Raw genomic sequence first — 144,179 nt, 5'->3', positions numbered from 1 at the left:
GACATAACCTGCACAACCCTGCTAAAGGTAGTGTCTCGCTCTCGCTGCTAAACATAAAGTCGATCCACCCTACGGTCTCTCACCCTGAATCACTAAACATCCCCCATTCGGGGTTCGAACTAGCACCAACCACTGCTCGCAGCCGATCACTGCCCTATTGGGCCTCAACCAGTCCATACCCACTATAACCTTATTCCCTCGCTCGGGAATGGGGACCAAATTCGCAGAAAACTGCTCGTCCAACAACTATAGTGTACATCCTCGATGAACCCTCGCAACCCGAACAATCCTATCATCTGCTATCTCTACATCCAGTGGACAGTCTTTCTCCCCTGGAGCTCCAACAAATCGCTTGCTAAGCGCGAGCGACACAAAAGATCGGGTAGCCCCCAAATCAAATAATACCAGTGCAGATATATCGTTCACAAGGAACGATCCTATAAGGAAACACATAAATGTAAGCAACAATAAATATAAATAAAGAGATAAGGAGAAGATACATACTCGTCACCACATCGGGAGATGCACGTGTCTCATCTATTGTCCCCTGGAAGGCTCTGCTCCTCACCATTGGTGCCTTCGCACGGCCCTGACGGCCATCGGTAATCCTCAAGGTAGCAAGAGCGGGTGCTGCCACCTGTCCTGCTCCTGCTAAACTCGGGCACTGGGACCGCTTGTGTCCCTTATGATTGCACTGGAAGAAAATCAGATAGGATACTATCGTGGTGGTGGTGGTAGTTGTACAGTCCCTGCTAACATGACCAGTCTGGCCGCACTTGAAGCAGCCCGAACTACCCGCCCTGCATGCCCCCTCGTGCAACTTTCCGCACTTGCCACAGTGGTATTTTTATTGGATGTTTTTTACTTTTATGTATGTATGGTATGTGTATTTTGGGGAAAATTATTAAGCGTTGTGCTTATAGTTTTCAGTTTATGTTTCAGGTACTTACAACTCAAAAGGGAAGGGCCCGGCTTGATCGCACCGCATCCACCCATGTTTTCCGCACTATGTGATTTTGGTATTTATACTCTAATAATATTATTATTATTCACTATGATACACTTTCGGTTGTTTTGATATGATTATTGGATGTTTGAAATGATTTAAAAGTAAAATTTTGCCTAAAATTTTTGGGATGTTACAATTTAAATGGTCCAGACAACCAAGATCTAGTCTTTAAGTCTCAAAGGGACCCAAAAGTGCATCTTTATCAATTTAATCCATTAAGTCCAAGTCTCCAACCTTCAGATCTGAATCAAAATGATATTTAGATGGATAAATTTTCCAACTTTATCCATAACAAGGTCACAAATTTTCAAGATCTAAACTTTATGCACTAAAATGACCAAATGATCATAACATCCAAAACTAGCTAGATCTTACAAATGTATCATCAAGATTCAAGCTTTATACCTTTAGAAGAAAGATCAAGGTGAACAAAGTCTGGATCTACAAGCTCCAATACAACCAAAACTTCCCCAATGAGTTCCTTCTTCTCCAAGATGCACAGAGAACACTCCAAAGCACTTAAAAACACATTCTTTTTGCTCACAAGGCTCAAACTAGGGTTAGGGTTTCAAGGGAGGGTGTTGGAGAGGTGGAGGCTGAGAATGGAATGGGTTTGGGAAGTTAACGAGCTTAAATAGGGTTCAAACCACGAAAATAGGGTTTGGGCACTAATCGCGTACGCCCAACGTACTCAAGGATGCCCTAGTATGCCCAACGTACTTCCCCGTACTTCCATCGTATGCGGCTTAACCCAAAACCGTCCTAACTTCAAACGGTCATAACTTCTTCGTTCCAACTCCGTTTTCGACAATCTTTATATCCATAGAAAGTTATTGAAGATCCCTACAATATTATCTAGATATTTTGGGATAAAAACTTCCTGAAAAAAAGTCCATATTGCATGCAAGAAGTCTGAAACATCAGTTTTCCCGTTTTGCCCCTTTGATTCCAACACACACCAAGGGCTTGGATCTCATAACCAATATTATCAACATACAATAAGGTCTAAACCTTATTCCCTTGAATCCCAATACCTACTTGATCCATTTATTTTCCATAATCTCGAAATAAGAAACTTCTCAAAACAGGATGTTACACATAGGTTAAATTGTCTAAATACAACGAGTTACAGTTTCATGTAGTGTCATTTACACTCTAAGACTTGAAAACCTTTATGTTATACAAGTAACTTTGTCATGTTTAAGATACATAAACACTTAAACCTAAAGTGATTGAACTCGTATAGGTATAGAACTTATAACATAAGTAAACCATTATACCTAGCATGCACCCTCGTATGGATTTAAACAATAATTCATATGTAACTAGAACACTCGTATAGAATTGAAATATGATTTATACGTTGCAGATACTCATATAGAATTGAAATATGATGTGTACGCTATAGATACTCATACAAGTTGAAATATGACTATGTAGCTCAAACAAATGCATAATGATATGTAAGTGGCGACATATTATTTAAGTATGAAAAATGCTTAATAATATACAACACAAACTTTTATTGTTTATAAACTTAAATTTCATGAGTTAGTTATTAGATATAGAGACTCATCATCATATCTGGAAATTTAAAAAAAAAAAAAAAAAATAGACGGGCCAATTTTTTCAGTCGGGTTTGACCTTTTAGATGTCTAGGTCAAATCTTGTCATTTATATACTTATGAACAGTCGAATCTATAATTGTAACAGCCCGGAATCTCAGGTATTGTTAAATTATGTTTTTGGGGTGATTTAAGAGGGGACTCGGCGAGTTGGAGCCTAGACTCGCCGAGTAGGATCGCAGACTTGGTCGCGGGTTCGCGACTGGACTCGACGAGTCCAGACATGGACTCGGCGAGTCTACGCTGTTTAGCGAAAACCCTAACCGTTCAGGTTTGGGACGTATAAAAAGGACTCATTGGCCGTCATTGTTCATTTTAGCCTTCTGAGAAGAACCCTAAATCGATTGTGTGCATCTGGAGCAAGGATTATAGGCCATTGTTGATTATAGAATAGTGGTTGTGCAAGGAAGAGAAGGGATTGGCTAAAGGAGCAGCAAGGGAGTCACATTTTGAGGATTGGGGACACAGAGGATACATCATCCAGGTAAGAATTCGAGTATACTCTGCTATGTTGATGTGATTATGGAATTAGGGTTTATGGAACCCTTTTGTGAATAGATTGAATGTTACCCTAGTCCCCTAATCGATTGTAACCCTGTATTGGGACCTTTGGAGGTCCATAAGGTCCCATGTCTGTGCATTTCGGGAATTGATGAAGGTTTTGGATTGGAATCCTTATGCCTTAGGTCAAAATGTAAATTATGAATCATATGGTGTATCATGAGCACTGAAATGAGGACTTTACGTGATGGATCAGCCTAGGAAGGCCAGACCTAGGAATGGTCGAAGCAGTTCTGACCTTAGGATGCAGTTTGAGCGGTTGCATGGCATGGACTCGCCGAGTTCGATGAACAGACTCAGCGAGTAGCTTGAAGATTAACTGGGACTCGTCGAGTTGTTCTTCAGACTCGGCGAGTTGAGTCGGGGTGGCCCCGCGATTCTTCCAGGAGTAACTCGTCGGGTCAAGGAGGATACTCGACGAGTAGATAGGGAATCTCAGAGAGTTGGAGGACGTCTAGACTCGCCGAGTCGCCATGGCACTCGTCGAGTCCGGTCGAGTTGACCGTTGACCGTTGACCGTTGACCGTTGACCGTTGACCAGAGTTGACCTAAGTCTGACTTCTTAGGGATAGTCACACTTAGAAGATATAAGTGTTAATGAGAGATATGTGATGTTATAGGGAGGTTGTAGCTCGTCGGATTGTGCACGAGTGATTTCAGGATTTGCTAGCTTTCAGCATTCACGAGGTGAGTCTTCTCACTATACTGTACCCGGAAGGGTTTGACCGTGTGACCGGAAGGTCAGATATGATATGTGATATGTATGCTATATGTGGTAAGCTGTTTGTTATATATGCTATGTATGTTATGGGCCGGAAGGCGATTATATTATGGGCCGGAAGGCAATATGTTATGGGCCGGAAGGCAATATGTTGTGTGAGGGACCGGAAGGTCGGCGTGGGTAGGACCGGAAGGTTTACCCAGCAGGGACGGAAGTCCCCTGAGACACATGGACCGATAGGTCAGGGCCTGGAAAGGCGTATGTGCGTAAGTTGTATATTGGGGAACTCACTAAGCATTTATGCTTACAGTTGTTATGTATGTGTTTCAGGTACTAGCGAGGACCGTGGGAAGGCGCCGGCGTGATCGATACGCACTGAAGGATGTTTTTATGATCTTGGGATTTAGACAGTTTGTATTTGACATGACACTTAAATTATTTATGCCTTGTTTTGAATGGAAATACTTTATTTTTAAAATGAAAAATTTGTTTGAAAATTTGCGTTGTTACAATAATATTGTAGCAGAAAAATGTATGTGGAATAAAATCCTTCTCTCTCTAGTTCGACGGTGGATGTAGTATATCTCAAGATAGTGTGAACCACTTAAATCTTTGTGTTTTGTGTGCTTTAATTTGATATTTTCATTTCTGTTTTTTTTCTTGTATTCTTCAGATTTGTTTTCTTTATCTTTTCTTCTTAACCTAACATTAATTGACATAAACAATACACACAATTGTATGGATTTACAAGAAGATTTATAGTTGATAAGTTGGTTAAGCACTTATAATCTCAAATTTTATACTTTTTTGGATTAGAAAAAGTAATATTTTATATAAGTCTAAAAAACCTTATATATCTCGTTTTATTTTATACTTTCTGGTTAGAAAATTATACTTTTTATATAAGTTGGTCAACCATAAAAAAAAATTATAAATACACTTTTGGTTATAAAAGTACATTGTGTCAAAACTTGTAGAATTCACAAATTTTATGTTGACCTATCTTTAAAGCACATGTATTCTCAGGGTCATAAGTAGTTAGAAGAACACGCACGTTGAAGGCCCCTGAAACTTTTGATATGTGTACTACTTTTCGTCTGTATCGTGTTTCGACAATGTAATAGTAGAAAATGACAATGTAAATTTATTTCGATAATTACAGAAGTTTACATTTTGTATTGTTCAATGTATGTTTAATAACTGTGATCAATGACTACGTCGCACAGCCTGGAGTTTCCGCCACCGGCAGGGGGTGTGACATCTTAAGAGACGTATTGGCTCCCACTGGAACCCCCAAATACATGAAAGGAAAGGACAAAGCCTCGCACCCCATAATTCTAGCACATCTAGCAATATCTCCATCTGAAACTCCAATGTCATAAACTTTCGATTTGTAAAAGTTAACTTTAAGCCCCGAAGAAACATGAAAACATCGTAAAATACATGCCAATTAACAAAATTTGAGCACGTACAATCCCCAACAAAAATACGTGATCAAAGGTTCATTATTGGGAATATTGACACCTTTGAGTAAACCATTTTGACAAGTAGATTTCATCACCACATTAAGGCCTTTCATGGCGATTACGAAGAGAAAATGAGATAAGGGGTCCTTTGCCGAACACCCTTAGTAATGGGAAATTCTTTGGTGATGGTCTCATTGATAAATCACAAAGGCCTAGAGGAGGAGATATAACCTCTAATCCAAAAACACCACTTGTCTCCGAACCCTATTTGCAACATGATAGAATCTAAATAATTCCAATTAATGGAATCGAAGGCTTTGCCAAAATCTTACTTGAATAAGAATATGATATTTAATATTAATATTTTAAAAAGATTATAAATTAATTATTCAATTATGTATTACAAAGAAATATGGATGACCAAAGAAATATATATGCAACTCTTTTATTGTTGGGATAATGACTTAAAATGGTAATGCATTTTTTGATTTGTACACATTTAGTCACTGACTTTTGTTTTCGTCCACATTTACCCCTTCAACTTGTTAATATGTACATATTTAGTCCTTATGATCGGCTACTCCAGGTTAGCCGGTAAAAATGACTTAATAGGGTAATATATTTTTCACTGTGTACACATTTAGTCCTTAATATTTTTGTACACATTTAGTTCTTAATATTGTTTTTGTAGCAAAATAAGTCATTTTTGTTTTTGTACTCATTTAGTACTTATGAATGATTTCTTTAGGTTTTTCTCACGACATCTTACATGGGATAGGTTAAGGTGGTCATGTTATATGTTGTAGGCCAAGATACCTGGTAAGGGACGACTGTAAGGTGTAGGCACGGAGGCTCGAGAAGAGCGGTTGGGTTAAGACGACATGTTGACAAACCTTGGGTATTCCAGTCTGATGACTGATTGGACCTATTGCATGTTTGCATTCATGTCTGATAACTGACTGGGACAAGGTATTCCAATCTAATGAGTGTGAGCTCGTTATGCATGATAATACGTTTGTTGTTTCGAGTACTTTGGGGAAAATTCACTAAACTTTATGTTTGCCCAGTTGTTTATGTTTTTAGGTTCTATCGTTGATTGTGGGAAGGCGAAGACATGATTGTACACATTCATCAACAGTATTGAGGATTCCGTGTTTCTTATATTACTCTGATTTTCGATAAATGTATTTTGGAATAAACGATCTTAATAATGGATTTAGAATTAGGGAATTTTGCCTTATTTAAAAATGAAAATTTTTTGTTGTGAAAATGAGACGTTACACATAAACATCAACAACCCCACACACTTCATCAATGACTGTCTCACGTAAGATGTCATGAGAAAAACTTAAAGAAATCATTCATAATTACTGAATGAGTACAAAAACAAAATGACTTATTTTGAAACAAAAAAAATATTAATTACTAAATGTGTACAAAAATATTAAGGACTAAATGTGTACAAAATGAGAAATATATTACCCTATTAAGTCATTTTTCCTGGCCAACCTGGAATAAACGGTCATTACGACTGAATGTTTACAATTTAACAAGTTGAAGGGGTAAATGTGAACGAAAAAAAACTCAGTGAACAAATATATATAAATTGAAAAAATATATTACGTTTAAGTGATTATCCCTTTATTGTTCATGTACATTACAAGGGGATAAAACAATACATTATTCGTCATGTTTGTAAGAGCATAAAACTAATTCAAATAAGGTGAGGAAAAGAGTAATGCTTATAACCAATTACAGTATTTTTTTTAAATATAATATTTTCAGATCAAGTGGACTCGACAAATAGGAGAAAGCAAAACCATTGATTGGCCTTTGACAAATAAGAGCATTTGAGTGGTTGTGGGGGAATATCAAGATATCGAATTTTTGATAATTCACACTTCTAGACTCTAGCAATAATTCGATAAATAATCAACTATGTCGACGAACTAAATGTTTATTATTTCTGTTTAGATATGATTTATGAACAACTTATTATTGAGAAAATATCATAATAACTAAATTTCTTTAAGTTTTTATCATAAAATAAAGAAAGCTAGAAAAAAAATAAAAAGTGACCAAAATAAAGAAGTCACTTGCAAAAATATAGATTTTCGCAGTTTGATGAGGGTTTTTTTTTCCGAATTTTTATACAAATTTTGATCGAACTGAGATTTTGTTTTTCATTATATTCTTTGTAATAAGAGCTTTTTGTAGACATACTACGCTCCAAACTTGGTTGTCGAGAAATCATAAATAGATTAATCAGTGAAAAATATGAAGAAAAAAAAAAAACTTTGATCATTCATAATTTTTTCATTCGAATTCTGTTTGTACTGAATTTTTTTCATTGTCTTTTGTAACAAAGACTTTTTATGGATTATATTACACTCTCAATTTAGATCTCTGGAAATCATGTGTTTAGCTCCAAAGTAGAACATTCGTTAAAAAAATTATGAAGAAAAAGAAAACTTCATAGCTTTCACATACAAACTTCATAAAAATCATCATAACACTTGGTTTTCTCAAACACAAGAATGTCCTACAAAAATCTCAAAAAATAAAAATAAATAATAAAAATATTTTTTGATTTTGATATACAAACTTCAATACAATTATTATATCATTTAGATTCTTCCAATCATAAAAATGACTTACACTAATTAGTACCGGAAAAAAAGGCAATCAACCTATATTTCATAATTATTAACTGTTGGGTCAAAATATGGTTTATACTTTACTTTTCTGGACAATTGTATTTTTCTGTAATATTTTTGAAGTTTACGGTCATGTTTAAGGTTGAGTTTACGACCGTAAACACCTTATGGCCGTAAACCCATTTACGGCCCATGTTATCCGGTTCATGTTCTCCAACTATATATATATATATATATATATATATATATAGGTGTTAGGGTTGAAGAGTAGAGATTGATGAACAGAAGAGAGTTTACGGCCTAGCAAGAGAGAAATGAGTGTGTGTAAATCTTGTATTTGGATCTACATTCTAATAATATAATAAAACAAGATTCATATTCTTCTTCTTCTCCTTCTCTTCTATTTTATCTGATATCATCCGTTTGATTGAGATTCTGCACCATCAAACGGATCTGATTGATACACAGGCAAATTAAGAACTTACATTAACCTTTAAAAATTTCAAAAAAATCTCAATCAACTAGATTTTCACATATTGTTGAATGCGAAAATAATAGCCATTTTCACATATTTTTAAGCTTAAACTATTTCTTTATTCTAATAAACATAATACAAAATTATTATGTTCATACTTTGTGAACCGTAAAATATTTATAAAATATCATATTTCTATATTTCCAGTTAAATCGACAAATGAACTATTTTACTTTGAGCTTTTATATTTTCAAATAAAATGAGCTTTTATATTTTCAAATAAAATTGTGTACAACGTGGAAAAAAAGATAATATTAGAAAAATAGTCTTTATATCGATTCGAAAATTATCATTTTGGTCCAAAATATTTTCGAGTAACATCATCGATACAAAATAAAATTTTTATTGTGGTGTTAGTCTGTTTCAAAATTGAATATACTTGAAATGACATTTTTTTTGTAATTTTATTTGTTTTTTTCTGTTTATTTACTTTGATTAAAATAGGAAAAAAAAAAAAAAAAAAAAAAAAACCTACCCGAACCCTACCCCACCCATATTCTCCTCTTCATAGACCCTATCTCTCTCCATCTCTTTACTGTTCGTCATCTCTTTGCCATTCGCTAGAAATCATCATTATCGAAAATCACCACTATCGAAAACCACCGCTACCTCCAGTGTAACGTCCGGGTTTCAGGGTTAAGCATTTTTAGACAATTTAATAGTCTAGGTCAACTATTGTAACTCTTTTTAAAGTAATAAAGATGAAATATTTGAGTATTATGTGAATTATGTATATTTGTGTGCTTATTACTTATTTATAAATGTATAATAAATAAAGGATAAAAATAAGCATCAAAATTAAAGTGTGAGATAATCCCGATATCTTTACATAAAATTGTAATGGTCGAAACAAGGATTTCGGGGATATAAAAAACGCCGAAATCCGAGTTATAACAAAGAAGTTATGTCCGTCGAAGTTTCGCGACGGAACCGGCACGATACTGGGAAACGTAAATAGTGAATTTATGATAGAGCGAGATTTAGCCTTAGCAATCTAAACGAAAGTTATAGAATACGTTAAACCGAGAGCGTCCATAAAAAGAACTCCCAAATCTGACTTCATATGAGGAGTTAATGATTTTTCGAAGTTTCGGCTTAATAGTGTACAACCCAAAGTTCGAATATTAGATCGAGCGGTTTTTAGCCAAAACAACCTAAACGAGAATCGAAGATCTCGTTAATAGTAGCGTAACGATAAAAAGACAGACGAAAACGGACGTCGGATAAAGAAGTTATGGATTTTTAACGGACCAATCCTGTCCCGGCCTGATAAAAATATAAAATAAAAAATAATTCAAAATTAGCCGACGGATTCTAAATGAAAGTTATAGAGTACATCACCGCCTTCGCGTTGATATAAAGAATGTAAAAAACGGAGCTCGTATGAGGAAGATACGAATTTTTGAAGTTTAGAATCGAAATTACGAAGCTGATGATAGGGGTGCTGACGTAGCAGCGCCACAGCCGTCCGATATTGATGACAAGGCTCGCTTCGGATCATGCCACGTCGCCTCGACTTCGCTCTACGCCCCGCGTCCGAAGTTGGGAACACCCAGCGTACCTCAGGTCTTATCCGGATCCGATGTGCGAGACAACTGGAACACAACTGGCACCTTATCCGAACTACGCCCAGCGTAGTTGTGCTGAACGCAACGCGTACTTGCAAGGCCTCGCACCTATAAATAGAGGTGCGAGGGCAGCCGATATTTCCACACCTTTCTCTCATCTTTCTCTCACTATTTTCTCTCTTTAAGGCTCCTAAACCCCCTAAAGCCAAAGGAACCCCCTAGCACCCGAAGGAAGCCCCGAGGCTCCCGGAGTCCCGAGAAAAAGGGTCTTTCGGTTTCGAAACGTTGCTCCAAGCGAAGCCCGATTTTCTTTAAAACTCGTTGTAAATGAGCTATGCCTATGAAATTTTTAATTTAGCTTTTAAATAATTATAGTAATGTTATTAGGTCCTTAAAATAATTATTTGGGCTATTATTATGAGTTATATAGAGTGTTGTTTAACGCTTATATAATAATAATAATAGCCAGACTATTAATTAGTCGCAGATAACGTTAGACTAAACCCTAGTGGTATTGATACTAGGTTTTATCGAGGAATAATTGTTTTGAGATAATGAAGCGTTGTTCAAGGGCAGAATCACCACCTTTTCAGGTGACTGCATAGTTACTTTTTGTAACATCCCGAGTTCAGGAGTGCAAGTTCAGGGTTCAAAGTGAAAATGTGGATGGTCAACTCGGCGAGTCCATGGGTAGACTCGGCGAGTAGGGTCACGATTCTGGTCGCGGGTTAAGTGGCCAACTCGGCGAGTCGGTGGCTGGACTCGGCGAGTTGGTGCTGTATGGAGAAAACCCTAAATCCCGAGGGTTGAGCCCTATATTGATGAGTTATAAAAACTCTTTGATCGATTAGATCTTCGTAACAGGTAAGTAATGAACATGAAAATAGTAAAAAGAAAACACAAGTATGGATCTGAATGAGTCGAATGATTAGATTTCTCAATCCTCAGCAGAGCTCGGCTAAGAACTTCCGTTGTAGAGGATTCTAGGATTACAAAACAAGAATGATGAATATGCTGAACAATACTTCTCTAATCGTTACTAATCATTACATTCTAGGATGCATGCAAGCATCTATTTATATTAAACCCTACAAAACTCACGGATGGACAGGCCCATACCGGAGATAAACATGGACCCAATAGACGCAACACTAAGCTGGACCTAACAATCTCCCCCTTTGCGTCAATTTGGAGCGAGACTTCATTTCTTCTTGGTTGGACCAGCAGCGGGAACTTTCTTGGTTGTATCAAACAGACGTGAGATAAGCGCAAGGATAGTCTGTATGAAGCGAATGTACCATTGAATCATATCATCAAAGTACTTTTTATCATCCGTTGTGTTCTGCTTGCACCGATGGATGATCCCTAAGACGTGTTCCAAACAAGCAGTGGTGTAGAGATGTTTGTCTGCCAAGGCGAAAAGACATTTTTGTCCTTCGTTTCTGGTAAACATGACGGAGTTTCTCTTTGGGTCAATCTTCCCCATCTGCATCATGTTGAGATCACTGGCAGATCCAACAGGAGATATGGTAGGCTTTTTCTTGAATACGCTCGCTATCTCCTGATCCATCAGGGCAACTTCCATGACATAGCATACAAGCATCCTCTTAAAGTGGTCGATGATCGGACCATATTCTGCTTCGTTTGTAAGAAGGATGTTGTGCAAGATAATCCAGTCATGGGGATTAAGGTTGGGAAGATCTGCAAGTGAGATGGCATGTTCGGTCTTGGCAGATCCCCGTAGTATCTTGAACCGAACGTTGGTGAAGTTGCCTTCCCTGTACGGCTTTAGGACCCGAACATTGATGATTTTCTGAGCGCTCCAAGTTTGGTATTGGGGTTGAGCTGCCCTCAGATAAAATTCGACTAAGTCCCGATCAACCTTTGGATGAGGATGAGGGAACTCAGCAATGTTGGCAAAGGCATGAAAAATAAACGCCTTTTGGGTCAGTGGCATATCGAACTGAGAGTTGACAGTGTTAGAACGATCTAAAGAGATCACGGGTTCTAGCCACAAGATACTGAGTGTTTCGATGGCTTCTTTAATCAGTTTCTCAAGAGTCCAAGGAGGAAAAAGAGTTTTCCAGCTCTCGAGAAGGTCGTGGGCTTCTTTCTGTCTCCTTTCGGCTTCTTCAGCCTCTTTATCTCGACCTTGCTTCTTCAGAAGGTTGGCAATTTGCTCCTTATCATCTTCATCGCTCTCCTCAGCAATTTTCTTGCCCTTGTCTTTTACACCGGAACCTGAGGCTTGGCCTACTGGAGGAGGTTCGGTTGTGTGTGTTGTTGTTGAAGTAGGAGGCGGTTGAGACACATTCTCTTTTTCTCCCCCTTGTTTCGGAATGGACACGAAATCAAGGAGCCCTTCAATTTTGCTCAGTAGAGAGAGGGCGGGAGCAAGCTTCTCTACAAGGTCACGCCTCACAGAATAATTGAGGATCGGGTCATGTGCTTCAAGGATGTTTGAGATAGCTGAGTGGACATCCGAAACACACGATTTAACCACCTCTCTTTCAGATCGAAGAGACTCAATCTCCTGTTGAGAGTTGGAGAGTTGAATACTCTTGACCTTCAGAGCGGTAGTCTTCCTTGCGAGAGCATCCATGAGGGTGTTCTCAACAGCTAAGTCTTCTTGAAGCTTGGAGAGGCGCTCCTCAATGGTTGTTCTGAAAGCTGAGTTGTCGTCAGAAATAGTTTGACGAAGTGAAGCGAACGACTTCAGCTCTGATGCAACTGATGTAGCCAGCTGATTGACAATGGGTTCCAACTTTGTCTTGGTGGCGTCAGCATTTTCCTGTAAAGATTGCAACAAGGAAGAAGCATCAATAAATAGTTTATCAACTTTTTCGGTCGCTGCCTCACAAGCTTTGGTTGAGGCATCAATGGCTGCAGTGGCGGAATCAAGGGAAACTTGATGAGCTTTGGAAAAAGCATCAACAATTTTTCGAATGGCAGCTTCAGAGATGGAGGACTGAGATGTAGAAGATGAGGCGATGAGCGAATCGATTTTATTGTGTAGCTCCTTGAGATGTCTCTTGGTGACAGGAGCATCGTCATCATCGTCACTCTGAACTTGAAACGGACTGTAATAGACCGAATCGAAGGTCATGTCCTCCCCGCCAAGGAGTGGTTCTTCACTCTCTGCTGCATGAGCAGGAGAAGATGGTGGTGGTGAAGCTGGAGGCTCGGTAGTAGTAGTAGGTTCGAGTTCGGTGGTATGTTCGGTTGTTGGTGTGGGTTTGGGTGCTGAGGTGGATTTGGGTGCGTCAGTATGAGCCCCCCTATCAGATACATTGGTTCTTACTTCTGCAGTGGTGGTGGTTGCTTCGGTAAATATGGGAGGTGGTACTGGATGGAGGTGAATGGTATTTCAGTGGTGGAAGTTATGGGGGGAATAGAAACAGGAATTGTAACTGGTGCACTGGAGAAGTGGAAATGTGAATCTCTGGTGTAGGCGATCGTGGTGGAGTATTACCATGAGGAGATCCGTCAGAATCCGAACCCTCTTCCTCAGATTCGCGTGAGGACGAAGCGATGATCAGCTTTCGCTTTGGTTGGGTTTTTCGTTTCTTCATAGGAGGGGATTGGGCGGCTTTGGTGGTTTTCCTCTTCTTGGGAGATGGACCTTTCGCTCCTTTTGCAACCTGCTTGCCCTTATCAGCCTTCTTTCCTCTTGGGGCAGGCTTGTCAGCATCGTGAATTGACTTGAGCATCTCTGGAGTAAGCTCTCTCGGACCAGAGCCTCAGAACTCCTTGTACGTTTTAATAATCCGGCTGTCGGCAGGAACATCACCATACATTGTTTCCGGAATTGAACCGTTGAACGAAAATTTAGAGGCATCGGAAACAATGATCTTCGTGGTATGGAAAGTGCCAATCGAAGACATTGGAGCACCAGCAACAATAGGGATGTGGTACTTGTCCATCACCCATTTAGTGACAAGAGTCCAGAAACGGGTGTATGAAATCTCGGAATGCCGAGAAGTGGAAGACAGGCTCTGAATGAGCTGTTGCCAAAGGACCGGCCCGTAGTCCATATTGATACTGTTGTAGATCCCGTACATGATCGAAATGAACAGACGACTTGCCCTGTCTGATCCAACACTTCTTTCAGACAGCCCCTTGAAAAGCACTGTAAACATCCCATTCCACTGAGGGGGCAGGCACGATTTCTTGAACTTCGTGACTGTGGTCAACACCTCAATATACCCCATGTTGTAGAACATGTTGAAAAGATCACCCATTGGAATGGTTTCAGGGTTAACCCTTGACGAATCAGGTTCAAACCCTAACAATGAGCAGAATCTCTGCTTGGAAATCGACGCCTTGTGCTCGAACATGTCGAAGAAAATCCGGTCGACGACCTTGTCGTAGTGAGCAGTGGCAAAAATCTGGGACAAGAACTCCATGGGAACTGCTTCAGCTCTGGTAAGAGCAGGAGCGATCGGCGAGTACTTCAGGCATTCGATAATTGGGAACATGAAAGCGTCGTATGCTTGAGGAGTAAGATCAATGATCAAACTCTGTTGGGGACGAATCGGCAAGATGTGTGAAGTAGCGTGAGCTGATGAAGAATCTGCCATTGTTGTGAAGAAGATGGGAGAGATGATGAACAGTAGAGTGTTGGAGGATTTTCTTGCTCTCTGGAAATATGGGTGCAGTAAAGAGGTAAACAAAGGTTTACATTACCTTTTATACTGTGGGTAAAGGAGAGAGAAGAATCTTTCCCAAATCTTCGAGTGAAAAACGAAGAGTTTTTCGGAGGCGATTGACGCGTGACACTTGTTATTGCCGATGATTACGCATGAGAGAAAGTGTCAGTCCCGATTTACACGTCTTCCCATCAGGCGCCATTTTGAGATGAAACGGTTCCAATTCGCACGCTTGGCCTTCTTGCGCCGTTTGAAATCAAATCGATTGGACTCCCACCTGAGTCAGCATTTTGTCATCTTATCCTTTTAGAGTTAACGACATCTTTAAAATAAAATCGCCCACGTGTATCAATATTAACCACAACCCTTTTATAACAGCCAATCCAATTAAAATGCCTTGTAATTAATGAAACCAGAATTTTGGAAAATCAAAAAGAATTTCGTGCGGAGTGTGTAAAAGAAAAAGAGATAAAGCAACACTTTTGAGGGATTATGTGATGTCAATAAAGACACGAAACAATGGATCCTGGGCACGAATCTCTTCCTTCAAAGTCAGGAAAGACCTTAAAGTGTTTGTGTGGTTTCCCGTTGAATAACGATCAGACACTTATTAAGAAGTGTTGAAAGGCTTCTTTTAATTAGGCTTATTTAGGTGGCTTTTGCTTCAATTCAGAATTCCTACTCTTGATATAAGATAGAAATCGAACAAAGTACTTGTGAGACCAGTGTAGTTTGTTGAACAAGTAGGTTGGAGATAATTTAAGTGGCAAGGTAAACTAATTTATGTAAAATCTCAAAAAAATAAAACTGGATTCCAAGGGAAGAAATGTTATTGGATTTAACAAGATCATAGGAATCACTCAAAAGAAAAATAGAGATTTCACATTGTATTCCCATGGATAAGTCCGTCAATTCATTAGTGAAAGCTAGAGCAAATTTATTGTTCACCGTCAATGCATAGTAGGAATTGAATTGTGGGTTTCACTCAGCACGTAGTGACACGAAGCTAAGATCATGAACACAGAAATTATGTAACCATAAACCTCAGTGGTATTTTCTGAGAGTCTCAAGGGTTACGTTTGTGAAGCGAATAAGATGGAGAAAAGTAGTATAGATGGTGTAAAGAGACTAAAGTACCTCTGCTGTAAAAGTAGGGACCAAGCAGAAAACTCTTATCTCATGTGAGAAGAGAGTTAGGTAGCTCATGATGAGAATAAATATGAGAGCCTAATTGGGAAGACAAGGTTTGTTTGTACCAAGTCAGTAAGGCTATTATTCAGAATTAGGTGAGGCTTTGGACACATACAACAGCATGCTTCTAGCGACACTTAACTAGTGAAATGAATTCCCCACAAATAGACATACAAAAAGATAAGAGCCAAAACTAAAATAAAAAAATAAAGTAAAAATTATTTTTGGAGTTTCAAAAAAAAATGAATACAAAAAAATGTTGGAACCGAACCCGAGCGTTCGGTCTATTTCGGTTGAGAAAAATTTTGGAATCGAACCCGAGCGTTCGGTCTATTTCGGGTGAGAAAATTTTTGGAACCGAACCCGAGCGTTCGGTCTATTTCGGTTGCCAAAAAAAATAAGTTTGAAAAAGAAAAGAACTTTGACAATAAGATAAATAAATTTGAGAAAATAATACAAAAGAATTATAACCAAAGAAACTACCTTTGAGTGATAAGCGAAGATCAAATAATACGACCGAACCCGAGCGTTCGGTTCATTTCGGCATACATGAGACCTGAATCCGAACGTTCGGTCTATTTCGCTTCTAACTTTTGATCTTGAGAAGTAATCTTTGGTACTGACTCCGATTCCATCATTCCTAGCCCTTGTAGAATTTTTTTGAAATAAGCTTCAGGAAGAGCTTTGGTGAAGATGTCAGCCAGTTGATCAGTGGTTCGAACAAAGTGAATTTCGACGTTACCATCTTCCACATGATCCTTAATGAAGTGATACCTCAGTGCTATGTGCTTAGTCTTGGAGTGTTGCACTGGGTTATGACAGATCCTAATTGCACTTTCTGAGTCGCAATATAGTGGGATCTTTTTCATATTGAGTCCATAATCCCGGAGCTGGCTTTGGATCCAAATCACTTGAGATGTACAGGAGGCAGCTGCGATGTATTCTGCTTCAGCTGTAGACAGAGATACACAAGTTTGTTTCTTTGATTGCCAGCTAACCAACTTCCCGTCAAGGAATTGGCAGCCTCCAGTGGTGCTTTTCTTGTCTAGTCCACAACCTCCAAGGTCTGCATCTGAGTAGGCTTGAACGAAGAAACCTGAGTTTGATGGATACCATAAACCGAGAGAGGTGGTTCGTTTCAGATACCGGAGTATGTTCTTCACAGCAAGCATATGAGGTTCACGAGGATTCGCCAGAAATCTAGCACAGTAACAAACAGAAAACATTATATTGTGCCTGCTAGCAGTAAGGTACATTAAAGAACCAATCATCTGACGATATAACGTAATATCAACTGCCGGTTTATCCAAGGATGGTGTGAGCTTGGTGCTGAATGCCATTGGAACTTTAACCTTTGAGTCTCCCATCATGCCGAATTTAGCAAGGAGAGTCTTGGTGTAAGCATCCTGGTTGATAAAGATGCCTTCGAGTCCCTGTCTAATATTTAAACCAAGGAAAAAGTTAATTGGACCCATTGAGCTCATTTCAAATTTAGTCTCCATCAGCTTTCTGAATTCAGCCATTAAGCTAGGATTCGTTGAGCCAAAGATGATATCATCGACATAGATTTGAACAATCATAAGGTGGTTACCTTCCTTCTTACGAAAGAAGGTTGGGTCAACCGAACCTTTTTTGAATTTTGACATCTTTAAAAACTTGGTTAGCATTTCATACCGTAAACTGCTTTGTCCAGAATATAGCAGTGATTAGGGTACTTTTCATTAACGAAGCCTGGAGGTTGCTCCACGTACACGGTTTCTTCAAGTTCTCCATTCAAAAATGCGCACTTTACGTCCATTTGGTAGACCTCAAAGTTCTTGTGTGCAGCATAGGCAAGAAATATTCGAACAGATTCCAGCCTAGCTACAGGAGCAAAAGTTTCCTCATAATCAATTCCTTCCTCCTGGCAGTATCCTTTCACCACTAGACGAGCTTTGTTTCTAATCACATTGCCTTCCTTGTCCATTTTATATCTGAAGACCCATTTGAGACCAACAACTGAGGCGTCTTTAGGAGTTGCAATGAGGTGCCAAACCTTATTTCTTTCGAACTCATTGAGTTCGTCTTGCATAGCTTGAACCTAGTCAGAGTGATCAAGAGCAGTGTTTACTGTCTTCGGTTCAACTTTTGAGACGAAAGAGTTAAACATGCAGAACTCTACTTTTGAGAATAGAGATGTTTGCTTTGCCTTCAGTTGAGATCGGGTCAGGACCTTTTCAGAGACATTACCCACTACCTGTGAAACAGGATGATCTCTGGTCCATTTAACAAGAGGAGGGTAATTTGGATCATAGGATGGATCCAATTCAGCATTCACCATTTCTTCTAATTCAGATTGACTATCATCGTCATACAACATATCGGCATTCTCCCCCTCGACTGATGAGCTTTCAGGTGTATCTTGACTTTTCGGTGCTACAGGACTTTCGGGTGGTGTTGAGCTTTCCGGTGGTTTAGAGCTTTCCGATGATTTAGAGCTTTCGGGTGCTACAGTACCTTCGGGTGTAGTAGAGCTTTCGGGTGCAGCTGGAGAAGAGTTCTCCCCCCTCAACTTGTGAGCTCGGCTGTTTTGAAGAAGATGGATTCTCCCCCTCAACTGAAGCGCCGTGCTGAGGAGGTTCATTTGGAACTGGTTCTCCTTCACCCATTCGTTTGGCGGCATCTTCGACAATTTGCTTCAGATGGTCGACTTTGTTGTCTGCTGCATTGGCTTCCGAGAGAGTAGCTTTCTCCGGTTCATCGAATAACTCCACAAACTGCTCAAAAAAATTTGCAATCGAGGCCGTGACTTGACCTGTTTGAGAGAAAATTTCCCCAACTGTTTCTTCAGTGGCCTTTAGCTTCTTGACGTAGCTGTCATCGAAAGTCACATAATACGTTTCTTCAATCTTCCTCAAATGCTTGTTTAAAACCCGGTATGCTTTTGAAGTAAGAGAGTATCCCAGAAAAATCCCTTCATCGGCTTTAACGTCGAACTTGTTACGATGTTCTTTAGAGTTGAAGATGAAGCATCGTGAGCCGAATACATGGAAGAATTTAACGTTCGGCTTCCTGTTGTTGATGATCTCATAAGGAGTAAGAGTGAAACGCTCATTGAGATAGGACCTGTTCTGTGTAAAACATGCTGCAGCAATAGCATCAGCCCAAAAATATAAAGGTAGAGAAGCAAAACTTAACATGGTTCGGGCCGCCTCACACAAAGATCGGTTTCGTCTTTTGACAATTCCGTTCTGTTGAGGGGTGTAGGGTGCTGAGAAGTTGTGACTGGTTCCTTTTTCTGCCAAAAAGTCTTCAAATTCTTTATTCTTGAACTCCAGTCCATTGTCGCTTCTGATATTGCAAACGATTTTCCTCAGTTGCACTTCAACCTGCTTAATAAACATCTTTAGCTTGAGAGTAGCCTCAGATTTGTGCTTCAGAAAGAACACCCATGTAAAACGTGAAAAGTCATCAACAATAACAAGAATATACTTGCTACCGCCAATGCTTTCGATAGATGATGGACCACACAAGTCAATGTGAAGTAACTCAAGTGGTTCAACAACTTTAGTGTTTATAATGGATGGGTGACTTTGACGACTCTGCTTCCCCATTTCACACACAGCACACAAATGTTCTCGATCAAACTTGAGCAACGGAAGACCCCTAACATGACCTCCGGTGACAAGCTTGTTGATATCCTTGAAGTTGATATGGGAGAGCCTTCGGTGCCACAACCAGCTTTCGTCAGAATGTGCTTTGGATAATAGACAGATAGCTGGATTTCCTTTGATAGGTTTGAGATTGAGAGGAAACATTTCGCCTTTGCGCTCTGATTTGAGAATTACCCTTTTTGTTTTCTTCTCTATTATTTCCGAACCCTCATCGTCAAATGAAACTTTAAGACCGGTACCTCCAACAAGCTGAGATACACTGATGAGGTTATGCTGTAGCCCTTCCACGTACGCAACCTTTCTAATTGTGAAGTCACCATTTGTTATCATCCCATAACCTTTTATCGTTCCATATGATTTGTTCCCGAACTTAACATTTCCACCATTTGGAAGAAATCGGAATTCCCTCAGCTCTTCCTTCCTTCCTGTCATGTGACGTGAGCAGCCACTGTCAATATACCATTCTTCGTCGAACTGCTCGTCACTGATAACCTACAAAAATCAAGCAGATTTAGGAACCCAAAGTTTCTTGGGTCCACGTGAGCCTTTCACAGGAACAGGAATAGTAAGAGAAATGTCAACAAGATATGTTCTTTTTATTAAAGTTGTTTCATCTTTCTTCTTAATAGTGAATACTTTAATTTTGTTAGGATTTGTTACATTCAGTTTGGGTTCAGGTTTTGGCGTTTGGGCCTTGGACTGCTTTTGATCATTCTTGACTGAGGAAACCTTCGATTTTCCTTTCAAATCTGTTGAAGATTTTGGATTTTGAGTTTGAACAAAATTGGGTTTAGAATGAGGTTGAGAGGAATTAGAACGAGAGAATTTGGACTGAGAAGTTTTCTTGACTTGAGGTTCTAAGTGACCCTTTTGTTTTTGGTCATTAGTGGGACCGAACCTTGAACTTTGGTAGCTTTTGCTTTCGGAACCGAACCTATGCTTTTGGTAGCTGGTGCTCTCTGAACCGAACCAGTCCCTTCGGCCGTTATTCCTTTCAGAACCGAACCTGTCCTTTCGGTTGTTATTACTCTCTTGCGTCCTGACAGCACTTTTCTCTGACTTTGAATTTTTTTCATGATAAGAGAAATGGGCGTTTTGAGATCGCCAAAATTGTCTTCGCTCTGAAAGATTCTTTTTGTATCTTAGATTCCTTTGCTGCTTTTGATCCTTCACTTGTTTCGACTGTCGGTGGATGTTGGCCTTTTGCTTCTGCTTCCTGTCAGCCGGTTCACTTTTAACAGATGATGTTTCGCTTGTAGAAGTGACTTCTTCTACAGGAACTTCTTTTGTACCACTAGTGCTTGGCACATCGAAGTTGTCAGGCTTGTTTAGTGGCTCTAGCACATATCTGTCTTTGGTTTTCCAGGACGTCCGCTCTGATAGACCAACAGTTTCGTCAGCATTATCTATAGGAGCAGACCATAAAAACTCATCACAGCCATCTGCATTATCTTCGTTCACTATGGCGATGAGTTCGGCTGTCTGATGTTCGGTTACTCCTGTGACCTTATACACCTGATTTGGTGTTGTTCTCACCTTTTGGTACACAACAGCCTTTTCTTCAAGAATCGGGGACTTATTTTGGGACAAACGAGCAAACTCCACAGAATTTTCAGAAATAAGATTTTTGTGGTTTTCGGGTTCGCTCTTGACAAACTCAGAACAGTCGACTTCATCCTCTACAGAAATTACGCTCATATCATCATCCTCATTAAGTTCAGATGCGTTTTCAACATCAATTTTGTTTTCTGAACTTAAATTGGCATTCAACGAGTCAAATTTTTGTATGGTTTCGGTCCTTAGTTTCAGCTTATCGTTTTCATCTAAAAGGTTTTTCAGCATGTCCTTATGGTCCTTGGACTTTATGAAAGATTCAATTTTGTCCAGACCATACATATAAGTCAGATTCACATCATCAGACGAAACTACACTTTCGCAATTATATGCTTCAGCATCGATTTCATCCTCCTTAAACTCAATGAAGGGCAAAATCATGCGATGAATTTTCTGCCCTATTTCACAGTTCAGATGAAGTTGAGTGATGTTAGTGTAACGCCCGTAGATCCGGGCTAGTCAAATTAGAGACGATAAACATTAAAAATGACTTTTTGATGGAAGATTTTTTAGAAGGATTAATCTTAACCAAGTTTTATTATATGTCACAAGGTTTCCGTGCATATAAAGAACACCAAAATCCGAGTTATAACGAAGAAGTTATGACCTGTCGAAGTTTCGCGACAGAACCGGCACGACCCAGCGCGACGTAAATAGTGAATTTAAGGTAGATAGATATCTATCCTTAGTGATCTAAATGAGAATTTAAGATCTCATCTATAGTAGTGCAACGACGGAAAGACGGAGGAAAACGGAGTTCAGATGAAGGAGTTATGAATTTCGAACGGAGTTTTCCTGTCCCGGCCTACTAAAGATAATATATAAGTAATATACTTATAATATATTAAAAATAAAGTCAAAATTAGCCAATGGAGTCTAAACGAGAGTTGTAGAGCATAATCTCACCTTCGCGTCGATATAAAGAACGTCGAAAACGGAGTTCGTATGCGAAAGTTATGAATTTCTGAAGTTCGGGGCGCGAAACCCCAAAACTGTCAGAGACCACGACGTGGCAAGCAGTGCCACGACGTGGCAAGTCTCCTGACACCTCTAGGAGTCCCCCAGATGCAACTTGCAATGACGACCAAGTCCACGACGTGGAAAAAGGATCCCACGACGTGGCAAGGGCCAAATTTGCCCTATAAATAGATTTGAAGGGCCAGCCGACTATGGTTGCTCCATCCCTTCTCTCCCACTCCTGATACACCCTCTAAGCCCTATTTTAATCCCCCGAAGCCCCGGTATCAACCCCGATACCTGAAGCAAGTCCCGAAGCCCGAAGATCCCGAGAAGAAAAGAGTTTCCGAGCCGAAGCTCTGCTCGCGAGAAACCCGGTGTGTGAAGTGATCCCGGTTTCACCGAAGAATACTACTTCTACAAGCCGTAGTGCTGTCCGATCATCTTCTGATCAAGTGAGTGTATACTACCTTTCATAAACACGATTATAATACAAGTATTGTTTAAATGTATTAAGTATATGTTTTGGGTAAGTGTGTGGTCACTTTCTTCTAACACATAAATATTAAGTATTTGTTATGAAATACGTGCTATGTGTTTATATATTGTTTGTTTATTTGAGATGAGTGTGGAATACATGAACTATATAGGTTTTAATGAGTTAAACTGTATATTTATTTTGTAACTACAAATATGTTGGATAGGACATGGGTAGATGAAATCCGTGAGTATGGATCAGGTAGTTTTAGATCCGTGAGTATGGATCAGGGGAAAAGGTTAGTTTTAGATCCGTGAGTATGGATCAGGTTAAAAGGTTAGTTTTAGATCCGTGGGTATGGATCAGGTAGTTTTAGATCCGTGAGTATGGATCAGGGGAAAAGGTTAGTTTTAGATCCGTGAGTATGGATCAGGTAGTTTTAGATCCGTGAGTATGGATCAGGGGAAAAGGTTAGTTTTAGATCCGTGAGTATGGATCAGGTTAAAAGGTTAGTTTTAGATCCGTGAGTATAGATTAGATCCAGAGATTGGATTTAGATCCGAGAATATGGAATAGGAAAAGAGATAAACTTGTTATTAATCCGGGAGTATGGATTAAGACATAGTTAATTGTCCCTAGTCCGGGAGAACAGATTAGGCACAGTTTAGATCCGGGAGTATGGATCAGAGAAGGATTTAGGTATAGTAAATTGTCCCTAGTCCGGGAGTATGGATTGGGCACAGTTTTAGATCCGGGAGTATGGATCAGACCAATAGGTAAACTTGTTATTAATCCGGGAGTATGGATTAAGACATAGTTAATTGTCCCTAGTCCAGGAATATGGATTGGGCACAGTTTTAGATCCGGGAGTATGGATCAGACCAAGAGATTAGTTTAGATCCAGGAGTATGGATTAGACCAAGAGGTTAGTTTTAGGTCCGAGAGTATGGATCAGGTGGAGAGATTAGTTTAGATCCGTGAGTAGGGATCAGATAAAGAGGAAAAGTTTAGATACGAGAGTTTAGATCGTGTCGTTGTGAGGATCGATGGGGTGGGATAAGAGTTGCTTTTATATGGTGAAATTATATAATTTTGGATGTTCTATATATATTTATATGATATAACATTGTGGAATGAAAACCCTATATGCTCACCAGGCTCCCAAGCCTGACCCACTCAGTTTTCTTTGTATCACAGGTATCGATACGAAGATATATTTCACGGAGAGATTAAAGGAGATGTAAAATCTTTAGTGTAAATAATGTAAGTTCTGTTTATGCTTATGTGTCTGTATCGGAACATGACATCCCGAGATTTTGTTATATAATGAAAATACATTTCTTTAAAGAAATGCTTTGATAAATCTTTATCATATTTTGGGAACAAATTCCGCAACTGTTTTCTTTAAAAGATTAATCTGATTTTAAAAACAAGCATAAACAAATCGGTCTTTTCTGGCCGTGAAATTGGGGATGTCACAGTTAGCATAAAGACGTTTAGCAATTAAACAAAAAACATTTCTCTATTTCAAAAGTTTTAAATTGTCTCTTTGTAAATAAATGTTTTCGTCCTTAGATTTAATCTGCTCCGACTCCTTCAGCTCTATCCACATCCTCCGTTCCTCACTCTTGGATGACACCCTGCTTATTTGGTCAGTTAGGTTAGAATTGGTGACCCGTGTTTGAGTTAAACAACTATCTAGATTTGAGATTCTTGAATTTAAGCTATTTAATTCTTTTTCATATGAATTTTTTGGGACTTTGAATGAAATAAAAAGGGATTGTAACTTCTTGATCAATTCATCAAGCTCATTGATCTGCACACTGAGAGGTTTTGCTGTGAAGCATAAGTCCTCTCGCTCCTTGGTGTCCTCATTCCCACCGTCTGTATTGTATCCCCTCATGTGAGATGCATCTGTCACCATCAAACACTTCCCACTGCTTTCGTCACCTCTTGCGACATACGCCTTTCCATGAGATGGCCTCCTGACTTCATTATCCTCTGAGTCGGTTGACCAGACCTGCACGCCACCGAACTCATCATCCGCTGCCGAACCCTGTACAATTAAAGCATTCATAGAAGGGTTAGTAGCAGCTTTCTTTCTCTTGATCTCTTCCAGCTTTTTCATCAACACAGCCTCTTCATCTTTTTCCTCATCCTTCTCTGCCATTTTCTTCAGAACACAGTCTTTGGCATAATGGTTCTTTCCTCCACAGTAGTAGCAGTTCACACCAGAATCTCCTTCAACTTTCGCCTCTTTCTTTGGTTCCTCTGTCTTTGGCTCCTCCCTAACCTTTTCGGAACTATAGCTTCCCTGCCAATTGATGAACCTCTTTGGATTAGACACCATCATAGCATAATCTTCAGAAGTAAGATCATAGTCTTCTAGGTTGAGATCTTCATATTCTACCACATTTTTGCTTTTGGACAGGAGGGCCAAAGACCCCAAACTTGAGACCACATTCTTCTCTTGCATGACAATCTTTTCTTGGGATTTCAAGATTCCCACCAGCTTTGCCAGCGAATAAGACTTGAACTGCTCATGGGCTTTAACAGTGGACACGACAGCCCTCCACTCGGATCTTAGGCCATTCAAAAAGGTGACATTCTGTTCAATCAGCTTCCTTTCTATATCATGTTTGATCATCTTGCTAAGAAGATGATTGAAGCGATCAAACGTCTGAGTAACAGTTTCATCAGAATTCTGTTTGAATTCACCAAACTCAGACAAAAACAGGGTTTGAATAGAATGCTCCAAATCTTCATCTGTGGAATATAGCTCTCGCAGCCTATCCCAGATTTCTTTAGCGGTACTGCAGGAACTCACCAACCTGAATGTATCTGATTGAAGAGCGGATCGAATCAGTCTCAATGCTTTAATGTTGCACTGAAACTTTTCCTTTTTGTCTTGAGCAACGTCCTTTACATCCTTTAACAGATCATTATACTCTTTCTGAGTTTTAATGATTTTAGATGTTCCTGAGTGAGCAAATGGTCCAGACACGATTGCTTCCCAAATAAGATATCCATTGTCTTCAGATCCGATGACATAATCTTCAAAATGATGCGCCCAAACTTCGTAATCCTGGGTGTAAAGAATAGGAATCTTTGTCGTTAATCCAATGCTGTTTGAGATGTTGATGGGATTAGATTGTGACTCGTCCATGCTTGATCGTTTAACCTGTTTGAAAGATTAGACTTGTAATATGTAATATTAGGGCAAAACAAATAAATGCTGAGTTACGTCAATTATGGAACGACGACTCAATAAATATTAGTTAATGCGGAATAACCCTAATCGTAGACTCTTTCACAGAAAAGATGTGTATGAATTACACAGCCTCCTGCTCTGATACCAATTGATGAGTTATAAAAACTCTTTGATCGATTAGATCTTCGTAACAGGTAAGTAATGAATGTGAAAATAGTAAAAACAAAACACAAGTATGGATCTGAATGAGTCGAATGATTAGATTTCTCAAACCTCAGCAGAGCTCGACTAAGAACTTCCGCTGTAGAGGATTCTAGGGTTACAAAACAAGAACGATGAATATGTTGAACAATACTTCTCTAATCGTTACTAATCATTACATTCTAGGATGCATGCAAGCATCTATTTATATTAAACTCTACAAAACTCACGGATGGACAGGCCCATACCGGAGATAAACATGGACTAGCTAACGAGCCCAATAGACGCAACACTAAGCTGGACCTAACATATATAAATAACATAATACCCTCTCCCCATCCTCTTTACTCTTCCTTGAAGTCCAGAAACCCTAATATTCGTTTGTGAGAGAATTAGAGAGCATTTGGATCTTGAAGGAGTGTTGTTGAAGAGATCTTTGAAGATTAAGAGGCTTGGAGCAAGGGGTTTTTCAAGGTTTTGGCTTATTCTTCTGTTGGAGTCTTCTCTTGAGGTAATGATTCGTTGTTTGAGCCGTTATCCATCTAGATCTATCATTTGTGGGATTTTTGGGAGTATATCTAGTGCTATCTTGAGTTTGGAGGTTGGATCTGAGGTTGCTACCTCAGATCTAGTGTAGTGATGATCCAAAAGAGCATAAAGTCCCTGTTCAAGAGTTGTTGATGAAGCCTTTTAGTCCCAAACGCTAGCCCTAGAGAGTATTATGCTTATATCTCCTTGTATTCACGTAAAGTTTGCCACTTTACGTGAGGAATGGCTTGTATAAGAGTAGATATGTGGATTGGAGACCTTGCATGGCTTGGAAAGCCTCTATATGGGTTAAGAGCTAGTGGTAATCGGCGAGTCACATGGGTGCACTCGGTGAGTTGCATGAAGATAGGCAGAAACTCGACGAGTTGGAAGAACAACTCGACGAGTTAATTGAAGATAGCCTTGGACTCGGTGAGTTTGGTCGAGGAGTCTTAACCTTTTCTGGTTAAGTCGTGAATCAGTGAGTCGAAGGATGACTCAGTGAGTTGAGCATGAAGGGACTCAGAGTTTGTTGGACTCGGCGAGTCTTGGGGCGACTCAGTGAGTTGAGTCATGATATGAGAGTTTTGAGTATGGGAACTCGACGAGGCAACGGGTTGACTCGGCGAGTAGGGTCAACCAGGAAGGTTGACTTTGACTGAGGACTTGGACTTTGACCAAGGGTTGACCAGTTGACTTCCAGGGGTATTTTGGTAATTATTGGTATTTATTGATTTGATTTTCGGTAATGATCAGTGGTGGAGTTCGTGCTGGTGGTCGGAGCAGCGTGATCTTATTCTTTAGTCGACAGTTGCAGGTGAGTTATCCTCACTATATTGACATGGTCTACGGCACCAAGGCCGACCCTCTATCGGATGGAAATCTGGGTATTGTTGTTACGTTATATGCAGTATGTTATGGACCGAAAGGTCATCATGTTATATGTGGTTATATGATATGTATGTGCTATGTATGTCATGTATGATAAGGACCGGAAGGTTAATATGATATGAAGGTCTTATGTGCTATAAGGGTATGAGATATATGCTGATAGATGTTATGAGAGCTGTACGTGTTAAGTTACGTTATATGCAGTATGTTATGGACCGGAAGGTCATTATGTTATATGCGGTTATATGATATGTATGTGTTATGTATGCATGTATGATAAGGATCGGAAGGTTAATATGATATGGATCGGAAGGTCAACAGAGTATGGACCGGAAGGTCAACAGAGTATGGACCGGAAGGTTAATAGAGTATGGACCGGGAGGTCAACAGAGATATGGGATGGAAATCCCCTGAGACATTCGGATCGGAAGATCCCATGGAGTCATGGCCTGGAAGGGCATATGTGTGTTATGGCCTGGAAAGGCGTATGTGTTGTATGTAGTATTTTGGGGGTAATTCACTAAGCTTTTGGGCTTATAGTTGTGGTTTAATGTTTCAGGTACTTCAGGAGACCGTGGCAAGGCAAAGGCGTGATCGTACCGCTCCTCGTGTTTATGTTTATGATATGGATATGGTAAAAATACTCTGATAATAAAAGTATTGAAAACCTTTTTGTAACAAATTAATGAAAGTGCGGGAAGGGTCATACCGGGGTTTGTAGGTCCGGTGGTGCATGCCGCAAGTGCGGAAGAGTGGGGCATTATGCGAGGGATTGCCGTCAGTCAGCCCCGGTTCAGGATAGGAGGAGTTGTTATCAGTGCCATCAGGTTGGCCAACTGTCCTCAGCGAGTTTCCAGGCCAATGCAGGTTCCAGCACCGGCTACTTTGAGGACTACTAGCAGGGACCAGGGTGGAGCGGAGCCTCCGAGGGCTCAGGGGCGTGTTTTTCAGCTCACAGCAGAGGGGGTCAGGGCAGAGCCGGATGCGGTTGCGGGTATGTTTTCTTTTCATTGTTATCTGGTTATTTTGTGGTGTTGCATTTTATTCGCCGTTCTGCGTGTTTCATGGGTTGGCTGAAAATAATAATAGTCAGGAGTGTAAGTGGTCAGCATCCAAGGGATTGATGGTCAGAAATTGGTTGTATGGTCTTGAGTTCAGGTATAGCATTTGCAATTTGAGGAGTGTTCAGTTGAGGATCGAACTCCTTTAGAGTTCGAGATGCGCGATGACGGGATGTGATTTCGCGAAGGTTGCCCGTTTTAGAGGAAATCAGTTCATGGATAAGGGGAATATGTTGAGCGAGGTTGTTTAAGTGATGCCGGTTGGGCCACCGGTGGTTGGAAGTCAGTGCTCTAAGTGGGGAGAATTGGAAAATTCTCAGGAGGATCGAAAAGCATTAGAGTTTGATTAGCTGTTTGGGATCCAACAGTGTTTTAGTCGGCCAAAAGTGTGGGCTGGTATGAGTAAGTGACAGATCGATGGGGCGGAGTACAGACCAAGGATTCTGGGTAGGGTGACTGGTTGTTGTGAGGCCTAGGATTAGGCCGGGAACTGGGTATATGGAATGGAGTTGGAATTCGGAACCCCTAGAGGGCTAGAATAGTATGTATGGGAGAGATTCCTAGGAGGAGCGGCTCGGGATGATGTATGGATAGTTTGAGCGAACCGGGGAGACTGAAGGCCGGAAGGCGTATCGGTCAGGCCGGAAGGCATATCGGTCAGGCCAGAAGGCGTACCAGTCAGGCCGAAGGCCTGGTAAGGTGATCCAGTCATGCTGGAGACTCTGTATGCGTTAGTGGATCTGTATGTGGAGAATGGGTGATTATGTCGTCATGCAATAGCAAACAATAGGTCTGGCCCCGGGTATAGATCATGCTAGTGAAAGGTGGGGTATGGACTTCGATAGTCCTTGTGATCAGATTCAGAGTATATGTGATGCATAAAATAACGATTACTCTACAAGGGATAGTGTAGAGTGGAGTGTGAGCACTGCGATACTTGTCTAAAGTGGCAAGGTTAGCAAGTAGATTTCCTTGGATAAGGAGAAAGGAAAGGTAGGTAACTCCGGGAGGGAGTGTTGGATCACGGAAGTGAATGCAGTAGTGAGAATGGATGATTGAGAGTATTTCAGTTATGGATGTTGAGCACTGGGATTGTACTAGTGGTATGGAAACACATCCGGGTTGGGTGTCTGATGAGGTTGCGGAAGGATTTCTGGTAGTGTAGAACCAGAGGAGTTCGGAAGGGATGCAAGGAGGGAGCCTTGGATTTTCTGTATGGTTGTAATTAGGAGGTGATGTATGTAGTAATAATTCATCCCAGGGATGTCTGGAGGTATCGTCAGCGTGTCGGGATTTCCACCCCTAGAGTGTTAGAGCAGGTTCAGCATGCGTATGTGGTTGCAGGGGAGAGCTCATGGGAGTTGCTCGGGAGCTGAAGGATGTACCATCCTGCCAGCTCGGAAAGAAAAAAAAGGGGATTCGGAAAGGAAAGTGGGATAAGTCCCAGAAGTGAATTCGATAAGGATATGCCAGTCGAGGAAGGGGGTAGCAATCTGGTACCGGGTCAGGACCCAGTGGTCCAGGGGGATGTCTAGCTTCGTATGGGTCAAGTGATTTTTGTGTTTTGGAGTGATGAAAGTATCATTGGGTGATCTTTAGTTAATAAGGGTCGTTACCAGAGAAAGAAGCCGGTGGCCGGCTTGAATCAGCTGTCGTAACTCTGGAAGGGAAGGGTTGGACTTTAGAAGGGTTAATAGTAGTGTTCGAAGGAACCTAGGTCGTTTCACACCAGGATGTGCATTGTGGGGGTATTATCTGGAATTGTGTGCTGCAGCAGGCTTCGAGGACGAAGCCTAAGTTAAGTGGGGGAGAATTGTAACATCCCAAGTTCAGGAGTGCAAGTTCAGGGTTCAAAGTGAAAATGTGGATGGTCAACTCGGCGAGTCCAGAGGTAGACTCGGCGAGTAGGGTCGCGATTCTGGTCGCGGGTTAAGTGGCCAACTCAGCGAGTCGGTGGTTGGACTCGGCGAGTTGGTGCTGTATGGAGAAAACCCTAAATCTCGGGGGTTGAGCCCTATATAAAGAACATAATACCCTCTCTCCAGCCTCTTTACTCTTCCTTGAAGTCCAGAAACCCTAATATTCGTTTGTGAGAGAATTAGAGAGCATTTGGATATTGAAGGAGTGTTGTTGAAGAGATTTTTGAAGATTAAGAGGCTTGGAGCAAGGGGCTTTTCAAGGTTTTGGATTATTCTTCTGTTGGAGTCTTCTCTTGAGGTAATGATTCCTTGTTTGAGCCATTATCCATCTAGATCTATCATTTGTGGGATTTTTGGGAGTATATCTAGTGTTATCTTGAGTTTGGAGGTTGGATCTGAGGTTGCTACCTCAGATCTAGTGTAGTGATGATCCAAAAGAGCATAAAGTCCCTCTTCAAGAGTTGTTGATGAAGCCTTTTAGTCCCAAACCCTAGCCCTAGAGTGTATTAGATATCCTTGGATTCACGTAAAGTTTGCCACTTTACATGAGGAATGGCTTGTATAAGAGTAGATCTGTGGATTGGAGACCTTGCATGGCTTGGAAAGCCTCTGTATGGGTTAAGTGGTAGTGGTACTCGGCGAGTCACATGGGTGTACTCAGCGAGTTGGAAGAACAACTCGGCGAGTTGGTTGAAGATAGCCTTTGACGAGTTGGAAGAACAACTCGGCAAGTTGGTTGAAGAAACTCGACGAGTTGGAAGAACAACTCGGCGAGTTGGTTGAAGATAGACTTGGACTCGATGAGTCTGTTTTTGGACTCGGCGAGTCTGGTCGAGGAGTCTTAACCTTTTCTGGTTAAGTCGTGAATCGGTGATTCGAAGGATTAATCAGTGAGTTGAGCATGAAGGGAATCAGAGTTTGTTGGACTCGGCGAGTCTTGGGGCGACTCGGCGAGTTGAGTCATGATATGAGAGTTTTGAGTATGGGAACTCGACGAGGCAACGGGTTGACTCGGCGAGTAGGGTCAACCAGGAAGGTTGACTTTGACTGAGGACTTAGACTTTGACCAAGGGTTGACCAGTTGACTTCCAGGGGTATTTTGGTAATTATTGGTATTTATTGATTTGATTTCCAGTAATGATCAGTGGCGGAGTTCGTGCTGGTGGTCGGAGCAGCGTGATCTTATTCTTCAGTCGGCAGTTGCAGGTGAGTTATCCTCACTATACTGACATGGTCTACGGCACCAAGGCCGACCCTCTATCGGATGGAAATCTGGGTATTGTTGTTACGTTATATGCAGTATGTTATGGACCGAAAGGTCATCATGTTATATGCGGTTATATGATATGTATGTGCTATGTATGTCATGTATGATAAGGACCGGAAGATTAATATGATATGAAGGTCTTATGTGCTATAAGGGTATGAGATATATGCTGATAGATGTTATGAGAGCTGTACGTGTTAAGTTACGTTATATGCAGTATGTTATGGACTGGAAGGTCATCATGTTATATGCAGTTATATGATATGTATGTGCTATGTATGTCATGTATGATAAGGACCAGAAGGTTAATATGATATGGATCGGAAGGTCAACAGAGTATGGACCGGAAGGTCAATAGAGATATGGGATGGAAATCCCCTGAGACATTCGGATCGGAATATCCAATGGAGTCATGGCCTGGAAGGGCGTATGTGTGTTATGGCCTGGAAAGGCGTATGTGATGTATGTAGTATTTTGGGGGTAATTCACTAAGCTTTCGGGCTTACAGTTGTGGCTTAATGTTTCAGGTACTTCAGGAGACTGTGGCAAGGCAAAGGCGTGATCGTACCACTCCTCGTGTTTATGTTTATGATATGGATCTGGGAAAAATACTCTGATAATAAAAGTATTGAAAACTTTTTTGTAATGAATTAATGAAAGTGGGTTGTTTTTGAAAAGTTTAAATTGGTTTGAATTTTTGCAGTGTTACACTTTCAGCTTACACATAGATATGAAGTATTTTATATAAATTACGTGCTATGTGTGCATATTATCTGAATACTTGCTTTCTATGCTGGATGAACGTTTTTATACATGTTTTAAATGATTTTAATTGTATATGTATTTTATATCTACGAAAATGTTGGGGTAAAACATGGGTAGATGTAAAAGATGATGTGTGATAAAATGATGAGAGGCCTCAATGTTGGTGTTGTTGATTCGGTCATCTAGCGGAGTATTGATGACGACCACAGACTCTTCTAGACAGTCCAGTGGAACAGTAGCAGGCTCGCAACATGTAGGTGTTTGTGAACGATGTGTTCACTGGTATACTCCATCTCCCTCAGGGTTGCCTTTAGGACATGTATTGCTAAGGAACCCCCATAGTAGTAGATTCCATCCCGATGATGATTCTTAGGCTAGGTCCCTTATGATAGGTGTTTAGGGACATAAAGTGAGGATAACGGGAACGGGTAACCATGTTATTGTTGATTGAAGAAATTAATAAACTTATTTATTGTGGGTTGAAAACCCTATGTGCTCACCAAGCTCCCAAGCCTGACCCACCCAGTTTCATGTATTACAGGTAGTGGCGCTCAAGCATAGATGTGATGTTTTGGATGAGGGATTACGGATATAGGCCTGTAGATATGAAATAATGTAGTAAGGATTATATTGTACTGTTTATGCTTTTGATCTGTATCGAACATCACATCCCGAGTCTTTTTAATGAAATACATTTCTATGGAAAATGCTTTTGATAAATCTTTATCATATTTTATTTTGGGAAAAATTCCGCAACACTTTTATTTAAAATGTTACTTTGATTTTCAAACAAAACATAAACAAAATCGGTCTTTTCTGGCCGTGAAAATGGGGATGTCACAGTTGCTATCAGAGCATTAGTTTAAGCGAGCTAGGAATTTGTAGGATTAGACTTAAACTTAGAATGCTAAGCGATGATTGTGAGGTGTGTGCACTAGGTTATTTTAGGGATTATGCCTAAAATGCTTTTATGTGCTAAATGTTTTGTGCCTAATCCGCTGTTATTTGTTCGAATCTATAGTCTGTTTCCGACCAGATCTAGAAACCTTATGTGTTTAGGATTCTAAACGTATGTCTACGATATTAGAACTAACATGTAAACATTTCGGAGTTATAAGGATGATTTAAACGTCAATCCTAAATAAAGATCTAAGTTCACCTTATTTGGTGTATAGATCAAGATGGCAAGGGCCCGTTGCGGAAACGTAAACGCAAATGGAAATAGGAACCAACCCTCTCAACCTCCAGTGATTCAACAAATACCTGTTGTCGAAGAAGTGGCACATGATCCAATAATGATGGTCGGAGTGCAAATGATGATCCAGATGATGTTGGATCGCCAAATGGAGGAAACAGGGTGTTTACTTCAACAGAACCGAGAAGAACTTACGGTACCAATTGAACAGCCCGAGCTGAATGATGGTCAGTCAGAAGGAGGAAACTACAGTGGGACTGTTGGTCAAGCCAACCCACCAATAGTTAGGCAAAACCATTAGGATGGAGGAAATGACAGACGTGGATACAAATACAAGGATTTCATGGCATCCAAACCACCGTGTCTATCTGGAAGCCCGACGCCGGTGGAAGTCATGAACTGGATCTCCGAGATGGAGACGATGTTGAGAGTTGCGAGTGTAGCAATAGGCAGAAGACTGCTCTCGCGGTTCCTCTGTTGAAATATGGAGTACTAAGCTGGTGGAAGCTACTAGCTGATTCAATGCCCAAAGGTGAAGCAAGAAAGATGTCGTGGGAGGATTTTCTGGTACAGTTAAAGATGCAATAATGCTCTGAGCAGGATCTTCTGGAGATCAACAACGAGTTCCAGAATCTAAAGAAGGGAAGAATGAGCGTTACTGAATACGTTGCGAGCTTTACAGAGAAAATGAAGTTTGTTCCTCACCTCGTCCTAACTGAACCCTCCAAGGTTAACAAGTTTTCCGTCGGATTACCGGCGGACTTCGGTCCAATGATCAAGCAAACTACCACTCTGAAAGCCGCCATCTGGGATGCTAAGAATGTGGAGACCCAGATACGAGAGAAGGGTCTGGAGAGAGCGGAGATGGGAGAGAGAAGGATATTTCACGGATCCTCGAGGTCCCATAAGCAGAGTAAATTCTCGAAGTCTGGTTCGAGAGGAGGAGAAGCCAAAGCAAAATGGTGCGACAAGTGCAAGAAGAAGCACCAGGGGAAATGTGACGGAGGAGTCACTTGTTTCAAGTATGGAAATCCTGGGCACTATGCCAACAAATGCACGTTCACTAAGAAGGTCTGTTATGAGTGCAACGAGGATGGGCACATTTCGAGGGACTACCCGAAGAAGAAGGAGGCAGGAAGACCCAACATTCCACCGAAGCCGAAGGCAAGAGCCTTCCAGATGACGCTCGAGGCTGCGAAGGAGGCAGCAGACGTCGCTTCAGGTACCTTTCTTGTAAATGGTTTTCCTGCCAATATACTGTTTGATTTCGGAGCAAACTACTCCTTTGTGTCACATAAGTTTGGTGGGAAACTAACATTGCCTATAGAAAAACTTGATAATGCCCTGATTGTAGAAGTTGCCAGTGGCAAGTTCGTACCTGTTAGTGATCGTATTAGGAACATCGTCATCGACTTAAATGGAAATGAATTCCACGAAGAGCTATTACCCATAGAGTTAAACGATTTCGACATCGTTTTGGGTATGGATTGGCTTAGTGCCAACGATGCTGAGATTCAATGCCGAAAGAAGATAGTAAGGGTAAACCCACCTGGAAAAGAGTCATTTATGGTGTACGGGGACAAACACCGAGTAAATTCTGGAATCATCTCCCTAATGAAAGCCAGAAAATGTTTGTCCAAGGGATGTGCATCATACTTTGCATTCGTAATCGATGCTAAGAAGGAAAAGAAAGAGGTGCAGAATATACCGGTTGTGTGTGATTATCCGGAAGTCTTTCCCGAAGATCTTCCCGGATTACCACCTGATAGACAAGTAGAGTTTCAAATAGACTTGTTACCAGGAACGAAACCAATAGTGAAAGCACCATACCGATTAGCACCGACGAAGACTAAGGAGCTTATGACGCAACTTTTGGAGCTGTTGGACAACGGTTTCGTTCGACCTAGTTTATCACCCTGGGGAGCTCCGGTGTTATTCATGAAGAAGAAAGACGGAAGCATGAGGATGTGCATAGACTACAGAGAGCTGAACAAGGCAACGGTAAAGAACAAGTATCCATTTCCGAGGATTGATGACCTATTCGATCAACTGCAAGGTTCGAGCTACTTTTCAAAGATCGATCTTAGGTCAGGATATCATCAACTGAAGGTGAGAGAGCAGGATATTGAGAAGACTAAATTCAGAACTAGATATGGACACTATGAGTTCTTGGTTATGTCATTTGGACTAACCAATGCTCCAATAACATTCATGGATTTGATGAATAGGGTTTGTAAACCATTCCTCGATAAATCTGTGATAGTGTTCATCGACGACATTCTGATTTACTCAAGAAGCCAGGAAGAGCATGGTAAGCATCTATGAGAAGTGTTGTAAGTGTTAAAGAAGGAGAAGCTTTACGCTAAGTTCTACAAGTGTGATTTTTGGATCCGAGAAGTCCAATTCTTGGGTCATGTGGTTAACCAGGAGGGAATAATGGTTTACCCAGCAAAAATCGAAGCTGTAATGAAGTGGGAACGTCCAAAGAGTCCGACGGAGATTCGAAGCTTTTTGGGATTAACTGGATATTATCGACGAATTTCTTCGATAGTTGCTCCATTGACAACGTTGACCCACAAAGGAGCTACATATACGTGGAGTGAGAAACACGATGAGGCATTCGAGAAGCTAAAAAAGAAGTTATGTGAAGCACCGATTCTTTCTCTACCCCATGGAGTTGAAGACTTCGCGGTCTATAGTGATGCACTGGAGTCGGTTTGGGTTGTGTTCTGACCCAAAGAGAAAAGGTGATAGCATATGCCTCTCAACAATTGAAAGAGCACGAAAAGAATTACCCTACTCATGATCTAGAGTTGGCGGCGATAGTATTCACCTTAAAGATATGGAGGCGTTACCTCTATGGCACGAAGTGCAAGCTTTTCCCTGATCATAAGAGTCTCTAGTATCTCTTTAATTAGAAAGAATTGAACATGAGGCAACGACGCTGGCTAGAATTACTCAAGGACTATGACTGTGAGATACTTTACCACCTCGGCAAAGCAAATGTTGTTGCTGATGCTCTCAGTCGGAAAGTCAATCTTGAAAGGAAAAAGCTCGACAATTGTGGAAAGTATCAAGAAAGCTCAAGAAGAAGCTTCAGAAAATAATGACCGAAAAGAAGAACTTTTGGTAAAGACGTTGGTATTCGGTACAAACCGTCAAGGACTGAAGGTATTCCAAGATCGGATTTGGGTACCTAAGACAGGAGGAATAAGAGAACTTCTGATGGAGGAAGCGCACAGGACCATGTACTTGATTCATCCCGGCATTACTAAAATTTATAGGGACCCAAAACACGACTACTGGTGGCCGACGATGAAACTCGATGTTGTGAAGTATGTGGCCGAGTGTGTGACATGTGCAAGAGTTAATGCACAACATAAGAAACCCCATGGGAGTTTAGAACCTTTACCTGTACCCATGGGTAAATGGGAAGGCATCACCATGGATTTTGTGACTAAACTGCCTAGGACGAAGAACGGACATGACATGATTTGGATGGTCGTGGATCGTTTCACTAAGAGTGCACACTTCATAGCAACCAACGAGAAGTGGTCTATGGATAAGCTCGCAAATGCTTACATGAAAGAAATTGTAAGACTTCATGGTGTTCCTCTAACGATTGTATCGGATCGCGATAGTAGTTTCACATCAAGATTTTGGAGAGGCCTACAAGAGGAATTGGGTACGAAATTATGTCTGGGTACAGCTTACCATCCGCAGACTGATGGTCAGAGGGAAAGAATGATTCAAATGCTTGAAGATATGCTGAGAGCAAGTACCCTTGAGTTCCAAGGTAACTGGGATGAGCACTTACCTCTGGTAGAATTTTCCTACAATAACAGTTTCAACTCGAGCATCAAGATGGCGCCCTACCAAGCTTTGTACGGACAGAAGTGTCGTACGCCGTCTTGTTGGCTTGAGGCTGGAGAGAAGCAGTTTATGGGCCCCGAGATAGTCCATGAGACTGCTGAGCAATTGAAATTGATTAGGAAAAGGATGTTAGCAGCTCAAGATCGTCAAAAGAGCTATGCTGACAAGAAAAGAAGACCGATGACCTTCGAAGTTGGGGATTCGATTTTGCTTAAACTCTCACTGTGGAAGGGACTTATAAGATTCGGGAAATGAGGAAAGTTGAGTCCAAGGTTTATTGGACCGTTCAAAGTTCTTCAGAAGATTGGGAACCAAGCTTACAAGCTCGAATTACCCGAAGAACTATATGGTATCCATAACACTTTCCATGTGTGTTATTTGAGGAAATTCACGGGAGAAGTTGTCGACATAATTCCAATCTCAGAGTTAAAAATGGATGAGAATAAGAGGCTAATCGAAGAGCCCGAGGTGATCATTGGCCGTAAGACTAAGAAGTTACGATGCAAGATGGTCGGCTTAGTGCTAGTCTGATGCAAACATTCGAATGGGACGAATCTCACTTGGGAAAAAGAAAGTGACATGATGAGTCGCTACCCACATCTGTTTGTTGATGCATGATTCCAGGACGGAATCATCCTAAAGGGGAGAGAATTGTAACGCCCGAGTTTTAGGGCTAAGCATTTTTAAACAATGTAATAGTCTAGGTCAACTATTGTAACTCTTTTTGAAGTAATAAAGATGAAATATTTGAGTATTATGTGAATGATGTGTATTTGTGTGCTTATTAATTATTTATAAATGTATAATAAATAAAGGATAAAAATAAGCGTGGAAATTAAAGTGTGAGATAAGCCTGATATCTTTACATAAAGTTGTAGTGGTCGAAACTGTTGGATTCGTGTCTAAGTCCATAACTATTTTGGTATGTACTTGACCCGATGATGCATGGTCCTTTTGGGTTGCCTTCACCAAAGCAACTTGATTGGAGAAATAAATAGAGAGAGAGGTTATTATGATTTATTAATATGTTATAAGAATAATATATTAAAGGAGAAATCATATTTGTTTAATTAATATTGGTCAATAATTAATTAAGAATTAATTTTGTGATCAAGTGTAATTAATTAAACTAGAGGGGCTGAATTGTAATTATGTGATAGTTACAAAATAAGGTAAGGATTATCTTATATATATGGTGAACGAATTTGAGGTGTAAATCCCTTAGAATTCGACTAGGATAAGGGTTTCTAGGACTTATCTTATGGTTGCTTGGTGGACAAGCAACTAGATAAGGATAAGGACTAAAACCTTAATCTTTACACCTATATAAACCCCCTAGGGCTTAGGAATTCGGCCAACCCTTCCCAAGAGGTCCTAAGGACGAATTCTAACCTCCCTCCTCTCTCTTTATACCTTCTCCACTTGCTTATGGTGTTTGTAAGCCACTAGAGGAGTGACACTTGTTACTCTTAGCTTTCCAAGGTCAATTCAAGGAGGAATTGGATTGTTATTGCTACATAACAATCAAGGTAATATCTTAAACCTAATTATATGTTAATATTGATTTCCATATGCTAGAATTAGGGTTTATAGTCTTGGATTCAAAGCATGTACAATAGAGAAACCTAGATCCAAGCATTAGGGTTTGTATGAGCACATAGGATGTCTTATGACCAAAACCCGTCAATGGTATCAGAGACATGATTGGTTTCTATTGTATTGATGCTTGATGTAACTGAAAATCGTGTTTTGGCCTCACTGTTCGACCTGACTCGGTGAGTCACTCTTGGACTCGGCGAGTCAGCCCTACTCGGCGAGTTCCAGAGGGTGACTCGGCGAGTCGGTGCGTCAGATAGTGCTTATCTCGGGATTTCTTACTGTTTTTGCATTAGGATAATTACCTTATCATGTTAGATCAATATTAATCCGATTATATGATATATTTGACAATATTTTTGATCTAATTGAAGATATTTATCAATTAATAAGATAATTGTTTCCTTATAAGATAATTGATTAATTATTTTGAGTAAATTGATAAATTGTTTTGCAAGAAATCATTAAACAAATCAAATATGGATAATTATGTAATTAAATGTTAGTTTAGATTATTTGTTATTTGATCTTTGTTGTTATGAAAAGTTTCATATTTTTCCCTTTAGGTTTTATAGTTTAAATTTGAACCCAATAGTTTTGTAATTTTGAAATTTAAATAGTTGAAACCCTAATGTGTTGAAATGTTTCAAAACTTGCCCTCAAGTTTTGGAATTTAAAAGTTGATTGAAAGTTTAATTAGGAATGTTAAATTCTAAAACTCTAGTATTGTTTTGAAAAAGTTTAAATCATACCCTTATGGTTTTATTAACTAATTAAGGTGTTTAATTAAAAGAGGTTTAATAAATCCATAAAAAATTTAGGTTTACAATTTAATTGAATTAAAAGTATAATTGTTAAATTAGACCACCTAGTATTTTAAAAGTATAAAATACACCCTATACTATATATATAACATTAAAGGTCTAACATTATATATATGTATGAGTAAAAGTCAGTCTTACCGTTAGTAGGCCTCATTCACGAAGCTGGTCTATAAGGGGTGTTTAAGGAAATTGCCTATAAAATGACGATTGAATGGGTATCCACTCTTACCCACCGCACTCTTGACTAGTGGAGGGTCGTTAGCCGAACGGGTAGGATATGACGAAACCTTCCATTATAAGTATAATGAAGTATAAAAGTAACTAAATGTTTTCATATAATTCCCAATCTTAGTTACTTAGGCAAAAGTGAATTGATGCAATTCCATGAAATTACACTTTGTGCCCTTGCGAAGACGTTAGTGGAGCGTGTGTGGTTAACCGGCACACTAAATGGGTCTAAGCAAAGGTAGAAAAGGGTGACTCAATGTTTTTCATAGTTCGGTGGAGCGTGTGTGGTTTACCGGCACATCGAATAGGTGACTGTAACATGTGAGGGCACCATGTAAGTTTGCATGGTTATTCACACCCGCTTTGTGATCCTCGGCATCCCAGTCACAAACAAGAGGGGCATATCGAGATTTAAACATGCCATTGAAATGTTCAATGAATCTCAAAGGATCTAGGAGTTTTCATAGATTTAAAACTTAAATTTCTTTTTTCTTTTTCATGGTGGAAATTAGTGAATCGTCATTCAATTACCTTCAAATGTTCTACAATTAGGGTTACGGCATCCTTCTCCCGAGTTGTAGAATATTGTGTTGGGTCCTAGCCTTAGTATCTCATTTGGGTGATTTACTAAGGACTCAATCTATCAACTAACTTGAATTCGTTTTTCTCCCATTTTGTAGATGTCAAAGTTCGACAACTATGGTCATCTCAAATCCCGTGGAACAAGCATTCCACATGAAGATGGTATTCCACGATTCGATCGAGGAACAAGAAATCATGCTTCACTTCCTCCACCTCCTCCAATTGTTCTCCCTAACCCACAAGATCGAAAAATTGAAAGGTTCAACATCACTAAAACCCTATTGGAAATGAAACATGAAGATGGTAAACCCGTGTGTGCCCACGTTCTAGGAATGAAATCACACATTGATAGGTTGATAATGTTGGGTGTGTCATTCCCAGATGAGTTGGCTGTGAATTGGGTTTTGCAGTCACTTCCTGAATCATATAATGAGTTCAAAAGAAAGTATTATATGATGGATCATGACGACAACCTCATTGACCTAACTTACATGCTCATTGCTGCTGAATCAGAAATGATTTGGCGAAGCAATGGAGCGTATTTGTTGGAAAAGTCAACCGACCATGCTTCCGAGGACGTTCTAGGAGAACCGACCTGCGTTTGCTGCCAAAAGAAAGGGCGTTGGATACAAGTCTGCCCAAAGAGCCTGAAGAGTCCAGAAGATGGGAGAGTCAAAGAGTATGGCTGCGCTTCAGGTAAAATCCACTATCTAACTCCATTAAGTTCCTATTCATTAATTCTTAATACATAATGTAATAAGATTGCATTTGAATGTTTTACAGGATCGGTGAAAAGAAAGGAAACTTGGTGAAAGAGCAAGATGAATCTAATCACAAGGAATGGATCTTGATCGCATGGACTTGAAGATTAGATTTTGAGCTTAGATAGTTATGATAGAGTTGTTAGAAATTTTTTCTTTTGAAATACATAGTTTTCAATGGATTTTGCATTGTAAGGACAAATGTTTTCCGCTGCTTTTATAAATAAAAAAATTTTCGTTTGACTTATTTATTTATTTGTTTATTTCCTTGCAATGAAATCGTTATGAAAATTGGTGTTTGAATATTTCTACAACAAATGGATATGATTCTTATTTATGGTGTTTATGTAAGAGTCGAGAATTTACCAAATAGGGAGAGTTTCTCATCGCCCAAGTTTCAATTGGACAGAAATTTGGAATCATGCAACTTGGTTGCACGATGAATGAGAAATTTCATATTTGGAAATTAGACTAATTCATTGACAAAGTGTCAAGTGAAGGACTAAGAGATCGAGCACACAATGTTGCGTGTTGATCAAGACCACCATAAGAGTAACAATGATATTCGTCATGATTTACTAAAGGTTTAGTAAATATGATTATACTTACAAGATTAAGTGTAATTCTGAATTGATTAAAGGGTTTAGATCAATAGCAGAATGAATAAGAAGAATCAAGTAGGCAGAAAGATAAAAGTTTCTCCATTCTAAGAAGATGGGAGAGTACCTTTTATGCTTTATGATAGGTCTTAATGATTAAGAACCATACCTCAATTGATCCTCTAAGTGAGTCTTAGTACAATTGTATGTCTAAGAAGAGGAATCAAGAATTGAAGAAATGGTTAAATCAATAAGTCAATCATACTTCGTTCCAATAACAAGTCTTAATGTTAAGATTGTGACATTGAGTGAAAGGTATTAAGAAGGTTTGTAACTTTCATTAAATGTGGAAAGTTGTGATGTCTTGGATAAGACAAAGACCAACTAGGACCAATTTATGAAGTCTTTTGATAAAAGCTACACTAACTCTTGAATATTTGTTTGTCAAGAAATGGTTTTTGACAAGAGAATCTTTTATGTCAAGGAGTCAGGGGGAGTCTTAATGGTCTTGAAAGGTTTCAAGAACAAATCAAATAAACCTTATCGATCATCACTAGCACACGAGTTGAGGTTTACAACCTATCGTGTTGACATTATTTTGATTCTAAGCCAATCCAATCGAGTTAATTATGCATGTGAGTTCTATGAGTTCTCATTTTGAACGCATAAAAGGCAAAGCACCTTAATCAATGAAAGGTACATTGATAGGAAAGGGTGAGCTGCTTAACTACTTGGAAGACATGGTGGGCAGCTGTGCTACTATAAAGGCAAGAAATCGAGATCAAGAAAGTTCGATCCATAAGAGTTTGAATTTGTCGTAAACTTTGGTTTTGACAAATTCACATGGATAGGAACAAATACACTGTTTAAATCTAAGTGTCATAAGATTTCCTCCTTCATGAAAATGATTGTGAGGAAATGCTTTCACTAAGACAGATTTTAAGAAGATAGTGATTGTAAAATTGCATTCTCGAATTCAATTATGGTTACGACATCCCTTTCCATAATTTGAATTGTGAGGTTTGGCAATTAGTCTTAATTGTTTAGACACACATATGAACTATCGAAGGCAAATGTGTATAAGTTCAAGAAACATTGATAAAAGATTATCAAAGCACTAAGTATTAGAAACATGAACTTAAGAAATTCAATAAGTACTGTCTTTCTGGAAGTTGAGATGTTTATGAATACATGTCGAAGCTAGTGGAAGCATAAGTGTTATGTTTTATAATAATCATCATGATAGTGGGAGCATAAATGTTATGATTGTATGATTATTAAGGAAAGTATTGCAAGGTTAGCAATATTAATTATAGAAAACAAGAGTCATACTTTGCAAAGTCGAAATAGTTGAAGAGTTGTTTTGCTATAATTAAGGGAGAGAATATTATGCTTCATTTCAAATCTAAAGGTTTAGGTTGAGAAATGTTAATAAAATTTAGTCAAAGGTACAAAGTGTGTTCTTAAAATTTCGATTATGATTACGGCATCCCTCTTCATTTTTCGAATTTTGAAGAACATAGCAAATAAAACATTATGCGTCGTATCCCATACGCTTCGGGTATAGGATCGATTGCAAATGCTTTAATGTTTGACCATTCTAAAGTTTTCCAAATGTCTAGCGCATTTAGAGGGAAAAAGGACAAGAATTGGTTTTGACTAAAACAATTAAACAACTATCAAAGGACAATCCAAAGTTCGACGAGGATTGGTCACTTGTGAGTAGTTAGAAGTATAGTATTGGAAGATATGGAAATGTTTCCATATTGGATGGACCATATCGACATCATTACGAATAGATAAGATTCTATTAAGAATGAGTTGTCATATGGAACATATGGAAGTGTGTCCATATTGGGAATTGAATATTCAGAAATCTATGATTAGATTAGAAACTTCTATGCAAAAGGATGTTCAAAGAATGTACTTTGAGTGAGAGACATCACGTCTATGGAATTGTCTTGTAACAATCTCCGATAGAGGACTTTGTAATATCATTGGAAATAGTCTTTGTGAGATAAGCCTGATATCTTTACATAAAGTTGTAGTGGTCGAAACTGTTGGATTCGTGTCTAAGTCCATAACTATTTTGGTATGTACTTGACCCGATGGTGCATGGTCCTTTTGGGTTGCCTTCACCAAAGCAACTTGATTGGAGAAATAAATAGAGAGAGAGGTTATTATGATTTATTAATATGTTATAAGAATAATATATTAAAGGAGAAATCATATTTGTTTAATTAATATTGGTCAATAATTAATTAAGAATTAATTTTGTGATCAAGTGTAATTAATTAAACTAGAGGGGCTGAATTGTAATTATGTGATAGTTACAAAATAAGGTAAGGATTATCTTATATATATGGTGAAAGAATTTGAGGTGTAAATCCCTTAGAATTCGACTAGGATAAGGGTTTCTAGGACTTATCTTATGGTTGCTTGGTGGACAAGCAACTAGATAAGGATAAGGACTAAAACCTTAATCTTTACACCTATATAAACCCCCTAGGGCTTAGGAATTCGGCCAACCCTTCCCAAGAAGTCCTAAGGACGAATTCTAACCTCCCTCCTCTCTCTTTATACCTTCTCCACTTGCTTATGGTGTTTGTAAGCCATTAGAGGAGTGACACTTGTGACTCTCAGCTTTCCAAGGTCAATTCAAGGAGGAATTGGATTGTTATTGCTATATAACAATCAAGGTATGTTCTTAAACCTAATTACATGTGAATTTCGATTTCCATATGCTAGAATTAGGGTTCAAAGTCTTGGATTCAAAGTATGTACAATAGAGAAACCTAGATCCAAGCTTTAGGGTTTGTATGAGCACATAGGATGTCTTATGACCAAAACCCATCAGTGGTATCAGAGCCATGATTGGTTTCTATTGTATTGATGCTTGATGTAACTGAAAATCATGTTTTGGCCTCACTGTTCGACCTGACTCGGCGAGTCACTCTTAGACTCGGCGAGTCGGTGCGTCAGATAGTGCTTATCTCGGGATTTCTTGCTGTTTTTGCATTGGGATAATTACCTTATCATGTTAGATCAATATTAATCCGATTATATGATATATTTGACAATATTTTTGATCTAATTGAAGATATTTATCAATTAATAAGATAATTGTTTCCTTATAAGATAATTGATTAATTATTTTGAGTAAATTGATAAATTGTTTTGCAAGAAATCATTAAACAAATCAAATATGGATAATTATGTAATTAAATGTTAGTTTAGATTATTTGTTATTTGATCCTTGTTGTTATGAAAAGTTTCATATTTTGCCCTTTAGGTTTTATAGTTTAAATTTGAACCCAATAGTTTCGTAGTTTTGAAATTTAAATAGTTGAAACCGTAATGTGTTGAAATGTTTCAAAACTTGCCCTCAAGTTTTGGAATTTAAAAGTTGATTAAAAGTTTAATTAGGAATGTTAAATTCTAAAACTCTAGTATTGTTTTGAAAAAGTTCAAATCACACCCTTATGGTTTTGTTAATTAATTAAGGTGTATAACTAAAAGAAGTTTAATAAATCCATAAAAGTTTAGGTTTACAATTTAATTGAATTAAAAGTATAATTGTTAAATTAGACCACCTAGTATTTTAAAAGTATAAAATACACCCTATACTATATATATAACATTAAAGGTCTAACATTATATATATGTATGAGTAAAAGTCAGTCTTACCGTTAGTAGGCCTCATTCACGAAGCTGGTCTATAAGGGGTGTTTAAGGAAATTGCCTATAAAATGGCGATTGAATGGGTATCCACTCTTACCCACCGCACTCTTGACTAGTGGAGGGTCGTTAGCCGAACGGGTAGGATATGACGAAACCTTCCATTATAAGTATAATGAAGTATAAAAGTAACTAAATGTTTTCATATAATTCCCAATCTTAGTTACTTAGGCAAAAGTGAATTGATGCAATTCCATGAAATTACACTTTGTGCCCTTGCGAAGACGTTAGTGGAGCGTGTGTGGTTAACCGGCACACTAAATGGGTCTAAGCAAAGGTAGAAAAGGGTGACTCAATGTTTTTCATAGTTCGGTGGAGCGTGTGTGGTTTACCGGCACATCGAATAGGTGACTGTAACATGTGAGGGCACCATGTAAGTTTGCATGGTTATTCACACCCGCTTTGTGATCCTCGGCATCCCAGTCACAAACAAGAGGGGCATATCGAGATTTAAACATGCCATTGAAATGTTCAATGAATCTCAAAGGATCTAGGAGTTTTCATATAATTAAAACTTAAATTTCTTTTTCGTTTTTCGTGGTGGAAATTAGTGAATCGTCATTCACTTACCTTCAAATATTCTGCAATTAGGGTTACGGCATCCCTCTCCCAAGTTGTAGAATATTGTGTTGGGTCCTAGCCGTAGTATCTCATTTGGGTGATTTACTAAGGACTCAATCAATCAACTAACTTGAATTTGTTTTTTCTCCCGTTTTGTAGATGTCAAAGTTCGACAACTATGGTCTTCCCAAATCCCGTGGAACAAGCATTCCACATGAAGATGGTATTCCACGATTCAATCGAGGAACGAGAAATCATGCTTCACTTCCTCCTCCTCCTCCTATTGTTCTCCCCAATCCACAAGATCGAAGAATTGAAAGGTTCAATATCACTAAAGCCCTATTGGAAATGAAACATGAAGATGGTAAACCCGTGTGTGCCCACGTTCTAGGAATGAAATCACACATTGATAGGTTGATAATGTTGGGTGTGTCATTCCCAGATGAGTTGGCTGTGAATTGGGTTTTGCAGTCACTTCCTGAATCATATAATGAGTTCAAAAGAAAGTATTATATGATGGATCATGACGACAACCTCATTGACCTAACTTACATGCTCATTGCTGCTGAATCAGAAATGATTTGGCGAAGCAATGGAGCGTATTTGTTGGAAAAGTCAACCGACCATGCTTCCGAGGACGTTCTAGGAGAACCGACTTGCGTTTACTGCCAAAAGAAAGGGCGTTGGATACAAGTCTGCCCAAAGAGCCTGAAAAGTCCAGAAGATGGGAGAGTCAAAGAGTATGGCTGCGCTTCAGGTAAAATCCACTATTTAACTCCATTAAGTTCCTATTCATTAATTCTTAATAGATAATATAATAAGATTGCATTTGAATGTTTTACAGGATCGGTGAAAAGAAAGGAATCTTGGTGAAAGAGCAAGATGAATCTAATCACAAGGAATGGATCTTGATCGCATGGACTTGAAGATTAGGTTTTGATCTTAGATAGTTATGATAAAGTTGTTAGAAAATTTTCTTTTGAAATACATAGTTTTCAATGGATTTTGCATTGTAAGGACAAATGTTTTCCGCTGCTTTTATAAATAAAATAAATTTTCGTTTCACTTATTTATTTATTTGTTTATTTCCTTGCAATGAAATCGTTATGAAAATTGGTGTTTGCATATTTCTACAACAAATGGATATGATTCTTATTTATGGTGTTTATGGAAAAGTCGAGAATTTACCAAATAGGGAGAGTTTCTCATCGCCCAAGTTTCAATTGGACAGAAACTTGGAATCATGCAACGTGGAGGCACGATGAATGAGAAATTTCGTATTTGGAAATTAGACTAATTCATTGACAAAGTGTCAAGTGGAGGACTAGGAGATCGAGTACACAAAGTTGTGTGTTGATCAAATTCCACCATAAGAGTAACAAGATATTCGTCATGATTTACTAAAGGTTTAGTAAATGTGATTATACTTACAAGATTAAGTGTAATTCTGAATTGATTAAAGGGTTTAGATCAATAGCAGAACGAATAAGAAGAATCAAGTAGGCAGAAAGATAAAAGTTTCTCCATTCTAAGAAGATGGGAGAGTACCTTTTATGCTTTATGATAGGTCTTAATGATTAAGAACCATACCTCAATTGATCCTCTAAGTGAGTCTTAGTACAATTGTATGTCTAAAAAGAGGAATCAAGAATTGAAGAAATGGTTAAATCAATAAGTCAATCATACTTCGTCCCAATAACAAGTCTTAAAGTTAAGATTGTGACAATGAGTGAAAAGTATTAAAGGTTTACAACATTCATCAAATATGGAAAGTTGTGATGTCTTGAATAAGACAAAGACCGACTAGGACAATTTATGGAGTGTTTTTGATAAAAGCTACACTAACTCTTGAATATTTGTTTGTCAAGAAATGTTTATTGACAAAAGAATCTTATATGTCAAGGAGTCAGCGGGAGCCTTAATGGTCTTGAAAGGTTTCAAGAACAAATCAAATAAACCTTAACGATCATCACTAGCACGCGAGTTGAGGCTTACAACCTATCGTGTTGACATTATTTTGTTTCTGTGCCAATCCAATCGAGTTAATTATGCATGTGAGTTCTATGAGTTCTCATTTTGAACGCATAAAAGGCAAAGCACCTTAATCAATGAAAGGTACATTGATAGGAAAGGGTGAACTGCTTAACTTCTTGGAAGACATGGTGGGCAGCTGTGCTACCATAAGGCAAGAAATCAAGATTAAGAAAGGTTCGGTCCATATGAGTTTGAATTTGTCGTAAACTTTGGTTTTAACAAATTCACATGGATAGGAACACATACACCGCTCAAATCTAAGTGTCATATGATTTCTTCCTTCATGAAAATGATTGTGAGGAAATGCTTTCACTAAGACAGATTTTAAGAAGATAGTGATTGTAAAATTGCATTCTCGAATTCAATTATGGTTACGGCATTCCTTTCCATAATTTGAATTGTGAGGTTTGACAATTAGTCTTAATTGTTTAGACACACATATGAACTATCGAAGGCAAATGTGTATAAGTTCAAGAAACCTTGATAAAAGATTATCAAAGCACTAAGTATTAGAAACATGAACTTAATAAGCATTGTTTTTCTGAAAGTTAAGATGTTTATGAATACATGTCGAAGCTAGTGGGAGCATAAGTGTTATGTTCATCAAGATAGTGGGAGCATAAAAGTTATGATTGTATGATTATTAAGGAAAGTATTACAAGGTTAGCAATATTAATTATAGAAAACAAGAGTCCTACTTTGCAAAGTCGTAATAGTTGAAGAGTTGTTTTGCTATAATTAAGGGAGAGAATATTATGCTTCATTTCAAATCTAAAGGTTTAGGTTGAGAAATGTTAATATAATTTAGTCAAAGGTACAAAGTGTGTTCTTAAAATTTCGATTATGATTACGGCATCCCTCTTCATAATTCAAATTTTAAGAACATAGCAAATAAAACATTATGCGTCGTGTCCCATACGCTTCGGGTATAGGATCGATTGCAAATGCTTTAATGTTTGACCATTCTAAAATTTTCCAAATGTCGAGCGCATTTAGAGGGAAAAGGGACTAGAATTGGTTTTGACTAAAATAATTAAACAACTATCAAAGGACAATCCAAAGTTCGACGAGGATTGGTCGCTTGTGAGTAGTTGGAAGTATAGTATTGGAAAATATGGAAATGTTTCCATATTGGATGGACCATATCGACATCATTATGAATAGATAAGATTCTATTAAGAATGAGTTGTCATATGGAACATATGGAAGTGTGTCCATATTAGGAATTGAATATTCAGAAATCTATGACTAGATTAGAAACTTCTATGCAAAAGGATGTTCAAAGAAAGTACTTTGAGTGAGAGACATCACATCTATGGAATTGTCTTGTAACAATCTCCGATAGAAGACTTTGTAATATCATTGGCAATAGTCTTTGTGACTTTGGTGCAGTGACATTACAAAAGAGATCATTGCATAAAATGTTAGAATCTAGCATATTCTATAAGTAGCAAGAATTTGATATTCTTTCACTTATGAAAAGGATTTGGAGTTGTGAAATGAGAATGATTGGAAATGTGTTCAATGTGATCTATTTCACAAAGTAAGAACCATAGGTAAACATTGTGTGCATGCTAGGAGCATGGGACAAGTGTTGTAATTCAAGTAAGAAGTTGATTACCCGAAACGACAAATAATGAGTAATCAATATGGTGATAAATAAAAGGTGTTTTATTTATGCTCAAAGGGTTGAGGCCATATGGGATTAGTATTATTCTTGTGTTTCACTTTGCATGTTTTGACTTCCAGAATAATTGAGTTTATTAAGAATAATCAAATTATTCAAACGGGCCACAATCGTTCATATGTTGGAAGTAGATATGAATAAAGACTGTCGTGAATTGGTGTGTGGAATGTCTAGAAAAGTATTAGACATAAGCAAATGTTTGCTGCAACGTTCATGAGTGCTTATGAATGTGATTTGAGCATTGGATTAGACCCACACTCACTTGGATCACTCCATGGATTGTATCACGAGTGATTGGTGAGACGATAACATCCTATATTCTTGAAACCGAGATGTGTGAGTTGTATTTTGCAAATCGGTTGCACATTGATAATATGTAAACGCACCAGTAACTTGGTGTTATAAAACATATTGTTGTGTGTGATTCGGTGCGTGAGTACAAGCAAGCATTGTATCAAAGTTTATCCGTTCCTTTTATCCAAAGTAGGATAAAAGCGATATCTTTTGGGCCCCTCGATAGTTTAGTGATGACAAACGTAAATGCTCGACCGGGCTAGGGCTAATTTGATTTGTTCAGTTAGTCAGTCGTCATAAATCAGAAATCGAGAAGTAGTACAAAGAGAATGATTTGAAATCATGTCTCATATGATATCTAGAATGGAGGAATATATGATCCCTTATCTAAGGACACGCGTATTTGATATGATCAGAGTTGACAGCGGCTTTGGAAAGCTACGATTGCAGATCGGGATCCGAAGTCATACGCAGAATAATTGTTAGACTTATCCAAGTGGGAGACTGTTGGATTAGTGTCTAAGTCCATAACTATTTTGGTATGTACTTGACCCGATGGTGCATGGTCCTTTTGGGTTGCCTTCACCAAAGCAACTTGATTGGAGAAATAAATAGAGAGAGAGGTTATTATGATTTATTAATATGTTATAAGAATAATATATTAAAGGAGAAATCATATTTGTTTAATTAATATTGGTCAATAATTAATTAAGAATTAATTTTGTGATCAAGTGTAATTAATTAAACTAGAGGGGCTGAATTGTAATTATGTGATAGTTACAAAATAAGGTAAGGATTATCTTATATATATGGTGAAAGAATTTGAGGTGTAAATCCCTTAGAATTCGACTAGGATAAGGGTTTCTAGGACTTATCTTATGGTTGCTTGGTGGACAAGCAACTAGATAAGGATAAGGACTAAAACCTTAATCTTTACACCTATATAAACCCCCTAGGGCTTAGGAATTCGGCCAACCCTTCCCAAGAAGTCCTAAGGACGAATTCTAACCTCCCTCCTCTCTCTTTATACCTTCTCCACTTGCTTATGGTGTTTGTAAGCCATTAGAGGAGTGACACTTGTGACTCTCAGCTTTCCAAGGTCAATTCAAGGAGGAATTGGATTGTTATTGCTATATAACAATCAAGGTATGTTCTTAAACCTAATTACATGTGAATTTCGATTTCCATATGCTAGAATTAGGGTTCAAAGTCTTGGATTCAAAGTATGTACAATAGAGAAACCTAGATCCAAACTTTAGGGTTTGTATGAGCACATAGGATGTCTTATGACCAAAACCCATCATTTCCAACATCGAAACCCTCCGTCTCCGGAATCCGGTGGTGGTGTTATTTCCCTTTTTGAAAATAAAAATGAGAGATAGGTTTTGTGAAGAGAGAGAGAGAGAGAGAGAGAGAGAGAGAATGAGGGTGGAGGTTGGGGGTGGGGGTGGTATTTTCTTTTAATTGTTTCTGATAAAAAAATGAAAAAAACAAAATCAAAAGGGAAATTATGTCATTTTAAATATTTTCAAACAGTTATGAACCAAAACCGCAATAATAACTCTATTTTGGACTAATGGTGCTAGTTCAAAATCTTTTGTACTGAAGTGGCAATTCTTGAGTAAACACGAAGACCATTTTTCCAATTTTATCAAAAAAAATTTAAGAATTATATCAAATGTTTTATTTTACACACACACACACATATACATACATACATACATACATACATACAGTGGCGACCCTGAGGGTGTGTCGACGGTGCGGTCGCATGAGGACTACGATATTAGAGGGCCTCCGATTTTTGGGACAATTTACGCGTTTAGTTTCTATTTTTAAATTTTAATTCGGGTCATCCCTATAATGTTTTTTCTTCACCCGGACCGTCCCTAATAGACATGAACCCCTTTAATCTTTCAAGAACCTCACCTAAATCCTTGCTATAGCTTATCGCCGTCTTTCAATCATCACTGTCGACATCACCAGCGACATCATCGTCGACCCCACCTTTCAAGGTCCTACCCTTTGTCTCTCCCTCTCTCTTTCTTCTCTCCCTCTCTCTCTCTCTCTTTTACACATACACATACACACACACACACACACATATATATATATATATATATATATATATATATATATATATATATATATATATATAGTCAAAGTCAATAACATTTGAAACCATGAAATGAAGTCTGCTTCGCTGGATCTTTAACTCGTCCGACAGGAATCTCGACGAAATCTACTATGCAGGACTTGCAACTTTGTCGGCGACCACATATCCTCTCTTTTTGGATTAGCTTCTGATATACTTCTATAACCACAAATGGTGTTTATAGAGTGTAAGAGGGTTTTTGTCCTACCCTAGATTACAGATATGAGACCTGATGTAAAAGAACTATTGCATGGATTAGCTCACAGTCGGAAAAGAGAATAAGGAGGATGTGCACTTGTGCTTGTGATCTAGGGTATTGGGTCTGGTGTTGAATCCCGATAGGGTTTTGTGTGGTTGTTCAGGAGTGACTGAGAAAGAGGGAGATGATGGGTGAGGACGGTGTCTTTAGTGGTTGTGGAGCACCAGCGATGTAGTGGTTGTGGAGCACCGATGATGTAGTGGTGGTGGAGTGCCGACAAGAGAAGGGGTGACAGTCGGTTTAGATATAATGAAAGATGGGGGAGAAATATATAGGGAAAGGGAATAGGGATGTGATTATAGATTTTCTTCCACATGAGCATCGCCAGAGCTTCGTCCTTGTCACATGGAGAAGAATTGGGGTTTCAAAATGAAAGGGTGAAGAAGCAAAGAATTCAATTAAAAAGGAAATGCTTTTGTAGGTTAATATTTATAATGAGTTATGTCCTAAAGGAAATAACCAAAATGCCCTCAAAAGTGGGCACTTAAGTAGGCTTAACGGTGCAAATCAAATGAAGTTTGGCATAACGACCATTCAAGTGCTTTCAAACTTAAGGATCATCCATACAACACATTTCTCATAAAAGACCATCTATGATATTTATGTAAATTATAGGGACAATTTCTATAATTTTTTCGAATTTATATAGCTTCTGTAGCCTTTTGCTTTTATCATTAAAGAAAAAGCTCGGAAAAAATCGTTTAGTAGTAGGAGCTTCTAGCTTTTAGATAAAACAAAAAGCTTCAAATCTAAAATCTATTTCAAGTGACTTTAACAAAAAATTTGTTTTTATAATTTTGCACATTAACTTAATTATTTTTTTTAAATGATGTGTTTTAGACAAGTCTTTTTATATAATTTGCATGCTTTAAAAGCTTATAGATATTTGTAGGGGTGAGTATAAACCGAAGAGAAACCCAAAAAAACCACAAAAACCAAAGCCAAAAACCCAAAACCAAAACAAAAACCAATGGAGCGGTTTTAAAATTTTAAAGAATCGAAAAGTTGCGGTGCGGTTCGGTTTTATATTAAATAACTGCACCAAATTAACCGAAATAACCGCATAATTTAATATTTTGTTTAAATACAAATATTTTGAACGAAGCTTGAAGGCGCCAATGATTGCATGATTATTAACATCCTTAATTAATAGATTAGCGATAAGGCCATTCAGAATACTTAGCACGAGGCTCGTGGTATGCGTGGACCACGACCACGACCACGACCGAGCACACCATTCCGGCCGGTCGTGGTCGATCGTGGTCATGCTCGATCGTTGTGTGTTCCACGAAATCAAACGGAAAATGCTATTGGTTAATGTTTGCAACAGCTAGTTTCTTGTGCAACGGATTTTTTTGTTTTCTTTTGATTCTTTTTTACCTTTCAAATATATTAAACTTCTTCTATAAATATCACACTTATATTAAATATACTCACACAATTTCTTCTTTGTTTTCTAACAAAATCACACACTTCTTTTACATTCTTCCAAAACCAATGGCTCCTAAAAGGATGAATTGGTCAGAAAATGAAGAATAGAACTTAGCACGAGCATGGGTAGCGGCTTCAGAAGACCCAGTAACGCCTCCTAATTTTGGATAAAAGTTGGAAACGTTTTCCATGATTTAATGGGTTGCCAAAGTCGTAGTCTTGATGAAATATGTTTGAAGTATCACGATATGAGAGTTAAATGCCTTGAATTCAATGATATTTATAGTTTTGTTATAAACAACGTACACAAAGGCGGCCCGTTTGTTGTGGCCATGAACCAATATGAAGACACGAAACACACACCGTTTAAACATATCAAAGTTTGGTGAAAATTAAGAGAGTGCCCAAAATTTAGTGATTAAAAATAAAGTTTAAAAAGTAGTTTAAGTTGTTTGTGGTTGCATTTTTATGGTTTTTTATGTTTTTTTTTTTTTAATTTTATGTTGTTTGTCTTAAATTAATGTAATATTGTTTCATTGAATAAAAAACTAGTTTAAAAAAATATGTTTTATTGTGTTTTTGAATTAAATGTAATTAAAAAAATATATGTTATTGTGTTTTAATGTATTTTTGAATTAAATTTAAATAAAAAAATGAGGGGGTGTTTTAGTGGTAGGTGTCACATGTTAGTAGTAGGAGAATGTGGTACTGATGTGACATCGACTACATATGTAATATGTGGTGAGTATAATGGATGATCTAATAGAGACTAAGATTTGTTGAATAGTGAAAGTCTCTTTATTTATGGTTGTGTTTATTATGGTTGTGTTTATTGTTATGCAACATGTTAATAGGAAACAACTATAGATTTGTTAGTTTATTCACTTATTGAAGTGACTCATAAATTGTATAATTCTTTATGTGTTAATAGGAAACAACTATAGATTTGTTAGTTTATTCACTTACCGAAGTGACTCATAAATTGTATAATTCTTGATGTTCTACATTAGGTTGAATTTGTTAGTTCATAAATTGCATAATGCTTTTATTATTATTATTATTATTATTATTATTATTATTATTATTATTATTATTATTTTAACATAATAAAATGCAACTTACAAGATAAAAATGGATTGAAATGGTGAATTATTTGCAACAAAAATCTAGAAATAAGTAAAAGTCAATAAAAATTATATAAATAAAAGAAAGTCAACTAAAAAATTTTGTTTGGACATGAAAAAATGGATCAATTTAACCGCAAAAACACGCCGCCTCATTTTGTGGTTAAAAACCGAAACCATATTGAAATAACCGCAATAACCGAACCTAAACAAACCATAACTTTCGGTTTTTGACTATAAATAACCGCAAATCGCGGCTACAATTGCGTTTTGGTCCACAAACCACACTGAACCGCACCATGTTCACCCTTAGATATATATGTTGAATACTTATATACAAATAAAAGTTAAAGTTTGGTTGAGGGCCACCCCTCTAATCAATATTTACTACTAGGTGTAAAACTTGTGTATTATACGGGTTGATTAAACAAAAGATTAAATATTAAAATGTAAACATTAAGTATTTTTTTAAATAAAATTTTGAAATAATAAATAAAGAAACCTATTAATTATAATTACTATCACATTTATTACACTTAATACTTTCCATATATAAATATAGAAATATTATGTGGAATTGAAAAAACCAACAATTACTGATATTATTTATTTTAAAAATATAATAAAGTAAGTATCAAAACTCATGAACACGTGTCAAAATTTCATTTATCATAGTTGATTTAATTATGGTTATTTGCCAAATTGTCAACTTAAGAATTAAAGAAGAGTGTTTATTATATTCTAGATTAAAACAACATCACTTAAAATTTAGAAAATCCTTGTTATATTCTTTTATTGACGGAATAGAATTTAACAAAGAACTTCTGATCTGAGTTCTGACTATGCTAATATGAAAGTCGGTGAAGTGATTTCCGCCACCGTGCAAGTCAAAGAGAAAGTCAAACACGTCTCTTTTCCTGTCGAGTAGATCATACTGCTAATCGAATAAATGCTTTTGTTTCTTCAGGTTCACATTCTCACAAAATCATGGCTATCATCATCTTCGTCCTCTTCTACATTTTCTTCCCTGTCCATGGCTTAACCGGCGGTTCATTCTTATCCGTCGAAAACAACGACGACATTTTAGTTTCGCCAAATGGGCTTTTCATCGCCGGTTTTCATCAGGTCGGACAGAATGCGTATTGCTTCGCTGTCTGGTTCTCCGATGAACTCATCACCGAAGGTCGAACCGTCGTCTGGATGGCTAACCGAGATGAACCGGTGAACGGAATAAACTCGAGGCTTTCCTTATTCAAAGATGGCAATCTTGTTTTAACTGATGCTGACCAATATATTATTTGGTCAACACAGACAAAGTCAACTTCTTCTTCCTTGTACCTGCAACTCCATGACACAGGTAACCTTGTCCTCCATGAACGAGAACAAACTATTTGGCAAAGCTTTGATTATCCAACAGATACCCTTCTTCCAAATCAACCATTAACCAAAAACACACAGCTTGTTTCCTCAAGAAGCTCCACTAATTGTTCATCCGGTTTCTATAAGCTCTATTTCGACATTGATAGCATTCTTCGCCTTCATTACGAAGGTCCAGAATCAACCACTGTTTTCTGGCCGGATCCCGGTTTGCTACCATGGGAAGTCAGGAGATACCAGTACATGTACAATCGATCTGCCACCCTTGATTCCGATGGTCGATTCAACTCATCAGACGGTTTCGGATTCTTATCGGCTGATTTCGGGGTCGGACCACAAAGAATGATGAGAATCGACTACGACGGTGATCTGAGATTATACAGTCTCATTGAGCATCAAGGAAGAACGAAATGGGAAATTCAATGGCAAGCTGTTTCCCATTCTTGCAGGATTCATGGTATCTGTGGAGCAAATAGTCTCTGTATTTATTCTTCAGGAAGAAGAAGATGCACTTGCTTACATGGGTACAAAATGGTGAATTCTAAAGATTGGAGCTCCGGATGTGAACCTGATTTTGAAGTTTGTAAACCAGACGATGAAGCTTTCGTGGAGCTTCGTCATGTAGAATTCTACGGATTTGATATGCGGTATCACGATAACTACACTCTTGATGCTTGCAAGAAAGATTGTTTACAAGATTGTAATTGCAAAGGGTTCCAGTTTGGATACAATGATGATGATGTGGGAACTTATTATTGCTACATAAAGACTTCTCTATATAATGGATACCAAATGGGATTCTACAATTCGATGTATATCAAGTTACCTAAATCGTTGGTGTCATCTTTTGTTCCGAAAGCCATCGAGAAGTCAAGCCTCCGGTGCACCGGCGGGAAGGTGACGCAGATAATAAGATCGTACGAGAAGAAACACGAAAGTAAGATACTTAAGTTCGTGCTTGTGTTGGGATGCGTGATTGGGTTTATCGAGATCATTGGCATCTTGTACTTCTGGTATAAGAGCTCTAAACGCTCAGTTACAGCGTCGGAGCAAGTTTATTTTCCGGCAGCCACAGCGTTCAGGAAGTTCACGTACAGTGAGCTGAAAAAGGCTTCATGTAATTTCAGTGAAGAGATAGGTAGAGGTGGCGAAAGCCTCGTTTATAAAGGAAGATTACCGGATAACCGGATTGCAGCGATCAAGAAGCTCAAGAACACAAACCACCACAATGAAGACGAATTTCAAGCGGAGATCGACACAATCGGGAGATTAAATCACATGAATCTGATCGAAACATGGGGTTATTGTGCTGAAGGAAAGCACAGGCTTATCGTTTACGAGTACATGGAGAACGGATCGTTGGCCGGAAACTTACTCATCGGAAAACTGGATTGGGAGACAAGATTCGAGATCGCGAAAGGAACAGCCAAAGGGTTAGCTTATTTACACGAAGAATGCTTGGAGTGGGTTCTTCATTGCGACGTGAAACCTCATAACATACTCTTGGATGCTAATTGCAATCCAAAGGTGGCGGATTTTGGTCTTTCGAAGCTATTGGATAGAGATCGAACTGAGATATCGAACTTTCCAACAATCCGAGGGACTCGAGGCTACATGGCTCCAGAATGGGTGTTTAATCTTCCGATCACTTCGAAAGTTGATGTGTTTAGCTACGGGGTTGTGATACTGGAGATGATAACCGGCCGGAGTCCAGGGCGGCGAAGCCATGAAAATGGCGACACAGACCTTTCGGTGACTGAGTGGGTGAGAGATAGGATTCAAGAGTTTGATGAAAGTGGAAGGGAATCATGGGTTGAGCTGATCGTAGATCCTTCGGTAGGTGGGGAATATGATCGGAGCACCATGGAAAACCTGGTTAAAGTTGCACTGCAATGTGCGGAGGAAGATATGGAGGCGCGACCCTCGATGAGTCAGGTAGTTAATATGCTTCTACATCCAGAAAAAGATTTGTAACTAGCCGAGTGTCATAGTATATGACTTGTATTTTATGTGTAGGGTTACTTCTAAACTTGTGCATTTATGTATTTCTTTTTCCTCGTTCACTACTATATAAGCATTTAAATCAAGAAATTCCTTGCATTATAATAATCAATTGGAATTTGGGAAAGAGATTAGTGACCTAGAAATGATTTTTTTTAATGATTATCACATTGAAAACATAATTATGATATTAAAATGATCAAGATCAAACAGAATGGTGAACAAAGAAAACATAACCAGAGCAATTCACATGTAACTAGATTAATCATTAAGTATAAAAACCAAGAATGTGAATTGAGAAATAAAACAAAACACAGGGTGTTTGTTTTAACTTATTTTTCTAGGTTTTTAGCTTATGAGCTTACGAAAAAATTAATGGTTGAGTTAGCTTATTAGCTTAAACTTATGAGCTTATTTTATCTAAAAATATGCAAATTTTCATAAGCCATTTAAATTCAGGTTTTTTTTTCCAATATATAAGCTTATTTATGTGTATTTACCCTTATTCTTCTTTTCCCAAAACACTAGAGCTCTCTTTCCTAAATGTGTAATGTAATTATGACCATTTTGGTCATTTTACAAAAAGTAAACTAACTTAAACACTATTTTAAAAAGAATTTATTAGTTTATAAGTCATAAGCTAATTCAAACACTTTTTTACCTTATAAACTAATAAGCTCCTAAATTATTAAGCTTTTAAGCTCATAACTTTAAACCGAAAAAAATAAGCTTACACAAACACCCCTAAATCATGGTTATGCTCTAGATTTTAAAGAAATGTTAAGTCAACGGACAAACAATTCAACATGTCAACTCAACCAAAAGTCAACAATAATTAATTGGTAAAGTTGAAAATTTATACCTTTTTACCCTATCTGATTAAGTGGGTTAGGTTAGACTCTAAATTTCCTACATAATTTAACTCATCAACCCCTTTACAAATTACATTTATCATTATTTTATATTTTTGAATATCAAATATATAATAATTATATTATATTTATGTTTATTGATGTATTTTTTTATAAATTTGAACAATTATTAGAGTTTTTAAATTTTCTAAAAGATTTATTTGTACAATTATTGGAATATGTACCATATTTAATTAGGTGTAAGTTTTTATTTATTTTCTTGAAATTTAAATAGGACATGTTGGGTTGTGAAAAAATAAGCATATCAATCCACAACCAATTTAATAAATAGGATAAGTTCATATGAAAATTCTTAACTCGTTACTTAAAAATTGTTAAATTAAGTTAAATTTTCAAATACATTTAACTAAATGTGTCAACCCGAAATGACGACCAAACTTATTTCTTTATCTATAACGTAAACTTTAAACTTAATTTGTGATCTTACCATTCACTTGTCATGTCTTTTTCCGATTAAATCCACCTAAGCAATCCACCTACGAGCATCCATAATATATAGTTCAATAGAATAGTCGAATGTTGAATGATTAATTGGCATTCAATTAATTAGATGCTTTGTTTTCTGATGTTATGCTGTCATTCAAAGGAGATGATGTTCAATGGTTAATGAACTCTTCAATAAAAAAAGAAAATCTTTTACTTATTAAAGATATATTACATTGAACATTATAAAGTTGAATGCATGTGTAGAAAAATTAATAAAAAGTCATATAAAAAATAAAATGATATGTAAATCCATTAAACTCTAATAAGTTCAACGTATGAATATCCTAAATCTAATGGATGATGCATTGTTATACCATTTTAATACACTTTTGTCTTATTATTTTTATATGAACTTACTAAGATATAACATAAAAATAAAAATGATACTCATTTAATAAAACAACCATATTTTTTTGTGTCAAATATAAAATTGTGTTTTGAATGGTCTCTAATATAAAAACTTTTAAGCATATTTTTTTGCACAGACATTCATAAATTGCAAAATATATTGGTATTGTGGAATCACTAGTACAAAACTCATTTAATGGTATGATTGCTTATTATTTTTTTTGGTGTGGTTTAGTTACAAAATACAATCATTAAATAAGATTCACATTAACAAACTAAGGAACTGTACCATTTAATGTATTTGTTCGTGCGGTTTTCATATAACTGTATAAAAAGAAATAATAAACACATTTATTGATGCCATAGACAAAAACTGCATCATTAAAACACATATCGACACATTTTTTAAATACTAATTCAACTTTTCAACTAAAAAACTCTGGGGATGACGAAAGGTCATAGACAAACCGGCGCATGGACGGAAGTCCGAAGGAAGAAACCTCCGGTTAACACCAGCATGGAGACCACCTTCTATGTATCTAACATACCCAATGGATCCAGATTAGCTGAAATAAGAGCCCCATTCACCAAGTTTGGTCAGGTGGTAGATGTATTCATCCCTCCCAAGAAGAATCGCAATGGCAAACACTTTGCTTTCATCCGGTTCAAAAAGGTGAAAGATGAATTAACATTGGAAAACACTCTACAAGGTATCAAGTGTAGTGGATACGTTCTCAAAGTAAACCTGGCCGAGCACCCAAGAAACTCTGCAAAAGCCTCAACTAATGCAACCCGTAAAGTGCCCATGCAACCCCAATTCCAGACACATGCTAATACCCCAGGTGGGTTCAGAGACTGAAGATCCTTTGCCCAAGTTGCCTCTGCAATTGGGTTCCCCCTACCCCTCCTCCTCCCCCGCCCCCTATTCCAATCAAGGTCAACACATAAATGGATAGTTGGATTCATAAATCAATACTTATTGGGGAAGCACATAGTCTTGACCACATTCCAAACATCCCAGAATCATTAATCAATGGGGACCACATCAAATATATGGGAGGTTTAAACATCGTCATTGCCATGGGATGCTCGGTCAGTACAAACGCCTTCCTTGAAAACAAGAATAATTGGAGTGAATGGTTTAAGTGGCTGACATGGGGGCCAAAAAGATCTACGTTATGAAAGAATGGCTTGGCTAAAAATCATTGGACTTCCCCTAATATTATGGGACGAGGCCACCTTCTCTACCATAGTAGGAAGATTTGGATGGGTGACTCATCCATTTGACACCATTGGAACCAGGAGAGATTACTCGATGGGAAAAGTGGGTATCATCACATCGGAAATGAGATGGATTAATGAAGAAGTAAGGGTCTCTGCAGGAGGAGAAATAATTTGTGTCGGCATCGTCGAGTACACCATCGACTGGTCGCCTTTTACGCCCCTCCAATTTGACAAGACCATCGAGTCAGATGGGGAAGATGACACAGGAGACACAGATGATGAAGATGGTATATCTGAAACGTGGATGCAAGAGAATTATGTGGTGCCAGAGGATGGGGAATATAGACTTGATAGTATATTGGGTAACAAGGATAAAACTTCGGAGGAGCTGATGGAAGGATCATAATCGACTAGAGAGGCTTCGTTGACAGACTCGGCGGTGCCAAATCTGTCTGTTGAGGGTGCGACTCTTAAAATCCCATCTATTCCAGTTCTCAAGGTATTAGCATCGGGAGGCAACGACAACATTAACTACATTAATTACCCTATTTTCAACAATGATGTGGTAGGCAGGAGCAAGTCCTGGGGACGTGGTAATGGGACCCAGTTGGGGGAAAACTTCCCAGTAACACTTCCACTAGGTTGTTTTGGGCCTTCCCAACCCCCATTAATCCAATAAGATTCTTGGCTCAAGCAAGTTATGAAGATAAAGCCCATCCGGAGCAATTAGGGTCCATGAGAAAAAGAAAGTGGCTTAGCAAATCAGGGCAAAAATCCAATTCTCCTCTCCGTTCAGTCTTCTCCTCTTCTACAGATACTCCTGGTGATCCTGGTATTCTCCTCCCACCCATTGACAGAAACCTCGATCCCAATCAGCCCAATCCTCTCGACCTAAACAAAAACCCGGCTTCCCGCTCAGCCTCTGATGCTGTTTCAGAAAGTAACAATGTGCCCTCCTTCTCTCAGGAGATCGAAGCAACTACAAAAGTGGGGTTTGTTGTCGGATTCCAGATTGATTCCAAAGATGCGATTCTCTCGGAAGTCATGGGCGATTCAGGTGAATACAACCGTGATCAATGAACTGCTTAAGTCTAAACATCAAGGGCATCGTGGAAGATGCCAAGGTGGGATGGGTTAAGAAACTCAAGAATATAAATAAAATAAATTTCATTGGAATTCAGGAAACATGGATGGGAGACTTCACCAAAATTGACACTGGGGGATGCTGCGATACCTCTAATTTCGACTTTGAGGGCGTTGACTCTACCGGTAGGCCTGTTGGTCTACTTTGCATATGGAGCCCCCATTTATTTCAGAAAATTGAGGTCATTAAGTCTAGATACTACTTAATAATTATTGGGCATTGGACTGGCCACAATGGAAACACAATATTTGCTAACATGTATGCCCCTCAAGCTCCAAATGATAAAGCCAAACTCTGGGCTGATCTTCTTGAAATCATCCGCTCCAAGACTGGTAGATGGGTAGTTTTTGGAGACTTTAATGCAGTAAGGCGTCCGTCGGAAAGGCTCAATTCTCATTACTGCAAACGCATCGCTACTGATTTTAATATATTCATACAAGATGTTGGTCTACATGATCTAAATATGGGAGGCCACCAGTTTACTTATTTTCATGACGAGGTCAAGCTGAGCAAACTTGACAGGTCCCTAGTTTGTCAAAATTTCTTATCTTCTTTTCCCTCGGTTGCTACAACGGCTCTACTCCACGAACTCTCGGACCATTGCCCAGTCACACTAATATCACAACATATCGATTTTGGACCTCCGCCCTTCAAATTCTTTAACTCCTGGATTTTGATAGAAGGAATTGAAAATACTGTCCTCCAAGCTTGGAATACGTTTCAAGGTTATGAATCTCCTGACTCTTATTTGGCGGAGAAATTGCGACACCTCAAGGATGCAATTCGTTATTGGCAGAACCTAGCACACATCAAGGAGTTTGATGTTGTGACAAAATTGAAACTATCTATGGAAAACCTGTTATGGATAATGAGGGTGTCAATCCTAAATGTGGTAAGGTGTATCACAGGAAGAAGAAAGAAGCATCAGGGATTTAGAATTTTTAATTTAAATAAGTTAAGAAAATTATTTACTTTTTGGTGTTGGAATCGTTTAAGGATTCTATCAGGATTGAGTTTCTAGTTCCCATGTTTAAAAGATTTTCTATCCCTATTTAAAGGGTGTTTTTGGGAGAAATAAGATAGGCTTGAAATCAATTATTTTAATCTCTTAGAATAGTTTAACCTAGTCTCCTCTCCAGGGAGATTAGGTCTTAATAATACTCACGGTTGCAAGAAGCACAACCACAGGACCTGTCACGAGATCTAAATCCCGGGGCGTATCAAGTTTGATATTAGAGCCAAATCTCGTGATGTCTGTCTCAAACGATGAATTGATGAAGAAATTGGAAGAGTTTATGATCCAACAAACACAAAACACCAATGAATTAAATGATGGGTTTGAGCCATAAGAACATTCCTATATGCACATACAAACCCTAATGCTTGGATCTAGGTTTCTCTAATTGAACATGTAATGTATCCAAGACTTTGATTAATAGATCTAGTATAATAACATAAGAAAAACAGATCTAAAGGATTACCTTAAGTTTCTTGCTTGAATCTTCTTGTCCTTGGAGCTTAGAGTCACAATTGTCACTCCTCTAATGGCTTACAAACACCAACTTAGCAAGAGGATGATTATATATATATATATATATATATATATATATATATATATATATATATAGAGAGAGAGAGAGAGAGAGAGAGAGAGAAGGGCTAGGAATCGGCCAGGGTTTCTTCAAAATCAAGAGTGCCGATTTCCTTGACCCCATGGGTCTATTTATACTAGTGAGCCTCCTAGGGTTTCACCTTTAAACCCTAATTGGATAACTTAGGCCCTAAGCAATCCAATCTCCTTATTGATAAGCGTTGGACGATTTCTAAGTCCTTCCAAACCCTAAAACCATCCACCACCTTAATCATAAGGAATCATAGCCCAAAGTACAACTATCATACAATTGACAGTTTATGCCCCTTTATTCAATTAATCACTTTAAGTCACCAAATTAATTCCTAATTAATTTATGACTTATATTAATCAAATAACAATATTATTATTCCTTATATTATTCTCATAATAGATAAATAATATTTCTTCTCTCATTATAAATCATCCTGTCAAGTTGCTATGGTGAAGGCAACCCAAAAGGACCATGCACAATCGGATCAAATACTTACCAAATATAGTTGCAGCCTTAGACACTATTCCAACAGTCTCCCACTTGGATAAGTCTAGTAACTATATACACAAGCATAATCCGATTAGCAATCGTAGCTCTCAAAGACGCTGTCAAACTCTGATCTTATCAATCTTGTCCTTTAGATAAGGGATCATACAGTCCTCTGTTTAGATATCATGCGGACAATTCTATGGAACCAATTGTCCAGCAATTGGTTTCTCGATCTCAGATTTATTTAACATAGAACTTAATCGAACACATCAATTTAGTTCTGACCGGGCCCGACACTTAAGTCAAATCAAATCATCGAGCGGCCGAGATATCGCTTTTACCCTCTTAGGATAAAAGTAACAGATAAACTCCGACTTATATGCATTTAATTATTCATTAATCAATTATACACAACAATGTGTTTTATAACATCAATTTACTGATGTGGTTTCGCATTATCAATGTACAACCAATTAACAAATAACAAACCATATATCTAGGTTTTAAGACCATATGATATTATCGTCTTGCGATCAACCTTTTTTCGTCACATTCCATAAGGTGATTCCAGCAAGCGCGGGTTTGTTCCAATGCTCAAAACTAGTTCATAAGCACTCATGAACGTTGCAGCAAACTTTTGCTATGTCTAATACCATTTAGACAATCTACACACCAATTCATGACAATCTTCATTCATACCTACTTCCAACATATGAACGATTGTGGACAATTTGAATAATTCGATTATTCTTAATAAATTCAATTATTCTGGAAGTCAAAACATGCAAAATGAAACAATAGTTAAATAATTAACATAAGACAGTAACATTACTTATAAATAATACTCTTTTATTTAATCATCAAATGTCAATTACATTTATCTATTACACGTTTCTACTACTATCTAATCTATGCTAATATCATCCTTCAGCCCAATACTCCTAGCATGCTACAAAAGCTTAACCCTACTCAGTCCCTTCGTAAGCGGATCTGCTGGGTTATCTTCTGATGATATCCTCTTAACCACGAGGTGTCCTTCTTCTACTCGATGTCTAATGAAATGATATTTTCTGTCGATATGACGAGATCTACCATGATCCCTTGGTTCCTTGGTCAAGGCAACCGCTCCTTCATTATCACAGAAAATTTCCATAGGCTCCTTTATGGTAGGTACAACTCCAAGATCACCAATGAAGTTCTTCAACCATATTGCCTCCTTCGACGCTTCGCTCGCTGCAATGTACTCTGATTCGCACGTTGAATCAGCTACGGTTTCCTGCTTGGAACTCTTCCAAATTACTGCTCCTCCATTCAGGGTAAAGACCCAGCCCGACTGCGAACGGTAGTTGTCCCTGTCGGTTTGAAAGCTGGTGTCACTATACCCTCGCACCTTCAAGTCATCACTCCCCCCGAGGACTAAAAACCATTCCTTGGTCCTCCGAAGGTACTTAAGGATATTCTTGACCGCAATCCAATGGGCTCTGCCAGGGTTCCCTTGATATCTACTAACCATGATCAAGGCGAAGGCTACATCAGGGCGAGTACAAGTCATAGCATACATGATTGAGCCAACTGCGGAAGCGTATGGTACTCGGCTGATTTCTGCTATTTCAGCTTCGGTACTCGGACTTTGAGTCTTACTCAACTTGGCATTACTTTGTATCGGTAATTCTCCCTTCTTCGAATTTTCCATACTAAAACGTTTTAGTACTTTATCTAAGTAAGTGTTCTGACTAAGTTCTATTAGTCTCTTACTTCGTTCTCTCACTATCCTTATTCCCAAAATATAGGAAGCCTCTCCGAGGTCCTTCATAGCGAAGCACTTCCCGAGTTAGGACTTAACCTCCTGCAGTGTCGGGACGTCGTTTCCTATGAGTAGTATGTCATCGACATACATAACGAGGAAGCTGACTATACTCCCACTGGCTTTGACATATACACATGATTCATCTTCGCTTCGTACAAATCCAAACTCTTTGACTTTCTCATCAAAGCAAAGATTCCATCTGCAAGACGCTTGCTTAAGTCCATAAATGGACTTCTCAAGCTTACACACTCTATTTGGATGCTTTGGATCAATGAAACCCTCTGGCTGAGCCATGTAAACATCCTCAGCCAACTTTCCATTAAGGAAAGCAGTCTTGACATCCATTTGCCAAATCTCATAATCATGAAATGCGGCAATAGCTAGCATCACTCTAATAGACTTTATCTTCGCAACTGGTGAGAAGGTCTCATCATAGTCAACTCCGGGAGTTTGAGTAAAGCCCTTCGCAACCAATCGCGCCTTATATGTATGTACGTTTCCATCCATGTCGGTCTTCTTCTTGAAGATCCATTTGCACCCAATGGTCTTACATCCGGGCACATTTTCAACCAAATTCGAAACTTGGTTGTCATACATGGATTGGATCTCGCTGTCCATCGCCTCTTTCCATTTTGCAGACTCCGGGCCTGCCATGGCTTCCTTATAGCCATTAGGTTCATCTAGATTTATTAGTGTACCATTACTAATATACGTGTCCCCTTCGGTAGTAATATGAAAACCATAAAACTGGGGTTGAACTCTAACTCTTTCGGAACGTCTAAGAGGTAAGGACTCGTCAATTGGTTCAACCGGAGTTTCCTCCTCGGGTTGAGCGCTAGCGGTAGAGGTTCCTTTATTAATCGATTCTTGAATCTCTTCAAGCTCGATTTGCCTCCCACTGTCTCCTTGGCTTATGAGTTCTCGCTCTCGGAAAACCCCTCTCCTCGCAACGAAGATAACATTGTCCTTCGGTCTATAGAAGAGATATCCAAAGGATTTCTGCGGGTAGCCGATGAAAATACATCGCTCACTACGAGGTTCGAGCTTGTCGTGAGTATCTCGTCTTACGAAAGCCTCGCAATCTCAAACCTTGATATGTGCTAACGAGGGAGCTTTCCCTGTCCACATCTCGTGAGGTGTTTTGGCAACCTTCTTAGTAGGGGACTCGGTTAAGGATATGGGCGGCGGTCTCTAAGGCATACCCCCAGAATGAGATAGGTAGTGAAGCACGACTCATCATAGAACGAACCATGTCCAACAAGGTTCGATTACGCCTTTCTGCCACACCATTCAACTGCGGTGTCCTAGGTGGCGTCAATTGTGAAACTATTCCACATTCTTTGAGATAGTCGTGGAATTCAAGACTTAGGTACTCTCCTCCTCGATCGGATCGAAGCATCTTGATTTTCCTGCCCAATTGATTCTCCACTTCATTTTTGAATTCTTTGAACTTTTCAAATGTTTCTGACTTTTGCTTGATTAAGTAAATATACCCATATCTACTATAGTCATCGGTAAAAGTCACATAGAAGCGGTTCCCATCCTTTGTGGTTGATCTAAAGGGTCCACATACATCGGTATGTATGAGGTCCAATAAACCCTCACCCCTGTCACATGTGCTAGTGAAGGGTGATTTGGTCATCTTTCCAAGTAAACAAGATTCGCATGTGTCATCTTCCCTAAGGTCGAATGACTCCAACACTCCATCCTTTTGGAGTTGGGCTATGCGCTTCTTGTTGACATGCCCAAGACGACAATGCCACAAGGATGCTCTATCCATACTATTGGAAGAATCCATGCACAAAACATCATTTCCTAGGTTATCTACAATCATAACAGTTTCATAAATTCCATTACATGGCATTGCTTCAAAATATAAGACACCATTTAGATAAGCATAAATTGAACCATTCTCATTATTAAAAGAAAATCTAAATCCTTGTCTAAACAAACCATGGAACGAAATGATGTTTCTTGCCATTTCTGGCGAGTAGCAACAATTATTCAAATCTAAACATAATCCATTACTAAGCACTAGAGAATACACTCCAATCTTAGTCACAGGCGACGATCTTCTGTTCCCCATGATTAGATTTATTCTTCCACGCTCCACATCCCTATTTCTTCTTAGTCCCTGCAGTACAGAACAAATGTGGTAACCACACCCGGTATCGAGGACCCAAGAAATAGCATGAGATGAATCATTAGAATTAATTATGTAAATACATGCGAAAGACGGCTTGATCTTTCCTTCCATGATGGATTGCAGGTATTCTGGGCAGCTTCTCTTCCAATGCCCTATTTTGTGGCAATGGTGGCACTCTGCCTCTTTCGGGTTAGGGTTAGGCTTAGCAGGATCAACTTTGGTCCCACTAGAAGATGAACCATCTCGGGACTTTCCCCTGCGGTGACTCTTAGACAAAGCCTTCCTCTTCTTGCCCCTTCCTTGCCCAATTGCCAAAACAGGAGCAGCGGGTGGATTGGTAGTTGGTGCAACAGACTTGTCCTTGAGGTTGCTCTCAGCAACCCTTAGGAGACCTTGGAGCTTACTTAGGGTGACCTCTTTCTTGTTCATGTGGTAGGTCATCCTAAATTGGTTGTAACACGGAGGCAAGGAGTGAAGGACCATGTCGATAGCCAAATCTTCCCCAAAGTCGACATTCAACTTGCAAAGACGATCGACATACCTTTGCATCTTTTGCAAGTGTACGGTTAGAGATTCTCCATGTCCCATTTTAGTGGAGATCATGTTAGTAAAGATCTCGTAACGTTCCTGCCTCGCGTTTTGATGGTATCTCTCCAATAAGTCTTGATGCATTTCGTATGGATACATGTCCTCATAGGACTTTTGGAATTCAACGTTCATTGTGGCTATCATGATGTAATGAACCTTCGTCGCATCATGTTCATGAGTTTCAAAAGCAGTCATTTCAGCCGGAGTAGCGATTTTTGGGTTGATCTTCTCGAGCTTCTCGTCAAGGACGTACTCCTTGTCCTCGTAGCGAGAAATCGTGCGAATGTATCTTATCCATTCGCTAAAGTTCGTTCCATCGAAAGTTACCTTTTGGCAAAGGCTCATCAATGTGAATGAACTAGCAGCAACGTTGTTCGCGTTTGACATCTACAAATAGAAAGGACAAAGATTGATTAGAATTTAAAATCCCTAATTATCACCCAATAAGAAAAATTAGGGCTAGGATCCAACAACATTATTTACATATTAGAAAAGGGATGCCGTAATCCAACATGCAAACAATTTGAAGGTAAGTGAATGACGATTCACTAATTCTCCACCATGAAAACATAACCTCAAGTTCTAAATGTATTGAGAATTCCTAGTTTTCGATGAGATTCATTGAACTTTTTAATGACATGTTTAAATCTCGATATGCCCCTCTCGTTTGTGACTGGGATGCCGAGGATCACAAAGTGGGTGTGAATAACCATGCAAATCTACACGGTGCCTTCATTGTAACAATCACCTATTCGATGTGTCGGTAAACCACACACGCTCCATCGAACTATGATAAACAATGAATCACCATTTTCCACCTTTGCTTAGAACCAATTAGTGTGTCGGTAAACCACACACGCTCCACTAACTTCTTAGCAAGGGTGTAAAGTGTAATTTCATGGGATTGCATCAATTCACTTTTCCTAAAGTAACTAGGATTGGGAATTTGAAAAACATCTAGTTACTTTAATATTATACTTTTAACGAGGAGATAGAGTTGCCTTATCCTACCCGTTCGGCTAACGACCCTCCACCGATCAAGCAAGCGGTTGGTGTGAGTGTACACCCATTAAGCGCCATTTTATAGGCAACAACCTTATACCCACCTTATAGACCGGCTTCGTGAATGAGGCCTACTAACGGTAAGACTAGCATTTTAATTATACATACACACACACACACATATATATATATATATATATATATATATATATATATATATATATATATATATATATATATAATCTTGTAATATTATATTAGTATAGGGTTGAATTTTAAACTTGTTAAATTGTCTAAATTAAACTTTTAATCACAAAACATAATTTTCAAAACTTGAGGACAAGTTTTAAAATTTTCAAAACATAAGGGATCAAATAACAAATAATTTAAATTAACATTTAATCACATAATTATCCATATTTGATTTATTTAATTGTTTATTACAAAACAATTTACCAATTTAATTAAAATAATCAATCAATTATCACATAAGGAAATTATTATTCAATTTATTGGTAAATATCTTCAATTAGGTCAAGGATATACTCAAATATATGTTAAAATCGGATTTATATTGACCCATTAAGATAAAGGCAAGTTTCCATAAGATAAACAACAAGAAATCCCGAAACTAGCTCCTTCTGACGCTCGAACTCGCCGAGTACCACAATGTACTCGCCGAGTTGAGGCCTACTCGCCGAGTACACAGTGGTACTCGCCGAGTTCATCAGGAAGAAGGACAAAAAAACGAATTTTGCAATCAACAATCAAGCAACCAATGCATCAATTCAATAGAAACCAATCAAGGCTCTGATACCACTGATGGGTTTGAGCCATAAGAACATTCCTATGTGCACATACAAACCCTAATGCTTGGATCTAGGTTTCTCTAATTGAACATGCAATGTATCCAAGACTTTGATTAATAGATCTAGTATAATAACATAAGAAAAACAGATCTAAAGGATTACCTTAAGTTTCTTGCTTGAATCTTCTTGTCCTTGGAGCTTAGAGTCATAATTGTCACGCCTCTAATGGCTTACAAACACCAACTTAGCAAGAGGATGATTAGAGAGAGAGAGAGAAGGGCTAGAAATCGGCCAGGGTTTCTTCAAAAGCAAGAGTGCCGATTTCCTTGACCCCATGGGTCTATTTATACTAGTGAGCCTCCTAGGGTTTCACCCTTAAACCCTAATTGGATAACTTAGGCCCTAAGCAATCCAATATCCTTATTGATAAGCCTTGGACGATTTCTAGGTCCTTCCAAACCCTAAAACCGTCCACCACCTTAATCATAAGGAATCATAACCCAAAGTACAACTATCATACAATTGACAGTTTATGCCCCTTTATTCAATTAATCACATTAAGTCACCAAATTAATTCCTAATTAATTTATGACTTATATTAATTAAATAACAATATTATTATTCCTTATATTATTCTCATAATATATAAATAATATTTCTTCTCTTATTATAAATCATCCTGTCAAGTTGCTATGGTGAAGGCCACCCAAAAGGACCATGCACAATCGGATCAAATACTTACCAAATATAGTTGCAGCCTTAGACACTATTCCAACATTAAAGACCAGCACCAATGATCTGAAGGTGGCTGTGGTAACCCTGCAGTCCAAGCAAGCTGCGATAGAAGATGGATTACAAGCACAAAGTCAAAACAAGACATACAAACAAAGGGAGGATGAAGACAGTGAAGATAAGTGTTTCGAGGGGGAGAAATTCGAGGATCCACCAGAAGAAGGTCGAGGAAGGGGCCGAGGGTGGACTTTTGGCACTGACCCAAACAGCAAGTGGACTTACTTTACAGGATCGATCGGAAGGGGCAGAGGGCAGGTTGAATAAGGAATGGGACGAGGATTAGGAAAGAATTTTGAGTCCTGGTGCACCGGAGGACAACAACCCATCAAAACCAATTGGCAGTCGGCTAAACCCGAGGGATCCAAACGTTGAGGACTAGAATCACCAAAAGAAGGGAACGATAGTGGGGATACAGGATGTAGCACCTGGTTCCTGGTACATACTCCTTGTGATTAATATTTTAATTTTATGCATTTTTGCCTTGGACTCGGCGAGTTGAAGGACCAACTCGCCGAGTAGGAGCGGGATAAGGCGCGGGGTTTGAACCTTGTACTCGGCGAGTCAGTCCCCGGACTCGGTGAGTAGACCCTGTTTGGACAAAAACCCTAATCCGGGCGTTTGCACCCTATTTAAATGCTCTAACTTGGCCTCCTTAGTCCCTAACACTTCCAGAGAACTGTAGAAAGAAACCCTATCCCCCATATTGTTCTTGAGAGTGATTTTGGCTTTGTGGAGAAGGTTTGGAGCTTAGAGGAAGGAAAAGGAGGTTGAAGTGTGCAAGGAGGAGAAGTAGATCTAGAATCTACACTGTGAGAAGCTTCCATTCAGGTAGAAAAGTTCTTACCTTGATCATTAGTTCATTAGATCCCCTTTTGTCCCAAATTGGTGGTTTCAAGCCCTAAAACCTCAAATTTCATGTATTTATGCTTTAAGTTCTGAAAGGACTTCAGATTGGGATCTTATGGACATCCTAGAAGTATAAAGTCTTTGTGGTTGGGGTTATTGAGGTCCCTATTGGGTGTATGACCCCTTAAAGAGCTTGGATTTGCCTTCTTAAGCTCATAGGGCCATGCATGCACGTAAAGTTTGCAACTTTACGTGATAAGCATGCCCTAGGAGCATAGATCTATGGGTTAGAGGTGTTGTATGTCTCATTTTTGGTCTGTATGGGAAGTGGGTCGAAGGGACTCGGCGAGTCCCAAAGTGGAACTCGGCGAGTTCTATGAAGATGGTCTTAGACTCGGCGAGTTGGATGAACAACTCGGCGAGTCCTATGAAGATTGCCTGGAGCTCGCCGAGTTGTTCTTTAAACTCGGCGAGTCATATGAACTTTCACTGAGTAAGAGGGGTTTAAGTGTCGAAGGTCCAACCCTTCGTATCTGCACGCGGGATTAGCAGTGTAACGTAGTCCCAAAACCCCAAATCCTCTTGCGGGATGTTATGGTGAGGATTGGAAGCGAGTAGGAGATCTGCTCGTGGAACTCGGCGAGTTGCTCTCGGACTCGGCGAGTCGGATCACGAGTCGGTTCCATAGTCCCGAGTAGTGAGTCAAGGGCGACTCAGTGAGTGGAAAGAGGGACTTGGCGAGTAGGACCGGGTTAGTAGGAGGAGGACTCGGCGAGTCTGTGCCACGACTCGGTGAGTCCAGTCAACTGGAAGTTGACTTTGACTCATCAATTGACCTAAGGGTATTTATGAGTGGCTAATCTATGTTTATGGGTTGGCAGCCGGAGGATTACCGGTGCAGCAGCCAGACGTCGAGCAGTCAGACTTTCGGTAGATACTCTTCGAGGTGAGTTTCCTTCCAGTAGTAACGGGTCTGAGGCACCAAGGCCGGCCCATATAGACGATGTGCTAGTGTTGGAGTGTGGGTAGAGCCCGTATCTCATGGTTGAGTTTGATGATGATATATGCCAGTATGATAGATTTGTCTATACTTGTTGTCTGTGTGATACTTGTATGTTATGGATTAGCAGCTGAGTGTGGGCGAGGCCCGTATCTCTTTGATAGTGGAGTGTGGGCGAGGCCCGTATCTCTCAGATAAGGGAGTGTGGGCGAGGCCCGTATCTCCTATCTAGCGGAGTGTAGGCAAGGCCCGTATCTTCATGAGTGTGGGCGAGGCCCGTATCTCCTAGCTGTTCATTGTATGTTTGTATGATATGAGGTATTGTGGGGGAACTCACTAAGCTTCGTGCTTACAGTTTTTAGTTTTGGTTTCAGGTACCTCTTCTTCAAAGGGGAAGGAGCTGGCGCGGTAGCGGCCCATCACACACATGCCTCGTATTCTGCACTATGAGATCTTCCTGGGGATTTGTACTCTGACATTATTATGTTTATGAAAATGTTTTCCAGACATGTGATATCTTTTATGAAATGTTATGATCGGTGAACGCTTTTATTTCTAAATGCTTTACTAAGTATATGTTTTAAAAATGAAATTTTTGGTTTGTATTTTGGGACGTTACACAGGATACCGCGGGGGGAGGATTCAAAGATTTGCCAAGATGGAGTTTCCGACCTACGATGGAAAGGGTAATCCAATCGAATGGCTTCAAAGGTGTGAAGATTTTTTTGAAGAGCAACAGGCTCCCATGGAGTCTTGGGTGAGACAGGCCACCTTTTCACTACAAGGAAAAGCTAGTGCGTGGTACCACAACCTGAGACGGATGAAGACATGCTTGAACTGGTTTGAGTTTTCAAAAGAATGCAGAATTAGATTCGGACCACCAATGAGTATGAACCCATTTGGTGAATTGACCCGTTTAAGGCAGTCCAGTTCAGTGGAAGACTACTGCGAGAACTTCGAGTCCTTGCTGGGAAGGACGACAGGAGTAACTCCTGACCAAAGCATATGGCATTTTTGTGCGGGCTTGATCAATGCTATCCGCTACGAGGTAGAATTTGCTAGACCCACTACGCTGTACTATGCCATGAATCTCGCCCGACAAATTGAGCTCAAACTAGCAGAAGAAGGTCGCCCAAGAAGTTTTGGGGCACCCTTATCAAACAGGAACGGGAACCGAGAAACAACCACGGGTGGGACCGGAACCACAAAGTCAGAAACTCGCAACCCAACTTTTAAACGCCTCACCACCGCGGAGATGGCGGAGAGACGGGCTAAAGGCCTTTGCTTCAATTGTGATGAGATGTTATCTATTGGTCACAAATGTGCTAAACTTTTTTGCATCATGATGACAGACGAGGAAGAAAATGATGATTATGAGGAAGACACCCCCACAATACCGCTGAATGCAATCAAGGGTGAGAAGACGGAGCAAACCTTTCAAGTCCGGGCCAAGATTGGGAATGGAATTGCATGGGTGCTTTTGGATAGTGGAAGTACCCACAATTTCATAGCAACAAGGGCAGCTGAACAACTTGGGGTAACCATTCAGCACCGACCAGGACTACGGGTCGCACTTCCAGATGGGGATAGAATGGCCAGCAATGGGACCAGCAAAAACTTACCAGTAGAGGTACAAGGGTATAAATTCCAGGCTCATATGTTTGTTATTCCTTTAGAAGGTTTTGATATCGTATTAGGTATCCGATGGCTACAACAACTAGGAAAGATATTATGGGATTTTACGGTTCGGGAGATGGAGTTTACGGTTAACGGGAAGAATATTAAGTGGTTTGGTGAGTCCCCTGACACAGCAAGCTTGGCCGTGCTCACCAAAAATGATAGCCTAGCACCAAATCTAGATGATATTTTGGAGGAATTTGATGATATATTTAAAACACCACAGGGGTTACCCCCCTCTTGGCCGTGTGACCACCGAATCTGCCTCAAAGTCAACACCGAACCAGTGGCCGTCCATCCTTACCGTTACCATCATCTTCTTAAGGATGAAATCAAAAAGCAATGCACTGAGATGTTGAGAAGCGGGACTATCAGACCTAGCCAATCACCATTTTCCTCACCTGTACTACTAGTAAAAAAAACAAGATAAAACGTGGCGTTTCTGTGTAGATTATAGGGAGCTCAACGCAAAAATTGTGAATGATAAATTTCCGATACCTGTGGTTGAAGAGCTCCTCGATGAGCTGCATGGTGCGTCGGTCTTCACCAAGTTAGATCTTACATCGGGATATCATCAGGTACGCATGTTCTAACCTGATATCGAGAAAACTGCTTTTCGCACTCACCATGGACACTTTAAATTTCTTGTGATGCCTTTCGGGTTGTCCAACGCCCCGTCCACATTCCAAAGCTTAGTGAACGAAGTCTTTCATGCGTATCTACGAAAGTGTGTCCTCGTTTTTTTGATGATATTTTAGTCTATAGCCCCTCTATATTTGACCATGTGGCTCACCTTCGAATCATTTTTGAGCTGTTGCGAAAACACAAATTATTTTTAAAACGAACTAAATGCACGTTTGGGAGCCGAGAAGTAGTTTATTTGGGGCACATTGTTCACGGAAACGGAGTAGCAGTCGATCAAACGAAGATAGAAGCTATTCGTGATTGGCCAAAACCACACAACATTCGAACCTTGCGTGGGTTTCTTGGATTAACGGGATACTATCATAAGTTTATCAGGGATTACGGGATCATCGCGGGTCCATTGACAGGTATGTTACGTCGTAACAGTTTTATGTGGGGCCCTAAGTCCGAACTCGCCTTTACTCAGTTGAAAGACGCGCTCTCCAACTCCCCAGTTCTTGTATTACCAGATTTCACAATAGTTTTTATTGTTGAGTGTGATGCATCAGGTAGTGGAATTGGGGCCATCTTGCAACAAAACAATCACCCGGTGGCTTTCTTTAGTCGGAAATTGGTTGATCGACATCACAAGCTTCCGGCATATGAACGAGAGCTAATTGGGTTGGCTAAATCCGTGGCTCATTGGCGGCCCTACCTATGGGGTCGACACTTTTTAATCAAAACTGACCACTACAGCCTCAAATTCTTGCTTGACCAACGGCTAACCACATACCCACAACAACATTGGGTTAACAAATTACTAGGGTTCGATTTTACGGTAGAATATCGAGCGGGATCATTAAACCGAGCAGCAGATGCGCTGTCAAGGAGAGAGGACCAAATCGAGACCGAAGAACTCTTTTTGATGTCAGATTTGCAACCAAAAATACTCGACACTCTACGCGTTGAAATTGAAACTGATGATGAACTTCGGGAATTGCGAAGAAGGATAATTGACGGAATCGAGGACAACAGGTGGACTGTTAAAGACGGACTGATCATTCGTGACGGATAGGTGTATTTAAAATCCAGCTCTCCGCTGGTTGATGAAGTGGTCTCGACAGTTCATAATGCCACTCATGAAGGGGTACAGAAGACAATGGAGCGGATACGTAGTGATTTTTATTGGAAGGGTTGGAAGGCTACCATCTAAGTTTTTATTCGAGAGTGTGTCGTGTGCCAACGAAATAAGTGGGAAACCCTCCAACCAGCCGGTCTTCTTCAGCCCTTACCCATTCCGGAGTCCGTATGGTCGAATATTTCAATGGATTTTGTCGAGGCGTTACCCAAGGTGTCGGGTAAATCAGTCTTGCTGGTGGTAGTAGATCGATTTTCTAAGTCTGGTCACTTTATTCCCTTGGGCCATCCCTACACTACCGAGTCTGTCGCTAAAGCCTTCTTCACGGAGGTTTTTCGCTTGCATGGTCTACCGGAAACAATAGTTTCAGACAGGGACAAAGTATTTCAAAGTGCTTTTTGGAAGGAGTTGTTTCGCCTATCTGGATCTCAGTTAGCTTTTTCCACAACATACCACCCTCAAAGTGACGGTCAAACAGAGGCAGTCAACCGCACTATTGAAATGTATCTACGATGCTTGGTGGGAGATAAACCCCGTACATGGTTGGCCTGGTTACCATGGGCAGAGTATTGTTATAACACTTCTTATCATACAACATTGAAGACTACACCATTTAAATTAGTTTATGGGCGTGATCCTCTAAAATTACTTAATTATGTTGCAGGTCATTCTAAAGTCGAAGCAGTGGATCAAATGCTTATTGATCGGTCAGAATTTTTAGTTGTGGCCAAAGTAAGACTTGCTGAAGCTCAACAACGCATGAAATTAACTTATGATAGTCACCACAGACAGTTGGAATTTCAAGAAGGCGATTGGGTTTGGTTAAAACTCCAACCCTATCGGCAGCTCACTGTGGCTAAGTCGAAGTTTACGAAGCTTTCTCCAAAGTTTTATGGGCCATTCCGAGTGCTACAACGAATTGGATCCGTCGCATATCGTTTTGCTCTTCCAGAGGGTCGCCGCATCCACAATGTGTTTCACATATCCCTCTTAAAACCCCACCAAGGAGTGCCACCAGAAGTTTTTACTGCTTTACCACCCCTAGTTGATGGTAAAACCCTGCTTCAACCTTACAAGGTGTTGCGTGCTCGTTGGTATGAAGGAGTGCCTGAGTTACTGGTTCAGTGGTCTGAAGGAGATGAAATTGTGCGACATGGGAAAGGCGGGAAACATTTCTAGAAGCTTATCCCTATTATGAGCTTGAGGACAAGCTCAAATTGGAGGGAGGGAGTAATGTTATGGATAATGAGGGTGTCAAACCTAAATATGGTAAGGTGTATCACAGGAAGAAGAAAGAAGCATCAGGGATTTAGAATTTTTAATTTAAATAAGTTAAGAAAATTATTTACTTTTTGGTGTTGGAATCGTTTAAGGATTCTGTCAGGATTGAGTTTCTAGTTCCCATGTTTAAAAGATTTTCTAGCCCTATTTAAAGGGTGTTTTTGGGTGAAATAAGATAGGCTTGAAATCAATCATTTTAATCTCTTAGAATAGTTTAACCTAGTCTCCTCTCCAGGGAGATTAGGTCTTAATAATACTCACGGCTGCAGGAAGCACAACCACAGGACTTGTCACGAGATCTAAATCCCGGGGCGTATCAAAATCTTGACAAAATAGCAGAATCAAGACCACTAAATGCATCAAAACTTATGGAACGAAACACTAATATTCACAAGATCGTCGAAGCAGAACGTTTGGCTGCCCTTGATCTGAAACAAAAAAGCAGGGTAAAATGGATGAGAGACGGGGATGAAAATACCAAGTTCTTTCATGGATTCATAAACAACAAAAACAGATGTACTCGGTTGAACGGACTCACAATAAACGGGTTGTGGACCACAGACGTTAAAAAAAATCAAATGTGAGGTCCTGCGTTTCTACAACGATAAATTTAAAGAGAAATGGGTCTCAAGGCCTTAGCTTATCAGCCCTTTGTTTCGATCTATATCCCAGATGGGTTTACATTCAAATTCATAAAACCTTCTGGGAGACTATGAAATCGAATATCCTAGCTTTTGTTAGTCACTTCGAAAAATATGGCACGTTTGCTCGAGGCTGCACTTCATCAATGATAACCCTTGTTCCTAAAATCAAAGACCCAACTTTGCTCAGTGATTACCAACCTACAAGCCTGATTGGATGCATGTACAAAATAATTGCAAAAATTCTCGCATGTCGTCTAAAATCAGTAATTGGACACGTCATTGGCGATGCACAATCAGCATATGTTGAGAAATGAAACATCCTTGATGGCCCACATATCATCAATGAAATACATTCATGGGCTAAAAAGGTCAAACATAAGGTATTACTATTCAAGGTAGATTTTGACAAAGCATTTGATTCGATCAATTGGGAGTATTTGGACTCCGTTCTCTCACAAATGGGCTTCAAAGAGAAGTGGAGAACATGGATTCGTGGCTGTCTCTCATCCTCCCGAGCGTCTGTCATCGTAAATGGATCCTCAACTAAAGAATTCAGCTTATCTAAAGGTGTGCGCCAGGGAGACCCGCTCTCTCCTTTTCTATTCATCATAGCCATGGAGGGGCTAAATGTAGCATTAAAATTAACATGTAATCAAGGAATCTTTAAAGGAATCAAAATCCCAAACGGCGGTCCTCTAATTTCACACTTATTTTATGTCGATGATGCGGTTTTCATTGACGAATGGTCCAAGTCCAATATCACCAACCTAGGTAGAATCCTAAAGTGCTTTCACGCTTCCTTTGGGCTTAAAGTCAATTTCAATAAATCAAGGGTGTTTGGTATTGGAGCCTCCTCTAGTGAAACAAATAGGTGGGCAAATATTCTCGGGTGCGAGGTGGGGGTATTCCCATTCAACTATTTGCGAGTACCAGTTGGAGCGAACATAAATCTGAAGAAGAATTGGAAACCCATAATCGATCGGTTCATTTCCAAACTTTCAGTTTGAAAAGCAAAGACGCTATCTTTTGGTGGTCGATTAACATTATTAAAAGTAGTTCTTGGCAGCCTTCCGACATACTATCTCTCTCTTTTCAAAGCCCGTTGGAGGTGTTGGATGCTCTCGAAAGGATTAGACGCCGATTTCTATGGGGTGGATATGACACTAAATCTAAAATCCACTGGGTCTCATGGGACAAAGTTACAACTCCTATTGATAAGGGCGGATTGGGTGTAGGATCATTGCGTGCACTAAACACTTAACTTATTGTCAAATGGTGGTGGAGACTGAGAGAAGATCAATCTGCTCTTTGGTGTCAGGTCATTCACGGGATACACAATCTTACTAGACGTGTTGTAGATCAATTGTCAAAAAAAGGAATTAGTGGTGTGTGGAACAACATCGCTGGGGTCACAATGAAGAGAGCTGACTTGGACTACAAATGTATTATAAAAAAATTAATCGGTTCGGGTAATTGCACCTTATTTTGGCATGACATTTGGTGGGGAAATGACAAATTAAAATCAAAATTCCCGGAACTGTTCGCCTTGGAAAGTAATAAATGTTGTTTGGTTCAGGATCATGTAACACCAACAGGTTATAGTTGGGACTGGAATGCTAACCCCTGGTCGGGAAACCTAAATCAGAATCTTGGGCATTTTTTACTGCACTGGATGCATTTAATCCAACTTTTGAGCCAGATACATGGCGTTCGTGTCGACCTCATCCTTGGATTCAAGCCATGACCAATAAGGTTAAAGAAAATGTGTCAAGAATGGAGGTACAATCATCCGAAGATGTTGTCCCCTTTAATTTCTTTACTCCAATCAGAATTATCAGAGATGATAATCTATGTAACTTGCGATGAAGAGGGGAGAAAAACATGCATGTACATTGGGATGAAAAGAAACAACAAGCTGGAGAAGAAGATGAGAAAAGCAGGAGATGGGATGAAAAGAAACAACAAGCTGGAGAAGAAGATGAGAAAAAGCATCGTCCACGAGAATCATGGAATTTTAAATTGATACAAAATTAGGGTAAAGTTTTTTTTTAAAAGTAAATTAGGGTTAATCCAAATTTTTTATTTAGGAGGGTATTTTTGTAATATGATACAAAATTTTGAATTTTAAATAATTTTTTTAATATTAAATTGATTTGATCAATAAAATTATGAGATTGGATATAAATGTGATATATATGTAATTTTAATTTTTATAAGGATATATAAGTAATATTATAAATTTCTAAGGATATAAATGAAATTTTCCCATTATATATATATATATATATATATATATATATATATATATATATATATATATATATATATATATATATATATATATTAACGAGCGCCCATGGGGATTCGGGAATAGACTGTCCACCCTCATCTTGGCCCTTGAAATTAAAATGGGGTTTAACCATGTCCTTGTCCCGATTTTTTTTAAATAAATACCCCAACCCACCCACCCATACGAGATTGGGAACCTATAAGACTTTTTGACATCTCTAGTTTAAAAGTTTAGAATTGGGGTTGATTGAATTATTGTGGTCGTTGTTGTTGTTTGTAGTAGTAGTTTGAGTGGTATGGAAGGTTTGTGAATTGTTGGATTGGGGATGTTAACAATTGCATGTAATTAAGATGTGTATATAGATCATTTGAAGTGTTTGGGGGTGGTTGAGGTGTTTGAAGTGGATGGAATATTTTGATTTGGATCCAGATTTTGAAGAAAAGATGAAAAAAAATTAGAAAGAGATGTGTTTTTGTAGTGTGAAATGTGTATAAAATTGTTGGTAGTCATAGTTATAAGATATATAGTTTAAATTTGAAAATTAATTTTTTTTATTAAACACAAACGTATACATATTCAACATTCAACGGTGCAATTTTTAACCGTCTGGAAATGTGTTCGCTTATTGGTTGTCTTCGCACGTAGAGGGCGTCACGTCACAACACATCCACCTTCTTTGGGGGCAGTGTTCATGCATGGATAAATGTGACACATCTGATATCATGTGCGTTTTCCTCTCCCACACCAGACATCCTTATCGTATACGATAGTCGAACATTTTTGGATAATTTTGAGAGGTTAAGATCGAATTTTATATCGTTCCAATTTTATCGGATGTCCCCTTGTGTGGAAAACATAATTAAATCACATAATTGTTTGATGCACTATAACATCATTATCGATCCCAAGGAAATTGTGTCGTGGAACTCAACTGACTGCTGTTGGGTTTCTGATTTTGTGAGAGATGACATGTTTATGGTATGTTTGTTACGTGAACGATTAGAACTGGCGGGACATGTTGTCAATGGTGGACCATTCGACCGGGATAAGTCGGACCCCTTTAAGATCCTATACTTCATTTCGAGAGCAAAACTTGGAAGAATACCATCTACAGTGGCATTAAGAAACAGGGGAATCATAATTCCAAATACCATGTGTGGTGTATGTAAATATGGATGAGGAGTCATGTGATCATGTTTTGTTAACATGTCCTGTAGCGATGGCAATCATGGACTCGATCCTTGCTTGGTGTGAAATTAGATGTGACAGATTTCTTTCGGTGGAAAATATGTTCAGTTTCATCTCACGATGGTCGAAGTGTAAATTTAAAAGAAAAATGTTAAATGTGATATTAAGTGGAGTTTTATAGTGCATATGGACTGATAGAAACAAAAGGATATTCGAAAAAATCCCAATAGTCCTAGAGAATACGGTGGAAAGAATAAAAGCAACAACATTCATATGGTGCAAGCAAGGAAGATTATTCAAAAATATGGATTGGAGAGTTTAGAATTTATGTCCTTTCCTTTGTTTGTAATTTTTCCATGTTTTTCCTGTTCTTTTCTTCTTTTTACTCTCTCTATGTACTGTTTGTATTTTCTTCCACATCTCCTTGATGTGGGTTGCTATGATATTTGCCGTTTCAAAATAATAATTAAAAAAAAAACGAATTTTATGAAATGGAGGTGTATCTCCCGATATTGTTAAGAGTCAATAGATTATTGGGCGGGCAAAATGGACATTTAAGCTTACTTTTTGCGAGGTTGATTTTCTAGGATATTATTGTGCTTTTCTTTAATACGTTTATGGAGTTATTAATTTTAGTCAATGTTCTAAATAACGTAAGGTGTGGTTTGGCGGCAAAATAAAAATTAAGTCATAGTGTTTTTCAAGGCGTGACTATATTATATACATTAAAAGATATAAATAATATAATTATTGAATTCTTTCAAATATATGAAGTTTTTAGAAGTGTTATATTAATAAAAAAAGTTAACCAAAACTCATTTATTTTAGGTCCGATAAAAAAAAAACAAAAAAACTCGCGCCTTGAAAAAAATTCGCGCCATAACGCAATAAGGCGCCTTAACACGTTATTTGGGTGTCACGTTTCACAAACCCGCCTTAGACGTTTTCGTAACGGCTACACCACGCCTCGCGCCATGGCACGCGTTGAGGCGCGCCATGACGCACTTTTTAGAACCATGATTTTAGTAGATGACTTGATTTCAGATAAGGACGTATCTTGCCATGGCACACCTTGACACGTTAGGACCCCAGCCAGGGGCTCTGCCCCTTGGACCCCGCTAGGGGCGCTGCCCCTTTGGAAACCCCGGACCTGGGAGTGCTGTCCCCGAACCCCCGACTAGTTGTCGAACCGGCTTCTAACTCGATCTTATACATGCGTGCACTCTGCACAACCCCGTACATGTACTAGAGTACAAATCATGAAGCCCCTTAGCTCACATGTTAGTTCCAGTTACTTAAAATGACATGGTGACACTAAAATCACCAACATTTGATTCTCGCCAATATGGATTGTCGCATGCGTATTATACAATTATTATCATTTGATTTTTTCTAGATATCTATAGGATGTGGTTTTTTTAAGATCTAATTTGAATATCAAGTTCCATATGCTAGAAATCGTGGAGATGTTACCAACAATCTAATACCACAATTATCCATTTTTTTTGCCCCCTTCAGTTTTGTTTTAACTTAAGTATTCCAAGTATTCAATTCTTTGTAAAACTTAATCAATTTAGAAGTTCGAAACTCTAACTTGTAAAACTTAATCAATTTTTATAGTTTTTTCTCTGAAAACATTTCAAACCTATATAATAACTTCATAATTTGGCCAATTATAAATTGATACTTATTTTATACTATTATTAAAATAATTGATCAATTTATTAAATGTGATGACCTAACATCGTCATTTTTATGAATATCTATCGAAACAAATCATGTGCAAACAGCCAAACAGGACCATACATGAAAATCCATCAAGATAATGTGCAAAAGATAGACTCGGAACATTATGAACCATAAATGGAACTTTACTGAATATCAGGGACTTAAAATGGAAACTTACTGAATAAGATGGATTATAAATGTAAAGTATCTAATCATTAGGATATCATTTGTCATCTGACAGCTGCTTTTTACTCATATTCCCAAATTTAACTACGTAGAGTAACCGGTACGGACAATCGACATCTCTCACTGACAGAGAGTGGCCGTCACTCCAACGGACCACCGCTGACCGCTCGCCGCCATGAGAGCCGCAACGAGCGTCCCTTCACCGGATCACATCACAAACCCCAACACATTCATAAAAATTCTAGTCCTGTCGTTCTTCTCCTTATCCCTCTTCTTCGCCGTCAAACATTTTTCCTCCGACACTACCTACTCTCAGGAATTCTCTCTATCGTTCTCCTCCACCACCAACACTACCACAGCCGTCCACGCCGATGTCAATTCCACTGCCAGCAGTTCATCCACTTATTTGGCCTCACCACCAAAAGCGGCCTCTCCGCAACCGCCGCATCTGCAGCCCGAAGATGTTATTGAGAGGACGGGAATTGTGGACGAGAACGGCGCGATGACGGTTGACTTTGTGATAGGGGATTACGACTCGAGTTTACTTGAGAGTAAGGTTAACGAAAGTTTGGGGGAGAGTGTTGTAGAAAGCGATCAGAATTGGGAAAAAATTGAGAAATTTAGGGTTTGTGATCAGGGTAAAAGAGAGTATATACCTTGTTTGGATAATGTAGATGTGGTTTCTAGGTTAAATTCAACTGAAAAGGGCGAGAAGTATGAAAGACATTGCCCAGCAAAAGGAAACGAATTGGATTGTCTGGTGCCCAATCCCAAAGGGTACAAAGACCACATTCCATGGCCAAAAAGTCGAGATGAGGTATGTTGATTTACTTTTCTTTACCTAATGCTTGTTCTGTTTTGCTTGTTTTAGTTTCTTACGCTCAACTCACAACAGGTATGGTATGATAATGTACCTCATACACGTCTGGTTGAAGATAAAGGAGGACAAAACTGGATATCAAGAAACAAAGACAAGTTCATATTTCCAGGAGGTGGAACACAGTTCATACATGGCGCAAATCTGTACTTGGATCAAATCTCTAAGGTTTTCTGTCTTCAATTACTGTAGATTATAAATCAAGTATCCATCCCTTTGATTCCATCTTTCCACCAAATGTACAGATGGTTCCTGATATTGCATTTGGTCAACATGTTCGAGTTGCATTGGATGTTGGTTGTGGTGTAGCAAGTTTTGGTGCTTTTTTACTTGATCGAAATGTGACTACTCTATCTATAGCACCAAAAGATGTTCATGAGAATCAGATTCAATTTGCCCTAGAGCGTGGTGTTCCTGCCATGGTGGCAGTATTTGCAACACACAGATTGTTATATCCAAGCCAAGCATTTGATTTAATACATTGCTCAAGATGTAGAATAAACTGGACTCGTGATGGTATTCCCCTTTCAATTGTTTTTAGATTTTTCTTAGTAGTATTTAGTATTTACTGATATTAATTATCTTTTTACCTTTTGTTGGTTTCTGTTTAAGATGGAATTTTGCTTCTGGAGGTGAACAGGATGCTAAGGGCAGGAGGATACTTTGTGTGGGCAGCACAACCTGTTTATAAACATGAAGATAAGCTTCAAGAACAATGGAAAGGTGACATGACAATATGACATCTCTATTTACAAAATTCAATAACATATATATGTTATATGAATAATGTAGTAAATAAAATACAGAAATGGAGGATCTTACTGGACGCATATGTTGGGAACTGATAGCAAAAGAAGGATATATCGCCACATGGCGCAAGCCTCTCAACAACACCTGTTACTTTACACGTAATCAAAACACACAACCTCCAATATGTGAAGAAAAAGATGATCCAGATAATGTTTGGTGAGTCATTGTTTTATTATTATCATCATCATTAACATTATGTTCAAGTGTTTTACAATGTTGTATCATGTAGGTATGTCCCACTGAAGGCATGCATAACCAAATTACCTGAAAATGGTTATGGAGGTAATGTTACAGAGTGGCCAGCACGCCTTCATCATCCACCAGAGAGGCTTCGAAGTATAAAAATGGATGCTTTTGTATCCAGGAATGATATATACAAAGCAGAGTATAAATATTGGAAAGAAATAACATTAAGTTATGTTAATGTTTTTCGTTGGAGGACTTTAAATGTACGAAATGTGATGGATATGAGGGCAAGATATGGAGGGTATTAATTAATTATTAAATATTCAATCTATTTCTTTTTCTTATATATGTTGTTATAGCATGTTGATGTTGTGTATGATATGATATGATGACAGATTTGCAGCAGCATTGCATGATCATGGGGTTGATTGTTGGGTTATGAATGTTGTTCCTGTTAGTGATACAAATACTTTGCCTGTTATCTATGATCGTGGGCTTGTAGGTGTTGTGCATGACTGGTATGTAAGAAATAGCAACCTACTTTCATTTGTTTATTTATTTTTTATTAATTAAATCTTTTTTATTTTTTGGTAAGGTGTGAGGCATTTGACACATACCCTAGAACATACGACATATTGAATGCTGCTGGGCTCTTCTCCATAGAGCAAAAAAGGTAAAATTTGTAAAATGTTAGGACTTGATGGATAGTATAAAAGTATATAACGATAAGTAACTAAAAAGGGTTTTTGTTTTGTTTTGATTGAAAAGCAGGTGTAGTATGTCTAGCATAATGCTTGAGATGAATCGAATCTTAAGGCCAAATGGACATGTGTATATTCGGGATGTTAATTCTGTGATTTATAAACTTGAAGAAATAGCAAAGGCGATGGGATGGATGACACATGTGTTTGACAATGGTGAGGGTCCCAATGCTGGGGTCAAGCTTTTGACATGTGAAAAACGCCTTCTATAACACAAACAGACACTTCTCTCGTATTCATATTCCTTAAAAGTATATACCAGATAGCTGCTGCAACAGTTGTAGCCTTAAACCTTAAATTGATCGTTGGAAAACTCGAGTAGGAAGTTTGTTGATGAAGGAAAAAATAATTCTAATAAATAGGTAGATTTACTTGTATTCTTTATATGGATAAACGTTGAATTGAATATATTAATTGATTGTAAAATTGAAAAGATAAGACAAAGGGTATTGGAATGGTAAGATGACTCATGAATCCAATCCGTTTTGGCATTTTACTAAAACTTTTATGTATAATTTATAAACAAGGCACAAAAGTCGAAACAAACTTTCAACTCCCAAAGCTAAGTAATGAGAAAAAGGTTTAAACATGATGTGGATTATTCAATTAATTTTACTTGATTTTTAATTCTTGTTGTCTGTTACAATTTTTTTTTATTATTATTTGAATAACTTTTCAGTCCCTTTTTGGTATTCTTTTAACCAATCTAACACAACTTTTTATTATTTAAAAATAAAATACTTTATTTTATGAATTTTTATTTTGAATATTATTTAAAAAAATGTGACATTCTTATATTGGATAGAAACAAAATAGAAAGATATAAAAGTCGAATCATGTTTTTTTAAGTGGATTAATAAAAAATATAAATAAAAATACCACCATTTATCATAATTAAACTGACGGAAATTATTCTTGGTGGGTGTAAATCATTATTTGTATATATATAGAGAGAGAGAGAGACGACTCATAGTGAGTTAGCCCATCTTGTACTCCTGTCCAAATAACCATATGTTTTGGTTTAATTACTAGTTTTTCTCATTAACATTATTTATATAATTAAGATATTGCCTAACCTAAACATATGCATATAAAAGCGAAAAACATGAAAAAAAAAAAAAAAAAAAAGAAGAAGAAGACAATAAGATGGCTTAGTAAATCGATTACAGATTTCATAATTTAAAGCCTCATCATTTTGCTTCTTGTGAGTGTCTCTCAAATATGTTTGGAGTGACCCTGAATTCGACACTGATGTACAAGCCAAGTGAGACGGTTTTTGAGGTGTTGGTTTTCAAGTCTTAACCGGTTCAGCTCTTCTCTTAGTTCCTCTAAATGCCTCATCTTTCGTTGCCTGGATCGTCTGGCTAATTCACGGTTAGAGACCATCCGTAAATTACGCCGTTCTTCATTGACATCAGAACCAATGTTGGTCGACATGTCAGGCTCTAACCGGGGGTGGGAAGGTATCCCATGGATTTCAGCCATGGTTGTGTTATTGGTGAGTTGTGATTCGCTTGGGTCCAACTCACTTGACGACATAACGCATGCTAATTTCTAACTTTTAAGAGTTTTGAGTTTTGCTTTTGCGGAAGAAATGGAAGAATGGAAGGCGTTGGGTTGGAGCCAAGTATTTATTGACGATGCACCATGTGAAAGTGGGTTCCACCAAAAAAGTATTTCAATTTTCAACACATCTATCTATGCTTTTTTAACTATTCTCCAAAAAAAAACATTGGACATCTTTGATTGATTTATTTGATTAATCGCTAAAATGTTTTTATCATATGATTAATAATTCAACTATTTTTTTTAACTGCCTAAGAAAATAATCTTTGATCACTAGTAAAAATACGTTTATGTTCCTTTTTGTCTTCAATTAAAAAAAAAAATGCTTTTTTAAGAAATACATGCGGACTATAAAAAGAAGCGAGTGTGATGTGAGTTGGCAAGGTGAAATCAATGCCAAAAATTAAGAGCTTAATAGCTAAGGAATCAACCTTAAAAGTAAAGCACATTTCACCTTACCCAAAAACCCAACGTCATATATCCACTTTGTAAATTCTTTACACATAACAAAAATAACAATAACAACAAATTTAATCAATCAAAATCAAAAAGCCGAAAAACGTAGGCATATATACAATCCAAAAAAGGTTAAGAACTCTAAAAACCTTCGTCTAATAGTTATTAAACATGTGAATACTTATTAAATATGTAAAAACCTTAATTTTTTTGTCTTTTTGTTAAAAAATGGGTAAAATCGTAATTTTTATAGTCTAATATTTTCATTGATATTTTAACACAATATGTATATAATACAGTTCATTTGCAGTTTAATATAAACAAATTCAAAACTTAATACAATACATTCTACACTAATTCAAAGATTTAGAAAAGACAATATCAAACTCTACCACCACCACCAACTACCACACGCCACCAACAACCACTTGTGCCAACTTGCCACAATCTTTCATTCCAAATTAGATCTATATATAAAATCATACATTGACAACTTAAATAATACATTCACAGTTTAATAAACTTATTAATTCACTCATTTAAAGTTTAATGGAAAACAAATATTAAAACTACTATATTCTTATATATTTATACAACACAAAGAATAAATATATTCACAAGAAAATTAATACAAACATTTATATATAAATATATCATATTTTAACACAAAATTTATAACTATTCATATTTTAATACAGTCGATTCACAGTTTAATACACAAAATTCACAATTTAATATAATAAATTCACAATTTAATACAAAATTATACATTTACAGCCATATTGTCAATGTAAAAATTACATTTATACCTTAAATATCTGGAAGATAGTGCTTCTTTCAAATTTTAAATTATACAATATTCACAATTTAAATTTTACATATTTTATTCAAAATTAGAGAAAATCGAATATATGTACAATGTTAATTTATTTTCATATTTTTGAAGAAACCACAAAATTCATAAAAAGTTCACAGCTTAATACAGACAATTCACAGCTTAATACAGTCACTTCATAATTTAATATAAAAAATTCACAGCTTAATACAATAAGTTCACAGTTTAATAAACAAAACTTATATATTATCAACTTAAAACTTACATTTATACGTATATATTTAGCTTCGTTTTTGTGTATTAAATTGTGAATTTATTATACTAAGTTGTGAATAAACTTTACAGCTTAATACACAAAATTCACAGTTTAATACAATACATTCACAACTCATTTATAAGTATAATTTCATATTTCATCGTATTAAACAGCCAATTCACAGTTTAATACACACATAATTATGACATATTTTAGAAGCAAACATTAAAAAAAAACATATATATGAATCATAAGAGATGATAACTTATCTGAAATCAATGAAGAAGATGAGAGAAATAGACTATATCCTTACTCTACCATCACCACCAACAACAACACCGCTAACTACCGTATTTTGCCAACATCGTTCCTTCATAAATCATATCTAGATAAAAAAAAAAAATCAGAATTCATAGTTTAATTCAACATTTCAGATACTAGTTCATAGCTTAGTGAATAAAAAGTGCATTCATAACTTAATAATTTACATATTCACAAATTAACACATAAAAATACATATTCACTTACTGAATTCCGTTGAGGCGTTTCATCAAACACTTTATATGCACCACATACATCAGATCCATAATCAACAAAAAACATCATATCTTGACAGAACAATAATAGCCTCATCATCTTTGACGTCAAGTGATGTTGTTTGGCTCTCCGGTAAGGTTTGAGAGTGGAGGTTTGATGGTTCACCGGAGCAAAACAGAGAAAAAATGGAGGCAGTCGTAGATCTGGAGAAAAAAATGGTTTACCGGATCTTGAGATGAAAAACAACAAACATTTTTAAGAGATCTGAGATAAATAACACAAAATCAAATGTATAACCTGAAGAACACAAAACCAGATATCGTTGGAGCTCCTTCAATCTCGTTAGAAGTGGTTGTTAGCCAAACCTAACATGAAATTGCACAAACACATCAGATCTGGTTAGATCTGATGCAAATAGACACGTCGATCTACTGGTGGAGGTGTTCGGCCTTCTGCGGTGGTGTCGGCGGTGGCGTTGCTGCCGACGATAGTTGGTGGTGGTGGCGCCGTCGGCGGTAGTTGGTGGTGGTGGAGATCTTTGGGTCTGTGTTCTTTAAAAAATGTTGGGAAAGTTTTTGAAAGATTTTGAAATGTTATAACTTAGATCTGATCGTAACAATGAAAAATATGTATGTTTTATAACATTAAGTTAAATTTACAAAAATAAGTTATAATGGTTCTTATGGTTCTTATTATTTTTTGGTTCTCATTTGAACCTTTACCATATATATATATATATATATATATATATATATATATATATATATATATATATATATATATATATATATATATATATATATATAGGGTTAGGTTATTGTGTTTTCACTATCTATTGTGTGCATGTATGATTGATTATGGACCAATCATTTTAGTTATTTTAAGAAAGTAATTAATGCATATTACATGTTGAAGATATAATGGATATTAATTACATCTTCAGCATTTAATATGCATTAATTACTTTCTTAAAATAACTAAAATGATTGGTCCAGAATCAATCATACATGCACACAATAGATAGTGAAAACAGTTGGCAATTGTTGATTCCGGTGATTGACGGAGTTGTCCAATGACAGGGTACAATTCCGAAGAACGCAGGAATTGTGTACATGGTGAATGAGCACACATCTTTGCTAATGAAAACAAAGCTATTTTTAGAGGTGACTCATCAATCGCATCTCTCCTGGTTGGGGGGTTAAGACAACAGTCTGACACCAACTTCAGCAATTAATGCCAGTATGCAAAGTATATATGCAACATCACTTGTTTAAAAGAACTTCAAATAAGGACCAAAATTGCAAGAATCAAGTATACTTAGGGACCAAAAATGTAACTTAATATAATAATATTTAGAGTTTATAATGATACCATAGACATACCTGCATTGCTCCTTTAAAGACAATATGTTGAGAAAGTTTGTTGGAGTTGCGCACAAGATTACTGAGAGCACCACATGAATTTGCTTTACTTTTGTCATCCTCCTCTGCTGACAACAGAGGTATGCATTTTCTCAGCTCTTCATAAAACATGTCACAGTGGTTTGCTGCATTACCAATCTATAATTAAAATCAAATAACAAAACCTAAGTTTATTATTTATATATAAAAATTTAAATATATTTTATTTTTTTAGCATACAACTTACTGCAAAACAAGCAAATTTACGAGTGCGTTTGTCCCATCAGAGCACCTATCAACCAAGAGACTGGTGATTTTGTGCTTTGCCTGTAATATGTATGACACATATCATTTATCAGACAGAAAGTAGTTTTAGTTATACTATATGTTTTTTTTTTCAAAAAAGAAAAGAAAATAATTAATAGACATTTGGTACTTGAGTTGATACTTGCCAATAAATCATAAAAGTAGGAACTATGCCGACACATATTGCCAATAACATTGCAAGCTTTGGCATGAACATTTGGATCTTGGTGTGTTAGAAAGTCTTTTAAGAGATGTAAAATATTTGCTCCATGTATGTGCTCATAAAAAACCTGCATTTCATTTCATCATATGTTTTGGAATATATATATATATATATATATATATATATATATATATATATATATATAAGATACTAAATATATGATATGTAATATTTACCTTATCCATACGAGCCAAGTCTGAAATGATCATGAGAATATCTAGAGTGACTTCTCGTGGTGATGAGGAGTCAAGTAGCCTTCTCATTTTGTTTGGATCCAAGAGACCTCTTTCAAGAAGTTGAACAACAAGTGATCTATGAAGAGTCATTTTGGCTAGAAATGCAACTGCTCTTGCAGTGTCTTTTAACTCCATGTGTTCCAAACACTGAGTTATTTGACCTAGAATTCCTACCTGTAATATAAATTTATAAACAATCATTGCATGACGATGATGATGATGATTAGACCATTTCCATTAACACCCTTATAAATATTAGCTTCCACAAATTTTACTCATGTTTTTTCATCACGGTAACTTTTTTAAGGGAAAACCATGAGTACCAGCAACACGCTTATGCTTTTGCTAGAAATATGGGCAATGTACTTTTGTTTACCCATAATAGCAACATGCTTATATTTTTTACATAATAGCAAGGTACTTACATTTCGCCACCTGGAAGACACTGGCATAATGAGGATACCGTCCATACAACCCCCACTAGAGATAACCCGATCTGATCGTCTAATTGATCGTTTCCTAATAAATCAACAAGAGTTTGGGGGATTCCACTCGCGCATAGATGTTGAATCGCTAAAGGCCCACCCCAACGTAGTCTAAATTCCAACAAACCGACACAACCATCTCTGATTCCGTTCCAATACGAGAGCTTCCCTCTCATTCCATTCCTATCTGGTGTTGAAATCCTGAGGTAATCACAAAGAGTAGCACTCCGTGGAATTAAAGGCACGGCGATTTCGGAAATTGATGTTTCAACAGAAGGAGAATTTTCGAGGGACAAAATGGATGCGAGTGCCAGCATAGCGGACATGGAATGAGATTGAAATGAATTTTGAATTCGATCACATAAAGAGTAATGGTGTGCGAGGTCGGAAAGGCGAGAACGTTGTTTTTTGGGTGATGATGTCAGCATGAATAGAGCTGAATTTCTTCCCGAAGATTTTAAGGATTGTGCGACTGCGAAAAGTACATGATGTTGGCTTTGGCTGCAAGTGAAGGATGGAAGGTTCATCATTTGGATGTAAAATCAGCCTTCTTAAATGGGATTCTGCAAGAAGAAGTATATGTCACACAATCAACCGGTTTTGTTGTCGCAAGAAAGGAGAACATGGTGTAAAGGTTGAACAAGGCTCTTTATGGCCTTCGTCAGGCTCCAAGGGCATGGAACGATAGGCTTGATAAAACATTGAAAGAAATGGGATTCCAGAGATGTCCATAGGAATATGCTGTGTATAAACTCCAAAAGTCAAACAGGTCGTTGATTGTCAGGGCCTATGTGGACGACCTGATTGTGACAGGTTCAAGTGAAGAATTAGTTGTTGAGTTTAAAAGAAGGATGTTGAAGTTTTTTTGATATGAGTGACTAGGGAACCTTATCCTACTACCTAGGGATAGAAGTTCACCAAGACAAGGATGGCATCACAATCGGTCAAGCAGGGTATGCTAAGAAGAGTTTGCAAATAGCAGGCATGGGAGAGTGCAACCCATCTCAATACCCAATGGAACCCCGACTGGGTTTAACAAAAGATGAAGATGGAATACCAGTCAATGCTACCGAGTATCGATGCCTCATCGGAAGTCTTCGCTATCTCATCCACTCAACACCTGATTTGAGCTACTCAGTTGGAGTAGTGAGTAGATACATGGTATCACCAAAGCAGAGCCATCTCAAAGCAGTCAAACACATTTTGAGGTACATAAAGGGGACAACCAACTTTGGTCTAATGTACAAGAAAGGTGGTGATAAAAGGCTTATTGGATTCAGTGATAGTAGCCATGGAATGGATATCGATGGTAAAAAGGGTACAACAGGAATGATTTTCTATCTATCAGGTAATCAAATCACATGGTCGTCCCAGAAACAACACACTGTGGCCCTATCTTCCTGTGAAGCAGAGTTTATGGCAGCAACTGCAACAGCATGCCAAGCACTTTGGCTAAGGAGTCTCCTCAAAGAATTGACCGGTTGGAAGGAAGAATGTGTCAGGATGTATGTAGACAACAAGTCAGCCATAGCTCTTATGCAGAATCCTGTTTTCCATGGGAGGAGTAAGCACATTGACACTAAGTTCCATTTCATACAGGGTTGTATTGAAAGGAAACAAATTGATGTGAAACACATAAGTGGTGAAGAACAAAGAGCAGATCCCTTGACAAAAGCTTTGCCAAGACTCAAGTTCTTAGAGATGAGAAACCTTTTGGGAGTCGTAAGACTTGAGGACAAAGTTCAGAATTAAGGGGAAGTATGTGGAGGAAAAAGTAATTCTGACCTGGTCTTTTATTGACCTTGTCAATAGGAATAAGTGGCTTAGTTGCCACCTAGTTAGGAGCCCATGTTTTTCAGTTTTTTAGCTTAGCAGTTTTTCCTTTGCTTATTATTTAAAGCCTTGTAAGTTTCTTGTTTTATTATCAGAAATAAGAAGAAAATTTGGGAATCTTTTCCCTGCAGCTCTGTGCTTTGCTTTATTTGGGTATACTCTTTTGATCAAAACAGGGGCCTGCACCTACACATGAATGGCAGATTAGGGTATGTGGATTTGGTAATTTGTTTTCAGATTATTTTGATCTCCTGTTTGTTGATCTCTTTCGAAAGAAGCACAAAGTGATAATATGGAAAGGATTTCTGAAATAATTGTGTTATCGCCACCTCCACTCACGACTGTGGTAACAGGTAAAGAGCTAGGCAAACCGCATAAAAGATTAAAAACAAAATAAATAATTACCTGAATACCAGAAGACAATACAACAGCCTCTGCGCGTTGGCGGAGACAATAATAAAAAGCAACTTGTACAGCTTTTGATCCAAGAAATGCTCGTGTGATTGCATTCACAATCTTTTCAGAATCCCCACCGATCAACGGTTTAGATTCATCGTCATTAATATTAATCCAATCCAATGAGTGCGAAAGGATGGATCTCAATGGAAATGGATTTTTTTCTCTTTAGTTTAATGAATCTCAGATGCATCGATTAATGACCAAATCGCCCTGCATGATTCACATGCAACACGTATAAGATTGGATGAGCAGGACATGAGACTTGTGCCACAAGTTACCAAGCATGAAACCAAAGTCTCTAAAACTCCTGATGTTTTGGCATGAAGTCAGGGCCAGTCCTGACGATTGGCAACCCGGGCGAGCGCCCAGGGCCCATGCCTCTAAGGGGCCCAAAATTTATGGGTTATATACAATATATGTATGTAGAAAAATTAACTTATGTGTATATTTGTTAAGGCCCGGGCCAAATTAAATCAATCTCAAATCAGCCCAAGAAACTAATTGGAAGGCTGTTGGAAACACTGCATTTGGGAATTAAGCACAATAGACAACGTAAATTAGGGTACCGAATCGACACTTGCACAAACATCAGACACGAGTAGACATCTCGTTAGTCGTGTGAATCAGTTATTCCAGATCAAGCCTTTCCGCCTCTGAATAGACATCAGGAGATGCCTTCATCATCATCACATCACTCTCCACCCTCGATCTATGGCCTTCCCCTTCATTTGATTTTTATTCCACACACTAGGCATATATTTCTGAATTGATTTTCGATTTCTGGTACTGTACAAGCTTCTTATCAAAGCTTCTGATTTTTGATTTAGGGTATGTACAAGCATCATGCGCACATTTGAGGTATGGCCTGATCAAATCTTTTTTGTTTATGATTTGTATTTTTGTTTTTCATTATTTGTTCTAATCAAAGACTCAAAAAAAGTGTAAACCTTCTAATTTTTTGTTTTTGTTTATGGTTTCTGAAATCTGAACTCCATTCTTTTAGAGCCTAAATTATTTTAGATTTCTGGTACTGTACAGGCTGCTTATCAGAGCTTTTGATCTTCAATTTCAGGTACTGTACAACCATTAGGTGCGAATTGAGGTATGGTTTGATTAAATTTGTTTTTCTGATTTTTTTGTTTCTCATTTTCTACCATCAAAGAATCAAACAAAGTATCAAACATTCTAATTTTTGTTTCTGTTAGTATATCTTATTTCTAATCGTCTGATCTCTATTCTTTCAGCCTCAAACATTTAAGATTTTTCACTCAATCATGTAATATGTTTGCAGATTTTTGTATGTAGTTGTATAATCAACATTTTTATGTTCCAACTTTTTTGTTTTGTCTCTACTAATTTTCTGTTATTGATTTTATTTTGCAGCTTGCTAATAATGGTTGTGGTTTAAAATGTGTTGATGTCTCACCTAATAATTACCTAAGGGAATCAATGTAAGAAAAATTAAATGTTTTGGCAATATTATGTTTAGAGAAATATAGGTTAAACAAAATTGATTTTGATAATATTACTAATGATTTTGCTTCTTCAAATCTTAAAGATAAGCATTTTTATTAGTTGTTTTTGTAAAGGTTATGGTTATATTATTAATTCAACTGTTTCGTAAAAAAAATATTATTAATGATTTTTTGTAAATGGTGTCTATTTCAAATCTTTATTATATAATGGCTTTGGGGGGACTTTTTTTCTTTCTTTCCTCGGGCCCAAAATATATATGGACTGGCCCTGGATTAAGTATCTCTTTAAGACCTTCGTTTGTTGCTACCACATCAGCACGCTTGGTTGCTGGGGATGCTTTGAAACCTTGTGCTACTTGAGACAAAATAATTGTGATGCAAGCAATGGATTCGTACACAATTTTTCCTAAAGCATCTTCTGTGTTCTGAGAAAGCTACATTTAACACTTTCTTTCTTAACAACTATTGTTGTTGAATAGTAACCTTCTTTACAAATTACCAATATGAAAACGTAGTTTATTATTTATAGGAGTAAAATGCATTTTTATTTCCTGCACCTTGCCTTCTTCTTATGAAGAAAGTCATGGAAATGAAATTTTTGTCATTAAATTGATAAATTCAAACTTTTTACAAAGTAAGAATTTCACTTATGCCCTTCTTAAACATCAAAATATCATACAATTTCTAAATATCATATATACATTTCGTAAGCTTTTACAATTAATATCACATTTGCCTAAATCAAATCATTTCTTTTTAATACTTTATAATAATTTCATACATTTAAAATCAATAAAATTCTAAAAAAAACAAAAATGACTATATTGCTTATACTTCTTGTTGGTATTGCAGGGAAAGCTTAAAGTGGTATGAAGGATTTTATGAGATAAAACAAAACAGAGAGTAAATTACACGAATGGTCCCTATGGTTTGAGGTAATTTACGTGTTCGGTCCCTAACTTATTTTTTTTAACTCGGGAGGTCCCTATTATTTGTTTTTGTTACGCGTTTGGTCCTAATGTTTGTTTTTGTTATGTGTTTGGTCTTTGTCTTACCTAAAAAGACTATTATTTAAATAGAGAAAAATATTGGGGTAGGTAAGGTAAGGTGAGGGGTGTGAGGCTGAGAGTGTGTTTATTTAAATAAATTAAAAAAATCAAGGGCAAAATATTCTTTTTAGGTAATACAGGGACCAAGTACGTAAAAAAACAAACAGTAGGGACCTTTCATGTTAAAAAATAAGTTAGGGACCAAACACGCAAATTACCGTAAACCATAGGGACCATTCGTGCAATTTACTCCAAAACAGAGGACAGGGAGCAAAATGGGCAAAAGCTGCACTGTTTTATTCACTTTCACGGTAAACAAAAGAAGTCACATACTACCAACGACACTTTCACCTTTTAAACTAATCAAATGCAGAAAAATAAAGAAACTAACTCATACTACCCTCTAGACTCGGTACTAAATCCAACATGGCTGCAAGCTTATTCAAACTCTACTTTTGACCACTACTTTCAGCAAAAATAATTAAAATAACACATATCCAAAATTTCTAGATTAAGTCAACAATCTCCCCCTAATCCAGAATTGGTCACCTGCTTGACTCCAATCAGCTCCCTCATCTCTTTATGCTTCACGTTTCCCATTACTTTTGTAAGAATGTTTTCCCTTTACTCCTTGTTGCAAACATGAGTCACCTTTACTTCATCATTTTCCACACATTCTCTAATAAAATGGAATCTTGTGTCAATGTGCTTGCTTCTCCTGTGAAAGACCGGGCTTTTCATGAGGTCTAAGGTTGACTTGTTATCAATGTGCAGAGTTGCAGGTGCTATTGTTTGTCTGGTTATCTCAGTGAGTAGGCATCTTATCCAAATATCTTGACATGTTCCCATTGTGGCTGTCATAAACTCCGCTTCACACAAGGATAGAGAAACACTTCGCTGTTCTTGAGATACCCATGTAACTAGATTATCATTGATGTAGAATGCCACACCATATGTGCTTTTCGTATCATCTACATCCATCGCCAAATCATTGTCTGAATAGCCATCAATCTTGATTTCTTTCTCACCTTTTGAATAGACGAGACCATAGTCTAAGGTGCCCTTAACATACCTTATGATACCCTTTACTAACTGGAGGTATTTTTCAATTGGTTTTTCTATAAATCAGCTTACAACACCAACTACAAATGAAAGATTTGTTCAGGTATGTGTTAAATATCGCAAACTTCCCACAATGCTTCTATACTCAGTTGGGTTGACTAGCTCACCATCTTCATCTTTTCTCAGCTGTACTTTCTGATCAATTGGGCACTTGGTGGGGTTGCAGTCCTCCATTGTTGTTTTTGCTAGAATATTTCTTGCATATGCCTCCTGATTTAATGTGATCCGACCTTCAAATTGATTAACCTCTATTCCCAGGTAGTGAGATAGTAGACCTAAGTCACTCACTCAAACCGTTTTTCATCTGAGTCTTGAAGATCATTATTTCTAAACAAGAGTATCATAAGGTACCTATCTAAACAAGAGCACCTTTTGAACTCCAAATCCTTCAGGTACCTGTCTAAACAAGAGTTCCAAGCTCTGGGCGCTTGCTTAAGCCCATAAAGAGCTTTTGAGAGCTTGTAAACTTTGTGCTTTTGGTCTGGTTTCTCAAAGCCTTCCGGTTGTCATACATACACTTCTTCCTCCAGGTTTCCATTCAAGAAAGTTAACTTAACATCTAAATGATGTACAAGCCATCCATGAGTTCCTGCAAGGGAAAGTAGAACATGTACCATCTCAAGTCTGGCAACCAGTGCAAAAACATCTTCATAATCGATTCCGAGTTTCTGAACGTAACCACGTGCCACCAATCTCGCTTTGTGCTTCAATATTCTTCCATTTGGGTCTCTTTTCACCTTAAATACCCACTTCAATCCAATAGCTTTTTGTCCTTTTGAGAGTTCAACTGGGTTCCATGTCCGATTTTTCTCAATTGAATCGAGCTCTGTCTTGATTGCTTTAATCCGCTCTGATCGCTTTCTTGCCTCTGCATATGAGGTGGGTTCATCCTCATCGTGAACCAACAAAAATCGCTCGGTGTTTTCAAATAGGCCAGATAGTATTCAGAATCGCTTGGGAGCGCCACCACTAGTGGAGCTTGACGTCGTACTTGAAGAACTGACGGAAGAAATTGGGGTTGTTGGCGACGTCGATTGTTGCTGCGATGGACTCCTAGTCGGACTAAAGGAGTCGGTACCTAGGTTATCATGTGGGTTTGTGTGTGAGTCCATCTGGGATGTATTGGGCTCCGACCCACTTTCAGTCCACATATCATTGGATTGTGGCAGCCCGTCTTCACCTTCTTCTGGAGTTATTATTGATCCAACCTCATCTAAATCATTTAGGTCGTAACCTTCCATTGTAAAGCTCATACCTAGTATTTACTTTATCTTGACCGCATTTTCCCACTCCCATTCCTTATCTTCTTCGAACACTACATCTCTACTTACACAAATTGACCCCGTATCTGGGTCTAGTAGTCAGTACGCCTTTGTTCCTTTCTCCACTCCAAAATGAACCATCTTCTTATTTCTATCTTCTAACTTCTTTAGGTGTCTTTTGGCAATTTTCACGTGGGTGTAGCCTCCTTGAGTTGTTTTGTGTTTACTCTGTACAGAGTATACATAGCGTGACTGACAGCTTCTCCCCACAGCACATATGGTACTCTCATCGTCTTCAGATTGCACCACTGTAACATCCGGATTTTCAGGTACTTTATTTTGTGATTCAATTTTGAAGTTTAAGGAGAGACTCGACGAGTCGAAGGCCTGACTCGCCAAGTGGTGTCGGGTTACCACGTGGATTTAATGAGTGGACTCGACGAGTCAGAGGACTGACTCGCCGAGTAGGTCTCGGGCAGAGAAAACCCTAAGTTTCGGGTCTGTGCCCTATATAAGGACCTTATGACCTCCCATTTGCGGCCATATCTTCCTGAGAGCAACCATAAAGAGTATTTGAATGTGTAGAGTGAGAGGGAGGGCTATCTATGAGAACCCGAAATTTCTATTTTGTACAACATATCAAGTCAATAGAAGTCAGAACAGTTACTGTTAATTTTCAGACTTTTTAGAATAAGTTTGAGTATTTTAGGTTTAACACTTTAGGAGATATCAGGAGATAGGATGCCCTAGGGTTTATTGTGCAACAATAAAGTCCCGACACATCAAAATATAGGAGTTTACGGCCTAAACAATGGTGTTTACGGCCGTAAACCCCAAGGAGGGGGGGGGGTATATAAGTGACACTTAGTCATTTATATCATTTTTCCACCTTTTCAAGAACAAATCTCAAACTCTCTCAAGTATCATCCAAGTTTTCTTCAAGATCTTCAATCTATTAAGTGTTTCTAGCCCTTTCAAGTTAGTATATCACCTAATCTAGTGTTTTAACACACATCCATCCGTGAAAATGTTCCAAAAGGTTGATTCTTCAAGTTTCACCAAGAACACACACTAGTGTTCTTGGACTTTTAGCTCATTTCAAGCTTCTATATTGTAAGTGCTTCTATCCTAGAGTATCATAGAGCTTATTATACTTCTTTACATCAAGAAAACACATAAAAACACCAAGATCAAAGGTGTTTACGGTCCAAGAACACCTTGGACCGTAAACCCTTCTTTTGGGGTCAAAGTGACCCTAGTCCCTTCCTATGCCTTGGTAACTATCATGGATCCCTTCATTGATATGTTAAGGACTTGAAACATCAAAATACCATGATCCATGAGGGTTTATGACCTTAAACCCAAAGGGAAATGGTCTTATGGATGTAAACTCCTCAAAGGAGGGAAATGGTGCCCTAACTTCTTCCTTAGGCTTATACATCAAGTAGAAATGCTTCTAGGGACTTATAAACCTTCAAATCAACAAACGGTCAAAAGAGTATGAGCTTACGGCTGTAAACTCATGGGTTTACGACCGTAAAATCAATGAGTTGAGGTCACAAAACCGTAAACTCAAGAAAGGGGTTCTTTTGAACCCTAAACCCAATAGCTTTGTCCTACAACACTTAGATGCAATCCTTGGGGCTTATAACACTTATATAAAGTGTTTAACTTGTCTTAGGATGTCTTAAATTTGTTAATTAGTTGTTTAAAGACTAATTGGACACATATATGTGTATTTATATGTTAACTAGGATCATTGTGTGTGTACAAGTCTTCACTTGACACCTAGCAATCATATTTCTTCAGTTCATCCATACCACTCACTACAGGTGAGTTCATACCCCTTAATTAACATTTTAAATGTTTTTAAATGCTTTTATGGGGGGGATACACGTTGAACAATTCTAGTTATTATATCAATCACATGTGATTAATAACTACCAAACTAGTGGATTCTTACCTTTCAAATTGTGTTACCAAACTGTTTTACTTCAAACTGTTTTACAAACTCTTTTACTTGTCAAATACTTTTACTTAAACTCTTTCATACTTATATATTGTCAAATGCATGCTTATGTATGTATAGTTATATACAGTGTTCTAAAAGGCGCGTCATGGCGGGCGTCAAGGCGCGCCATGGCGTAAGGCGCGGCGTCGCCGTTACGAAAAGCTTCATAACGTTGCTGTTAGGCGTGGCGCGTGGCAAGGCGCGATATGGCGTGTTATGGCGCGTATTTTTTCGTTTGAGACACGTTTTTTTTCTCTTTTTTATACCTTTTCTAATCGGACATACAAGTATTGTGTTTTTTATTAACTTTCTGTTATTAGTTGTTGATATAACACTTCTAAAAACTAGGTATATTTGATATAAACTAGATAAGAAGCCCCGCTTCGCGGGGGTTGGATTCGACGCTAATATTAAAGAAAACCGATGGAAGACATTATGTTAAACGTTTGTCATGGAAGTAGAATGCTATAATTGGTTGACTATGAAAGTATATTGATGCTTAAAAAATGTAGTAAAGTAGAAGCAAACTGAGATATATTCTCTTTTTAAAACACATATGTTGGGTACAAAACTACTTAAACCAAATTTAGTCAAAGGCAACACCAGTCCAACTGCTTCCTCTCGAATAAGCTCTTGCGGCTTTGAGATCCCTTAAGTGATGATTTTGTAAAAATTTACAAATAGAAAAATTATAAATGGGTTTCAAATACTTATTATTTTTTAGGACTGCCCAAAATGTCCTTTGCTAAAAATAATACATAATGATAACAAAGTTTTGATTAAATTGTATATACTTAACCTCTCCCACAAGATCATCTTCAGAACGATCCGAGAAATTAAAAATGACGGTTATGCCCCTGAAATGTTTTGAATAAAAATCATTGGCATCAATAAGCAATTTTATGAATTAAATATTGATAACAAATATAATGGTAACTAAACTGAAATCAGGCAAAATGGCAAGCAGTTTTGTTAATTCAAGTTGAAAGTTGGATAAATAAGATAACAAACTTTCAAATTGATAAACAGAAAAAAAAAAACAGCAGATTTGACAAATTAAAATGACGGTTATGCCCCTTTAATGTGTTGAATAAAAATCATTGGCATCAATAAGCAATTTTCTGAATTAAAACTGATAGTTGGATAAATAAGATAACAAACTTTCAAATTGATAAACAAAAAAAAACCAGCAGATTTGAGAAATTAAAATGACGGTTATGCCCCTTTAATGTGTTGAATAAAAATCATTGGCATCAATGAAGTTACAGGTTAGAATTTCCGCTAAAAATACATAACATTCAATCAGATTAACAATGCTTGAATAAATCTGAATTGAAAGAGAAGCACAATTACACCATAAATAGTTTTATAGCAATGCACTATAAACATGCAAAAGAGGTGAGAAATTTTAAGCATACCTAATCGCAGAATGTAAGTCAACTTCGCTGTGATTTTTCTTGTGCTCCTGCTGCTCTCCATTATATGTGAGTGAAAGGATGAAGGGAATTGTGAAGTAATCAAAATATTTAACGAAGCTATATATATATATTAGCCGGTAGAAAACCCCCAACCAAATGAACAATGTTCTCTGCCTCCGAACCTGTGAATCACTATTAATACAATAAGAACAATCATTCAAACAAATTTAATCGCATTTAGAACATCAATCAATCAATGTGTAATAGAGAACATTTAATGAAAAAAGATTTGATGGAAGTAGACACCAGAATTCTTAAGAGAATTATCATCTTTCAGAATCCGGCCTTTGTAAACGAAAGGCATCTGTTCGTCATAGACATCACAGTTTTGTGCAGGCACAGACTTTAACGATTAAACTTTAAGTACCTAAGGAATGAAAACTTAATTTAATAACATGCAAAAATAACAAAAGTAAGACAAAGTTAGGAGCAAGAGTAGTTAAATCAGATAAGGCAAAGCAACAATAAACCCTATTGATCAAAATTAATATTTCGAACGCTCAATTAAAAAAAATAAGATAAACCTGCAGGGGAAGCAACTAACGAAGAGTGTTATATCTATGGAAGCTAGCCCATTGATTTCAACACTCTACACTCGCTAAATATGACTGGCATCGTTGTTTACACCATGGATGTTGAGTAAAATACAGGTACACACATTTCTGTATTATGGTGTACTTCAAAGGATTTGACACCGAAGATCCAATATGATAAATTGTTTTGGAAGAAGTTTGATCTGCATTGGCCCTGATTGCAGCGATCATAGCATTCACCACCATGTCAGCGTGTACCTACCGACCTTTGCTCTTGGCTATTATCATTCAAAAAAAATTGTTTCCAGATGAAAATTAAATTGGGATAAAATGTTCCAGAAAACTCACAACATCATACACGCATTCAGGATTTGCAGGAAAACACCTTAACCTGCCTTTTCCATAACCAACAATAAAGCTATCGATGGTCCTATGAATTTTATAAATAGAAATTATGTTTTTCTGGGCTCAAGTTTCCTATGATCAGAAACCATCTGCTTGTTATATGAAAACAAAGAATCAGTTACCTAATGCCTTCGCACCCTCCTCTTCCTCTCCTGTCTAGCAAACCCACCGAACACCCGGTCATAGTCGTTGCTGTTGGTCGCGACGCCTCCGAGACCCCTTCGGACCTCTTCCCCTTTCGCTACTACTTCGAAGACAGAACAGGAGGAGCCCCGCTGCTTCGTCTCTTCCTTCTGGTCCAAGGATCATAGTCGCGTTGGTGCTTCACCCATCTCCATCTTCGGCCTTACCAACCCGGAGGCACTCCGTTCCCTTCGCGAGATGACGACCATGATCTGGCCTTGAAGCCGCTTGACGCCTCCACCAGATTATCTGCTTTGTGTAAAAGATGCATTTTTGTACTTTCCTCCTGCACTCATAGTTACATATTCAGAAAAAGGTACATATCTAATAATATCAATTTCATGCTCACTTTGTTTTAGAGATTTCTTTTTTTATTTTTTCTTTTATGGGAAGACACCACAAACAAAGAAACTTTGGATGTTAAAGACTTCGTACCTTCAAATAGCAAAAGGAAACAGGTTCATATCAACTGAGCTGCTGCGATTTCCTAAACCTAAAACAAACCACAAGTAAAAAAAAGTAATTCAGTTATCAGTTCCAATAGATTGATAACAAAAACAAAAGCAAGATTTTACTTTGAAAAATCTTATCCAATTATGCAAATGTCATCCAAATACAAATTAAACTTAATCTAAAAAATTTATGTCCAGTAAAATCCACCATTTGTTACCTTTCCATTGTGTATGAAGCTTATTTTCATGTTTATAAACGGGTTGTGCTGCCCACACAAAGTAGCCTCCTGTCCTTAGCATCCTGTTCACCTCCAGAAACAAAATGCCATCTTAAACAGAAACCAAGAAAAGGTAAAGACACAATTAATATCAATAAATACTAAATACTAACAAAACCTAAACACAATTGAAAGCGGAATATCAAGAACCATTTATACATTTGCTAAAAAGATTGAATCAAAGGCGTGGATACTTAATTTGTGATCTGCAATAACTGAATATAGAAAACCTTACAATGAAAGGGTAGATCATGCCTAGAGACTCAGACTGAGAACGCAAGCCTAATCGAAGCAACACACATACGTATTCTGACCATATACCCTTATATTCTTCACTGTCTATGGAGACCTGACGCCGACGACGGGAAATGATGGAGCTTTCGATCATTCGACCGTTGGGAAGCAATGGATGGAGCAGAAAGACGCTATAGAACACTTCCTCAAACTGGGAGATCCATTAAGTTGGGTGTATATATATATATATATATATATATATATATATATATATATATATATATATATATATATATATATATATATATATATATATATATATATATATATATATATATGGGAAAAGTGAATATACCTTAAGGGTATATAAGCTTAGGTACCCAAACTCATCATAATACGTTGTTTTGTATCATATAATACATTCTAATTGTCTAATGTTCTTATAATTTAACTTCTAACTTGATTTACTTCCAAGATTTTTATAAATTACATATTTATCTTTCTCTTACATAATTTTCATTTTCATCTACAATATATAGTCTAATAAGTGTTCGGCAAAAAGATGTGATGTAAGAGAAAGATTATACGGAAATTTCGAATATCTTGAAAGTAAATCAACTTAAGATTGAAGTTTATGAACATTATAATGAATATATCAAACAAAACGACGTATTATGGTGTGTTCGGGTACCTAAGCTTATATACCCTTAAGGGTATATTCACTTTTCCCTATATATATATATATATATATATATATATATATATATATATATATATATATATATATATATATATATATATATATATATATAACCTTAATATCAACAATTTAACTGTTAACATATAAAAGGTTCATAGATTTTCTTATGACATTATTTCAGCTTTGTTTTTGCGTTCAAAGCGTAGGATTCCAGTCACATTGTGGATTTATGCATGAAGATTTCTCCACAAATTGTATTCAAGGGTAATTTGGTGATTTGCCCCTGCCTTGGATACCATACAGTAACAGGTTATGTACATCCTGGTACAATTATAAACATTAAATGATCCAAGACTAAGCAGCAACCTGCAAATAGGCTATAAATTCTGATGAAGTAACTGATTTTCCATCATGTGCTTTAGATGAAACCCATTCGAATGCTTTCTCCTGCAACGTCAAAAAAATCTTTGGTTTTATTTCATGGACCTTAAATTTCATGATTCTGTAACAAATCTTGATGTTATTTAGCAAAAGAAAAGTGGGATTTAGAATTTCAAGTGTTCAAGATAAAGATCTCCTGTGACACAAAAGGATCAAGAAAGAAATGAACCAACTTGAAAGAAATTATGCTAAAATTGTAAAGAATTTGATAACATGGGAGCCTGGAAATTTAGCAAGTTTGATTCAAATAGTCATAAACATGAACTAAATTTTCAAGCAGCTGATGGGTATTCTGCAATCGATGTACTCTGGAAAAATTCATCTAATGAAAAGTAGCATATCAAAATCAAAATATGCGAGACGAATTATCCCCAACTTAGACAAATAACCATATCAGATCCCACGAATTTGAAGTAAAAAATAGGTAATTGCATCAATCTAAGTAAAAAACAACAGGAGTTGAAATTAGGGTTTACCGATTCTCACAAGTGAATGTCTTCGACCATACCCAATACCACCCCTAGCACTCGTTATCAAGCACCGGTGACCACCTCCATAAATGTCCAATATTCAGCCCTGTTCACGTACGCAAAGGCCAAGAAACCCCACCACCATAGCCGATACCCTCAAAGTAAAAGAAAAATTACCTTCAAGTCGTTCCGAATCAGCCACGAAGAAAGAGTTATATTCGGCGACCGGTAGGGAGAGGAGAGGATGGGATAAAAGCCCTAAGTTCAGATAACAGATAAAGATGGAAGCAAAACCAGGCACGATGAACAACACGTGGACAGAGAATAGAATATTTTCCACAAACGTCGACGCCGGTCGTGCGTACGACACCGCCGTTTTCAACCTCCGTGGCCCATCGACACGTCTTAATATCCCTGATTCAATCGGAGACGACGGTGATCTACAGGACCTTTCCTCCGATTCGATTAGAAAGAAGGCCACAGAGGCTGGAGGTACGGTCGAAGACGTATGTGTAGGTGGTGGAGAAGACATCTGATAAGAGAGGCGGTGGGGGAAGCATGAGGAACAAAAATGAAAGCGGTGGAAGGAACTGGTGGTGTAATAAAGAACGAAGCAAGCCGTTTGGGATGGTGGGCGGTGACCATGGCTGAGGCAGTAACAACGAAGAACCAAAAAGAAACAGCGGTGGACAACGAACCCAAAAGAAAGAGAGAAGAAGAACACGTGGACAATAAATGTAGGGAAAAAAGACACGTAGATGCAAGTCAGCATTCTACATTAACAAAAAGGCTTAATAGATAAAAGGAAAATTGTCACTGTGGCCCAACAAAGTTACGTATAATAGTTTAAATGGTCCCTCGTGATTATTTTTTGCGTTTTAAGGGGTTAAACTTGTTGATGACCGATTGAGAAAGTCACCTTACCCATTTTAGCAGGTAAACCTGCCTCGTCACTTGCCATGTATACGTATGAGGTAACTCACTGAGTCAATACCGAGTTGACTCGATGACACATAAGCTGGCACATGCAGATTAGTAATTATCGCCTTTAATGTCCACCAACACCCCAACAACCTTTCACTGTCGATTCGATTGAGTCCCAGGCACAAGTATCGAATTATAAGGGGACATACGCATGTGGGGTTTGAAGTAAAACAAATCTGAAACTTGTTTACCATTTTCGGGCAAACAATCTTGTGGAAGAACCCTTAAAAAGCAACAATGTCGGCTCCACCACCTTCACCCAACTCTATAAATTCTGGTGAAGACATCAACTACAATGTGCTCCGCTCAATCTTCTGTGATTGTGGTCCGAAGATTGCAGAAAACCAAACTGAAATGAAAAGGTTGAAGGAGCAGCTAGGACAAGATTATATCGTTTGCAGGATCGACCACATCAGTCTCCAGCACAAGCTGGATGATCATGATCAGAAGTTTAAAGTCGTTGGTGTTGCTCTGGGTGGCATGATGTTGGGGATGCTCTTGTTGCTGGTTGTTGTGCTCCATTTCCTTGTTAAGGTTTGGTGATGGGTTGATCTGCAGCTAAGGTGGTTAATGGTTAAGAAGGTTATTAGTATGTAGTGTTCGTGTGTCTTAATTTTATTTCTTTTATTTCTGTTTATTTTGGCGAAATATCCCTATGTAAAAGTCCTGTCTTAATGACAGGCATTTTGTAAGTGAAATCGAATTATTAATGAAAGACCTATCAAAATGATAGTCGTTTTGTAAAGATGTCTGATGTTCTTTGCCGATTGTTTTTTATCTAAATTAGTTCTTAACTTTGATAATCGGATCCGTTGAAAGTGCAATAGTGGGGGTAATATAGTCTTTTACATAGTGGGGGTAATATAGTCTTTTTTATGCACTGCTCCTTCATATATACCTTCTTGCATTCATTCTAGCACATTGTTTTCTTCTTCAAATACTCTTCACTGTGAAGGTACATAATGAAGAACATTGAATGTGGATGTGGAGCTGAGGCGATAATAAGAACATCTCGTACTACGAATAACCCAGGAAGGCCCTTTTATGCATGCCCGAAAAAGGTAATTTACCAGTTATTCACATTTTGATGTTAACCCTACTTTTTTAAGATGTGTTAATTGAAGCAAATACTTGGAATCAGGATGCTCGTTCAGGTTTTATAGCTTGGGTTGATGAAATGGAGTGCAACAATGAAGGTTTGATCATAAATGGGTTGTATAAGTCCAACAAAAAGCTTCAGGCTGAGGTCTTTAAGTTGAAGGTTTACCTAGTATGTAGTTGGGTTTTTTTTTCTGTTTAATCATGTACAAGTTGTAATGAAGGTCAGTTGGAACCATTGTCTTGTTATGCATATTGTAATGCACTTTGATGTCTTTTGAAACTTATAATGTACTTTATTTCCTTTAAGTTGTTATGTAATCTGTAATGTACTTTATTTAATTGAAGTGGTTATATTTGGAGTGTGATGTGTTTTGTATGTACAAAATATGAACAATCAAATTAAACAAAGTTAACACTTAAATCCAACCAAACACAACAAATTTAAAACATAACAACTTGTCCAATTCCAAACTTAATAACCTACTACATCCCAATACCAAACATAACACTTAAATCCAACCAAACACAACCACATTTTTGTCCATTAAGCACACAAATAGCACATGAAAATAATGGGAATTGATTGCATGCTAGGTGAAAAGTAACAGGAATCCGAAAGTCTTAAAGAAGCAAAGCATGATAATATTACAAACCATTGTCAATGTAAACATACTAACTTCACACAAACAAGTAAATGTCAAACCAAACAAACAAGTACAACATAAAACCATTGTCAAACATACCCATAGGAAACCATCAAATTATACCTACTCATTAAGGTCTACCGGGTTTGCACTAGTTTCACCTTTCCCATCCTTGGTCTTAACCTTCTTTGCAAGTTTCTTTTTTATGATCCTCTCAGATTTTTTCCTTTTACCACCAATTTTTGGTCCATTCCTTCCTTCATAACCTGTAGTTGGTCCACTCCTTCCTTCACCATCTCTAGTTGGTCCACTACTTCCTTCACCATCTTTACCCTTGTCAACTGTTTTCCTTTTCTTGACCTTTAGTTTCATGCTCCTTTTCACCCTTGACCTTTCTACATGTGGCCTTTCAACTTTGGGACAAGTAACCTTGTTATGCCCTGATTGTCTACACACACTACACAAGATTATTTTACCTGCCCTAGACACAGTGTGCCTTGGAAGCTTTTCTGATGCATCTCTTCTTCTATTAACCTTTGGTCTACCTGGCATTCTTCTTTTTAATGGTGGTAAGGGTGGTATGAAATCAGTAACTGGCCACATGTTGCTGCCATTCATCCCATGTATATGGTATTTGTAAGTGTTCTTGTAGAAGGCAGCATACAACATTGGATCAACATAAGTGGCTACATCTCTATTCAAATATGATATAGTAGCTACTGAGTGCACACAACCATACCCATTAAGTTGCCATACTCTACCAGTACAAGTCTTCTTGTCAAGGTCAACAGCATATGATTCTACCAGGTTTCTGGTTTCAAATTGGTTAAGACCACTTGGTAAAACCTGCCAATACCTATTAAACCCACCTTATTAGTTAGTATGTCACTTATATTAAAGTGTAAAGACTAGAAAGTACCTTTAAGCTCTTTTCAATTTATTTAGTAGGAGTGTTATTGATGGCAGGGTTTGTAATCAGGCCATGAACAACCTTTCATCTTCAAATTGTACAGCCTCTCCATAACATATAGTCTAATCTCCTCTAACATGGTGATGATTGGCTTTTTCCTTGCATCCCTGATGACACTATTAAAGCTCTCAGACAATCCATTTTCCACTACATCACACATCTTTCCTTCTTGAAAGAATGCTCTACTCCAAGATTTTGGGTTTGTTTCCATAAGGTAATCATAGGCTGCAGGATTAAGTACTTGAATTTCCTTCATGGCAGCATTGAATAAAGGCTCAGTGGATGCTTTGCTTACCTTCCAAAACATGTTCTCATAGTGTACACCACTAAATCTTTTCCTAAAGTTGGCTACAATATGCCTTGCACATTGCCTATGTTCAGCAATAGGAAGCACTTCCTTAACAGCCTCTAACAACCCCTACATAATAATAGTCATATTTTAAACATCATGTAACTTAATTGTAAAATATATAAAAGTTGTAAGTATATGACATACCTTGTGTTGATCTGACATCAATAATGAACCAAAACCATCCTCTAGATGAAGGTCATCTTTTAGATTTTCCAAGAACCATTTCTAATTTTCTTTGTTTTCTACACATACAACTGCCCATGCAATTGGGAATATGTGATTATTAGCATCCCTTCCTACAGCAACAATTAGCTCTCCTGAACATAAACCCTTTAAGAAACACCCATCCAAATTTATAATTCTTCTGCAGCTCCCTCTCCACCCTTGCTTGAGGGCATCAAAACAAATGTAAAACTTGCTAAAATAAGTCTTACCATCTGGCATAGCATTGACATCTATTTTGACTGTTGATCCAAGATTTGATCTTCTTATCTCCTCACCATATGACCATAGCTTTGCATAGTGATCCACTAATGTTCCCTCAATCAACTCAATTGCATACTTCTTAGCTCATCTACACTGTCCCATACTTACATCTATCCCAAATTTCTCTTTAACCTCATCCCTAAGGAGCCTAACACTAACTTTTTGTTTCTGTAAGAATTGGGTGGTGTAATGGGTACCTATCCAAGCATAGTTGACAATTGAACCTAATTTGAAGTTTCTTGCACAATTATGCTCATTTATGAGACTCTTAATTTGGAAAGATTTTTCCTCACTCATCCAAAATGCCCACAGTCTAAACTTGCAAGCACCGGAACAATATTTCACTAAAAGTCTCCTGCTATCATTTTTCTTGTTGCATAATTGGTAACCATTTGCAACAGCATAGTTACACAACATGTGTTTCAGTTTTTTAGGATTCACAAATCTCATACCTAATACAGGCTTCTGTTTTTTCCAATGAACATTGTCATTATAAATAGCTTGCTCATTAGATATTACTTCATCATCGACTATATGCTCATATAGCTCTTCATGAGGAGGACTGTTAGGGGTAACTTGGTCATTTGGGCACAGTTTGCTCAAAAACTCATCATCTTTTGTCCTATTCATAGGAATACATTCATTAGGTTCATTGTCAACTTCCAAGTCAATGCCATCATCTTCCTTACCTTGCCAGTCCTCTGTACTACCTTGCAGATCCTCCATATCACCTTGATCATTCTCAACTTTAATGTTAATGTCATCACCTTCCCCATCTTGCAACTCTTCCCTAGTGCCTTGCAAATCCTCCGTAACACCTTGCCTATGACCCAACAGATCCTCAATTTCAATTCCATCATCCATATCTTTACCACCTTGCACTTCTTCACCAACTTCAATTCTATCAGACAATTCATCTAATGAACTGCATATTTCGCCTTGCTCCTCAAGGATCCATTGATGTACATTAACACCAAGATGGTCCATGTATACATTAATAACACTACCAGAAGCATATCCTACTTCGATGAAGTCCATATAGTCCATATCAGTAGCTATTAACCTCAATCCATCAGGGAACACCACATCGGGCATGCAAAAGTAAACATTGATGCATACCTCATTAGCGAATCTTTGAATAAACCCCACAAACTCGTTCTTGTCCATTCCAGCAAAATCGACATCATCGAACATTTGTTCTGCACCATCTGAGTAACAAATAGCGGGGTACCTCGAAAAAATTCCAGCAAAATGGAGATCTATCTTCATGTAGATAGCCATAGGATTGATTATGTTGGCCGATTTCAGGGAGGAAGAGTTTAAGAAACGGATTCGTGTCAATCATGGTTTGAAAAAAGTATACGAATGCAAATGGTAGCAGAATAAATGAAAGGGACAGTTGAGAGGGTTTAAACGGATATAAGTTTCATTTAGTGCATAACACGTGGCAATGACCTGGCATATTTAATCTACTTGGCATTGAGGTGGAATAAGAAAACGTCCTAGTCAGATGGGTGTGACCGGTTGCACCCTTCAAATCTAGAAATGTGACCTTTTAAACCATAAAATGACAAGTATAAGCCCTTTAAAAGCAAAAAATAGTCACGAGGGACCATTTAAACCAATATACGAAAGATAGTTGGGCCACAGTGACAATTTCCCTAGATAAAATACACGAATGACAAACAAACAGATGTACAGGGGGTAAACAACAGTTTCATAAGGAACGAATGAAATAGATAACATAAAAATTGGAAGGGCCATATATGCACAAACAGGAGGCAGAATACTGTAGCTAAGGAGCAACAATTTTAATATATAGTATAATTTATATTTATGCGGTAATATATTTATAAATTAATACAAAATCGCCGCCTTACATCACGCCTTGAAAAACGCCATGGCTCGCCATAACTCGTTAAGCTTGAGGCTTGGCCTTGCCGCCACGCCACGCCTCACGCCTTTTAGAACCTTGGTTATATAAGTAATGTTTAAAAGACTTAGGAAGGCCAGCTCACTTTAATTCCTTTTCCTTGTTTGGATGTGGCTTTAGGGCATCGGTTATCCGTCCGAAGGTTGTTTAAATATTAGTTGTATATCATGTATATATACATAGTCATAAAATTTCCTTCAATCAGTTCCATACCTTTGGGTAGCAAGGGTATACAAACTTGATTATACATTACTAGTAAGTTACCATAGGGGTAGTTTAGGAAGATACTAAAACTATTACATGAATAATGAAACATACAATGAGTCGGTTCATTCATGAGTCAATACAGCTAGTACACACAGTACATTACTATACATGCTAGATAGAGAGAGAACACACATTACAGCTAGCACACACAGAACATTACAGTACATACAGGCTAGACAGAGAAAGAACACACAATACAGCTAGCACATTCATTACATATACATTCATGCAGTTATGTGAGCCATTAAACGGGGCATGGAACTACCTTCCATGAACGTTTTTGTATCCAGAATCTCCTTAATTGGGGAGCGTATGAGTTTGTGTATAGATCTATACTGGATTGACTATCCTACACCTTGCTGCTCGCTACAGTGGGACTTGCAAGTCTACGGGTGCCAAATGTCATTTCTTACGCCGTCTTACATCGTCGTTTTACTAGAGTCGGTAGCAGGATACAGGCCGATCACATGTTACTTTAAATTACAATTGGTTTAAGGTAACTAGTACAGCAGTAGTTACTTACTACAATACTACGGTACCATGATATTTTCCCATTACATTCACTTCGTGAATATTCACACGATGCACGGTAATGTAAAAACTATATTTTTGGTTAATGATAGTCGGACTTGGGAAAATACACACTCCTATAAGAGACACACACACAGATACTAGATGCCTTGGTAGAAGGCTACAATTAGTAGCCACTACTAGAAAAACAGCCTTTTACGACGCTAATTGCGCGTCGTAAAAGGCTCAGACGACGCGCAAATGCGCGTCAAGGAAGGCCCTGTCATAAAGAGAGACGACGCGTTTTTGCGTGTCGTCTATAGACGACACGCATTTACAACGCTCATTTACGACGTGCAATTACGACGCGCGTTTACGACACGCAATGCGTATCAAGGAAGGCCCTGTCATAAAGCAAGACGACACGCATTCGCGTGTCGTAACCTTACGACGTGCGTGTTAATGACACACAATGCGTATCAAGAAAGCCCTTGTCAAGAAAGGTCATGTCATAAATGAAGATGACACACATTTTTGTGTATCATAATTTTAAATGTTTAAAAAAAATATTATTTATAGATTTACTTATTTTCAGATTAAATTTGTATTTAATATTTCATAATAGAAAATAAAATATCATATACAAAAAATAGAATCCATTGAATAAATTTAATGCCATACAATTATATTTCTTAGAATATATAAATTTACATCTAATTTACTATGTACATCAAATCCCAACTAAGTAAAGTTGCATCTTGCCTTTCATAATTCTTTAAGACTAATGCTCCAAACAGCTGATTATATGGATAAACAATTGTACATTGGCCCATCTCACTCAATATATGATACCTCGAGTTGCTACTCCAACTCTTCTTCTATCCTCAGAAGCTTCAGTTTTCAATTTAAAATTATAAATATATTCAAGTAACTCATTTACATAAATACAAGTCAAGTAAAGATGAATTTGATTACCTGGTTGTATTTTGCAAGTCGTTTTGAACAACAAGGAGCTCCCGTTTTAATCTGACCATGTTTCACACACAAACTCCCATAATAAGTATCATTTATAAGTTATAACATAACAAAACACTACCTCAAATTCTGCTAAAAATATTAATTAATATTATTACCGTTGACAAGCTAACTGAAAGATCTGCAACAAAGGTATCCTCTGTTTCGCCATTTCTATGGCTGGCCATCACACCCCATCCAACACACTTCAACATTCTCATTGACTCAATGTTTTCTGTAACCGACCAAACCCCACCTGGGTGGAGGAAAGGTCATAGGAGATAAGCTCACCTGCAAAATCATATAAAGAAATTTTGCTATCAAAAATCATAAAAGAAATTTTGCTAGATGATTCCAAAAAAAAAACGTCTCACCAAAAAAAATTATTGATATAACATAAATCAGTAAATACGAAATCCATAAGTTTTGATCACTTCTTTGTACAATACAATTATTGTAAATAAATTTGTATGATAACTTAAAACTAAATTATATAAATTAAGTTACATCTAAGAAATGCAAAGTCAAATATTCCTTCTCCTTTTTAATGTTTGTTTTTTCATTGCTTCCTCTTCACTTTCCTTTCCCCTATTACCAATCTCTCTCACTCTCTCTCTCTCTCTCACACACACACACTACCCTTTTATCTTTCACATACTTGAGTGAATTCCAAGAACCGAAAAAACTATCAATTCCACCCTCAAGTTTCAATCTTTCTTACTTAATTCTTCAAAACCAGACACCCATTTGGAGATTTGCCAAGAAAGTATAATCCCATTTGGAAGTCCAGTTTAATTATGGAAAAGGAGAAGTTTTTCACCAATGAAGGAAATAGAATCCCCCAAGGCTGGAATTCCATCTTTGGAATGGGAATTCAAGGAAGTAAGCTGAATTGTAGCTCAAAGCAGCTTCCTAATTGCTTCTTTAACCTCAATTATGAGAATTCATTGGTACAAAGAGATATTTTTGAGGTAATGGTGGTCAGAGCATTGTTCTCAGGGAATTGGTTGGTAGGATAGGAAGTATATGCAATTCCGGAGAGATTTCACCTCAATTCGGCATTAATCGAAACAACAACACTAACAATTTGTCCTATAACAACTGTTAATCCTCAGATGGATGTTAGCATGGAAGCACTTTCAACTAAATTGGGTTCTCTTTGGTTGTAGTTCGTGTCAATGAAATTAGCAACTGTTAATCCTCAGATGGATGTTAGCATGGAAGCACTTTTATCCAAAGATGTAAGCTTTTTTAAACTGTTTTTTATCAATTCTTTCACAGATTAAAAGGGTTTTTACCTGATTTTGAATTGAATAATGACAAACGCAATACATGTATGTCCATGTGGTGAAAGCTAGGGATTTACCTGCAAAAGATGTTACTGGTAGTTGTGACCCTTATGCTGAAGTTCATCTTGGAAACTACAAGGGTACAACTCGTCATTTTGAAAAGAAATCTAACCCTGAATGGAACCAAGTGTTTTCCTTCTCCAGAGAGAGGATTCAAGCCACTATTCTTGAAGTCGCTGTAACAGATAAAGAATTTGTGAAGGGTAAAAGCCAAAATTAATTAATTAAAAATAAAGAATATTATAGGACCAAAAAAAGAAGACATGAACACGGTAAAAAATAGAAATATTAATAAAATAAAATGCCAACCTTGTAGTTTAAGGAAAATGTTTGACAAGATTATCCCCTGGTGCATCTGGCCATTTCTTTACCTCAAGTTCTGTTACTAAACCGCCCTCAAGATTCGTAATAACAACCCAAAAACATTAAAATTTAACATGAATATTATTAGTATTGTAAACAGTTTGTGGGGAATAATATAAACATAAATCACATAATCATCACAAATATAAAAAAGGATAAAAGTTTATTACCAAAAATAAAAATCCTACAACTAATGCAAATGCCAACCCGAATTCATATTACACATACCAATACCATAAGTTGACTTGTTTTATATTAATCTCACACAGACAAACAGAGAGACATACCATATGCTATAATTACACTAAACTCTATCAGTTTCAAGGCAAAATATGGAACTAAATAAACATTCCAGATTTGCCCCTCGAAATCTAAAACCACCATATATAATCAGATTCAGACCAAACTTTAAAACCCTTGGACTCATTTCTTATATCACCCTAACCAACTATATCCTGTTAGATAATCAAATAACTCCAAAAATCTTGGAAAAAAAAACCCAACAACTAAAAACATTACTTTATCGTTTGTTTGTATGTTTGTCATAGGATTAATGGATTATAAAACTTGAGTAGCTAGCCAGCAACCACAACATCAGCCCTTGGACTTGAGTCAAGAAGTTGACACGTGTTTTTGTTTGTGTTTATGATTGTGTTTTTGCTGGTTTCATATAATTCTCCTGAGCTGTTATCCACTCTTGATATCAGGTTAGTAGTGCTCAGAGACGATACCTCCTTCCACTTATTTTGTAACATAATAAAGGTATATATTTAATCTTATCATTAATTCAACATTTTGAAGCTTCAATTTCTCTGAATTATCAGTTAATCGGTTAATTTCAGACCTAAGCTTCAATTTCTCTGAATTATCAGTTAATTCGACCTGTAGCAGATTAAAGAAACTAGATTTGACAATAAAACTAGTAAAAAATTCACCTGATTGGTTAAAGTAAAGTGAAATAAAAAATAAATAAAGTGAAGTAGAAAAAATAATAACCAGAAAAGGAACATGTGCAAGAATAGTGTATAAATTATTCCTAAGATTTGACCTTAGGAATAGTAACAAACATTTTTTTCAAATGTTAATGTTTATAATAATACAAATGCAGCCTAGGACAATAAGAGAAAAATCCAACCTTTGTTAAACATGTGCTGCCACTTGTATACATGATCTTTGCAACATCTTTCTTGATAGGAAGACTAGCAGGAGCTGGACTTGCCTGCCCTAATTTCTCAACTTCTGAGAAAGCAGAAACTTTCCAATAACTGAGATTAGTGGAAACTTCAATGTTATCACTTTCAAAGTATACAAAAATTTTAAAGATCACATACTAAGGACAAAATTTCCTTCCTATTTTACCCTCCTTACAATACTGGTGATGCCAAGTTTGATGAATCTGTTAGCATATATGGCTGTGACTATCATACATAACCTACATAATCCAAGAAAGCACATATTAGAATCAAAATTAACATGAAATTAGGTAGTAAAACAGAAAAGTAACAAATTTTGAGTATAATTTTGACTCTGATGATCAAAGAACTCATAAATAATCCAAAAAAAAACTAAAATAAAAGATATTATGAACTTAGGTTGTAACTTAAGAATGAAAAAATACAGGGTGTTCTTCTCATAATTATTTTTACATGTCAGAAAGAGGAACATAAGTGATTACCTTCAGTTTCAATCGCGATGCGAAATAGCAATAGATAAAATAGAAAGTATTGAACCTTAAGAAGCTTGGAAGAAAAGAGGTTTCGTGCCCTAAATTTAAAAAAAAAAAAAACAACAACAAACAGGTGTAAATTGATAGAAGAATCAGATGAGACTCGATGATATGGTTTTGCCCAATGTAGTTTACCATTTTCCTTCCTTGACACCAATGATGCTCTCAACACACTCAAATACTTAACCTCTTTATCCTGGATATAAGATAACAAAATCATGAGAATCTGATAATAAGCTTAACCCATTAAAGTTTTTTATTATGTTTTATATTAATATATATTTTATAAATAAATTAAGTTTGATTGAATTTGGTTCATCCAACAATAATTTTATCATTTTTTATTTGTAAATAATTGATACATAAGATATAACTTAAAAACTACAACAAAATATAGTCCCAAATTCTAGCAAAACGATTTACACATTTGTAAACATTATACGGTATTTGTTTAAATGCGTTTAATTTGTAGCTATATATATGTTTATGTTTTATTTAACCTTTTTAGTTCCCCTCTGTTTTTCAGAAACCTGTAGAAATGGCAAACCACAAACATCAAGACTAATCATTGCACAAAAAGTAAAAGTATCAAACTAATCTCAACTGTTAAATCAAATATTCAAATGACTATCTAATATATAATCCAATAGTTCAATGTATTACTCAAAATTAATTCAAAGTTAAATCATATTCGACTAATGGTATTTTAAAACAAAATGAAAAGTACCTTGATAGACGGGACTATAACAATGGCTTCCTCCAAAGTTTCAGTAAAGGACTTCCAATAACACAATGCTCAGTTTCCAGTAACTTGTAGCTCTGTAATGTGAATGTTGGTTGAAAAAATCAAACTTTATCAAGTTCATACCGAGCCACCAAAAATTCACTTTTATTTTCATTTTTATGTCATTATTTTAAACTATCTCAGAAAAGCAGCAGAAGGTTCGACATCAAATTGAAATAATTTTATAACTTCGAATGAACATTTACAAATAAACCAATGAAGCATACTACAAATTTGGTTGTTTACACGATAAGATAAATACTAATTACCTGTGCTTCCCTCTGAAAGACCTCCTGCTTTTCATCATATACATCTTTTCCTTTCTATTAAAGCTCCCTTCAAGCTGAATTCCATTATAGTTTCTTGTTTTTATCATCTTCCAGTGTCTTATTCTCCTGTCAAAAGTAAAACTAAACATAAACATATGCATATTATGATCAAAATTTGAAGACAGAAAAATGGAGATTAAAAAAACCCTACAATGCATTTCAGCAACAGCTACAAAATCCAGAAGATATCCATTTTCTTCATTAATGAGTCCAATTTTATCTTGATTCTGTCTTTTTGACCGAGCTTTGACAACTAGATGGGTATCTTTCAGCTCAGTAGGTTCATCTTCAGCAACTTGGGGAACATTTACAGGTATCACCACTTTTTCTCTAGGTTTCACCTTCTTTCCCTTTGGAAACCTCGCCTTCTTTTTCCTGCGAATACATAAGATAAATATAATCCCAATGAAACAGATAAAAGTTCTGCACATAAAGTACCTAGCTAAATTACTCCTAAAAGCAAGCATTTAAAGCCCTAAATTATTAAGAATCTCCCTTTGCTAACCCTAAGTCAGGGATGAATAGGTCAAACCAATCAATCTAAAATCAAACAAAAAATTTCTACAATAAAAAACTCAAGGGAATTTGCGCTGCAAAACTTACTAACATAATTTATGTAAACAACTCAATATAGCTAAGGATGGACGAGTTTTCCATCAATAAAAGACGAAATGCACCTTTTCAATTCCACTTCATCCATTCTATTGATTTGCGAGCAAATAAATTCAAAAACTAAAGAAACTCGAACAACTGGACCTCTAATTTATGGAATCAATTGATGTTTTCTCAACAGAGAAACATCATTCAGCAGAAAAGGGAGAATAGAAAAGGGAGAATGGTGAAGAAATATCAAGAAAAATAAAAGAGAGAGCGAGAATGAGGGACCATCAACTTACCTGATGGGAGGAACAGCGAAGATATCCAGCGAGTTAATTTGTGGAGGAGGCAAGGCCACCTTTACCCTACACGATGGTTGAATCGTAACTATCTAGGGCTTCATTAGTTCATAGATGGCGATAGGGAGAAGTCAGAAAACCCTTAATCTCTTTGCAAGTCTGACACAGGCACAATGTAACGAACCCTAAATTGGCTCTTAAATGAAGCCTTGTAAACTCGAGCAGTCATCGCAGTCTCGGTGAGGTGAGCTCGAGGTCGTCCGCGGGAAGATGTGAGCGGAGGTCGCCGGTGGGAAGAGGTGAGCGGGGATGAGCGGAAGTGAGAAGATGTAGCGAACCCTGTAGAGAGCACCCTTTTAAAAAAAACCCTAGATCCCAGCGATTTTGTTATAAGATAAATAGTCAGCGCGTTCATTTTAAGAATTATAAAGCGACATGCCGGCACGACACGCTATTTTAAATGGGCGCCCTCCGTGTTTTTTTTTCTGACACTATTTTTAGGTCACGCAAAAATGCATGTTCTAAATCCTTCACATTTTGTGGGAGATGACATTATTTTTAGAGAACGCACCTTTACGTATCATAAAACACTGCGTGTCATGTTTTGCGCGTCGTTAAAGGCCTAAATTCTAGTTGTAGGAAACATAGGGTTTTCTAGGAGAGTTCAAACATCTTACAAATCCTTTCATACAAATACAAACACTAATATACTTATGATCTCACCAGCTTCAAAGCTGATACTCGCTTTCAAAATAACTTGCACTCTCAGGTCACCAGTAGACAGGTACAGGTGCCAGGTTTTGAGAAGATGGAGTTCGTTCAAGACTCGTCTTTTATTTTGATATGTATTTTTGGTGTCTATATAACTTGACAGAACACACTTGTATGAAATTATATTATTAATGCAATGGATGATGTTGTTGCTTGTTTACTACTATTTATTGTTGTGATACTGTATATGACGTCCTCCGCCCCAGAACGTTTCCGTCGTTCATGGTTTTGGGGTGTGACAGATTGGTATCAGAGCATTGTTTATAGTGAATTGAGTATATCAACCCATAAAAGATATACTAACTATAAATACAATGGGATTAAAAATACTCTGACCAAGAGTTTATACTTTTAATATTAAAATATTTAATTAAGTATACGTGTCTGCATTTATACTAAAATCAGTGTCACTAAGACAGTACAAAAGTATTACGATTGTTGGGCAGCACAAGTAGACTTAGAGACATATAGTCAAAACTGGGAAGATATAGTCTGATCAACTATATTATCCGGGGGTTGACTAGCATGTGCCTAAGTGTGGTTGTGAGGTTGCAACAAGTCTAAATACTTACCCACAATACCACAATGAGAACAATAAAACATAAACTTAAAATACTATAGGAGTATTTTGTGTTACTATAAGCTACTTATGTACTAGATTCTTATACCTCTCTTCTCGCGTAGATTTAATGGCTGGATTCCACCTTCCCGGAGACCCGTACTACCCCAACCACGACAATGCAGGATAGCTAGAAGAAGAACCAGAAGATGATTTCCCAATCCCTTTGGATGATCATGAAGCTGAAGGTTTTTATGATGGTTCTGATTCAGAGCCAGAAGTCAACAACCTACCTCTAGCTGATCAAAACCCAAACCCTCATCCAACATTTCAAGGACCCACACCTCTGTGGGCCACAAACTTAAATAGATGGAGTCAGGAACAAGGTCAACCCATTCCCTAAAACAGAGACAGAAGTTTCTACAACCTTACTGAGGGAGGTTCCGCTGACAGAGTCCTACCCATCATAGTTTGTAGGATTGCTCGGAACACAGAGCAGGGTTGAGCGGCTATCGGCCGAGTCGTGGAGATTGATGCCAACTCTGGCGTTAACACAGTCCGCATTCGCCAGCTAGAGTCTACTCATGAAAGGACTCTGGTCCACAATGAAATTTTTGTTTGAAAATTTACGGTGTTACAAGTTGGTATCAGAGCCTTGGTTTGAGGGATTCAGATACACCTTCGTGTATGTCTAGACTCAAACTAGGGATTTGAGAAAAAAATTCAAAAAAGGAATGAGTTTTTCTAAAAGAGAAAGAGTTTAATAGAAATCGAGATGGAGCAGTGTGTACAATCAGCCAGAGCCCGAACGGCGATTTCCCAAAATACACTTACTTATTTGTGTTATGAGATATTATTGAGATATTAGTGATGCATGCTAGAAGATAGGCTAGGTATTTCATATATTAGGGCTAGGGTTACCTGATTTGTGATTCCTTAGCCTAGGAGTTGTTGTTATATGTGATGTGCCTTGAGTATGTGTGGAGTAAGAGTAACCAACAGGAATCTTTTAGAGAGAGATTTGATTAGAGGAGCAATCTAGGAGAGATACCTAGACGAGCATTGGAGGAGCCTACTAAGAGAGTAGTTAGATACCCGCGTGAGGTAGAGTTGCTTGAGTTCAGTGACACGTTTGAGAGTGTGTAGAGAAAGTGGAACTGTAACCTAGAATGGTTTTATGAGATGGTGGAGATTATTCGATGCCCGAATGCTGCTTGCTTCATGCTTTGTGGAACTCTTGATGATGGGAGTCAGCTACTAAGTGAATATGAAGATATTCAGGAGGTAGACGGTTGGCATCATAAGGAGTTCTTCAGCAGTTGATGGCAGTGAGGTATAAGAACCTAGGAAGAGCCTAGGGAGTGACCTTTTCCAGATGATATGTCGATAGAGGAGAGTATTCACAGGAGAGCAACCAGAATGACGGGATTGGCGATTGAGGAGGTTGAGCAGCTACTTAGGAAATATGCGATGATCTGTGTGAAAAGTATGGGTAGATGTGGCAGGTAGTATGGGTCCGTACTACTGAAAGCAGAGGACCGATACTTGATACAGGGAAAATTCCGAAAGTTCTAAGCCACAAACTGAGAGGTGATCACATGGTTCGAGTACCATGATTCGTAGAAGATTGAGAGGCGATCGCGTGGTTCGAGTACCATGATTCGTGGCGGTTAGTGCTTCTTGTTTTTCCAGTTATCCCGTTGTGATTGATTAGATTGAGACCAGAGGTGATAGAGTGTGGGGCCAGAGGGCCATGACGAGCAAGTCTTAATGGAGTATACCTTTAAAGAGAAAGTGAGTTTGTTTCTAAGAGATTTTATTGGTGAGATGCCAGATGGAGCCGCAAGGCTCAGGGATGAGTAGAGATGATGCTTGTTGGAGGAACAGGGTTGAGTTGAGCCATCGGCTGATGGATGAGTCATCATTTTCTGTGGCAAGAGTTGCATAGTTCCCGTTCCCGGTAAAGGTGAAGGAGCTATCGAGTTTTCGTTTTCAGAGTTTAGAGGTAGTCCCCGTGGGGTAGCATTGGTGGTGACCTTTTCATTAGAGTATTTGAGCAGTTTGTTTGCTGAGAGGTATTCTCTTGCACCATGGAATCATTGGTGGGGACTGAGATGGAAGAGACCCAATAAGGTGTCTTTTGAGTATGGCATGCATTTAGCAGCAGTTTCAGGAAGTAAAGAGGAATATATCGGAGCGGTGGCCCTCGCTGTTATGATGTGTATCAGTTGTGAGAGTGAGGTCTTGTGCTTTGATGATGATTCCCGTGTGGGGAAGCGGGTAGAGGAGTCAGAGACGAGGTGTGTAATAATGCATTTTTTCCGGACTGATGGTTAAGGTTATTTCGAAACAATTGAGATATTTGGCGGTGTGTTAGCCTGAGATTTCGAGACGACCAAAGGCAGTCAAGTTGGGATGGTTCTGAAACTCTTGTATGAGCTATTTGATATTTCGAGTCGCTTAGCTTCCATCAGGAAGGTCATTAAATGATTATGTGGTACGTTCCAAGAGTCAGGGTGATGTACCTGGAGAAACAGTCTGTGGAGTAGACTGTTGGTATGCCATTTGGTGATGGTTCAAACCCTGCGTGGGGGAGAACTAGGTGTTCTATTGAGAGGATCAGCGATCCGTTCAAGTGCGGATAGAGAACTGGTTATGGAGGTCTACGGTGCAGACATATGAGACCTGGGTTATTGGTGGATGAGGCGAGGTGCAAGACGGGAAGATTTATGAGTATGTGTTTAAGAAAGGATGTGTGAATCCGCGACAGGTGGCCGTTGGTCAGAGAATTTTTTGTGGCTAGGGATTTTTTGGGTTTGCAAATCTTGAGTTCAAGGCGGTTGGGTCACCGAGTTCAAGGTGCAATAGCATGGATTTGCGAGTATATGTATAGCATGTGATCTATACTCCAGGAGGGGCAACAGTTGAATTGTCAACCAATTTCAGAGTCGGTAGGATTAGTTTCATATGGGTAGTGATCAGTAGAGGATGGAGCTTCGGGTCTTCTTCAATGTGTTCTGAGTCGTTGACGATGCCTCTGTGTTTCAAATTGAGAGATGGAATATTCCGAGGCTACAAGTGGGGCAAGAGGAAGATCGGTTGTGAGATTATGAAAGAGAAGTGCGGTATCTGAGTATGATGTCGTGAGTACGAAATCAGCGGATAAGGCAAGACATCGTGAGGTTCTGTAATGGTGCTCCAAGGTATCCGGGTATGATGTCCAAATTTCGGATTATGTTGAGTTTTGAGTTAAGAGATGACAAGTGGTGTAGCAAGTATCTATGGTCCCAGTGGGATCCCTTCGGCTAATAGACAACAAGATAGATTATTTAAGAATGTGAATTGCAGCGAGAAAAGGAGTTTAGTCATGACAATTGTCGTCAGGAGTAATGATGCTTGTTTTTAGATGGGTGTGTAACCACCTATCTATGTTGAGCTGCGAAGCATGAGTTGGTGAACTCAGTGTGGTGATGCTTGATGATGAGGTTATGATACAAAATCAATGTATCAAATGTATCAAAATCAGAGTAAATATCAAATGTGGAATCCCCATGGTGTGTGTGATACAGTCAACCCGAGCTCTTCCCCTTGGAACTGGAAGTACCTAAAACATAAACTAAAAACCATAAGAACAAAGCTTAGTGAATTTCCCAAGATACCACATAACAACATATCACATAACGAGCCCCGCCTAAAGAGATACGAGCCCCGTCTGCACTCACATAACGGTCCCTGCCCAATGAGATATGGCCCTCGCCCACACTCGCAATATAGGCCCCGCCCAATGAGCATACAAATACAAGCACATACAAGTATCACAATACAACGGGTATATCTGTTGGATTAGGTGTCTAAGTTCATAACTATTTCTGGAATGTACTTGACCTGATTAGCATGGTCCATTTGGGTTGCATGGCATCATGCATTTGGATAGAATAAAATGAGAGAAATAACACTTAAGGTTTATTAATATATTTATAAGTTCTAATATATTAATAGTATTATTTAATTAGTGTTGATCAAGAATTAATTAAGTGATCAAAAGAAGACTAATTAAATATATGGGTTGATTGTGTAAATCACCCAATACTTGTATAGTGTGCTAATGCTCCATGGATTATCAAGTTGGGCTAAAACTCATAGGAAGATCCATGGTGTCTTTGAACCTATGGATCATGGAAATGAAGAATCGTGTCAATTAGGGTTTACTTGGTGTAACCCTAATTATGACACACTATATAAGCAACATGTTGTAGACCAAAATCGGCACTAGTGGGAGAACAAGAGGGCATAGCCAATTTTAGAAGTGTTTTATTTCTCTCAAGGTTATTCCAAGTGTATTTGGTGTTGTGTGAGACATTTGAGGCATCACACTTGAGGCGCTAGGCTCACAAGGTTCTCAAGGAATCCAAGCAACTAAAGGTATGTGTTTCTTACTAACTTTTATGTTTAAAAGTTCCCCATGTATGCTAGATAGGTTAAGAACCTTGGAAAATCAATTTTGCATGTGTCATAGATAAAACATAGATCCAAGGTTTCTAGGGTTACATGTACACCATAGGAATGTTAGAATGCTCAAAACCCTTCAATATCAACATAATCAACAAGGGCCGACCTTGGTGCCTTAGACCCACTAAACCCGATAAGGAAAACTCACCTCGAAAAGCTGAATGAAATGAATGATCCCCGACTGTTAGTCCTATAGCTCCCTGAGCTATCAATTACCAAACAAAAGCTAATTAACATTGGGATCTACATCATTAACCACAAATCTCTACTTGGAATAAAAAAGACTATTTTACCCCTAACATAACTTTGGTCCAAGAATGAAACCCTAAACCACAAACCAATGGCCCAAAAGAGATAAAAAATCCAACAAGGTCCAAAATATGGCCCAATTTCCAATTGGGCCAAATCCCTTCGCATGGGCCTTAGCCTAAGGCCTAATAATCTTTCCTTAGCCCAAAAGGTTCGATTCCAGATGACCCACTAAGGCCTACAAACACAAACTCCATGAAAGTGACCCAATCTGAGGCCCAACAACGCAAAGCCCAAATTCAATGAGTACATGGGGGGTACTCAACTGTACGCTAAGCGTACAGACTGCATGGATTGTACGTTGTGTGTACGAGCTTGTACGCCCAATGTACTTACCCACTAATCCATGTTCCCATAAATCACTTAAATCCTTAAGACCTAAGGTTCCAATCACAGATCTAAGCCATATGAATTGTCTTAAACCATAAAATCAACAACTTGATGGCTTGCATGCCCCTCCAAATGAACCCAAACTTGAAATATTACAATCAACTTCCATAAAAATGACCAATACTCATGCATGGATGATATAATGCCCCAAAGATGGCAACTTTATGACTCTAGGACCCAAATATCACCACAAGTGGCAACTCTAAGCTTTAGAAACGGCATGGGCTCACAAGATCTCATTAATGGGATCAAAAGGGTCCACAACTTAACTAAAAGAGATCTAGGCATGAAGTATCAATTTCAAGACTTTATACCTTGCAAAAGCTTGAAATAAAGCAAATAACTCGGAACTATAAGCTTCTCCTTGATCCACCACCTTGCGCCAACCTTCTCTTCCTTGGAAATGAAACACAAACACCAAAAATGCACTCAGGGGACCTTCCAAGCTAAAGAGCACACAACAATGGGGTTAGGGTTTCGGGGAGGCTAATAAGGGACAATAAGGAGGCTAATAAAAGAGGCCCTTAAGGCAAACTGTTCTTTATATAGTGCTCAAACCTTAAACTGTACGGTTTTGGGTCTGGACACGTACGATACGCGTACTCCTTTGTACGCAGCTCATACGTGCATGGCACCCACATCCAATTTCCATTAGTATGCCCAGCGTACATAGGGTGGTATACCCCGCGTACGACATCCCTAAGCCCAAAATGAAATATAAAGCCCATAGACTTCAAATCCCAAACGAAAATTCAAGCAACCAACAATTTAAAATAAATACCTTGGGAATCGAGCGTTACATCGGTTGTGCATTGGTATAGCGAAAATGCATCAGCAACATGATGTTATAAAACATAGTGACATGCATGATTTGGTAAGCAAAGGATACACATATATAAGTCAAATTTTATTCATTCCCTTTTCCCTAACGGGAAAAGCGATATCTTTGGGCCCCTCGATGATTTGTTGTCTGAAGTGCTTGGCCGAGCCCTGACTAAATTCATGTTTTCAATTAGTAGTCTGGATACAATCGTCATAAATCGGGAAAACCGAGAAACAAAATTTTGGACAATAAGATAGATTTCGATCCATGTCTCGTGTCCATACGATATCTTGAAGAACGAAGGAATATTTGAGCAATTATGTTAGGACCAATGTATGTTTAGTTCAGAGTTCGACAGTTGCTATGGAAGCACTCTTTGTTGTTTAATTTAGAAGTTATACCAGTAATTTAGTTTTAAACTTATCCAAGTGGGAGACTGTTGGATTAGGTGTATAAGCCAATAACTAAATTAGTATAATCTTGAATTATTAGCAAAATCCTTTTGGGTTTCCCTCAAATCTAGTAATTGAATAGTATGAATTTTAGAGAGAGAGAGAGATACTGAGTTATTAATTTATTATGTGATTAATAAATTATTTAGAAAGAAAAATGAATTTATTAATAGGGATAATGACTTGATAGGGTAAGATACTTTTTGAAATGTACACATTTAGTCCTTATTCTTTTTTTTTTTGTAAAATAAACCCTTATACTTTATTAATATGTACACATTAGGTCCTTTTCACCGGATTCTACAGGTTTTGCTGACGTGGAAGTGTTTATTCTACAAAAAAAAAAAGAATAAGGACTAAATGTGTACATTTCAAAAAGTATCTTACCCTATCCAGTCATTTTCCATTTCTTTTATTTTGTTGAAATATACCCAAGTGGCATCCACATATCCACAACGAGATTTTTCAAACTTTTATTCATCATGAAAAAGAGGGAGACCCCGATCTCTGGCGACTCCTTTATGTGTTCCTACACATCACTAGTAGCAAGGAGGAATGATGGCAAAAACGAAGGGGAGGCGGGAGGAAGTAGAGACGGTAGTTGGCGGCGAGGAGTTGCTCTGGTAGCCCCCTCATCGATTATTTCTTCTTTTTTCTGGCAACATATCTCAAAGATGGAGGCAAAGAGAGACAGATCGTAGAAACACAACAGGTAAAGGGTGGTTGGCTGTTGCTGTTCGACCGGAAGGAAGAGAGACGAGAAAGAGAAGGGTTGCCGCCCTTTTCTTGTTACTGGAGGATCACCCACCTCCGGTGACTAAGCTAATTAATTGCTATTTAGTGCCACTTATGCTTCAACATCAACAAAACTTGTAGAATCCGGTGACAATGACCTAATGTGTACATATTAATAAAGTATAAGGGTTTATTTTACCAAAAAAAATAATAATGACTAAATGTGTACAATTCAAAAATTATCTTACCCTATCAAGTCATTTTCCCTAAAAGAAAATTCGTATATGACCGGTATACCGGGAATAACCGGTTATAAGGATTGCATTGTTACAAAAATAATGTAGAAGGGTTTATTTTACAAGAAAAAAAAGAATAAGGACTAAATGTGTACATTTCAAAAAGTATATTACCCTATCAAGTCATTTTCCCTTTATTAATATATTATGAAGATAATATATTAATTAAAAATCATATTATTTAATTAATAATTAATCAGAAATTAGTTGGGATTAATTGTATTAATTAAAAGTACAAGGGTTACAGTGCAATTATTCAATTTTTGGCCACTCATAATTCTCTTGAGCTAGTCGAAAATTACTTACCTTTCTCCTCTCTCTTCAAGTATCTTAGTTGCTAGGTTGGTTTGAGCCATCAGAGGCACGACACTTGTGATGCTCGCTTCCAAAAGCATTGAAGAAAGGATTCTTGATTGTTTGTTACAACAATCGGCAAGGTATGTAATTCTCCTTATGAATTTAGATTTCATTAGGAATCTTTTGTAGTTTGATACTTCATAGTATGTTGCATTTACATGAAAGACATAGATCCTTCTTAGGTTGCATGTGCCCTAATCATTTAACTGTTAAATGTTTTTCCAGTTAGAGCGTAGTTCTGTTACCTGCATTTTCCATCAGAGCGTACGCGCCTGAGCCCCCGTTTTCCCTTTCGGTGTAAGCTAGTACGCGAGGCATAGTAGTGGTAGGATTAGCGTACTTACTAGGAACCTTTTTGGGCTTTAAGTCTTTTGGGCCATTGTTCCATTGTTAGGGCTTAGGTCTTTTGGGAAATTGTTGGGGATTCGGTATTTTTGGTTTGAGCCATGGGTTTAGGGGCCCATTAAGGGAAGTGCAAAATGGTCTTTTACCCGCTTAGCATATTGTATGGTAATCTTGATTTTTTATGGGTTATTATTTTGATTATTTATTAGGGTTAATTTGGAATGTTTAATGTGAGGAGTTGTGGTAGCAGCAGCCTGTGAGTGTGATTTATCTATCTTTAGACTGAGGTAAGTCTCTTCACTATACTTGTGGGTCGAAGGCACCAATGTCGACCTACTAGATTATCTAGTAGGATAGTAGTGATATGTGTGACACTTACTAGGTATGTATGTATGAGCTTGTTGTCTTTGTGACTCTTGCTAGTATGACTGTATGCTTAGCTAAATAGCATTGAAATAGACCCGTATTGGTTGAAAGATACTGAAGGAGTCGGAAAGGACTCAATGAGTCGGAAGGGACTCAGGGGTGGAATAGACACGTACTTGCTTTATCATGATATGTATGTATGATGTGTGTATGATATGTATGGTATGTGGTATATGGGGAACTCAGTAAGCTTTGTGCTTACGGTTTAAGTTTATGTTTCAGGTACTTCCAGTTTGAAGGGGAAGGGTCCGGCTTGATCGCAACGCATCCACCTATGTTTTTCCATACTTATATGATTTTGGGAATTGTACTCTGATAACTATTTTACTATGACATACTTCTAAATGGCTGATATGAGATTTTGATGGTGTTTAAGTTGAATTAAAAATGAAATTTTTACTTATGGTTTTTGGGATGTTACATCAAGAGATGAGATAAAAGTGAGAGACCATAAGAGAAATGAGAATAAGAGTAAGAGTTCATAAGAGTTGAGACATTAGTGGTGAGAGACCACAAGAGAAAGAGATATTAATGGTAAAAGACCACCAGTATCATTGTACTACCGAGAGCAGTCATCTAGTAGAGTATTGATGACGACCACAGACTATTCTATACAGTCCAGTGGAACACTAGCAAACTCGCAATATGTAAGTGTTAATGAATCGTACTATCCAATAGTATGGATTGTGTGTTCATTCGAGTACTATATCCCCTTCATGGTTGTCATATTGATAAGGAATCACCGAGGTAATGTTGTCTACTCGTTGCTTACAATAATCCTTAGGAAAGAATTCTTGAGATATTCCTTTAGGATCAGAGAGAAAAAAGAGTAACAAGAATGGGTAATCGAGTTAAATGTTTGGTGTGAGTTATATATATAAAAGTGATAAATTATATTATTGTGGGTTGAAAACCATATATACTCACCAGGTTCCCCAACCTAACCCACTCAGTTTCTATGTATCATAGGTAGCGATATGAAGGTACTAATAGATAATGTAATTATCTACTGAGAGATTCAAAGAGATGTAGATCTTTAGTATATTAAGATTTTGTAAGTCTCTATTTATGCTTATGTTTCTTGTATCAGTTATGACATCTCAGACTCTTAAATTATGAAATCTTCTTAAATGCCTTGATTTTGATACTATATCATGTCAAGGATATTTTGGGACCAATTCTGCAATAACAAATGTTTTAAATAAGCATAAACAAAAAATTTAGAAAGCCGTGAAGTTAAGGATGTTACAAATATGTAATACCAATTTCCAAGTATACATTTCTTTTATTATTATGGAATTCAAGTTCAAAATGTAAGGATTTTCGAAGGCCATGACATGGTGATGTTGCTCGCACGACGTGGCATTAGTCGATGGAAATGCACAGATAAGTGTGCGCCACGACGTGGAGACCATTTTATTTTAAACCTTAATTCCAGGGTTTGTGCCCCTATTTAAGGAACGTGAGGGCTAGTGTTTTCACACCCTCAGACTCCATCACCATCATTTCACCCTCAAGAAAACCCTAGTCTCCTTTTTACATTTGTGAGCTTTTTGTGTGTTTTTGGTGTTTTAAAGAAGAAGGAAGAGCTTTTGGTGCATAGATCCATCATGCAAGCCTCATCATCATCTTTTAGCACATACTCTGGACCTTTGTGAGTATCCAAGCTCCATGCTTTATGATTCTAAGTGCTTAGATCTAGACTTTAATGTATATTTCTCCATGTTTAGGCTAGTTGGAGTGTTGGGATTCCATAAAGTTAGCAACTTTATGGATCCCCGGAGTCCCTTTGTAGTTAGAAATGATAGATATGGAGTTTAGTAGAGTTTTGAACTAATGCATGAAGTTTTGACCTCTTTTTCACCATTTGTGCCCTAACTTGAGCTCAAGACTTACATAGGACATGCATGTCTATAAAGCACTGATTTTTATGATCCTTTAGAAATATAAAAGCCTTCAAGAAAGTATGGATGAGTGGGGCAAATGATTAAGAGCTTAATAAATTAAGATGGACAAAGCAGCTCCCACGACGTGGAAGACTAAGCCCCACGACGTGGCGAGAGGTGGTCTTGTGACTATTTTGTCATGTAGTCCCCACGTCGTGGTGACTGACTGAGTAACCTTTGACTGTTGACTTTGACTTTGACTGTTGACTTTTGACCAAGTTGGCTTTTGAGTCAACTTGAGGGATTTAGGATCCTAGATTGAGGATTTGTCTATATTTGAAGAATATGTGACTCGTAGTGTTGGTTCTTGTCTTCTAGTGAGCTGTGTATATATATGATAGTTAGCGATGTGAGTTTTCTCACTATACTTTGTAATACAGTATGTGTCATTGTGTGTAGGATGTTGTTATGCTGTAGTGATCTGTTAGACTGGTAGATCCGTTATGATTACCTGTGCTTGCTTGTTATTGTTTTGGTGCAAATATCGACATAGTACGGTTAGGTTGAGGCAATACTTCTTTATGTTATAAGCCAACAAACCCAAGGGCAATCTAGTCTTATACTGTGCGCCCGGGGGCAATCCAGTCTTATGTTGTGGGCCCGAGGGCAATCCAACCTTATGTTGTGGGCCTAGTGTACATGCATTGTATATGTATTGTTGCGTGGAGCATATTTAGGAAACTCATTAAGTTTTGGCTTATAGTTGTGGATTTCAATATTTTTCAGATACTTCTAATGATCGAGACAAAGCAATGGCATGAGCATACACATCCTCCTACTGATTTATGTCTTAAGAGATTATTTTGATACTCAGATTTATATGGATTTGTTTTGAAAACAATGTTTGTATCATACGGTTTATGAAATCGTTTTTTAAAAATGAAAAAATTTGTCATGATTTTTGAGATGTTACAAAATACGCTCAAATTACCCTTCAAACCTACAATAGCTTTTGATTATGTTAATGTTAATAAAGGCTACAAGCTCCGAAAAATTGCACGTCGAACATGCCCCTAAACTAATAGTAGTTAAGCTAATGGTAGTTAGGGTAATTGGATACAAACCCAATTTTAACGATCTACTTGTAATTATTTTTTTTTCATAACTATGTGATAGCTTTTAATTAATAAAAGTCTAAGTCGTTAGAAAATAACTATAAATAATTAAAAGCAATACTCTGTAAATAGCATATATGGATGATTTTAGTTTCATTTTGCTTGATAGAGCAAAACACATGATATTGTTAATATAAAAACTATAATTTGTTGTTTTAATAATTTTATTTGAGTTGTTTTTGGAAAAAATACAAATATCCTAAATTTACATATTTGTTTACTAATAATTAGTACAAAACAAAAACTATTGTCCATCATATATATTTATGTTAATTAATAATTTATCCCAAATTTCTTTTAATATTTTATGTCCACCATGTCGTTCAAATACAAATGATACACAATTCTTTTAAATACGATTGCTTTGATAAAACCAACCTAATACAATGAAAAGCAATTTTATTAAGAAACATGGTTGCTTTTCATAACCACCCTAATATAATTGTAGTCTAGAACAAAGGTTGTACTTAATTGGTACAATTCTTTTACAAAACCAACCTAATATAATGAAAAGCAATTTTATTAAGAAATAATTTTTATATTTTTTTATAATTTTACTAAAACTTGAATACAATGGTGCATATACTGTTGATACTACAAGGTTAGTTAATTGGTATAATCTAATCATAGTAATTTGATGGTGAAACAAGCTGATAGCAAGCTATGAACCTGACAAGTCATTTGGATGTGATAGTGAAAAAACTCACATCCTCTTCTCATAACCACATATAAAAACCACAAATGAAGCAACATCATATTCACTAAAAAAAATTCTAAGAATTTTGACTTCTTTTACTTGTAGAACCTACGATATCAATTATGTATAAAGTTATTTAAAAAAAAAATTACCTTGAAATTTGAACTCCATCCAATCTCAATAATCTCTAAATATTATTAAAAGAGAACCTTTAATTTTAAACTGAAAAAATCAGGACCATTGATTGCATTTCAATCATATATTTTCCATCTTTGGATTATTTGATAACATCATCTTTGTCAACCCATTTATTTTTGTCAATAGATTTTATAAAACGTATATTACATTTTAAATTAGAATTTCATTAATGACACTTAAATCTCACCAAAAATAAAATGAATTAAATTAGGAATTCTATTAATGACAATTAAATATCACCAAAAATAAAACGAATTAAATTAGAAATTCTAGTAATGACAATTAAATCTCACAAAAAATAAAATACAAAAATACCCCGTCTCCCTCAATTCTTTACATAATATATCTAACCTAAGTTTTGTAGTGGAGAAGAAAATGGGGGAAAACATGTTGTTTTGATTTTTATTTAACGATTTAGATTTGTAGTCGAACGACTGAAATTATAAATACATCAGATAAAGGTAAGAAAACAAGTAACTCAAATTCCACTTGACAACTTTTTAGTCATCTCATATATGCTTATTTCTTGATAACTAATATTTGTACTATTTATCGATATTTATGCTAAAGTTGTGACAACATGAAAATGATTGTTACTCAAGTTGCTTAATTTTTTTTAGATTTCTTGTAGGTCGAAATTGGAGTTGACAAACAACAGAAATGGTCAAATTCATCTGGGTTCTTGTGAACGTAAGTAAAATATATTTTGATTTTTATGTTATGAAGGTGTCAAATTTTGTGGTTTGAAAATTAATTGTCACAATTGTGTTATTTAGAAATTTGAATCGGATCTTTCTATGGGATTCTCCATTTTTTTCATACTTTTGATGAATTGTTCAATAAGTTGAGCAATCAAATTATAAACGATAGACTCATACATAATGTATGTCATATCATTTGCTTTTGGTTGTTAAAATCACAAATTTGTTTTTTTTTTTTTTTTTTTGATGTGTTAGGATTTGAGACCTTGATTTGGATACTTGGAAATTTTGTTTGGTCTACCTGTTCGATGAAATGCTTAAGGGAACAAAATTGGGATAAACTCGCGGCCCGATTTAAATTACTTTAAAAATATATTGGTTTAAATTACTTAAAAAATATACTTGTCGATTTTTGTTATCCTTCACGGTTTAAATTTGTATGTTTCTCCTTAAAGTTTTATGTTTCATCCCTAATAGTTCTTTGTTTATGTTTTAGTTATAATGCCTTCTTTGACCCTTGATCACATTGGTTAGTTTCCCATACTAAGTTTTATTTGAAAATTATATTTAATTGCAAGTTATTACACTATCTAATACCTCAATAATCTATAATATTTATATAAGATGGTGACAATTATTATTTTTTATTGCGGCTTCTCTTCATATTGATTATCAGATGTGGTTTGAGTTAAGGAATGCTGCGACTGAGGGGATTCCACATTGTGGGGCGTTGGAATTCATTACAGAATGAGGCATGATTTATATACCTTATTGGGTATTGATGGAAACGTTTAATTCCTGCTGATGTAGATCGATAAATATTTTACAATGTGTTCTTTTAACCTTATATTAGGACCTTTTTTGGAAAAAAAAATTGCTTTTAATATTAAACTTTGAAAAAAAAAAGTTCATATATAGCATCATACTCTTAAAAAATGACTTTTTTGGATTATTTTTAGTTGATATGGAAAGTTATATTTTTTGTATATTGAAGCTCATTTAAACGATTGTTTTTTGGAAAAAAAAAATCATTAATACCATTAAACTTTGCAAAAACGTTCATTAATAGCATCGTAGTTTCAAAAAATGACTTTTCCGTATTCTTTTTAGCTAATCTAGAAAAAAAATTATTTTTTTTCTACATTAGAGCTAATTAATAGGATTTTTTTGAAAACATTTTATTAATGGAAAGTACATTTTCATTTTCTTTCGCATAATAGACCATTTATGTAAGAAAAACATTTCAAATATGGACCATTTGTGTACTTTTGTTCACATGTGAACCATTTATGTAGTATATAAATTTAATTGTTAATTAGTAGATCATTAATATGACAATTTTCTAGGGTAAATTTGTTTTTAGTATTGAAATTTGCAACAAAAAAGTAGAATGATAATATATATATATATATATATATATATATATATATATATATATATATATATATATAGAGAGAGAGAGAGAGAGAGAGAGAACTAGGTTCAAGTATTCTAACTAATTATTGTACATCTATCGTATGTTATGAGAATGATAAAGAAAATATGTTGTTTGATAATATAAATATGTTCAATCTTACAGAACTATTATCATTAACATACATTCTCACTAATTAAATCGTCTATAAGGTTATTATAAACTTATTATAATTATTCTCATTTCTGTCAGAATGTTTTATTGGGTCGTATTCTGTCAGAATCAAAATGAGTGAAAAACGATGTGTGAGAACAAAAAAAAAATTAACGAGAATGCATGAAAATTACGATATTCTTGTAAGATTGAACGTATTCGCATTGCTAAACAACTTATTATGTTAGTAATGCTCATAGCATATGATAGATGTACAATAATTAGTTTAAATACAATAACCTAAGCCTATATATATATATATATATATATATATATATATATATATATAAGTTATATTATAATATAAGTTTTTAAATAAGACATAACGAGATTATCACCTTATAAAAATAAAAATAAGATAGCAACCAATTAATTGATTCTTTATTTCAATATTTCATTATTATCTTTAAACGATTAATTATGTTCTAAAGTTTTGTTATACGAAAATATTGTCAGATATATAAAAGTAATCATGTTTTAATTTTTCAAATTATAAAAGTAATCATGGTTTATGTTTTTCATATATGAAAATCATATTACGAAAAAGAGTGTTAGCATCTACCCGTTTTAAAATAAATTTAACAAATTATTTTAGTTTTTAAACATATATTTTGACAAAATAACTATTTTTTAGGATTAATGTATACTTATATATGAATAAGAGATCATACAAGAACAATATATTACATGTTCTTTAAAGTATAGCATGTTCCTGCTAAGAACATATGAAAATTTGCATTCATAAATAAGTCTCATTTTTAACAAATTTGTTAATATTTATTGCAACACACCCTCCCTCTAAACCTTAAGCCCCCAAATAGTCGTCTGAAACTTATAATCAAAAGAAACTATTTGGTACCGTTGCATCACTAATAGTCAAATTAAACTATCTAGAGATTTGGTCCAAGGTTTCCTCTATGTCCGCATGAAGATTATCTCCCAGAATCGGTTTCACGCATGACCAACTTTATGTGGCATTGTTTAGAGGGATATCGCGTGCCAATACAAAAGTATTAGTGAACTTTTACGAACAATTCAACGACAATGAAGTTTATACATCAAATATGGTCAACAAAGAGGATATCATTGCTCTGTAGGTATTTATCTTTAAGAATCGTTTGGAGGCAAGACCATTTTATATGGAGATGGCTTTAGACAAATTCTTCTAGCAATACAAAGAGGCAATTGTTTGGATACTGTGCATGCATCATATTCGTCCAAATTACGGCGTGATGTACAGTTTTACGTTTAACCGTAAACATGAGATTTATTTTGGTTGTATAACTAAGATTTAGATGAGACAAAAGCATTTGATGAGTGGATTGTTAAAATTGGTGATGGTAATATTGGTAGCCCTAATGATGGTGAAGCTGAAATTGAATTTCCCGAAGACGTTGTTTGCTCTATAGGTGACCATATTCATTCAATTGTATCCATCATTTATCTATCCTTTGAAAATCATCTTGATGATCAATCATATTTTCAAGATAAAGCTATTTTGGTCCCTACAAATGAAGAATTTGATGCTACCAATGACTACATTTTAGGATTGATGAAAGATGAAGGGAATACTTCACTCATATATTACGAGGAAGGTTGTCCAATTAATAAAACAAAAAGTTATGTTTACAAAAAGGTCCTTCAACTATTATAGATATTCAAGTGTTTCTCTATTTTTTTTTTCAAACATTTAAATGTTAGCAATAATGCTAAGTCTGTTTAAATGTTACTTTATTTTTATAGTGCCAACTTTTTTATACATTTACATGTACATTTTTATATGCCCGCATTTTACGCGGGGTCATAATCTAGTAAATAATTATTTTCAAAGACTAACACTGATTATAACAAAGGATATTCGTCCTTAGACTTTAGCTCATTTTTTTTATTCATTAAACAGAGAGTTGTAATTCTCATTCGTTGTACAAAAAAAGTTGTAATCTAAAAAGTGAAACATACATTCAAATTACAAACTGCTACATTTTAAGTGACTTAACATCACCACATACATATGAATTCATATGACATCTTCACCCCTTCTTTGCCTTCCTTCCCTTTTTCTTTTTCTGCTCTAACCACCACCACCACCACCACCATTTGAATACAAAAAAATTGAAATGAATCAAGCTATAAAAACATTTACATTCAATGGAAAAAATAAAAGTTTTTAATTCTTAAATATATACTATAAATTAGTTTTTTTTAATTTTCTATTTAATTTTTAGAGTTCAATATATTATAAGAAAAAAATTTGATAGAATAACATACAAAATAAAAAAATGATTTGATAATCTATTTAAGTCTACGAGGTTCAATGCAATGTCTAAGAAAAGACAATTCTAGAGTTAATAAATCATGTTAATTTTAGAGGATTACATCTGATTTCTTTCAGTGTTGATTTCTTGGGCTATATGCGGGTTTTAATTTTTAAATGGTCAAGGGCAAAACTGGTAAGTCATTTTATAAAATTTTGGGCTAAAGAGATGACAAGTGACATCAATGACTCTTCGATATATGGAGATGGAGAGGGAGATGTTTGTAGGAGTTACACCATTACTTAAAATAGGAAAAACAAAGATACAAATTGCATAGGATAACAACAGTTTAATTCCCTTTTCACTTGTTTGCATGCTTTCTAGTACTGACTTCTATACCAGTAGATACCTTTGTTCTTCTCATCACCCTCATCCGGCTCAATAAACAGACAGTTCTTGGATTCTCTCCATAGCGCCATGAAAAATGGAGTGCTATCTTTTTGATAAAACTCTCCCACAATTGGCCTAATCGCTTTGGTGGCTTCCATGGCATGATAATGAGGAATGTAAGAAAACAAATGGTGTACGACATGTGTGTCTGTAACGTTATGGAACACCTTGTTTAGAACCCCGTAATCCCTATCCATTGTTGAGAAAGCACCATTCATCCAGTTCCATTCAGAGTTGTCGTAGCGGGGCAAAGAAGGGTGAGTGTGCTGAAGATATGTGATGGTGACAAGAAACGCGTTCATGACCATCAACGCGCCTCCGTAGACACAAAAAACGTTAGCAAACCCTGCAAATGTCGCCACTTTATACAGCAACCAAGAAAAGCTGACAAGTCCGATGTCAGTGATGAGGATCAAGACTCGCTCGTTATCAGAGAAAATAGGGCTTCTTGGATCATAGTGGCTTGCGAATTTATCATAAGGTCTTCCGGCAGCATTGATGGACAAGTAGATATACCATCCGAGACTGAGTTTGACAGCAAGGGTTAACGTTCGGCCTATTGGATTGTCGAGGTAAAACGCAGAAGAACCGAGTTTTGATTTTGTCTTCGGGACATATACTTCGTCACGGTCAAAAGAACCAGTATTAGAATGGTGCCGGCGGTGGCTTATTTTCCAAGAAAAGTAAGGTGTTAGAAGGCATGAGTGTATAACAAACCCTATACAATCGTCTACCCATACATGATCACTGAAGGCATGGTGACCACATTCATGACCAATAACCCAAATTCCGATAAACACACAACCTTGAACGAACCAGTAAACAGGCCATGCAAGGTAAGGAAGAGGGTGAGGGAGCTGTGGAATATAAGTTGTGGCGAGGTAGTACAAGATCCAGACTAGGGTGAGGTCATACACAATATATGAAAAGGATCGAATCAAAGATCTTTCGAAACAGTGAGGAGGTACGGCTTTCTTGATATCTGCTAATGTAAAGGGTGGTTTCGAGGTTGGGGCTCGTTTGCTACTTCGTGTTTCGGATTTCTTAACATCTAGATCACTAGGATTTGAATGGCCATTACCAACCATTTTTCTTAAGAAATAGCTAGGTCTGGATATATATTGCAATGGGCAGATGGATGAGCTTTATATATATATATATATATATATATATATATATATATATATATATATATATATATATATATATATATATATATATATATATATATATATATAAAACGTATTTTAATGTAACATATCGAATCTTGATCTGAAACGAAAACTGGAGGACTCAATCGACTGTGTGGAAACTTGGTATTGAATTTTTTTAATTAAATTGAAAACGGACAGCGGGTTGAATTCTGCACTTACTGTGGAGAAAAGGCTGTGGTGTTTAATTTAACAAAAACAAGTTTGTGTCATTGGATTGCTTGCACATCCTTCTTGTTTTTTTCTTTTTGTTTTTTTTTTCCAGCTAACTCATATATAGATAAAAAATAAAAGGGGCTGACTTGATTTTCTCAATCTTTGGTTGAGGATATTTTATTTTTCAACTGACAACAGATTCTTTAGTTGATGGATTTGATTCGGTTGTGATTTGATATCTTATAAAAAGAACTCTTTTATGATACCAAATTCTACAAGGTGGAATTTTAGGTTTAAAATTAGTAGAATTTTAGGAAGTCACTTCTAATTCGTATTATAGATTAGAATATATATTTTTTGTGGTGAAAACTGATTTTGGAACCTTCAAAACCGTCCTTTCTACGCTGCATCAATATTATTGGAATTTTTAAAAACAAACGTAAAATAAACGGGACAATTATTATATTTTAAACAAAACATTTTAGATATGTCACTTGCTAAATCAAAAAATTATGAACATGAGATGAAAAAACAGTGGCCTAATATACTTTTTTTTCATGATCTAGAATTGAGTGGTAAATTAATATCATTCATGACAAATTATATACACGTTTACATTTGACAAAATAATAGCTTCTCTTACTAAAATTAGTAACATTTGACAAAATGATAGCTCCTCTTACTAAAATTAGGTCGACAACAATATATATATTTTTTTCATTTTGGTCTCCGTAGTTTTTAAATACACATAAATAATCCATGTGTGAGAAACAACTTAATTAAATAATCCATGTTTTAATTTTTTCTTTCTCGAATTCAGACCCATGACAGCCCCATGGAATTTCATTTGTTTTTTACCCTTTTAAAAAATCTCCGATTTTGTCCAAACTTTCGTTATAATTCTCAACTTTAGTTTTATATCTTTTTTAAAAGGCTAGATTCTTTTTTTTTTTTTTTTTTCTAAAGTCATTATATATAGTCTTGTCATGTTTTAGCTCTGTTATTTGTTTTTGTTCTTTATATATCATTATATTTTTAAAATATAGACAATTAATCGGTCAATAACAAGTTACCATGTTTTCAAGGGTTAAATGCAAGAAATAGAATTGATTTTTTTTTTCTTTTATTTATTATAACATTGTACTTTTATAATTTCTTATTATAATATGTACTTTTAAAATAATTTCTATTATGTTATTGTACTTCGATAAATATACTTATTATAATAGATAACATGTTGATTCATATTATGATGTTTGTCATATCACAATATGTTTTTATGCGATAACAAAAGCATTCTTTGGCTCATCGGCTAACACACCCCAACCCTTAATGAGAAGTCACGGGTTCAACTATTGCGTTGAATATCTCTTCCATTTTCATTTTAAACTATTACGTTTTAGAAATATCTAATGGTAACTGGTCAATCGCTAAATGAAAAAAAAAATAAATAATGGCAAATAGGAACAAAAAAAGTAGGGGCTAAACGCAAGCTTAGACATAAATATTATGGTTAAATGCAAACTAAGAAAAAAAATCCATGCAAGTTGTAACGTCCTAAATTTTTAAACCAAAATTTTCATTTTTAAAATTTTGTAAACCATACCATTAAATCATAAAAAGTAATATTCAATTATTTGATAACATAAATCGGAGTAATATATTCATAAGTATGAAACATCTCAAAATCATAACAACAGATGTGATGCAATCACGGCGTGCTTTTTCATGTACTGCTACTGCAACATTTAAACTTAAAATCGTAAGCACAAAGCTTAATGAGTTCTTAAAAATATCACATACCACATGCATATAACGGACCTCGCCGAACAGGTATATAAACAGGTTTGGCCCAGCAAACATATAAACAGGCATCGTTCACGGGTCTCGCCTAAAATAACAAAATATAGGCCTCACCCACGGGTCTCACCCAATATACATAAAACCAGCCTTGCCCACGAGTCCACCCAATAAACATAATAGT

At 37.2% G+C, this 144,179-nt stretch overlaps 6 protein-coding genes, 2 long non-coding RNA genes and 1 pseudogene across 21 annotated transcripts; 4 read left to right on the top strand and 5 right to left on the bottom strand.

Annotated features, from left to right (window-relative positions):
• The first annotated feature begins 56,211 nt into the window (after positions 1–56,211).
• On the top strand, positions 56,212–58,908 carry LOC145057565 (putative receptor protein kinase ZmPK1). The gene has a single exon (XM_079005432.1). The coding sequence runs from the start codon at positions 56,456–56,458 to the stop codon at positions 58,817–58,819; it is 2,364 nt and encodes a 787-aa protein (XP_078861558.1). The 5' UTR covers positions 56,212–56,455; the 3' UTR covers positions 58,820–58,908.
• Positions 58,909–61,057: 2,149 nt separating this feature from the next.
• On the top strand, positions 61,058–61,471 carry LOC145060487 (uncharacterized). The gene has a single exon (XM_079008140.1). It carries the CDS (start codon positions 61,058–61,060, stop codon positions 61,469–61,471), a length of 414 nt encoding a protein of 137 aa, XP_078864266.1.
• A 13,271-nt stretch (positions 61,472–74,742) lies between these two features.
• Positions 74,743–77,460, top strand: LOC145060486 (uncharacterized). The gene is made up of 4 exons (XM_079008139.1): positions 74,743–75,877; positions 76,212–76,292; positions 76,520–76,813; positions 76,955–77,460. The coding sequence occupies exons 1-4, from the start codon at positions 74,743–74,745 to the stop codon at positions 77,458–77,460; spliced, it is 2,016 nt and encodes a 671-aa protein (XP_078864265.1).
• A 7,437-nt stretch (positions 77,461–84,897) lies between these two features.
• On the top strand, positions 84,898–87,900 carry LOC145057564 (putative methyltransferase PMT10). Of its 2 annotated transcripts, none has more exons than XM_079005430.1 (9): positions 84,898–85,657; positions 85,736–85,885; positions 85,963–86,233; positions 86,330–86,440; positions 86,524–86,683; positions 86,757–87,014; positions 87,109–87,231; positions 87,309–87,386; positions 87,482–87,900. In XM_079005430.1, exons 1-9 carry the CDS (start codon positions 85,016–85,018, stop codon positions 87,684–87,686), a joined length of 1,998 nt encoding a protein of 665 aa, XP_078861556.1. In that variant the 5' UTR covers positions 84,898–85,015; the 3' UTR covers positions 87,687–87,900. The 2 variants fall into 2 exon arrangements, with proteins under 2 accessions (XP_078861556.1, XP_078861557.1); XM_079005431.1 differs by having other exon boundaries at positions 84,899–85,657; positions 87,485–87,900.
• Positions 87,901–89,748: 1,848 nt separating this feature from the next.
• LOC145059242 (uncharacterized) lies at positions 89,749–91,839 on the bottom strand. The gene is made up of 3 exons (XR_013686716.1): positions 91,422–91,839; positions 91,116–91,327; positions 89,749–90,972 (listed from the first exon to the last, which is right to left on the bottom strand). It is a non-coding gene; the product is annotated as an uncharacterized LOC145059242 (long non-coding RNA).
• Positions 91,840–92,084: 245 nt separating this feature from the next.
• On the bottom strand, positions 92,085–99,190 carry LOC145060485 (serine/threonine-protein kinase TIO-like; annotated as a pseudogene).
• A 24-nt stretch (positions 99,191–99,214) lies between these two features.
• LOC145060484 (secreted RxLR effector protein 161-like) lies at positions 99,215–99,886 on the bottom strand. The gene is made up of 2 exons (XM_079008138.1): positions 99,820–99,886; positions 99,215–99,708 (listed from the first exon to the last, which is right to left on the bottom strand). The coding sequence occupies exons 1-2, from the start codon at positions 99,884–99,886 to the stop codon at positions 99,215–99,217; spliced, it is 561 nt and encodes a 186-aa protein (XP_078864264.1).
• A 3,611-nt stretch (positions 99,887–103,497) lies between these two features.
• Positions 103,498–108,885, bottom strand: LOC145057562 (uncharacterized). 13 transcript variants are annotated; one of them, XR_013686136.1, is made up of 6 exons: positions 108,166–108,885; positions 107,615–107,695; positions 106,255–106,337; positions 106,020–106,077; positions 104,404–105,870; positions 103,498–103,842 (listed from the first exon to the last, which is right to left on the bottom strand). It is a non-coding gene; the product is annotated as an uncharacterized LOC145057562 (long non-coding RNA). The 13 variants fall into 13 exon arrangements; XR_013686144.1 differs by having other exon boundaries at positions 108,176–108,885; XR_013686145.1 differs by lacking the exons at positions 107,615–107,695; positions 108,166–108,885 and having other exon boundaries at positions 104,404–104,585; positions 104,710–104,830; positions 104,988–105,870; positions 106,255–106,803.
• A 31,678-nt stretch (positions 108,886–140,563) lies between these two features.
• Positions 140,564–141,943, bottom strand: LOC145057561 (delta(12)-acyl-lipid-desaturase-like). The gene has a single exon (XM_079005428.1). The coding sequence runs from the start codon at positions 141,914–141,916 to the stop codon at positions 140,759–140,761; it is 1,158 nt and encodes a 385-aa protein (XP_078861554.1). The 5' UTR covers positions 141,917–141,943; the 3' UTR covers positions 140,564–140,758.
• Between the last annotated feature and the right edge of the window lie 2,236 nt (positions 141,944–144,179).

The sequence above is a fragment of the Lactuca serriola genome, chromosome 6 (assembly GCF_051521515.1).
Source record: "Lactuca serriola cultivar US96UC23 chromosome 6, Lser_US96UC23_V15, whole genome shotgun sequence".
Classification (NCBI taxonomy): domain Eukaryota; kingdom Viridiplantae; phylum Streptophyta; class Magnoliopsida; order Asterales; family Asteraceae; genus Lactuca; species Lactuca serriola.
Note: the sequence above shows the minus strand (reverse complement) of the source record. Positions and strands in the feature narration are given on the sequence as shown.

Bases quoted from the DNA above. Each gene is read 5' to 3' on its own strand.
- LOC145057565 (XM_079005432.1), top strand. From the start codon at position 56,456: ATGGCTATCATCATCTTCGTCCTCTTCTACATTTTCTTCCCTGTCCAT.
- LOC145060487 (XM_079008140.1), top strand. From the start codon at position 61,058: ATGACGAAAGGTCATAGACAAACCGGCGCATGGACGGAAGTCCGAAGG.
- LOC145060486 (XM_079008139.1), top strand. From the start codon at position 74,743: ATGGAGTTTCCGACCTACGATGGAAAGGGTAATCCAATCGAATGGCTT. The intron at 75,878-76,211 runs GTGAGTCCCCTG...GTTTCTGTGTAG, and splicing joins GAAGAATATTAAGTGGTTTG to ATTATAGGGAGCTCAACGCA. The intron at 76,814-76,954 runs GTATGTTACGTC...GTGATGCATCAG, and splicing joins CATCGCGGGTCCATTGACAG to GTAGTGGAATTGGGGCCATC.
- LOC145057564 (XM_079005430.1), top strand. From the start codon at position 85,016: ATGAGAGCCGCAACGAGCGTCCCTTCACCGGATCACATCACAAACCCC. The intron at 87,232-87,308 runs GTATGTAAGAAA...TTTTTTGGTAAG, and splicing joins GTAGGTGTTGTGCATGACTG to GTGTGAGGCATTTGACACAT. The intron at 87,387-87,481 runs GTAAAATTTGTA...TTGATTGAAAAG, and splicing joins TTCTCCATAGAGCAAAAAAG to CAGGTGTAGTATGTCTAGCA.
- LOC145060484 (XM_079008138.1), bottom strand. From the start codon at position 99,886: ATGGAGGACTGCAACCCCACCAAGTGCCCAATTGATCAGAAAGTACAG. The intron at 99,709-99,819 runs GTGAGCTAGTCA...GCTGATTTATAG, and splicing joins GCTGAGAAAAGATGAAGATG to AAAAACCAATTGAAAAATAC.
- LOC145057561 (XM_079005428.1), bottom strand. From the start codon at position 141,916: ATGGTTGGTAATGGCCATTCAAATCCTAGTGATCTAGATGTTAAGAAA.